Raw genomic sequence first — 144,179 nt, 5'->3', positions numbered from 1 at the left:
AGCATTAATATTCAGCAACTACAAAGCAAGTGCACCCTTCAGACTAAATAGTCATGTGACATAAAAAACTTGAGCACAATATTTACCTGCACAGAATTTAAGAACCCAAGCTACACATCTAAACCATGTTTAAAAAAGGAAAAGAATAAGTTATCAACCATCTTTTAAATCTGACTCTCAGCAGAAAAGAGCTTTGCCCAGCAATCTGTACTGAATTACAAAGAGCACACATTTGCCCCAAATGTTTGTAACCAAAAGAGTTCAACCAAAACAGAAGTCCAAAGTAAGGATTAATGAAATATTTAGCTTATTAATTGTACATCATTGACTACCATCCCTGCTTTCCCTTTTCTTCATTCCTTGTTTTGGATCTTAAAACTAAGTCATGAAAATGCACAAATGAAAATATGTTTAAAATTAACATTTATACAATTTACAGATTTACTAGGTATTTTACATATGTAATATATATACTAAGTACATTCATATACACAATTATCTCAAGCCCTCTGTGAGGCAGGGGTAGTCACTCATAGTGCACTGCTAGCATTCCTGTGTAAGTATCTCCACTCTACCACCTTCCCACACCCACAGGTTCTTAGGGAACCCTACCACAGCTCTTATTTATTTATTTATTTATTTATTTATTTATTTATTTATGAGACGGAGTCTCGCTCTGTCACCCAGGCTGGAGTGCAGCGGCGGATCTCTGCTCAATGCAAGCTCCGCCTGTCGGGTTCACGCCATTCTCCTGCCTCAACCTCTCGAGTAGCTGGGACTGCAGGTGCCCGCCACCACGCCCGGCAAATTTTTTTGTAATTTTAGTAGAGATGGGGTTTTACTGTGTTAGCCAGGATAGTCTCCATCTCCTGACCTCGTGATCTGCCTGCCTCGGCCTCCCAAAGTGTTTTATTTTTATTTTTAATATTTTTTTAGAAATGGGGTCTCACTCTGTTGCCAAGGCTCATCTCGAACTCCTAGGCTCAAGCAATCCTCCTGCCTGGGCCTTCCAAAGTGCTGGAATTACATACATGAATGAGCCTGGCCTTCTTTTACTTTTTTGTAATCAAAGTGCAGTGTTTGGCTTAGAAAAGACTAGGTAAGGCTCGGAGCGATGGCTCATGCCTGTAATCCCAGCCAAAGTGGGCGGATCACTTGAAGTCAGGAGTTCAAGATCAGCCTGGCCAACATGGCGAAACCCTGTCTCTACTATAAATACAAAAATTAGCCTGTTGTGGTGGTGCACGCCTGTAGTCCCAGCTACTTGAGAGACTGAGGCAGGAGAATCGCTTGAACCTAGGGGGGCGGAGGTTGCAGTGAGCCGAGATCATGCCATTGCCCTCTAGCCTGGGCAACAAACTGAGACTCCATCTCAAAAAAAAAAAAAAGGCTAGGTAAATATTTGTTGAGAAAAGGAAAGAGATTCGGCCAGGCACGGTGGCTCATGCCTGTAATCCCAGCACTTTGGGAGGCCGAAGCAGGTGGATCACCTGAGGTCAGGAGTTCGAGAGCAGCCTGGCCAATGTGGTGAAACCCTGTCTCTACTAAAAATACAAAAATTAGCCGGGCATGGTGATGGGCGCCTGTAATCCCAGCTACTTGGGAGGCTGAGGCAGGAGAATTGCTTGAACCTGGGAGGTGGAGGTTGCAGTGAGCTGAGATCATGCCATTGCACTCCAACCTGGGTGACAAGAGTGAGACTCCATCTCAAAAAAAAAAAAAAAGAAAAAAGTTTGAGTAAAATTATCAAGGTTGGCAAATTTACCACTACAAAGGTCTTTCATGGGAGACAGGTTATACCTTCCCAATCTTTAAAATAATTCTAAGGTTCTGTAGCTCAATAGTGAAACAAATAACGATATCCTGGCATAAAACTATCTTTCAGACAAAATCCACCTGCTGTGTATAAAAAAATGTAATAATTGAAAAATTCCTGCCTTGGGAGAGAATAAACCTGATTCGTAATACAAAAACCACTCAATCTACAAATGCGTTGAACAGAAAGATGGACTAAATATAAAGAGGGAACTTCTGACCTCCTTTGGTGCTAGACTGCCTGTAGTCATAGCTAGGCAGGAGGTGATATTATTATCTCATATTTAAAATTATATTTCAGGCATATGTGATACAGTCACCTAAGAAAAAGATGGACCCACTTGATCCACAGTAGTATTTGGCCTCCATGCCCTAGGCTAGGAAAGATTTAGAAATTACCCATTGTGGATAAAGAAAGAGCAGTCTTCCTTGCCAAGATGAAAACTACATAATAAATGAGTCTCCTATGTGAGAATTACATTTCCACCCGTAAAGAAGTTGCATTGACATGTATTCCCTTGATGTCCTTGTCTTCTATTCAGTGCTCAGTTCTTTTAAAATTTAATGTTGACAGACTATGTGGCCTTCACATTTCTGTCCCAACATCTAGCTAATTAAAATTAACTAATGTGATATCATTTTTACTTCAGTACACCTATCCAATCAATCTTGAGTATATTCAAAACCAAGAGAAAAATTTCTGTAGGTCTGACAAGCATGACTATCCTTACTTCTCTGGGTAAGGTGGCTCACATCTGTAATCCTAGCACTTTGTGAGGCCGAGGCAGGTAGATTGTTTCAGCTCAGGATTCCCAGACCAGCCTGTGCAATAAGGTGAGACAGTGTCTCTAAAAAAAATACAAAAATTAGCTGGGCATGGTGGCACCTATAGTCCCAGCCACTCTAGAAATAGCTACTCTAGAAAATATTTGCAAATTATGTATCTGATAAGGCATATCTGATAAGGCTTTTTCTTTCCATTGCAAGGGTAACGGTGAGGTAGAAGGCTCTGGTGGGAGGATTGTTTGAGTGTGGGTGGCAGAGGTTGCTGTGAGCTGAGATCGTGCCACTGTGCTCCAGCCTAGGTGACACAGCCAGGCCCTGTGCCCCCCCGCCCCAAAAAAAAATTGTAACTCTATGCTTAACCTTTTCCATTAGCAGTTTCTACCAGCAAAATAAATCTCTTTTCCATCATCACCAAAGATTTTTCCACATCTTTGCCAACACTTGTTCTGGCTGTCTTTTTAAATTTCAGCCACTCTGGTAGGTGTGGCATGGTATCTCATTGTGGTTTTGATTTTCATGTCCCTGATGGCAAATGGTGCTGAGCATCGTTTCATGTGCTTATTGGCCGTATGTTTATCTGCCTTGGCAAAATGTTCATTCAGACCCTTTGCTAACTGTTTTACTTGGGTCATTTTTTAAATAAAATTATTAACTTGTAAGAGTTTAACAGATATGTCTTATCAGAAATGTAATTTGCAAATATTTTCTCCCATTTTATGGGTTGTCTTTTTACTTTCTTATGGTGCCCTGTGAAGGACATACATGTATGCTCGTGCTCTCTCTCTCTCTCTCTCTCTCTCTCTCTGTCTCTCAAAACTTTTGGACCAAAGAGGGAAGTATAACTGTGATTTATTAAGCAGCCCCATTGAGGGCTAACAGCACATTTCTGACCACTTTGTATGCTGGTACCAGCCGGGGGTGCCCCAGCGGGTGCTCCTTGGGGTGTCTGCTTCAGGGCTGCTGCAAGGGTGCAGGGCAGGGCTCCTCCAGCTGGGAAACCATGGAATAGTTGGCAGCTGCTTTGTACGTCTTGAGAGACAAAAGAAAGCTCAAAATCAAGAGCAAACACTGGGTTTGCACTGAAAAGAAATATATCATTTCCTTGAAGAGAAAAATTCAAGATGTGAAAAATGGAAGCAAGGAAAGAAGAACTATGAAGAGAAGAGAGATTAGAATACCAACTGCTGTAGATCATTTCGTGTCCCAATTATCTCCAAGTTCTTCCACCTTCTGGGATCACCAGCTGTTTTAACACCCAAAATACATGAAAGCTATGTGTTGTAATCTGTAGGGTAACCATTAAAAGAATAGGATCTATAACTTGGCAAGAGAGGAAAAAGCCAGGATAGTAAAAAAGTCCATCAATCCAAAAAGCAAGAAAAAACAGAAAAAGGAACATGCTGGCATATTATTATAATTATTGTATTATTCGCTATTTCTGTTAATTTTTTACTGTGCCTAATTTATATATTAAACTTTTTCACAGCTATGTATGTATAGAGAAAAATACATCTGTGGTTTCAGGCATCCACTGAGGGTCTTGGAACATAATCCCTCCCCCAGATAAGGAGGTACTACTGTAATTATACTGTATGTCTTATTAAGTATATATTAATTCTACTAGGTAGCAGCCACATTATATATTAATTATATTAAATGTATATCATACAGATTTATTTTAAGGAATTGACTGGTAATAGAAGAGGCTGGCAGGCTGGAGATTCAGGAAAGAGTTGCAATTCAAGTCCAAAGGCAATCTGCCAGAGAATTCCCTCTTGCTTGGGGGAGGTAGGCCTTTTGTTCTATTCAAATTTTTGATGAAAATAGAAAGCAAAGAGTATATTAACTATATTATACAAACTAAATGCTCCAATTAAAATACAAAAATTATAAAACCTAATAATAAAAAAACCTCAATTTTACACTGTTTAAAAGAGGCATTTTTAAGCTTAAGGATATAGAAAATTTGAAAATAAAAGAATAGAATAAAATAGGCCATTAAAATACTAGTGTAACACTGATGTGAAAATCTGACAAAGCACACAAAAAAGAAAATAATTTTAACTGCAAAATTTTAAAATCCAAGCAAAGAGAAAGCAGCATATGTTATAATTATATCACAACATGATCTAGTAAGGCATACTTCAAAAATATAACAAAAAAAATTTAAACATGGCCCATTATTAGGAAACATACTAATAAAAATCCTCACAAAAATAATGCAAAATCTAAAAAGCCATATGATAAGCCTGATGAATGTTGGTTTACAGAACTGATTTTCTAGAAAACAGGTTTATAAAACTGGTTTTCTTTAAAAAGGCAATCTTGGGGAAATAACCCATTTACTCAATTTTTTTTTTTGAGATGGAGTTTTACTCTTGTTGCCCAGACTGGAGTGCAATGGTGCGATCTCGGCTCACCTGCAACCTTTGCTTCCCAGGTTCAACAGAGTCTCCCACCTCAGCCTCCCGAGTAGCTGGGATTACAGGCACCTACCACCATCACGCCCAGCTAATTTTTTTGTATTTTTCGTAGAAATGGGGTTTCACTATGTTGGCCAGGCTGGTCTCGAACTCCTGACCTCATGATCTGCCCAACTCAGCCTCCCAAAGTGCTGGGATTACAGGCGTGAGCCACCTTTGGGAAGATATCCAGTAGTGAGATTGCTATTTGAACGGCAGTTCTGTTTTTATTTCTTTGAGAAATCTCCATAATGTTTTCTGTAATGGTTGTAATAATTTACATTCCCACCAACAGTGTATAAGCATTCCCTTTTCTCTGCATCCTCACCAATATCTGCGGTTTTCTGACTTTTAATTTTATATTTATTTTTTATTTTTATAGATATGCGGGTCTGATTTTGCCTAGGTGGGTCTCGAACTCCTGACCTCAAGTGATCTGCCCACCTCGGCCTCCCAAAGTGCAGAATTATAGGTGCAAATCACCACACCTGACTGTTTTCTGACTTTTTACTAATAGCATGTGCTGCGTGTGGTGGCTCACACCTGTAATCCCTGCAGTTTGGGAGGCCGAGGCAGGTGGATCACTTGAGGTCGGGAGTTTGAGACCAGCCTGGCCAACATGGTGAAACTCCGTCTCTACTAAAAGTACAAAATTTAGCTGGGTGTGGTATCCGGCGCCTGTAATCCCAGCTACTCAGGAGGCTGAGGCAGAAGAATGGCTTGAACCCAGGAGGCGGAAGTTGCAGTGAGTCGAGATTGCATCACTGCACTCCAGCCTGCGTGACAGAGCAAGACTCCCTAATAATAATAATAATAATAATAATAATAATAATAATAATAATAATAGCACGTGCTGTTCTGCAGCATGACCTTAACATTGCTCCCATGGTGAGGTCAGGTCTGTGCTCCCTCCCCTTGAATTCAAGAAGGTCTGTGACTGGCAGAAGTGATTCAAGGTAGGTCATGAAAGGGGACACCATTTCTCCGTGGTCCTCCTGGGATGCTTGCTCTTTGAACCCAGCCACCATGCTGTGAGGAAGCCCAGATCACAGGGAGAGGCCACATTTTGATGTTCCAATCAACAGTCCCAGCGCAGGTTTCAGATGACAGCCAACATCAGTTGCCAGACATGGGACTCAAGAAGGCTTTGCGAAGACTCCAGCTCCAGCCACTGCAACAGCATGAGAGACCCCTACTGACCATCACCTACCTGAACCCATCAACTCTCAGAACCACAAAAAATAACACTTTTTTTTTTTTTTTTTTGAGAGGGAGTCTTTCTCTGTCCCCCAGGCTGGAGTGCAGTGGCACAATCTTGGCTCACTGCAAGCTCCGCCTCCCAGGTTCTTGCCATTCTCCTGCCTCAGCCTCCTGAGTAGCTGGGACTACAGGAGCCGACCACCACCCAGCTAATTTTTTTGTAGTTTTAGTAGAGACAGGGTTTCACCGTGTTAGCCAGGATGGTTTCGATCTCCTGACCTCATGATCTGCCTGCCTCGGCCTCCCAAAGTGCTGGGATTACAGGTGTGAGCCACCGTGCCTGGTCTTTTTTTTTTATTATACTTTAAGTTTTAGGGTACATGTGCACATTGTGCAGGTAAGTTACATATGTATACATGTGCCATGCTGGTGCACTGCACCCACTAACTCATCATCTAGCATTAGGTATATCTCCCAATGCTATCCTTCCCCCCTCCCCCCACCCCACAACAGTACCCAGAGTGTGATATTCCCCTTCCTGTGTCCATGTGATCTCATTGTTCAATTCCCACCTATGAGTGAGAATATGCGGTGTTTGGTTTTTTGTTTTTGCGATAGTTTACTGAGAATGATGTTTTCCAATTTCATCCATGTCCCTACAAAAGACATGAACTCATCATTTTTTGTGTCTGCATAGTATTCCATGGTGTATATGTGCCACATTTTCTTAATCCAGTCTATCATTGTTGGACATTTGGCTTGGTTCCAAGTCTTTGCTATTGTGAATAATGCCGCAATAAACATACGTGTGCATGTGTCTTTATAGCAGCATGATTTATAGTCCTTTGGGTATATACCCAGTAATGGGATGGCTGGGTCAAATGGTATTTCTAGTTCTAGATCCCTGAGGAATCGTCACACTGACTTCCACAATGGTTGAACTAGTTTACAGTCCCACCAACAGTGTAAAAGTGTTCCTGTTTCTGCACATCCTCTCCAGCACCTGTTTCCTGACTTTTTAATGATTGCCATTCTAACTGGCATGAGATGGTATCTCATTGTGGTTTTGATTTGCATTTCTCTGATGGCCAGTGATGATGAGCATTTTTTCATGTGTTTTTTGGCTGCATAAATGTCTTCTTTTGAGAAGTGTCTGTTCATGTCCTTCGCCCACTTGATGGGGTTGTTTGTCTTTTTCTTGTAAATTTGTTTGAGTTCATTGTAGATTCTGGATATTAGCCCTTTGTCAGATGAGTAGGTTGCGAAAATTTTCTCCCATTTTGTAGGTTGCCTGTTCACTCTGATGGTAGTTTCTTTTGCTGTGCAGAAGCTCTTTAGTTTAATTAGATCCCATTTGTCAATTTTGGCTTTTGTTGCCATTGCTTTTGGTGTTTTAGACATGAAGTCCTTGCCCATGCCTATGTCCTGAATGGTAATGCCTAGGTTTTCTTCTAGGGTTTTTATGGTTTTAGGTCTAACGTTTAAGTCTTTAATCCATCTTGAATTGATTTTTGTATAAGGTGTAAGGAAGGGATCCAGTTTCAGCTTTCTACATATGGCTAGCCAGTTTTCCCAGCACCATTTATTAAATAGGGAATCCTTTCCCCATTTCTTGTTTTTCTCAGGTTTGTCAAAGATCAGATAGTTGTAGATATGCGGCGTTATTTCTGAGAGCTCTGTTCTGTTCCATTGATCTATATCTCTGTTTTGGTACCAGTACCATGCTGTTTTGGTTACTGTAGCCTTGTAGTATAGTTTGAAGTCAGGTAGTGTGATGCCTCCAGCTTTGTTCTTTTGGCTTAGGATTGACTTGGCGATGCGGGCTCTTTTTTGGTTCCATATGAACTTTAAAGTAGTTTTTTCCAATTCTGTGAAGAAAGGCATTGGTAGCTTAATGGGGATGGCATTGAATCTGTAAATTACCTTGGGCAGTATGGCCATTTTCATGATATTGATTCTTCCTACCCATGAGCATGGAATGTTCTTCCATTTGTTTGTATCCTCTTTTATTTCCTTGAGCGGTGGTTTGTAGTTCTCCTTGAAGAGGTCCTTCACATCCCTTGTAAGTTGGATTCCTAGGTATTTTATTCTCTTTGAAGCAATTGTGAATGGGAGTTCACTCATGATTTGGCTCTCTGTTTGTCTGTTGCTGGTGTATAAGAATGCTTGTGATTTTTGTACATTGATTTTGTATCCTGAGACTTTGCTGAAGTTGCTTATCAGCTTAAGGAGATTTTGGGCTGAGACAATGGGGTTTTCTAGATATACAATCATGTCATCTGCAAACAGGGACAATTTGACTTCTTCTTTTCCTAATTGAATATCTTTATTTCCTTCTGCCTAATTGCCCTGGCCAGCACTTCCAACACTATGTTGAATAGGAGTGGTGAGAGAGGGCATCCCTGTCTTGTGCCAGTTTTCAAAGGGAATGCTTCCAGTTTTTGCCCATTCAGTATGATATTGGCTGTGGGTTTGTCATAGATAGCTCTTATTATTTTGAGATATGTCCCATCAATACCTAATTTACTGAGAGTTTTTAGCATGAAGGGTTGTTGAATTTTGTCAAAGGCTTTTTCTGCATCTATTGAGATAATCATGTGGTTTTTGTCTTTGGCTCTGTTTATATGCTGGATTACATTTATTGATTTATGTATATTGAACCAGCCTTGCATCCCAGGGATGAAGCCCACTTGATCATGGTGGATAAGCTTTTTGATGTGCTGCTGGATTCGTTTTGCCAGTATTTTATTGAGAATTTTTGCATCAAAGTTCATCAAGGATATTGGTCTAAAATTCTCTTTTTTTTGTTATGTCTCTGCCTGGCTTTGGTATCAGAATGATGCTAGCCTCATAAAATGAGTTAGAGAGGATTTCCTCTTTTTCTATTAATTGGAATAGTTTCAGAAGGAATGGTACCAGTTCCTCCTTGTACCTCTGGTAGAATTCAGCTGTGAATCCATCTGGTCCTGGACTCTTTTTGGTTGGTAAGCTATTGATTATTGCCACAATTTCAGATCCTGTTATTGGTCTATTCAGAGATTCAACTTCTTCCTGGTTTAGTCTTGGGAGAGTGTATGTGTCGAGGAATTTATCCGTTTCTTCTAGATTTTCTAGTTTATTTGCATAGAGGTGTTTGTAGTATTCTCTGATGGTAGTTTGTATTTCTGTGGGATCGGTGGTGATATCCCCTTTATCATTTTTTATTGCATCTATTAGATTCTTCAAGTGGGCTTCATCCCTGGGATGCAAGGCTGGTTCAATATACGCAAATCAATAAATGTAATCCAGCATATAAACAGAGCCAAAGACAAAAACCACATGATTATCTCAATAGATGCAGAAAAAGCCTTTGACAAAATTCAACAACTCCTCGAGAAGAGCAACCCTTCATGCTAAAAACTCTCAATAAATTAGGTATTGATGGGACATATCTCAAAATAATAAGAGTTATCTATGACAAACCCACAGCCAATATCATACTGAATGGGCAAAAACTGGAAGCATTCCCTTTGAAAACTGGCACAAGACAGGGATGCCCTCTCTCACCACTCCTATTCAACATAGTGTTGGAAGTGCTGGCCAGGGCAGTTAGGCAGGAGAAGGAAATAAAGGGTGTTCAATTAGGAAAAGAGGAAGTCAAATTGTCCCTGTTTGCAGACGACATGATTGTGTATCTAGGAGTATCTTTGTGGCGTTCTCTGTATTTCCTGAATCTGAACGTTGGCCTGCCTTGCTAGATTGGGGAAGTTCTCCTGGATAGTATCCTGCAGAGTGTTTTCCAACTTGGTTCCATTCTCCCCATCACTTTCAGGTACACCAATCAGACGTAGATTTGGTCTTTTCACATAGTCCCATATTTCTTGGAGGCTTTGTTCATTTCTTTGTATTCTTTTTTCTCTAAACTTCCCTTCTCGCTTCATTTCATTCATTTCATCTTCCATCGCTGATACCCTTTCTTCCAGTTGATCGCATCGGCTCCTGAGGCTTCTGCATTCTTCACGTAGTTCTCGAGCCTTGGTTTTCAGCTCCATCAGCTCCTTTAAGCACTTCTGTGTATTGGTTATTCTAGTTATACATTCTTCTAAATTTTTTTCAAAGTTTTCAACTTCTTTGCCTTTGGTTTGAATGTCCTCCCGTAGCTCAGAGTAATTTGATCGTCTGAAGCCTTCTTCTCTCAGCTCCTCAAAGTCATTCTCCATCCAGCTTTGTTCCGTTGCTGGTGAGGAACTGCGTTCCTTTGGAGGAGGAGAGGAGCTCTGGTTTTTAGAGTTTCCAGTTTTTCTGTTCTGTTTTTTTCCCCATCTTTGTGGTTTTATCTACATAGTAAGACCCTGTCTCTACAAAATAATTTTATTTTATTTTTATTTTTGGTTTTTGTTTATTTGTTTTGTTTTGTTGAGATGGAGTTTCACTCTTGTTGCCCAGGCTGGAGTGCAGTGGTGTGATCTTAGCTCACTGAAACCTCCACCTCCTGGGTTCAAGTGATTCTCCTGCCTCAGGCCTGCAAAGCAGCTGGGATTACAGGCGTGCACCACCACACCTGGCTAATTTTTTGTATTTTTAGTAGAGCTGGGTTTCACCATGTTAGCCAGGGTGGTTTCGAACTCCTGATCTCAGGTGATCTGCCTGCCTCGGCCTCCCAAAGTACTGGGATTACAGGCATGAGCCACCGCCCCCAGCCCAAAATAATTTTTAAAATTAGCTGGGCATGGTGTTGTATGCCTGTTGTCCCAGCTACTCTAGAGGCTGGGATGGGAGGATCGCTTGAGGCCAGAAGTTTGAGGTTGCAGTGAGACAGGATTGCACCACTGCTCCCCAGCATGGGTGACAGGGAGAGATTTTGTCTCTAAAATGGAAATAAAGGAAGCAAGGAAGGGCTTCTCCTCCAAACACTACCACTTCATCTTGGGCAGTTACATGATTCCAGGAAACATGGAAAATCTACCTTGAGTACCTTTTTGGATGTATGCTAATGGGAAAACAAATCTCATTAATTAACTCATAGAACCGCTAAGAGGAAAGAATCTTAGGGGATGTGTGGTTTCACTCCCTAATTTCAAACATGAGGAAATTGGGTACCAAAGAGATGAAGTAACTCACCAGGTAGAGAGAGAAGAGCCTGTCTTACCACAAGAGGTCTCTCATTGGAAAATGGGCAAAACTCGTTCCCTGCCTGCATTCTCCAAGATCGTAGCCCAACATAGAATAGAAGTGTCTCCACTTCAGAGGACAACCAGTTTGTCCTTTTCCTTTTACACCCCTTTCAGCAAGCAGTATTTCTCAGCTTTGTGTTTGTGCAAACTCTTGAGTAGCACAAACTCCTGAGCTAAGAGACACTCCACTCTGTTTGCAATTGAGGGCAAAGGCTGGGATGCTTGGGCACAGCTCCAGGCTCCTTTCCCAGAAGTCTGGGGTGGCAGAAAAAAAAAAAAGAATGTATTTTTCACACACTGAGTAGAGATGTGGCTCATCACGTAGAGGTAAATTGTTTTTTTCTTGAGATAGAGTTTTGCTCTTGTTGCCCAGGCGGGAGTGCAGTGGCACCATCTCAGTTCACTGAAACCTCCCCCTCCCGGGTTCAAGCTATTCTCCCACCTCAGCCTCTTGATTAGCTGGGATTATAGGCACCTGCCATGACACCCAGCTAAATTTTGTATTTTTAGTAGAGAAGGGGTTTCACCATGTTGGCCAGGCTGGTCTCGAATTCCTGATCTCAGGTGATCCAGCCGCCTCAGCCTCCCAAAGTGCTGGGATTCAAGTGTGATCCACAGCGCTCGGCCTTAGAATTGGTATTTTATAAAGAATAGAAGTTTACATAGCTCACAGTTTTAGATTATGGAAGTCCAAGAGCATGCCATTGACATCTGATGAGAATCAGATTTCCACATCACAAAATGGCCAAAGGCATGAGGATGAGAGAAGGTGAACATAAGAGAGCTTACTTTTATAATAGACCCAATTTCCTGCCAGCTAACCCACTCTGGAAACAATGACATTAATTCATTCATGAGAGTAGATCCCTCAGAACCTAGTATCTTCTTAAAGGTCTAATTTATAATTTTATAACGATGGCAGTTAAATTTGAACATGAATTTTGAAGGGGGCATTCAAACCATAGTGATGTGTTTTTATTAGATAATTAAATTATTTGATATTTAAAAAATTATTGATTTGCCATGACTTTTAATGGCAAAAACCGCAATTACTTTTGCACCAACAAAATAATGTCTTTGGTTTTCTTTTCATGCTCTCTTTTCTTGTGTTTTCTTGTTTTTTTTTTTTTTTTTTTTTTTGCTTTTGTTGTTATATGCTTTGATTCCCATTTCTGTTCTTTCTTTTGTTTTCTTTTTTCTTTTTTTTGAGATAGAGTTTCACTCTCGTTTTCCAGGCTAGAATGCAATGGCACCAACTCAACCTCCATCTCCCAAGTTCAAGCAATTCTCCTTCCTCAGCCTCCCGAATAGCTGGGATTACAGGCACTTGCCACCACATCTGACTAATTTTGTATTTTACTAGAGATGGATTTTCTCCATGTTGGTCAGGCTGGTCTCGAACTCCCGGCCTCAGGTGATCTGTCCATCTCCGCCTCCCAAAGTGCTGGGATTACAGGAATAAGCCACTGCGCCCGGCCGCTTGATTCCTTTTTCTTTTGTGTGTATAGTACAAATTTTCATTTAGTTACCAAGAGATTTACATAACACATCTCATAGATATAATACTCTAGCTTACGATAATAACAATTCTACTTCGATGCATAGAAAGACTCAACAGGTTTACTCTCTTCAATACATGATTTATGTCACACTTTACATTTTTTATATTGTGTATCTCATAATAAATTATTTAAGCTATATGTATTTTGAATACTTTTGTCTTGTAGCTTTTATCCCTAAGTTAAAAGTAATTCATGCACCACCATTACAGGTGTCATTAGTATTTTATTCATTTTTCTCCACCTATACCTAAATAATGATATAATTTAATTCCAATATTTATTTTATATATAATCTCACAGTATTCTAAAAAATTATATTGTTTTTACTTTGGAATATTATTTTCTTGTGTTCATATGGTTGTATTGTAGATCTTACATTTTGTGTAATAGCAATAATATATTAATAACATAAATAACTTTACCTAGTATCTTTTAAATACTTTAAAAGGTTCCATTTTCATTAGACTTTTTACTAATTCTTCTAATGTATTTTTTTGTGGAAATTTACTACTATACATTGCATGCCAATAATTAAAAATGCCAGATTTTCATAAGTTCATAGTCATATTTGAAAACTGTAGTTATTTAAAAAATTATTTTCTCATACATCTACGCTAATATTCCATATTTTATAGGTCAACATGTTTTATTTTTGTTTTTAAGTCCATTATACTGCAATTTTTTCGTACAGGTTTCTTTTGATGATTAAATTGTGTTTTTGTTTTTAACGTTACATTTATGATGTGGAAAGTAATTTTCACTCTGTATTATTTATAAAAATGCGGTGTTTAACAGGGCCAGGCATGGTGGCTCACACCTGTAACCCCAGCACTTTGGGAGGCTGAGGCAGGCAGATCACCTGAGGTTGGGTGTTTGAGACCAGCCTGACCAACATGCAGAAACCCCGTCTCTACTAAAAATACAAAATTAGCTGGGTGTGGTGGTGCATGCCTGTAATCCCAGCTCCTTGGGAGGCTGAGGCAGGAGAATTGCTTGAACCTGGGAGGTGGAGGTTGCAGTGAGCCAAGATCATGCCATTGCACTCCAGCCTGGGCAACAAGAGTGAATCTCCGTCTTAAGAAAAAAAAATGTGGTGTTTAACTCAAATATAAATCCCTGGGTTTCACTTGGAGCAAATTTTAAAAAACAAGCATAAGTCAGATATTTCTTATTTTTGTTTGTTTGTTTGGATACGGAGTCTCGCTCTGTCACCCAGGATGGAGTGCAGTGGCAGGATCCAGGCTTACTGCCACCTCTGCCTCCAGGTTCAAGCAATTCTCCTGCCTCAGCCTCCTGAGTAGCTGGGACTACAGGTGCGCACCACCATGCCTGGCTAATTTTTTGTATTTTTAGTAGAGATGGCATTTCACCATGCTGGCCAGGCAGGTCTTGAACTCCTGACCTCATGATCCACCTGGCTCAGTCTCCCAAAGTGCTGGGATTACAGGCATGAACCACCACGCCCAGCCCCGTAAGTCAGACATTTCTATTGCCTATAAAAGTTATTTATGTGATATTTGCGTGTATAAATATTGATCCATTTTCTTTATTAATTATCTTGTTTATTTCTTTTCTCAGGTGGTTGTCAGTGTTCTATTGTCTGGATGAGTAGTCAGAAAGGCAGTCTAAAATTACTGTCTATTTGTTGTTTGAATCTATGTTATTGTGTGAGAAAAACACTTGATATTTGAAGTAATTTTTGAAAAATACAACTATTTTTTGAGAGTTGTAAATATTTGTGATTAAAAACATAAAATTACCATCTTAAACATTTTAAAGTTATATACTTAAGCTATATGTTTAGTACTTTTAAGTATATTTATATTATATGAAACAAATCTCTAGATAATTTTATCTTTGAAAAGTACAATCTAATGTTCAATAAACTGTCTTCTCCTTCTCTCTTTTCCGCGTCTGAAGAACATCATTTTACTTTCTGTTTTGTCTGTCTTTTTTTGGCTATCTTATTTTAGTCAACATAATTTTTCCTGTGTCTTTAATTTTAACAAGTAAGTTATTCTCCTCTCAGTTCAGATTCATCAGGAAATTGAATCATATCCAGAAGAATTAAAACTAAAAGACTAATATGTTTGTTAAAGCAATGCAGGTTGTCATACTAATAAACCCTACAATTTCAAAGGCTTAGCAAAATAATACATTTTATGCACACACCACCTTCCCCTTTGGTTTACTTCTGGTTAAAAAAACTTCTTCATGATTATTTGGAGATTAGATTTTTTTCTAAATTTTCTATCCACATTCTCCTGTTTCTAAAGCCAATAGATCAAAAAAGATGCAAAGAAGACACATTTGCTTTTTATCCACACATCACTTCCAGTCACTATGCTGAGCAGAGTCAAAGTGAGCAGAGCTCAGAAATAGCAGTTTTCTGCCAGGACAGCCACTTCTTGGCAAAGAATGACACAATAAAAGTATAAATCTTTCATGGAAAGCTAACATGTTTTCAGCAAATTAAGCATATGCATGAATAAAATTCTTGTGGTAAAATAAAGATTCATTTTGTTGATTCTTATTGAGCTCAGGTAATAGCAAATAAAAAGGCAGCAAATATAGAGCAAAAAAATTATTTGAAATAGAAATAATGTGGATTAAGATATTCTGTCAATTAAAGTAAAAATATTTTTATCTCATACTAATCATCTTACCTATAGTCGTATAATATCAAATGCTACTTTTTATTAACAATTGTACTTCATATAAGTATTCCATTTATATCACCCTTCTTCACTGTTTCAATGCCTTCTGCACTTCATATCAGTGAAAAACAGGCTGGCTGGTACCAGGAAATGGATGTGGTGCTATTGCTACTTTAAGAGTAATGATGAAGAGCCCTTGTTTGAATTGGTCCCATGTGGCAAACACTGTTATATGGTCTAAAGTAAACACATTTATTATTTTCTTCTAAATTTACTGATGAAATACAATTCTCAGCTAAGGAAGACTTGATCTCATTCAAATACATTTTGTGAAATTTGGTTGACATTTCAGTGTCTTTGACTTAAATGGCATATTGAAAATTTCTATGAATCCAAATAGAGTGTTATACATGAACAGTCTTTTATTAAAAACCTTTCTGGGTTGGGTGTAGTGGCTCATTCCTGTAATCCCAGTACTTTGGGAGGCCGAGGCGGGCGGATCAACTGAGGTCAGCAGTTCGAGACCAGCCTGACCAACGTGGAGAAACCCCGTCTCTACTAAAAATAGAAAATTAGCCAGGCATGCTGGCACATGCCTGTAATCCCAGCTACTCAGAAGGCTAAGGCAGAAGACTGACTTGAACCCGAGAGGCAGAGGTTGAGTTGAGCCAAGATCACGCCGTTGCACTCCAGCCTGGGCAACAAGAGTGAAACTCCGTCTCAAAAAAAAAAAAAAAAAAAAAAAAAAAAAGCCTTTCTCTTAAGATTCATAAAATTTCTTCATAATATCGAAGAAATGTGTTAAATATGTTCCCAGTAATCAACTCTGAACACTGAGCATTCTCAGTTCCCAGTATTCACTCTGAGTCATTCAGAAAAATTGGTATCTCTGTAAGGAGTCAGAAAAACGTCTTTGGGGAAGGGTCACAACATTGCACATAAATGCTTTCTACCTGCACCTGTTAGGATCTTAATCTAATTGGTCTATCATTTGCATGGCTAGATAGTTACTGGATCTAGTCATACTATTTTGTGTTTTGCAGATAATGGCATCTGTTACCTATAAGTTTCATACAACAATTTGCTCAGCTGAAATATGAATCTTTTGCTAATTTACCCGAAATTAAGGGACTAGATTTGCAATTTCTAATCTTTCAATGTTAGAGCAAAGTAGAGAAGAGTAATGTGTGTATGTGGTATGCATTTTCTTACTTAACTATTAAAATTCTTCTCATATTGCCTTGGACACTTTAGACAGCCACCCAAAAAATATTCCCTACTGTTTTTTTTAGCCAGGATATTAGATTTCAAAAGGTCAAGGACTTAATAATTGGGCTAAGCCAAAATCTTGTCTTTGCTTCTTTCAAAGAACATGGCAATTATGCCAAGCCATTGAAAGATGTGGATCTGATGACTTTTATTTGATTTCAAATGCTTTTTCTAATTGTTTGCTCTAATTGTCTTATTGTGTTAATCTAAAAGAGAACCTATCTACATAACAACTTATGCATTCACGAAATGTTCATGTTACGATGATCAAAGTTCAATATTGTAGTATAGAATAGTAGAATAGTCTAAAGTTAGAAAGTCAGATTATTATTAATAAATTCATTATTTTTTTCAACATTTTCCAATGTTGAAATTGAAGAATTGGCAAGGCTTTTTCATGATAAGTTCAATTCTAGGATAGTACTCACTGGTCTGCATGGTATTTTTTTCCTTTTTTTTGGCAGGAGGGGATGGAGTTTTGCTCCTGTTGCCCAGGCTGGAGTGCAATGGCATGATCTTGGCTCACTGAAACCTTCGCCTCCAGGGTTCAAGCCAGTCTCCTGCCTCAGCCTCTTGAGTAGCTGGGATTACAGGCATGCAGCACCATGCCCGGCTAATTTTATATTTTTAGTAGAGATGGGGTTTCTCCATGTTGATCAGGCTGGTCTTGAACTCACAATCTCAGGTGATCCACCCACCTCACCCTCCCAAAGTTCTAGGATAATAGGCATGAGCCACCGCACCCTGCAGCTATCTTTGTCATGAAATATGTAAATCCGAGTTACCAGAATAGTGCAGAAGTGCTAATGCAATCAGAATGAAAATGAATACGGCCTTGTTGGTAGACTATTGGTATCCCAGAGGCTGATCATTTACTTCAGCTGTGTAGACATTGCTTCATAACGCCAGGGAGCCCTTTCAACCAAGTTGCCTTTATTTCCCATTGATGAGGTCATGATCTGTTCTCTGTTTTTCTTAAGCTGTCCCAGATGAGGGGTGATTATTTCTTGCATAAATGAGATCCCTTCTTTTTCCTCTGCAATGAGATCCTCCTATTCTCCTTACTGAAAGTAATATGTTGAACGCAGAAATGTAGACAATATACAAATATATACCTTGCCATCTGGCCACCATAAACACTTTACGACATTGCTTACCAAGAAGTTTGATTAATTTCAGGGAAGCAGGGATATTTTTCTATGATGTGCTCTTTCTCTTAAAGCACCTCTGATTAAGTTTAGCCTAATCAAGATAATCACTTGTATGATAAAAAGGAAGCCAATACATTAGTAATATAAATACGTGAATACTGTTTTGCCACAGTCACACACATTTTGTGATGCTCAAGAGAAAAGGATTACACAGCAGGTGTGCACTGAAGTGGGAACCTGAGGGTCATCTGAGAATTTTCCCTACCCACCTGAATAGATTTCTAAAATCACCTTTCAGTTGCTTTTGCTGTCTTTCTAAGTAAACAAAGATATCATCTGCAAATAATAATTAATTGAACTGCTTTTCCATTGTATTCATTAAAATAATTATCTTTTTCTGGCTTATATGAAGTATTTCTTATTTGTAATATACATTCACATATATACAAATATATAGCAATACAAATGTATCCATTTTCATTTTTGTTAAATTTTTAAGAATGGATGTTAAAAGTAATTTCTTTTCTGTTTGAAAGTGTTTTTATTGTTTTATTCAAGAGTATTATCTCTGGAGTTAAAGTTGATACTGTTTTAATACTGGCTCTGCTATTGTGAGCAAGTTATTTCTCTCTCTGGCTCTTTTCTTTTTTTTTTTTTGTAAATTGAGGATAATAGTGACACCTTTGTTATTAAGTTACTTTGTCTATTAGTGCATTCTCACACTGCTGAAGAACACACCAAAGACTAGGTAAATTATAAAGGAAAGAGGTTTATTTGACTCACAGTTCAGCATGGCTTGGGAGGCCTCAAGAACCTTACGATAATGGGAGAAGGTGAAGGAGAAGCAGGTATCCTTTTCACTAGGTGACGGAGAGCAGGAAAAATTACCACTTATAAAACCATCCAAACTCATGAGAACTCACTCACTATCACAAGAACAGCATGAGTATCATTCTGCCTCTGGCCTCTTCCAAATCTCATGCCCTTTTTATATTTCAAAACCAAACATGCTTTCCCAACAGTCCCCCAAGTCTTAAGTTAGCATTAACCCAAAAGTCTAAGTCCAAAGTCTCATCTGAGACAAGGCAAATCCCTGCTACCTATGAGCCTGTAAATCAAAAGCAAGTTAGTAACTTCCAAGATACAATGGAGGTACAGGCATTAGATAAATTCTCCCACTACAAATGGGAGAAATTGGCCAAAACCAAAGAGCTACAGGCCCCATGCAAGTTTGAATTCCAATGGGGCAGTCATTAAGTCTTAAAGCTCTGAGATGTTCTCATTTGACTCCATGTCTCACATGTGGGCCATGCTGATGCAATGGGTGGGCCCTCCTGGCCTTGGGAAGCTCCTTTATGGACTGGATTGTGTGCCTGTGGCTTTTCTAGGTGCACGGTGCAAGCTCATGGTGAATCTGTTATTTAGGGGTCTGGAGTATAGTGGCCTTCTCACAACTCCAGTAGGCAGCTTCAGTGGGGACTCTGCATGAGGGCTCCAACCCCACATTTCCCTTCTGCATTGCCCTAGCACAGGTTATCCATGAGGGCTCTGACCCTGTGGAAGACTTCTGCCTGAATATCCAGGCATTTTTATACATCCTCTGAAATCTAGGCAGAGGTTTCTAGAGCTCAACTCTTGTCTTCTGTGCACATGCATGGCCAGTACCACATGGAAGCCACCAAGGCTTGAGGATTCCACTTTCTGAAGAAACAACCCAAGCTGTACTTTGGCCCCTTTTAGCCACAGTTGGATCTGGAGCAGCTGGGATGCAGGGCACCCAGCCCCAAGGCTTCATAAAGCAGTGGGGCCCTCCCTGGGCCTCGACCATGAAACCATTTTTTCCTCCTAGGGTTCCTGGCCTGTGATAGAAGAACCTGTCTCAGATCTTTGACATGACCTGAAGACATTTTCCCCATTGTCTTGGCTATTAACATTCAGCTTCTCTTTACTTTTGTAAATTTCTGCAGTGGCTTGATTTTCTTTCTAAAAAATGGGGTTTTATATTCTACCTCATGGTCAGGTGCAAAGTTTCCAAACTTTTATGTTCTGCTTCCATTTTAAAAATAAGTTTCTCATCTCCATCTGAGACAACCTCAGCCTGGACTTTATCATCTACATCACTATTAGCATTTGGGTCAAAAGCATTCAACAAGTCTCTAGGAAGTTCCAAACTTTCCCATATTTTTCTATTTTTTTCTGAGTTCTCTAAACTGTTTCAACCTCTGCCTATTACCCAGTTCCAAAGTCACTTCCACATTTTCAACTATCTTTATAGCAGTGCCCCAAACTACCTGTATTAATTTTCTGTATTAGTTTGTTTTCACACTACTATAAAGTTACTACCAGAGAATGGGTAATTTATACAGAAAGGAAGTTTAATTTACTCACAATTCTGCATTGCTGGGGAGGTCTCAGGAAACCTACAGTTATGGTGGAAGGCAAAGAAGAAGCAAGTACCTTCTTTACTAGGCAGCAAGAGAGAGGCAGAGCAGAAATAAATACCACTTATACAACCACCAGATCCTTTGAGAACTCACTTACTATCATGAGAACAGCATGGGGGAAAATTACCCCCATATTCCAATCACCTCCCACCAAGTCCCTCCCTTGAAACATGGGGATTACAATTTGAGATAAGATTTGGGTGGGATAAAATTTTACAGTAACGAATTCAATACAAGTCACAGAATATAGATTTTTTTGAGAATCTCTGAGGTTTCCAGGTTTCTCTTTAATTATCCACCTTATTAAAATAATATTTTGTTTCAATATTGTTCTTCTGTTCTGAAAATGCATACAAACTCACACACAAACACACTCACTTGCTACATAACTTTCACATATATATGTGTATATATATATATACTTTTTTTTTTTAATGGTGTCTTGTTCTGTCATCCTGGCTGGAGTGCAGGTCTTCCACCTTGGCTCACTGCAACCTCTGCCTGTCTGCCACCTTGGCTCACTGCAACCTCTGCCTCCCAGGACCAAGCGATTCTCCTGCCCCAGCCTCCCTAGTCACTGGGAATACAGGCACGTACCACCACGCCCAGCTAATTTTTTGTATTTTTAGTAGAGATGGGGTTTCACCATGTTGGCCAGGCTGGTCTTGAACTCCTGACCTCATGATCCACCGACCTTGGCCTCCCAAAGTGCTGGAATTATAGGCATGAGCCAACACACCTGACCTATAATCCCTTTATTAAGTATAAACTTTCTGATATTGAGTAAGATGTGACCTGATATTAATGGCTTTTCACATTCTTTGTATTTGTACAATTTTTCTCTAGTATAAATGCTTTCCTGTACCGTAAGGTGTGAGAATTTGTTAAAAGTTTTGCCACATTCTTCATATTTGTAGGAGTCTTCTTCAGTATAAACTATCTTACCTACCATAACGTGTGACTACCATTTAAAGTCCTTGCCACCTTTAACACATTTCTAGAGTCTCTCACCAGTATGATTTCTCTTTTTTAGAAAAGTTTGAGGTGTGCTTAAATGCTCTGTCACAGTTTTATGTAAGCAGAATTTCTCTCCAGTATAAAATTTTTCAGTGAATAAGCATGGAGAACCAGTTAAAGGGTTTGCCACATTTTTTTCTACAATTGCAGCGTTTCTCTCCAATATCAATTATCTTACATTTATTCAGGTTTGAGGACTTTTTAAAGACATTACCATATTGCTTATTGCAGGGTTTCTCTTCAGTATTAATTCTCTTATGTATAATAAGGGTTCAAGACTAGTTAACAGCTTTACCACATTCTTTGCTTTTGTAGAGTTTCTCTCTAGAATGAATGATCAGATATTATGTAAGGCCTGAGATGTGCTTAAAGGTTTTGTCACTTTTTTTTTGTTTCTAGGGTCTCTGTAATATAAGTTCTCTTAGGCTTTGGGAGGCTGACAAAGGTGGATCACCTGAGGTCAGGAGTTCAAGACCAGCCTGGCCAACATGGTGAAACTCTATCTCTACTAAAAATACACAAATCAGCCAGTGTGGTGGCACACGCCTGTAATCCCAGCTACTCAGGAGGCTGAGGCAGGAGAATCGCTTGAACCCGGAAGGCAGAGGTTACAGTGAGCTGAGATCATGCCACTGCACTCCAGCCTGGGTGACACAGGGAGGCTCCAACTCAAAAAAATTTTTTTAAAATAAATTCTCTTAGGTTTATTAAGGTTTGAGGGTTGGTTAAAGGCTTTGTTACATTTTTTCACATTTATAAAATTTCTGTCCAATATGAATTCTCTTACGTTCAATTAAGGTTTGGAACTGGTTAAAGGCTTGGCCACATTCTCTACATTTGCAGTGTTTTTTTCCAGTGTAAATTATTTTATGTATTATAAGGCCTGAGGGTGGACTTTGCCACATTATTCACATTTGTAGGGTTTCTCTCCAGTGTGAATTATCTTATGTTTAGCAAGACTTGAATGCCACTTATAAGCTTGGTCACATTCTTCACATTTGTAGGGTTTCTCTCCAGTATGAATTCTCTTATGTTGCATAAGGGTTGAGGAGCAATTAAAGGCTTTGCCACATTCTTCACATGTGTAGGGTCTCTCTCCAGTGTGAATTCTCTTGTGGTCAGTGAGGGTTGAGGATAAGCTAAAGGCTTTGCCACATTCTTCACATTTGTAGGGTCTCTCTCCAGTATGAATTCTCTTGTGGTCAGTGAGGGTTGAGGATAAGCTAAAGACTTTGCCACACTCTTCACATTTGTAGGGTCTCTCTCCAGTATGAATTCTCTTGTGGATAGTAAGTGCTGAGGAGCGCCTAAAGTCTTGGCCACATTCTTCACATGTGTAGGGTTTCTCTCCAGTATGAATTCTCTTATGTCTAGTAAGGTTCGAGGATAAGCTAAAGGCTTGGCCACATTCTTCACAGGCATAGGGTTTCTCTCTAGTATGAATTCTCTTATGTCTACTAAGGTTTGAGGACCAGCTAAAGGCTTTGCCACATTCCTCACACCTGCAGGGTTTCTCTCCAGTATGAATTCTCTTGTGGTCAGTGAGGGTTGAGGATACGCTAAAGGCTTTGCCACATTCTTCACATTTGTAGGGTCTCCCTCCAGTATGAATTCTCTTGTGGTTAGTAAGTGCTGAGGAGCGCCTAAAGGCTTGGCCACATTCTTCACATGTGTAGGGTTTCTCTCCAGTATGAGTTCTCTTATGTCTAGTGAGGTTTGCGGACCAGCTAAAGGCTTTGCCACATTCCTCACATCTATATGGTTTCTCTCCAGTATGAATTATTTTATGTGTAGTATGGTTTGAGGAGCAGTTAAAGGATTTGCCACATTCTTTGCATTTGTAGGACTTCTCCCTAGTATGAATTACCTGATGTTGATTTAGGTGTGAAAGCATGCAAAATGATTTGCCATATTTGTTACATTTGAAATGTTTCTTTCCAGTATATCTTGTTTTATCTCTATTGGAATTTGAAAATTTACCAAAGACTTTGACATATTTATGAGTCTGAAATATTTTGTTTTGGGTAGTTGACAAACATTGGTTAACTTCACTATAACCTCTTTGGGCACCTCACATTCACCCACACTTTTACAGCATTTTTTAAATTGTAATTTCTCATGTCCACATTTTCCATATGTTCTTGGTATTACTTTTTGGAGTGAATCTTTGATGCCCTGCTCTGGCTGAAGGTCTTGGGTGAAATGGGAACGCGTAACTGAAAGACACAAAAAGCACAAGTTACTCCACTTTCTGGACTCATATAAATGTATTCTACACATGAAATATATAAAATTACACAAGGTACATTAGCAAAATGCCATATCAAAATACCACAGGCCATAATTCCTTCATAGATGTATAAATGTAACAAAATCATAGTGATCAAAATACCTTTGTTGGAAATTTATAAATAAAGTAAGTGTGTGCACCATGTGAGCACGATGTCCAGAGCCATATAGAGAGAAAAGAAAGGTCTGCTACATTTACCCAACACAGCCCTTCCTCATGCCCAGTAGAAGAACATAGTGCCTTTAATAACAGCTTTAAGTCTTCTGAGCTCAAAAGTGAATGTTACAACCGCAGAAAGACTGCAGTATGATGGGTAGAAGATAGGTGTAGAACGTAGTTACTGACCACTAAGAAGAAATATGAAGAAGTCTTTTAATTGAAAAATAAATACAAATTGCAGACAAAACACATCCTGAGAACATGTTTGTGAGAATCCCAGAATCTCTACCAAAGACAATTGGTGTCATGCTATGAGAGGAAGGAGCTGCATTATAAAGATCATGAAAGGTAGTTTTATGTTAGTGTCTAAATCTCCAACAAAGATTACAATGTATATAAAACATGAGGACAACATGGTCCAATCAAAAAAATCAAAAATTTTGAAAAAGCAACTATAAAAATAAAGATGTACATCTTGATTTTTAAAATTTAAGATAATCCATATTATGCTCAATGAGAAAAATGGAAAACCAGACACCTAAATAAAATAAGAAAAATAAGAATACCAACAAAACTTGCAATAATAAAAATAAACAAGGTGGAGGTAAAAAAGAATAACTGAAAAAATTTAAAAGTAAGAAAAAAGTACGTAAAAAATGAAGAAGCTAAACAAACAAACTAGGATATACACAAAAAGATCCGCAACACAAATTTAAGCAAAGTTTCAAAAGTCACAAACCAGAAGATAATCTTGGGAGCTGCAAGATAAAAGTGAAGTATTATTTATAAGCATAGTCCTCTGAGACAACCAGTGAATTTGTAAACAGAAACCTTGCAGGTCAGAAAAGAACTGTGTAAAATGGTCAAAGGCTGAAAAAAATTTTCATGGTGAGAATAATAAAACCAGAAAAATGTACTACAACATAAAGAAAAATAAAACTCTTCCAGAATGAATAAATGCTGGAAAAGCACATAATCATTGTATGTGCCCTACATAAAATGCTGAAAAGAGGTCTTTCCACTTAAAACAACATGATGAAAAATATATGTAATCATATGAAAATACATAACTTTCTGAAAAACATATGCATATACAAAAAGTAAAATTCTGTGGCATTATTGTGGTGGTGCAGAAAATACTTTTAGTTATTCTTTAAAATTTGAAAAATATAAGCATAAAAAACATAAAACATAAAAAGATATAATTAGCAACATCAATAAGAAGTATAGGGTAGATATAATGAGGACAAATTTTTCTATGCAACTGAAGTCATTTTTTTTTACCAGTTTAAAATATACTGTTGTAACATTTAAGATGTTTTACAGAATCTCCAATGTAGCACAAAGAAAAAATCTTTATAGACACACGAAAGCAAATGAGTCAATTACTAGCATGAGACAAAGATTGATATTATATAATGGTAAAATGAGTCCATTTACTAGGAATCTATAATTATTATGTCTATCTACATGTATATGCATATATAACATCAGGGCTTCAAAACATATAAAGCAAATATTGACAGAAATGAAGCAAGAAATAAAATAGCAACACAAAATTATAAACATTAAGACCTCCTTTTCAATAATAAATAAAAAATTTAAATAAAAGATCAATTAAAAAAACTGAAAACCTGAAGAATATTATATTGTGTATGAATTTATTTTGCATTGCTATAGAAAATAACCTCAGACTGGGTAATTCATAAAGAAAAAGATTTTTTGATTCACAGTTCAGTAGACTGCACAAGAAGTATATGCCAGCATCTGCTTCTGGTGAGGATATGAGGAAGCTTACAATTATAGTGGAAGGCAAAGAAGAACCAAACATGTCACATGGTGAAAGACGATGTGAGTGTGAGGTGCAGGAGCCAGGTTCCTTTAAGCAACCAGCTCTCATGTGAATTAATAGCGTGAGAACTCTATGATTGTGCCAAGTCATTCATGAGGGATTTGTCTCCATGATGCAAACAGCTCTCATTAGGCCCCACATCCAACAGTGGAGATTACATTTCAACATGCCATTTGGAGGGCATCTACACCATATCACAAACCAAATAGGCTAAACAGACATGTACAGAACTCTCCAGTCAAAAGCAAGTAGATACACAATATTCTTATTTGCACCTGGTGCATTCTGTTAGAACACATAAGTCTTGGTAAATTTCAAAAGATCAGCCAGGTGCAGTGGCTCACAGGTGTAATCCCAGCAGTTTGGGAGGCCAAGGTGGAAGAATCACTTGGGGCAAGAAGTTTGATACTAGCCTTGGGAACACAGTGAGACCCTGTCTCTACAAATAATTCAAAATTAGCTGAGCATTGTGGGGTATGCCTCCAATGCCAGCCGCTCAGTAGGCCAAGGTGAAAGGATTACTTGAGTTCAAGAGGTTGAGGCTGCAGTGAGCCAAGATTGTGCTACTGCACTACAGTCTGGGAAACAGAGTGAGAAACTCTGAGTCAAAAAAAAAATAAGAAGAGCAAAATCATACAGTATATGTTTTCTAACCCAAACTGAATAAAACTAAAAAGAAAAAAAGTAATACTGGCAAATCAAAAATACATGGAAATAAACACACTCTTCACTGTATTCTTGCACAGGGTCAAATAATTTAAATTAATTTAATATTTTTTCTCAAGGGCCAACATATTTAAGTGATGACTTAATTTGTTAAGACCCACAGTGGTGAACAAATTTAATATAATCTGTATCAAAATTCCAAAAGTATATTTATTCCTGAAATATTGTTTAAAATTTTTAAATTTTATTATGAACCAAATCTAGAGAAACACACATGAAAAACACAGAGGCACTATACTTCATAATTTCAAAACATAATAAAAAGCTGCAATAACAATAACTATGTGGTATTCACAAAAAGACAGATAAAGACATGATAGAACAAAATAGAAAGCCCAGCAATGAACTCTTCTGTGTATGACCAAATAATCTGCCTCAAGGTTGCCATGAGCAGACAATGGAGAAAATATAATCCCTTCAACAGATGATGTTGAAAACTGGACATCTACATTGAAAAAAATGAAGTTGAATGGTTTAATTGCATCACATACAAAAAATATTTTAAACAAAGTACTTAGACTAAGAAAAACCTAATGAAACTCTTAGAAAAAAAGTATAGTGCAAAGACATGACATTGGTCTTGGCACATTTTCTTAGATATGCCATCAAATGCATGCGCAACAAAGAGGAGAACAGAAAAATTTAATTGGGCTAAACTTCAAAATTTCTGCAATCAAATAAAACATTTAATAGAGTGACAGTGTCTCCCAAGAAATCGGTGACAATATTTGAAAATCACATGTGATAAGACTTAATATTGAGAATACATAAACTACTCCTAGAACTAGACAACAATAATTGAATTACTTGATTTAGAAATGGACAAATGAGCCAGGTGCGGTGGCTCACACGTGTGATCCCAGAACTTTGGGAGGCTGAGGTGGGCAGATCACCTGAGGTCAGGAATTCGAGACCAGCCTGACCAACATGGCGAAACCCATCCCTACTATAAATACAAAATTAGCTGGGTGTGGTGGCACATCCCTGATCCCAGCTACTCAGGGGGCTGAGGCAGGAGAAACATTTGAATCCAGGAGGCAGAGGTTGCTGTGAGCTGAAATCGTGCCATTGCTCTTGTTGCCTAGGAAACAAGAGTGAAACTCCGTCTCAAAAAAGAAAGAAATGGAAAAATGATTAAACTAAATTTTAATAAAAAAGATATACAAAGGGGAAGAAGCATTTGAAAGGTTGCACAAAATTAATAATTTATAGAAAAATGCAAAACATAATCACAAAACAAAATCACCTTACATCAATTAGGATGGCCACTATAAATTTTTTTAAAACACCAACTGTTGACGATGTAAAGAAATTGAAACCTATGTAAGTTGTTTTTTATGAGAAAAAAGATACAGCCATCATAAAAACATCATAAGCATTCTTTAAATAATCTAAAATGAAATTATTATATAATACAGCAATACCATTTATGAGTCTATATCTAAAATATGCAACACAGTAAAATGAAGGCATAAAAGGTACCCTGCTTGCATATCCCCCCACAGCAAGTGGGGGGATAACCAAGCCTCTAAATAAATAAATACATATAAAAAATTAAACAATTTGTAAAAAATTTGTAAAAACTTTAAAATATATTTCAAGGCTATAGTAATAAAAACAGAATGGCATGTGCAGAAAAATGGATGACCACCAATGAAAGAGAAACTACTATTCTCACACATCTTAGACATGATGCAAAAAAAAAATTTTAATGGTTTAGAGTTTTCCAAAAATATGCAGATATTAGTGTGTCCCCAAAAGCAATGGCAAAGCAGTCAGTTTGCGCAGTCCCTGATAACCTTTAAAGAAAACTTTGGCTCACACTGTGAACCTGAAGAAAGATTATTGAAGCAGAAGTGGAATCCTTAGAGACTTTAACAGCATGAGGCAGGAGGTGTCCCTATGTGAGAGCAAAAGGAAAAAATGACTTGAGCTTCTCAGAAACTCTTTTCATCAAAGGACAGCTCCCCAGACCACATTTTAAGGACTGGCTGCCTCCTTGATTTGTGTACCTCTCATCTGTCTCATCTGCTTCATTTGCTCTCACCTACCTGGGCGTTTGGCTACCATCTCATTTCTCTTTATATTCTGGGACTCTTTATTTTGCTCCAGACAGGTGATCAAGTCTGGCTTAGAGACAGCAATACCTGTTTTATTAAGAAAAAAAAGTAACATAGATCATGCTGAATTCTTTAATTACCAAATTAGTATTATGCTTAGAGGATATAATAGAAAATTCTAGAAAATTAATATTGATTCATAATAGAACTTTCTAAATATTCAGAAAATATTTTAAATTTGTAGGTCCTTAATTTCACTACTCAGTACTACTGAATCAAAAATTGGTGGCAGCAACTGAATTCTAATGTGTGGGCAACGATCTTTTATGCCATGGCATTTTTGGAATTCCCACTAACCTAGAGCAAAAGATACATAAGCTCAGGAAAGGCAAAAGTTCTGGTCAAGATAAAACATCTTGAAGAATTTGTTCTACAGCAATGAATCCCCAAGATTTTCTTAAAATTGGAGATCTAGAATTCATTCATGCAAAGCAGAAATTACCAAAAACATCTTAGAAAAGAGAAAAGCAATATATTAGGAATTATGTATTGAAGTTATCCTCACCCAGGGAGACCAAGTTTCTGTAGTTCTCTAACATCACATCTCTATATAAATTCCGCTGAGCACAATCCAGGCATTGCCATTCCTCCAGAGAGAATTCTATAGCTATGTCTCTGAATGTCAACAGTCCCTGGAAAACAAACAAACAAACAAAACCACTCATGAACACACAAGCACTTACCACATGGCCATAGGCAGAGATTTTTATTTGACTCAAGTTAAAAAAGAGAGTAAAAAGAAGTGGTTCTCACTTACAAGAGTGACTAAAATTATTCAATAAGATAATTTTTAACACTGAAGTATTCTCTAACTCTGAGAAAAGAGGATAGCATAAGATCCACAATACCACTGTAGATTTGATACTTTTCTGGATGATACATTATAAAATTAAGGGCATCAACATGGACATGTCTTTTTCTTTTCTTCTTTTTGTTTGAGACCGAGTCTCACTCTGTTGCCCAAGCTGGAGTGCAGTGGTATGATCTTGGCTCAGTGCAACCTCCACCTCCCGGGTTCAATCGATTCTCCTGCCTCAGCCCCCTGAGTAGCTGGGACTACAGGCATGAGCCACCATGACTGGCTAATTTTTGTATTTTTAGTAGAGACGGGGTTTCTCCATGTGGACCTGGCAGGTCTTGCACTCCTCACCTCAGGTGATCCACCCACCTCAGCCTCCCAAAGTGCTGGAATGGTAGGCATGAGCCACTGCACCTGGCCGGACATGTCCATTTTTGAGTGCTATATTTACATCATATAGAATAAGTTGTGTATATTTCTCAGATAGAAGAGTCATGATGAATTGGAAGATACCTCTCAAGTCTTAGTATGTGCAATAACTAAAGATCTTGTGAGATTTTGTTTCAGGAGATTTCGGAGGAAGTCTGAATTTCTGAATTTTTAGCAAGCTCACCAATGTTTCTAGCCTAGTAAGAATATTTTGTCAAATATCCAGTAAATGGCAGAGTTTGGGTTTTTCCCAGTTTCTCTCACCTGTAAATAAAGATAAGAGCCTTCATTTTTAAAAGACAAATATAAGCAAAAGTCATCTAAAAGGAAAGGACAGCTTCCAGATTAAATGCAACGGTTTATGCACTTCAGCTAGTAAATCTCCTAAGTGTCCTTAATAATTAAGAGAATAAGAATTAACTCTAGAGTGGAAAAAAATGTCATAGAGATCTTGAACCAAGTGAATAAAATTGTTATCAACTTTATTAGGACACATTTTTATTATGTGCTGATGCACACACAACACAGCATCACTGCTGTGGCATTTCTCTCCTCTCAGAAAAGTAAATTATAATCTACATTTAATTTTATTATTTATATATATATATATATATATATATATATATATATATATATATTTTTTTTTTTTTTTTTTTTTTTTTTTTTTTTTTGAGACAGAGTCTCGCTGTGTCACCCAGGCTGGAGTGCAGTGGTGCCATCTCATCTCACTGCAACCTCAACTTCCTGAGTTCAAGCAATTCTCCTGCCTCAACCTCCCAAGTAGCTGGGATTACAGGTGCATGCACCATGCCTGGCTAATTTTTTTTTTTTTTAGTAGAGATGGTGTTCCACCATGTTGGTCAGGCTGGCCTTGAACTCCTGACCTCACGTGATCCGCCTGCCTCGGCCTCCCAATGTGCTGGCATTACAAGCCAAAGCCATTGCGCCTGGCCTAAATTTAATCATAAAGAAACATCAGTTTTATGCAAAGTTGAAGGTGCAGATAACTTCCCTGTTCTGCAATTTTTATTAGTAATTTTAAGGAGTCTTTCCTTAGCACCCTGGAAAGCAAGTATCTCCTAACAGTTTTTTCAGAACTTTCTGTATAATAAATGCCACCCTGTTTAAATGAGCATTTTCTAAACGCTGTTCTGCATGGAACTAATAGAGCACACAGATGAAACCTCAATATAACATGTTTCACTTTTCACTAATCTCCAAAGACAACGGTGTTTCCCCAATAGAAATCTTGAGTATCCACACCTTCTAATGTTCAACAGCTACAATGGGAACATTTTATATATCGTAGGTCATAAATTTGTGGTAAGAATTCTGCATGATATACAAGAATCCAAGATGAAGAGAAATGTATAGAATGCTATGGCATAGAGAAAACAAATATTTTTTTCAGAACCCCTTGACTATCATAAAAATCACAAAAAATAGTTGAAACAAACTCATTAGGGATCAACAGCACGAGTAGAGAAGTAAAACTTTGCAAGTTCTGAACACAAGGCATTCCAAAAGGCAGAGTGGACACTGCGCTTGATCTGAGACATGCTCACCTGAGAAAAAGTGATTTGTTTCTTTTCCTCCTCTTTCTCTGAAATGTATTTTCAGATAAGATGCTCTGGACATATCAAACCTGCATCTTGAGAATATGACTTTAAAGTGCAACCTATTCACCTGCTACCACCACACACACCCACGGGCGGAAGACCGAGACTTGCAGAAAACATTCACCCATTTTTGTTGTTTATAACTGAAAAGATTTAAGAGCAATGAGAGAACAATGAGCTTCTCCACAGCTATTAAAATATAAGTTTCTTTGTCTCTGCCCTCCCCTATCAGAAACCAGCAATTTTCTTTAGAGTAATGGGAACATGAACCGCACTGACCTCTTCCTACCAAACTGAAACAGGGCAGGCAGTGCAGCCTTCCTTTGAGGCAAAGGTTGAACTAAACTCTCCTGAATGTATCTTGAACCCCTCAAGTTTATAAATCACTTGGTAATCTTGGCCCCGCTCTATGCAACGTGATTCTGCAGGATCCAAAAGGGTCCAGGAATGGGCTTTTACAACAAGTCCCCTGTAAATGCTGATTGTGCTTTCCCAGACACATTATTAGCATTAGCAAGAGAAAGCAGGCACAGCAGAGTCCCTTACACACACCACATTTGTCACAATACTAATACTTCTGCTACAAATAAAAACAACCAATTTCCACCCTGAAATGCTATATTTTTGTTGGCTTTTTTAAGTTTACAGGGACAACAGAAGACAGCAACGTCTGAGTGAATCTGCACCTGGGAAACCTGTACACATGTACTAATAAAACGTTTACTAAGCAGGTACTGTGTGCTCAGGAGCATGTCACAGAACACTGCGCTGGGAATAACACATTTTGTGATTTAATTTTCATAGCACCCTGGGAGTTGGTACTAAGTGCTGAATAATTTTTAGCATTTAGATTAAGAGCACAGCATTTTTATTTCTTCTTATCTTTCTCATTAATTTTAAAAAGAAAATGTATAGAATAATTCAATACAAAAAAAACATGTGAAAGGATGCATTTACATAAAAATGGAATAATCAGCTTCCAAATGGCTATTTTGGAAATAATGAAATTAAGGCAGAAATAAAATTTTTGAAACTAATTACAACCGAAATACAACATACCAGAATCTCAGGGTTAGAGCTAAGGCAGTGTTAAGAATAAAATGCATATCACTAAACATCCATATCAAAAAGTTAGAAAGATCTCAATTTAAAAATCTAATGTTACAATTAAAAGAATTTCAAAAGTAAGAGCAAACCAACTTCACAGCTCACAAAAGTCAAGAAATAACCAAAATCAGAGCCAAAATGAAGAAGTTTGAGACATAAATAACTATAAAAAGTTCAATGGGCCACGCATGTGCTGTGGCTCGCTCCTGTAATCCCAGCACTTTGGGAGGCCAGGGCGGGAAGATCACGAGTTCAGGAGTTTGAGACCAGCCTAGCCAACATGGTGAAAGCCCATCTCTACTAAAAACACAAAAATTAGCTGGCCGTGGTGGCACATGCCTGTAATCCCAGCTACTCGGGAGGCTGAGGCAGGAGAATTGCTTGAAACTGGAAGGCAGAGGTTGCAGTGAGCTGAGACCGCACCACTGCACTCCAGCCTGCGTGTAAGAGTGAAACTCTGTCTTAAAAAAAAAATTCAAAGGAACCAGAAGTTGATTCAATGTAAACATAATAAGATAGATAAAACACTAGACTGATGGGAAAAAAAGAAATAATTCAAATAAAAACAATTAGAATAAAAAGTAAAAACAAAAACAAAAACAGATGCTTGTGAGGTTGTGGAGAAATTGAATGCTTATATGCTGCTGGTGAAAGTATAAATTTATTTAACCATTGAGAAAAGCAGCTTGGCATTTTTTCAAAAACCTGAAAACAGAATTACCATTCCCAATCCCGCAATTGGGAATATACCCAGTGAATGTAAGTTTTTCTACCATGAACACACATGCACGCGTATGTTTATTACAGCACGATTCACAATAGCAAAAACAAGAAATAATCCTGTATGTCTTCAATGGTAGACTGGATAAGGAAAATGTGGTATGTAAACACCATGAAATAGGATGCAACTATAAGAAAGAACAACATCATGTACTTTGCAGCAACGTCGATGGAACTAGAGACCGTTATTTTTAGAAAACTAGTGCAGGAACAGAAAATAAAAAACTGTATGTTGTCACTTATAAGTGGGAGCAAAATAATGAGAACACGTGGACACAAATAAGAGAACAACAGACACTGAGGCTCAGTTCAGGGTAGAGGATCAGAGGATGAAGAAAATCAGAAAACAAATCTGTTGGGTACTATGCTTAGTACCTGAGTGATAAAATAATCTGTACACAAAAACTTCATGATATGATTTTACCTATACAACAAACCTGCACATGTACCCCTGAACCTAAAATAAAAGGTAAAAAAAAAAAAAAATCGGCTGGGTGCGGTGGCTCACACCTGTAACCCCAGCCCATTGGGAGGCTGAGGCAGGCAGATCACCTGAGGCCAAAAGTTGGAGACCAACCTGGCCAACATGGTGAAATCCCGTCTCTACTACAAATACAAAAATTAGTTGGGCCTGGTGGCACACACCTGTAATTCCAGCCACTCGGGAGGCTAAGGCAGGACAATTACTTGAACCTGGGAGGCGGAGGTTGTAATGAGGTGAGATCGCACCACTGCACTCCAGCCTGGAGGACAGAGCGAGACTCCCTCTCAAAAAAAAAAAAAAAAAAAAGCATTTCTTGGAAATTACTATCTTGAAGAAAATATTCAAGCCTAGGCAACCACAGCCTGCCAATTAATCTCTGATGACATAACCAAGAAATTTTTACCTGGATCTCACAAATAAACTACATAACTGTACCAAACCAATTATTGAATCTGGTTTGCTTCGTCATGAAACTTATAACAGACTTTTCTTCAAGTCTCTCCCATGGATCACAACCCACAAACCATAGCTGGGCACTCTATGATTCTTGAATCACACTTTGATCAGATTCTCATTTTTAGAGTGACTCCCGTACATCTCTAAAAGGAAAAATGAGGAACTAAGGACCCCAGGACCACAGCTCTTTCCACTCATGAATCTTGCACCCTGAGTCAGGATTCTCCCCTGATGACTTTCCCATCCCTGTACAATCTGGGTGAGATGAGGCGCTGGGAGTGCAGAGCAAACCAGAGAGGCCTCCAGTCCAGGGTAAAGCCACTGCAGAGGAAAAAGACAGAAATCCCAGGGTCCCAGGCGCTGGCCCAGGCACCATCTTGCGGCTGGAGGGGACGAGAGCCGAGCTGGGCCAAAGACGATTTGGGTCGTCAGGCTCTGGAGCTGACTGCGAGAAAGTCTGGGACCTGCTACAGCCACTTTCTGCCGGTTCCAACCAGCCCCCACCCCTCTCTCACGATGACAGACCCAGCACTCACCATTTCCCGGCTTCCAGGGGGTCCCGGTCTTTTAGCCATAAATCTGCAGATACCTGCAGGACACAAGGACACATAGGCTTGGCCTCTAGGAGCAGAGGACACAGAGCAGTGAAGAGAAGAACTGCAGCTCTGGACGCAGAAAAACACAAAGGACCCGCAAAATTACGGAAGTAGCCTGTTCTTTCCAGCTGCATGCCTGATTGGACAGTTTCTAGACCACGGCTCCTGATTGGATAAGGTTTCAGGCCCCAGCCTTCATGCCCTGAGTGAGGGAATATTTGATCAGACACTGGGCTGAGCGAAGCAAAAATAACAGCCTAGGCTGCAGCCTTCACAGGCAGGGCTTCTTCCTTGATCTGAGCCAGGCCAACTTCAGAGGATATTTGCATTTAACCTTGTGTATAATGTGATATGCATTTATAAATGATATATAATATTTATTCATAAATTGAAATAATGACAATTATTTTAAAATTTAGGATTTTATGCCCTTCCTTGCTGCGGATCCTTTGCAGTGATATGGTGTGACTTTCTGGCTCCACCCAAATCTAATCTCAAATTGTAATTCCCGTCCATGTGCGGTGGCTCACACCTATAATCCCAGCACTTTGGGAGGCCGAGGCGGGCAGGTCACTAGTTCAGGAGTTCGAGACAGGCCTGGCAAATACGGTGAAACCCCGTCAATACTAAAAATACAAAAATTAGCCAGGCGTGGCAGCGTGCCTGTTAGTCCCGGCTACTCGGGAGACTGAGGCAGGAGAATTGCTTGAACCCAGGGGGTGGAGGTTGCAGTGAGCCGAGATGGCGCCATTGCACTGCAGCCTGGGTGACACAGAGAGACTTCCTCTGAAAGAAAAAAAAAATTGTAATTCCCATTTGTCAGGGCAGGGACCGGGCAGGAGGTGATTGGATCATTGGTGTGGATTATCCTCATGCTGTTCTGGTAGTAGTAAGGGAGCTCTCAAGACACCTGACGGTTTAAAAATGTGGCACGTCCTCCCCGGTTCTCTCTCTTTTTCCACCATGTAAGATGTGCCTTGCTTTCCCTTCACCTTCTGTCATGGTCATGAATTTAAGTTTCCCAAGGATTCTGCAGCCATGTAGGGCTATGATTCAATTTACTTTAAAAAAAAAATTACGCGGTTTGAGCTATTTGTCTGTAGCAGTGTGAAAATGGACTAATACATGCGGACAGCCTGAGATTTCAGAAGGGAGGCAATCCTCTGCAGTAAAATATGAGCCACATGTAAATTTTTAATTTTCTAGTAGCCAAATGTTAAAAATAAAAAAAAAAAAAAGGTGGGGCCGGGCGCAGTGGCTCACGCCTGTAATCCCAGCACTTTGAGAGGCCGAGGTGGGGAACCACCTGAAGTCAGGAGTTCGAGACCAGCCTGGCTTACATGATGAAACCCCTGCTCTACCAAAAGTAGAAAAATTAGCTGGGCGTGGTGACAGGCATTTGTGATCCCAGCTACTAGGGAGGCTGAGACAGGAGAATCGCTTGAACCCAAGAGGCAGAGGTTGCAGTGAGCCGAGATCACACCACAGCACCCCAGCCTGGCGACAGAGAAACTCTGTCTCAAAATAAAAAAGAAAGAAACAGGTGGAATAACAGGTGGAATTGATTGCAACAACTTAATCAGCCCAATATATCCAAAATATTATTATTTTAATATGTGATTACTATGTAATGGTTAATAAAGCACATACATTTTTGAAGCTAAATCTCTGAATGTAATCTTGTATTTTACCTTTCTAGCACACTGAAGTTCACACTAGCCACATTCCAGCACCCTGTAGCTATGTCAGAGGCGTCTGAAGCAGAGAAACTGCATCTGGAATAGGTGCTGGGTAAAATGGGGCTGAGACCTACAGGACTGCATTTCCATGAGGCCCGGCTTTCTAAGTCACAGGATAAATAGAAGATTGGAACAAGATCCATTTTACAAAGACCTTGCTGATAAAACAGTTTGCAGTAAAGAAGCCACAAAAATCTACCGAAACCAAGGTGGGAATGAAAGGGACCTCTGGTTGTCCTCAGGAATCACTACACGCTAATTATAATGCATTAGCATGTGAAAGACATTCCCACCAGCGCCGTGACAGTTAACGAATGCCATGGCAACATCAGAAAGTTACCTTACATGGTCTAAAAAGAAGAGAAACACTCAGTTCTGGGAATTGCCCACGTCTTTCTTGTAAAACTCATGAATAATCCACCCCTTGGTTAGCATATACTCAAGAAGTAACTGTTAAGTATCCTTAGTTGAGCAGCCCACATTGCTGCTCTGCCTGGAGAGTAGCTATTCTTTTATTCCTCTACTTTCCCAATAAATTTGCTTTTGCTTTGTACTGCAGACTCACCCAAAACTCTTTCTTCTATCTTTTTTTTTTTTTTTGTCTTTGAGACAGCATCCTGCTCTGTCACCCAGGCTGGAGTGCAGTGGCGCCATCTCGGCTCACTACAACATCTGCCTCCTGAGTTCAAGAGATTCTCCTGCCTCAGCCTCTGGAGTAGCTGGGATTACAGGCATGCGCCACCATGCCTGGCTAATTTTTTTATTTTTAGTAGAGATTGGGTTTCACCATGTTGCAAGGCTGGTCTCGAACTCCTGACCTCAAGTGATCCTCCCGCCTCTGCCTCCCAAATTGCCGGGATTACAGGCATAAGCCACTACCCCTGGTTCTAAATTATTTCTTGTACGAGATCCAAGAACCCAATCTTCATTTCTGAACTGGGGCCATTTCTGGAAGCTTCTTTTCAGTGAATTACAAAAGGATGATACTAAGGAAACCCGCAGCTCAAAGGAAATAGACTGAATTACCAATTGGCTAACTTTTTGTAAGTGGTGGCATACCCGGGTAAAGAATGGAATCGGGTTAGTAGCCCAATTTAGTGGAGTTAGAGTGTCTCCTAAGACAGATAAGATAAAAGGTCCCTTTTAATAAAAGGCAAGAACACTTGAAAAACTTGTGTTTGAGGTGCAACTTAGAAAGGTTAGAGTCTTTCCTAAGATTTAGGGGGTTAGAGGCCCCTCTCAGTAAAGTCCCTCTCAGTTAAGATTAGATTTGGCATTATGGAATATTAACCATTGCTGTCTTTGTGTTTGTTTGTTTTTTTGTTTGTTTTGAGACAGAGTCTCACTCTTGTCACTCAGGCTGGAGTGCAGTGGTGAGATCTTGGCTCACTGCAACCTCCACCTCCCAGGTTCAAGTGATTCTCCTTCCTCAGCCTCCCAAATAGCTGGGATTACAGGCGCCCACCACCACACCTGGCTAATTTTTGTATTTTTAGTAGAGACAGGGTTTCACCATGTTGGCCAGGCTGGTCTCGAACTCCTGACCTCAGCTGATCCACCTGCCTCAGCCTCCCAAAGTGCTGGGATTACAGGCATGAGCCACCGAACCAGGCCTTATCTTTGTATTAAGTTGCCTTGCACTTTTTGCTAATGGCTGTGGCTGACAGAATTAGGTGAGTACAGAATCATGGAACATGTGGAGATTTTTCCTCCCTAAAGTGGGAAACTTGAGAGCAGATGGGACTGCAAAAAAGATTCTTTCACAACCAACAAGCGGCCACCTAAACTTTTGATTCGGTGCAATGCTTGGGTCTTTCTCTGGCTTTCCTCAGCTCCTCACCTTTCCTGCCCTGCCATAGGCAATCTCTCTCTCTCTCTCTCTCTCTGTCTCTCTTTCCTTTCCTATCTTTTCTGTTACTCTAGGCCACCATCTTGCGCAGAGATCACATGTTGAAACTTCTGGTCAGAAGTCCCTGAAACAGGCCAGGCATGGTGACTCACGCCTGTAATCTCAGCACTTTGGGAGGCCGAGGTGGGCGGATCACCTGAGGTCATGAGTTGAAGACCAGCCTGGCCAACATGGCAAAACCTCGTCTCTACAAAAAATACAAAAATTAGCCAGGGTGGTGGCAGACACTTGCAGTTTCAGCTACTCAGTGGGCTGAGGCAGGGAGAATTGCTTGAACCTGGGAGGCAGAGGTTGCAGTGAGCTGAGTTCATGCTACTGCACTCCAGCCTGGGACACAGAGCAAGACTCAGTCTCAAAAAAAATACTCCCAAAGAAACAAAAAAGAAGTCCCTGAAACAAACAACAACAACAACAAAACAATGGATGAAGTTTCCCTCTTGTTTTATGTTCTTGGGAGCTTGACCTTGTAGCCATGTGGCAGTATTTTCTCTTGGTTTCTACCATCCAGCATACATAAATTTTGAAATTTATGTTATACTTAACTCTAAAAATGATCTTGAGCAGTTAAAAACCTTTGCAAGCTCAAAATTGGCTGCTGGAGGCTTCTTCTGGGAGACTCCAACGGAGACTGCTCAGTGCTGTAGCTCAGTAGTTGGGCTTTGCTGTCTCACAGTGGCAGCCTGGGTTCAGGGTTCAATTTCTAGCTTAGGAGATGAGTCCTTTCTGATTTGATATCTGTGTGAACATTTGTTGATTCTCTTCCCCTCCATGAAACATTTTGGATTTTCCTTTCTCTGAGCTACCTTTGAAGATTCTAGATTTTGTAAAAACTGCTTTGCCACCTTTTTGAAAATACCTTGTACACTTGTGGTTAGGTTCTTAACCTTAGTTAAAGCTTATTGGTTTCAGGAGGTGGAGGTTTCAGTGAGCCAAGTTTGGTCACTGCACTCCAGCCTGGGCGACAGTGGGAGACTCCATCACAAAACAAAACAAAACAAAACAAACAAAACAAAAAAAGGCTTATTTGTTTCACCTGTGACATTATGTTAGTAAAGTTCAAAAGCCAGAAATATTGGCAATTTGGCATGGCTAAAGTCAAGCAATGAGAGAATTAAATACATGTTTTCAGAAAGAGCATCATGGTTAAAAGCTGGCTTAATTATTATTATTATTTTATTTATTTATTTTGAGATGGAGTCTTGGTCTGTCACTCAGGCTGGAGTGCAATGGTGCAATCTTGGCTCACTGCAACCTCCACCTCCCGGGAATCAAGCAATTCCCCTGCCTCAGCCTCCTGAGTAGCAGGGATTACAGACACCCACCACCACACACGGCTAATTTTTGTACTTTTAGTAGAGACGGGGTTTCACCATGTTGGCCAGGCTGGTCTTGAATTCCTGACCTCAATTGATCTGCCTGCCTTGGTCTCACAAAGTGCTGGGATTACAGGCATGAGCCACAACACCTGGCCCAAAAGTCAGCTTAATTAATTGCAGATATTCAAGCTCCAACAGCTAGAAGTCCTTAGAAAAAACAGAGGAGGTGCCACGATAGGCATTTTGGGAAAAACATCTGTTTTCTTCATGAAACTCCAGGAATTGGAAGTGGATAGATCCCTCTCAAAGTCTAAGGCTCTGTTCCATTTTTGCTTTGCATTATCTGATGGTTTTTACTTTCTGGGGTATCAGAAATTACTTCACGTTACGAAAAAATTTAGATATGTAATAAGTAGGTAGGAAATATACATTCAGGGATGGCTAATGGCAGCTATGGGGGGATACTTGGCTTTTTGCATATTTGAATCAGAGAAGTGTGCTCTTGGCCACCTAGAAGGCATGGAAATGTCCCCGCCCCCCACTGACAGGTAAGATGCCAATGGGAGATGGGCTGATTCCCTCTTTTTGGGATCCAGGTTCTAGTATGAAAATAGGAGTCTTAATTTGCGGGGTGGGGGGGGGGGGGCGCAAATCTGTTTTGCCTTCCAGCTGTGCCTACTTATTAAGCTGTTGAAATTGCTTAGTTTTTGCTTTCCTGGTCCTATTTATCCTATGGATCCATCTTAAAGCCAGGGTGGTAATCCAATTGAGAAACTGACAAATGAAAAATCTTACAGGTACTTGATCTTCTTCCAGCTGTGTATTTATATGTGTTGTGTGTGTAATATGAAGGAGATTTGATTAATTGGTTTAAAAATAATAAGAGCTCAAATCAAATATTTTATCAGAAAAATAGAAACCATGGTGTATTTTAGTTTACATCACTTTAGTAATCATTGGGAAATAAAAACAGTTTTACATGCTAGGTATGTAAAAAAAGTCAAATGTGTTTTCAGTAAAAGATTACAAGAAGTCATGGGAATGTAGATTACTTTTGTCCTAAATTAAAGGGTCAAAGGATTGTTTTAAATTAGATAAAACAGAGCTGAAGGATTAACCAAGTTGTGAAAAGTTCGTAAAAATTTACATCTGGTAAAAGAAATTCTGTGTGTTAACATATTGGCTAAAGTTAAAGGGGTATTCAGTTTTTTATAAATTGAACACTGGAATAAAAGTACAACTGGTTTTCCTTAGAGCACTACTCTGCTCTTTCACAAAAATTGTAAAGTATTATAAAAGGGTTATAGGAATCTTACCTTATTGTCAAACTGATTAAGACTAGATAGATTTGTCTATAAGGTTTTATTAAGAATTAGGTTTGACATCAATAGTACATTAATGCAAGGGTGAGATTTAGCTTTTCTTCATGAACAAGATTTTCATGTAATATTTTAAAAATGACATATTTTTGTCTGCCCTTTTGAATAAACTGGAGCAAAAGGAAAGGAAAAAAAGATTGTGTGGAAAGTGAAGTCTTCCCTCTATTAGTGAGTAAAGGTTTTTGTCTTTTTAAAATTTTTGAGTTATCATTTTGGTTAGTGAGTGACTTATGATAACCTGGGATTTGATATTTGACAAACCTTTAAAAAATCAAATTATAAATTATGTATTTTTCTTACCTAAATATCTTTTAGATATTAGGTCCTCTAAAATACAAAAATGACATTTGGCTTATTTCGTATAAAAATCAAACAGGAGGAAATGTCAGAAAGCATTGTCAGGCCGGGTGCAGTGGCTCACACCTGTAATCCGAGCACTTTGGGAGGTCAAGGAGGGTGGATCACCTGAGATCAGGAGTTAGAGACCAGCCTGGACAACATGGTGAAACCCTGTCTCTACTAAAAATACAAAAAAATTAGCCAGGCGTGGTGGCATGCACCTGTAATCCCAGCTACTCGGGAGGCTGAGGCAGGAGAATCACTTGAACCCAGGAGACGGAGGTTGCAGTAAGCAGAGATTGCAGCATTGCACTCCAGTCTGGGCAACAAGAGTGATACTCTATCTCAAAAAAAAAAAAAAAAAGGAAAGAAAGAAAATATTGTCAAATATGAAATGGTGTTTGGTTTTCCTTGGGCTGTATTTGTATAAATATGTTATTGGTATGTGATTCAAAAAAAGGGAAAACTCCCATAATTCCAATATAACTTAGTGTATGTTATTAATAGTAATAATTGTTATGTAAAATCATTGTATGCAACAGAAGTAACCAAAATCTGTCAATTGTAGCTTTAATAGTGGCTGTCCTAAGACTTCTTTGTCATCCACAGACAATTGTTGTCTTGTTTTAACGCTCTTTGAAAGGTGATTTATAATCAGGTTTAGGACATTGACAGGTGCTCTTAAATGCAGGTTTCTGATAACTTTGGAAATTTTGGCAATAGAATAAAGAAAAAACTTTCAGAACTCTCATGGAGAGCTGAAATGTTCATCAGTATCAAGCAGAACAGGAGATAACTGCGTGGAGTGAACTAATGTAAGACTAAAGTAATCTTTTTGACTTTGCTTAAAATATTGGTGATCCATTGTTTTGTTTTTCAGAGTCCTGGAAACTTTTATTTTGAGCTATTTACAGCTTTTAGCAATTGAGTAAAATATATTTCTGTAAACAAAATTTGGAGCACATTTGTTTCTATCTGTTTTCTCCAGAATTTGGAAACTATTTGTGAGTATTCTTAACTTATGGCAATATAATTTGTATAAGTGCAAAATAATGTTTTCTTCTGCAACAGGACACTGTTGGAGAAATTAGTTATTTTGCCAAGGCTTTGGCTGGAATGACGTGCTTTCCTTTAAGGAATCAAACTTGACTTATAGAGCCAATAAAAGCCCCTTGGGAAAACTGGCTTTATGCCTTGTCTACACAGTCCCTATACAGGGTTCCTAACCTGGGGTAAGTAAATAATGTCACTTTTTGACAGGTTCATGAGCCCCAAGTTATCCCGTGGTATCAAAAAAGAAATTTATGCAACTCATATTTGAGGGTATAGACTCATGGCTGGCTCAGCTTTAAAAAGTCTTATCTGAGATTCATTTTATGGAACAGTTTCATCAAATCCAATTTTTAAAACCTATGTAAAAATAATTATTCTTGCTGCACTTCGTACAAATAATCAGGCCAAGTATAATAAAGCAACTTGGTCATACCATGATTTGTCTTTAGTAAAATGGCAGACTGGGGAGAGTAAAAAATTATACTTTAAGAACTATGGTACATCTGTTATTAAATTCTAGATTTATCTGTTGTTGTTGAACTTTTTTTTGAAAGAAGTTGAACCTTTGAATAAGCCAATGACAAGTTCTAAAATTGAGGCAGTAATAAATAGCCTGCTAACCAGAAAAACCCAGGACCAGATGTTTTCACAGCCTAATTCTACCAGAGGTACAAAGAGGAGCTGGTACCATTTCTCTTCTGAAAGTATTCCAAACAATTGACAAAGAGGGACTCCTCCCTAACTCATTTAGTGAGGCCTGCATCATCCTGATACCAACACCTGACCCTGGTGGCGCTGGTGGTAGTGCAGCATGAGAGGGAGTGGGGATGGGGTTTATCCACGGGCCAGGGGTTAGAGGATTCCCTGGGCAGCACACTGCCTGGCTCCATTCTCTTCATTTTAGATATATTGGGAGGGTTTGACACACAGAGAAAGAGGAGACCCATCTCCATAAAGTGTGTGAATAGGGGACGGAAATCAAGGACCAATCTTTGGAGGAGGACTGCTTGTATCTAACTCTGAGAACAGACTGGGGCGGCATGGGATTGGAGGAGAGGAAGGAGCCTCTTAAGAGAAAGGCCCCAAGAGGCTGGGTCCCTGCTCCCTCCCTTCCCCACAAGGCCCCTTGAGCATCTTCCACCCAGGCCCTGTGAGTATCCTGTCCTTCCCTCTGTGTCTAGAAAATCAAAGTTCTCCAGGAGATGTAGCCACTCCAGGTGGCTGGAAAAAATGACTATTTTCAGCCCAAGGAGCAATTTTGGGTCTGCTTTCAGACAATGAAGTGGTTAAGTGAGAATGAGAGAAGAGGACCCAGTAAATTAGCAGAGGGGAGGAAAAGACTTTTTTGTGGCCAGCTACAGAGAGCCTGTGGCCATAGCTCCCTGGCCAGTGTCAGGTCCTGTTGCATAGTGACCCCTGGGGCACAAATATTCCAGCTGGGCAGGTACCGGGAGGGAGACCTGAGGTGTGACTCCTGGTAGCCTCACAGCTGCCTTAATGTCCTGCAGCTACAACCATTTCTGCCAGCGGCCGCCCCTATCCCAGCAGGCCAGCAGCTCATCCAGCACCTGTAGTGTCTGAGGCTCCACCAGAATGTGATTCAGGACATCAGCCCTGTACCATCCTTGACCTAGAGAGTGAGCCCCAGGGAACAACCTCGATGTGGGTGGCAACTTAGCTCCATGGTGTCTCTGTTACCAAAGACCAATTGCTCCTGCTGGTTGGGATTAGATCCCAGGACCTCTGCAGGTGATGTGGGTGAGCATGAGGCAGGCACCCCAATATTTGATGCTCTGGGGCTTAACACCTGCACAACAGGCAAATGGCACCCCCACTTGGCAGACACCCCAGTGAAGGTCAAAGCAGCCCTGAGTGGGGAAGACTCTGACCCAGAGCCTGGAGTCCCACCAGAGAATTCTCAAACCAGCGTCTAAAAACTCTTCCTCAAAATGGCTAGGGTTCAGTATTTGCAGCTTTGCCAACCCATGTCAATTGCAATGACTCAAATCTGCAGTTGCAGCGTGACAGCAGCCTCCCGCAGACAACCTGGGAATGAAGGTGCATGGCTGCAATCTCATAGAACTTTCCTTACAGGCACTGAAAACTCCAATTTCAAAACATCAAGTATGATTCTTCTTTTGGTTTGTTCGACCATTTGGAAATGTAAAATTCATCCTTGGCTCATGGGAGACAGGAAAGCAGGCAGGGACAGGCTGCACCTTGATGACCTCTGGCAGAAATGAAGCTCAGAGGAGGAGATGACAGGAGGGGGTGAGCCCAGCCCCCTCACAGCTGAGATTTACCCCAGGAGGGGTCCCTGCCAGCACCACCCTACTTATCCCTCATCTTGGCTTCAAGAGCAGTTCAGGTGAAGAGCAGGGGAACAGAAAAGACCTCAGCAACGAAAAGGAAGGAGATGCAGGGTTGGGCAGCCATGTGGATGGATGGCGCTCAACAGTGCATGCTACCACAGCCATTGTTTTTTATTTTTTATTTATTTTTTATTTTTTGAGACAGAGTCTTGCTCTGTCGCCCAGGCTGGAGTGCAGTGGGGTGATCTCGGCTCATTGCAACCTCCACCTGCCGGGCTCAAGCAATTCTCCTGCCTCAGCCTCCTGAGTAGCTGGGATTACAGGGGTGCACCACCATGCCTGGCTAATTTTGTAATTTTAGGAGAGACAGGGTTTCACCATATTGGCCAGACTGGTCTCAAGCTCCCGACCTCGTGCTCCGCCTGCTTTGGCCTCCCAAAGTGCTGGGTTTATAGGCATGAGCCACTGCACCCAGCCTAATTTTTATATTTTTAGTAGAGATGAGGTTTTGCCATGTTGGCCAGGCTGGTCTTGAACTCCCGACCACAGGTGATCCACTCGCCTTGGCCTCCCAAGTGCTAGGATTACAGGTGTGAGCCACTGCACCCGGCCAACAGCAGCCATTTACACCAAGTTGAGCAAGGCATGACCATCCCCAGGGGGACCATGGTGGGGGCTCTGTGGGATAGAGGACATGCTGTATTCTGCACTTATATGGACGCTCCACACAGCAGTCATTACAGAAAACACACCGGGTAAAAGGGCAGTATACAAATAGGACACCAGTACTGGCCAGTTGGGTCTCACTGGTCAGTGGGGTAACGAGGTCCAGGTGGGCCCACAAGGTGTGGCTGGTGGTTGGTTTCTGTCTGCAGGAAGCCTGGGACCCGTGTCTAACAGAGGAGGACCCAGGCTGGAGTGAGGAAGTCATCAGAGTCACCAGGTGAGGGGTCAGAGCTGGAAACAGAGCAGGCAGGGAGCCCTGGCCTCTCCCAGTGAGGGCTGAGAAGCTGGGGTGGGAACACAACCCATGGGCAGATGCACACAAGTGGTCCCTGGGCCCCTGCCGGTGCCCAGTGACTGCCCAGTTCCTAGGGAGCCACTGAGGCCTGAGACCCAGGGACACACCACCTGATCATCACCCCCAGGCCTTTCTGCCGAGACCAGACAATGCCCAGTGCAGGCAGGTGGTCTGGGATTGGAGTCTGGGGCAGGGGTGCATGTTCCTACCTGGCAGGTGCCCTGACCTAGACCTGCCTGAGCTGGCTGCACCATCACTTGTTATTCTGCCTATGTATGGCCTAGATTCAAAGGTCCAGCTGTCCATTCTGGCCACACCATTCCCTGGCTCCTCTGCCAGGCCCAATTGTGCCTGACCTACCTAAGCCAGCCCTACCTGCCCAGTGATCACAAGAATCCTGCCAGCCAGAAGGACTCACTTTTTTCCCCTGAAATATCCACAAGAGCCTGTCTTTTTTATTTATCTATTTATCGAGACGGAGTCTTGCTCTGTCACCCACGCTGGAGTGCAGTGGTATGATCTCGGAGGAGCCTGTCTTTTGCAGGGGCCACAGCTCAGGGCCAGCTTTCTGGAAGCCCCAGAGTCAGATGTACTCCTGTCCTGACTTCCAGCCTTCCAGTACTGGCTATCATGTCTTTTGGGGACCACTCAGCACTGGGAGCTGCCTGAGGCCCCCACATGGCAGAGAACATGCTGGTCATGACAGCCTCAGCCCAAGACCCTGGCCCAAGAGCAACAGCCAGTTGGTTCTAGTGTCTGGATGGTGACAACAGGTGAAGCCATCTGCACAAATACTGCCTTCAACCTGGTCCAGTGACAGACCAGGGGAGCCACAGAGCAGCCCCCAGGCCAGCCCTGCCCAGTGTTTCCATCAGTGTGGCATGAAAAAAGGACCCTGTACTCAGCCAAAAGCTGAGCCCTGACCTGCCCACCCACCCTGCCCACGAGGGACTCTGACTTCAGGCAGAGGCAGGCAGCAGAGCTGTCAACTTCTGTGATTCTATCCCAGGGCCCACAAGGTCCTCAGGAGACCCAAAAGGAGCTGAGCTGGGGGAGTCAGGGAGGGGCCTGCTGAGTGAAGGGCAGCGTGGGCCTGGGCGTGAGTCGGCACTAAGAGCACATGGCCTGGCTCCCACTGGAGAGGAGGCAGCAGGGGAGAGTCCTGCAGAGCCCTCACACACTCCACTCAGCTCCCAGGTACATGTAGTGCCCATAAGCCTCCCAGGAGACCCAGAAATGGTTCTTTCTTGGTCAAGAAAAGAGGCAACCCCACCCATACCCACACAGGCCCTGATGCCCACACACATCAGAGAACAAAGCTTTTGTGCCCAGGGTGGGGCAAAAGGGGAATATCCCCTCCTTCCCCCTGTGGATCCCATAACACTTGCTCCTCCTGGTGCTCCACCCCCACCCCACAGGGTGCTGACTGCAACCAAAGCGCCCCATGGAAAGAACAGCCCATGGATGGAGCCCAAGAGGCGCTATGTCCTGAACGGGCCGTGCTGGGTCTAAGGTGATATTTCCCAATCACAGAGTCTCTAACTTTGCCACCCACTGGCCCTGTGCTTCCGCTTCCCTTGGTGGCCCAGGGTAACAATCCCACTCTGAAGGCTGGAGGACCCACAGAGGCACCACCCCCAGTTAAATGGCTGCATTGTGAAAGGGGATGCACAAGAGACATTTCCTGCCTTGGGTCTCTTGCCTCAGGACTGATGTGCATCAGGCCACGGCCAGGCCAGCCTGCTGGAGAGGGCTGCGTTCCCTGTGCTCTGTGTGGGGAATGGTGTTCACAGTTCTGGGTCACTACCGTTGACTCCCCCAAGACACGGGGGCAGATGTGCTCCATTATATAAGCCTTGGGTCAATCCCAGAGAATGAGCATCAAATTCACTCCTGTCTGAAGCTGGCTGTCCCAAGGCATTTGGGTTTTGGGGTGAGATAAGGGTCTGGAGTCAGCATCAAAGTGTTCTGGTTTTGGAAACACATGAAGTTCTCTGCAGCTCTCTGAGGTACAGGAAATGGTGCTAGGTCTGTGCTTTAAAAAAGCCTAAGAGGAGGGGGTGCCTGGAAGGAATCCTGAAGCCAAGGGTAAGGGTTTCCACCTTTCCTACCTCCCCACCAGAGACATTCCACAAAGTCTCATGACAAACTCAGAATAGGCAAAAAAAAAAAAAAAAAAAAAAAAGGAGGCGGGGTGAAGGAAAGTGGAGGGGAGGGAGGGGGTAATAAGAGATTACAGGGGATCATCTGGCCCAATCCTGAAACACCCCTGCCATATGATGCCCTATCAGTCCTCTCAGACAGCTGAGGAATCTGAGGTCTGGAGGAGGCGCCTAGAGCCTCGACAGGCAGCTGGCAGCCTGGAGCCCCTGAGGTCCAGGCAGATTCCGCCACAAGCCTGAGCCAGAGGCAGCGGGACCCCAGTTCATTCACTTGGAAATCACTCAAGTTGACTGGGCCACTGCCCCTCCCCAGACCCTCCCCTTTCCCTTGTCAGGCAACAGCCTTCCTGCAAAGCTGCCAGGCTAGGGATGAGGATGCCTCGGTCCCCCTAGGAATTGGCTGTCCCCAGGGTGCAGGTGCCCGGCAGCTGCCCACCAGGCCACTTCTCTCTGCTTACTGCCTGGAGCCTGGAGCGCATGTGAGGAGCAGGTGGCTCACGGAGCGCTTAGCCCGGCCGCGTACTGTGGGCACTGCATTATGGGTACCATGGTACCCCTGCAGGTTAGGGTTTGCATACCCTTCCCCGGCTGACCCCACAAACCCTTCTCGAAGACCCACCACATTCCACCTGACCTTGACAGCCAGGGGCCCCACAGCCCTGGGACATTGGCCCGCTACCCTCCTCCTTGCGTTCAGCACCCCTGGGGGGGAGACCCATTAGCTCGCCAGGTAGGAAAGCAGGGTGGGGGCAGTGGTGACACTAGAGGGTGTCACCTTGTTGTGCCGAGCACTGGCGGGGGCTGGACATGAGCTCACACACTCACACTCACCCTCCAAAGTCCAACCTCTTGCTTTGGCCAAAGCTGGCCAGAAACTAGGGCCTGGGGACAGAGGAGATAGACGTCTCCGTGCCGGCTTCCTGCAGTGTCCCCACGGTTGGGTGTCGGTTCTGCCCCTGCAGGTGCCACATCAACTGCTGCACCCAGGTGGCTCCAGCCGCCATCTTCAGGAAGCGGGGGCAGCAAAACCGGGCACTGGCCCCACAGTGCCACTCACACCTGGCAACCACTTTCCACCCAGGCGCCCGTTCCGCCTCCTCAAAGCCTCAACCCGCTGAACCCAGGCCTTTGCCTTGTGCTGGCTGAGTCTTTCTTCACCTGCTGCTCTCCAGGAGCTTTGAGGAGGCGCTGGCCACAGGGGTCACAGCCAGGCAGAGCACAATGGTGCAGGCTGAGACGCCCAAGGCGGAGAGGGGATCTTAGCATCTTTAACTGGTGCCCTCCACTACCGGAAGGCATGCTGCCCCCCAGGCCCGTCTATGGCACCCGCAGAAGGAGGGTTATGAGAAGCAGGCTGCTCATTATAACTCCAGTTCTGGGCCCCTTAGACGTGGGATAGAGGGGGACAGGCAGAGCTGGGATGTGACTGTAATGGAGATGGGTCTGTCGAGGGCTGGCTGGGAGCTCCAGCCTCCTCTCTCCTTGGCAGGGGGCCTGAGGCCCATCCGCAGCTCTCTTTGACTCCTTTTATTCTGCAGAACACCCAGACCCCAGCCTTCTCATGGGAATCATAAGACGCATGAGGCCCAGGGTTCTTTCTGCCTCTTCCCAACCATGGTCTTTGTATTTCCCCCAAGGAGTGTCTAACTCCTTGAACAGAATTGCGGCCCAGAGATCTGTATGCTGTAGTCATTGAAATATGCCAAGGTTCTAGAAAAGCAACCACACAAAATGAAGTGCTTAATATTTCTATGTTAAATGAATGAATCCCAACCAGAACCTTCTTAGATATCTGAATGGGCACAGGACCCCTTTTCCAGCACTCAGGGACCCTGATCTGTCTCTATAACTGATGGCGACTAGCTGGAAAAAAGACCGTCACACTTTCTTTAAAATGGAAAACAGATTATTAATTTGTCTTGATGAATAAAACAGATTTGCTTTCTATGCGCTATTTTAAATACAGTGTAAAAAACGTGGCAAAGCCTTTATTGTTCACACTTTACTCAACATCAGATAATTCATGCTAGAGAAACACTATACACGTAATGGATGTAGAAGGAGTTTGATTTAAAATATAAACCTTAGAAATAACCAGAATTCATACGGAATTCTTCCATAGGGAAACTTTTCAGATGCAATAAATGTGAGGAAGTATTCAAAAATCAAGTCTAAATAAACATCGGAGAATTTCCACGAGAAAGTACAAAGGCACTACAATTTTAAAACTTTACATTAAACAAGAATATCTAATATAGAGACTAATCTAAAGTCAAAACAATTAGATAATTTATTTGTATGTTTCAATGAAGCAACGGCTTTGTATTTGAACAGGTATAATTATATATCAATGGATACTCGTTTTGTATTGTCATTATTTGCTTTTTTTTTTTTTAGAAACAACTATTATTGATGTAATTCAACTTTCCATTCAGTTGACCCTGTCCCTACATTCCTAGTGTTTATATGAAAACATGTGACCTACTGTTGCTGCATCAGAGCTGGGAGAGGCCATTCTACATGAATTTCTCCATGGAACCTTCATGGCAAACGTAAAATTAAGAAATAAAAACAAAAATAAAACTGCCAGGCACTGTGGCTCATGCCTGTAATCCCAGAACTTTGGAAGGCCGAGTCAGGTGGATCACCTGAGGCCAGGAGTTCAAGATTAGCCTGGCCAACATAGTGAAACCTCATCTCTACTAAAAATACAAAAAATTAGCCAGACGTGGTGGCAGGCACCTGTAATCCCAGCTACTTGGGAGGCTGAGTCAGGAGAATCGCTTGAACCCAGGAGGCAGAAGTTTCAGTGAGCAGAGATTGCATCATTGTACTCCAGCCTGGGCAACAGGAGTGAAACTCTGTCTCAAAAAAAAAAAAAAGAAAGAAAAAACAAATTTAAGGAGAGATCCTCTTTGTGGTTTACTTAAAGTCTGCATGAGGGAGGTGTTCTGGAAGTTATTCTTCTCTATTAAAGCAAGAGTGAAAAATCCTGAATTTCTGAAATAAATAATTTTACCAATCATCTCTCCTTGAAGGATAAAAAAGCTGGCCAGTCTATTAAAATACCAGTGTATTATAGTAAAAGTTTAAAGTCTTGAATATCATTCAGTGTGATAATTTTTTAAAAAATTACAGATACCAGAGAAAAGTAAAGATAACACCTCCATGAGAGGATTTTAATGTGTTTTAAATCAATGTTTCCTAAATAATTAACCTTAGTCTTTAAAAATGGAGAAAGGAAGTATCTAAGATAATTACATCAGAGAAAAAATAATGCTTATTCAGTGTTTGTGACTGTATTTTCACCAAGAAGAATATAGTGGATTTTGGAATGCCTTACTTAGACTATGTGTGAACTTAGTTTTAATTAATAAACTAAATGGTTTTCAATGTTTTGACACTGATGTGCAATAAATGAAATGGTATCCTGCCACCAATGTTAAACTATTTTCTTTAATCAAGATAACAATATACTATTGAGTAACACAGTGAAATGACTTATTTAGTAATCATTTGTTCAGAGAACTTAAAACAAATAATTTGGTGACTATTGTTGTCAAAAGTTTTATTTCATTTTTTTTAACCTTTTGGTAACTACAGGAAGATTATGCCAGTTATGATAAAGATCATATAGGAATGTGGTTGGCCAGGTGCAGTGGCTCACACCTGTAATCCCAGCACTTTGGGAGGCCGAAGCAGGTGGATCAAGAGGTCAGGAGTTCGAGACCTGCCTGGCCAATATGGTGAAACCCTGTCTGTACTAAAAATACAAAAATTAGCCAGGCATGGTGGTGCACACCTGTAGTCCCAGCTACTTGGGATGCCGAGGCAGAAGAATCACTTCAACCCGGGAGACGGAGGTTATAGTGAGCCAAGATAATGCCACTGCACTCCAGCCTGGGTGACAAAGTGAGACTCTGTCTCAAAAACAAACAAACAAACAAACAAACAAACAAACAAAAAAAGATATAGGAATGTGATTGGAAGCCATAATTTCTGAATTTTAAATTATTATTTATAAAAATTTACTGAATGTTGGCTGGGCTCAGTGGCTCATGCCTGTAATCCCAGCACTTTGGGAGGCCGAGGTGGGTGGATCACGAGGTCAGGAGCTCAAGACCATCCTGGCCAAGATGGTGAAACCCTGTCTCTACTAAAGATAAAAAATATTAGCTGGGCGTGGTGGTGTGCCTGTAATCCCAGCTGCTTGGGTGGCTGAGGAAGGAGAATCACTTAAACCCACGCAGCAGAGTTTGCAGTGAGCCGAGATCACACCACTGCACTCCAGCCTGGGTGAGAGAGCACGACTCTGTCTCCAAAAAAAAAAAAAATTATCATCAAAAAGTGGGCAAAGGATATGAACAGACACTTCTTGAAAGAAGTCATATATGCAGCCAACAAATATGAAAAATTTCTCATCATTACTGGCCATTAGATAAATGCAATCAAAACCACAATCAGATACCATCTCATGCCAGTTAGACTGGTGATCATTAAAAAGTGAGGAAACAGCAGATGCTGGAGAGGACGTGGAGAAATAGGAATGCTTTTACACTGTTGGTGGGAGTGTAAATTAGTTCAACCATTGTGGAAGACAATGTGGCAATTCCTCAAGGATCTAGAACTAGAAATACCATTTGACCCAGCAATCCCATTACTGGGTGTATACCCAAAGGATTATAAATCATTCTACTATAAAGACACATGCACATGTATGTTTATTGAGGCACTGTTCACAATAGCAAAGACTTGGAACCAACCCAAATGCCCATCAATGATAGACTGGATGAAGAAAATGTGGCATATATACACAATGGAATACTATGCAGCCATAAAAAAGAATGAGTTCATGTCCTTTGCAGGGACGTGGATGAAGTTGGAAACCGTCATTCTCAGTAAACTAACACAAGAACAGAAAACGAAACATTGCATGTTCTCACTCATAAGTGGGAGCTGAACAATAAGAACACATGGACATAGGGAGGGGAACATCACACACTGGGGCCTGTCAGGCGGGTGGGGGGGCTAGGGGAGGGATAGCATTAGGAGGAATACCTAATGTAGATGACGGGTTGATGGGTGCAGCAAACCACCATGGCACGGGTATACCTATGCAACAAACCTGCACGTTCTTCATCCATGTCCCTGCAAAGAACATGAACTCATCCTTTTTTATGGCTGCATGGTATTTCATGGTGTGTATGTGCCACATTTTCTTTATCCAGTCTATCATTGATGGACATTTGGGTTGGCTACCATTCAGGACATAGGCATTGGCAAAGCCTTCATGTCTAAAACACCAAAAGCAATGGCAACAAAAGCCAAAATTGACAAACAGGATCCAATTATAGGTTTTAAATACCACATTCTGATCACTTAATTGAGGTGAGAGAAAAATAATGCAATAGTCCAGAGCATCAGATCAGGCAGTCAGCACTGTGGCAGATGTGGAGACAGATTAAACATGATGATGGTGTCCTTCTTAGAGAGGTAAATGAGGCCTATTCCAAATATATGTGTGTGTACATATATATATATATATATATATATATTTATATATATATATATTTATATATATATATTTATATATATATTTATATATATATATTTATATATATATATATTTATATATATATATTTATATATATATATATTTATATATATATATTTATATATATATTTATATATGTATTAATATATATATTTATATATATATTTATATATGTATTTATATATATATTTATATATATTTATATATATATTTATATATGTATTTATATATATATTTATATATATTTATATATATATTTATATATATATTTATATATATATATTTATATATACACACACACACACACACACACACACACATAGCAGACGCATTTGAAATTTGGGGTAGAAATTGAAGTGAGCTCTCTGTAATCACTCTGAGGTCTTAGGATAGCTAGCTACAAGTGGTGTCATCACGTGAACAAATGTGACAGAGATGAGATGGGGACTTGGGAAATATAAGTTTCTTTTTCTTTTCTTTTCTTTCTTTCTTTCTTTTTTTTTTTTTTTTTGAGACAGGGTCTCGCTCTGTCACCCAGGCTGGAGTGCAGTGGTGTGATCGCAGCTCACTGCAATCTCTGCCTCCCGGGTTCAAGCGATTCTCCTGCCTCAGCCTCCTGAGTAGCTGGGATTACAGGTGTGCACCACCACGCCAGACTAATATTTGTATTTTCAGTAGAGACGGGGTTTCACCATGTTGGCCAGGCTGGTCTCAAACTCCTGACCTCAAGTTATCCACCCACCTCGGCCTCCCAAAGTGCTGGGATTATAGGTTTGAGCCACCGACCCGGCCTAAATTGAGACAGCTTTAGAATGTTAAGCAGTGATAGAGTTTGGATGAGTTTCCCCGCCCAAATCTCACATCGAAATGTAATCCCCAATGTTGGTGGTGGAGCCTGGGGGGAGGTGATCGGATCGTGGGTGCGGATTTCTTCTGAATAGTTTAGCACCATCCCTCCTGGTACTGTCCTCCCAATAGTGAGTGAGTTCTCAGGAGATCTTGTCATTTAAAAGTGTATAGCACCCCCGTTGCCTGCTTTACAAGCTCCTGCTTCCCCTTCCACCATGATTTTAAGCTTCCTGAGGCCTCCCCAGAGGTAGATGCTGGTGTTTTGCTTTCTGTACAGCCTGTAGAACCGTGAGCCAATTAAACATCTTTTCTAATCAATTACCGAGTTTGAGGTGTTTCTTCATAGCAATTCAGGAACGGATTAATAGAGTTTATTTGCACAAACAGCAATTTATGAATCAGAGAGCACCAAGTTATGGTTTCTTTGGAGGCTCCAAGGAGGGTCTTGTAAAAAAGGTTTTTGTAAAGGGCATCAGAAAGAAAACCAAATTCAATATCTGATTGGTTACAGTTATATATTGCATTTGCACCCATCAGGTGGAAATGTCTTGGTCGTGTAATGAGAGCTTTATTGGCAGCTTGTGGTTGGTTAAGCCTAATTTTATTTTCTCAAAGTTAGTAATTTACAATAAATTCCTTTGATGTAGTTAGGTTTCCTTAGGAAGAATCCCAGGGCAGCATGGCCACTTCAGTGTAAGTGCCAGCTATTGAATTATTTTAACCCTCCACAGAGGGCCTGGTTTTCCTCGCATTTTTCAAATGTATGGCAAGCAGGGTCTCAAATCCATGACTGTTCTCCCAGCCTAACTGTTCTAGGCCCTGTGGAAAATTCTAACTTTCCAATTCCTTTCCCACATTCCCAAATGCCAACCGTTCTTCTCCAAATCACAACATTATCAACTATTAGTCTTTTATTTAGTTTTAAAACAGACACAGCATTTTAATTGTTTATTTTTGTTTCACGGCGTGGTGGATGGCTCTTCTAAAAATATGTGTCTGTTTGTGAACATTTCACATGACAGGGAAGCAAAGGGTAATCACCTGACACTCTGCTGTGACAAGTCTTCGCGCGTCTAATTTTCCCTAGGCACACACACCTTACCAGAATATCTCTGGGTGAAGGTTTCTTTTTGGAACCTTTGCAGGGTGATGTGTCCTCAGCCACTGTCCTGTTTTTTCCTGGTTCTGAATACTACAACCGTCTGGGGATGACCCAAGATACCCACAAGAGCCATGTCTCTTGGAGTGTCTAGTAAATATCAGTCCTTCTGTCAGCTTCCAGAGGAGAGTCTGAGATATTGGGTGGAGCCTCTCAGAGAAGCAGCTGGATGTCCTCATGCTGAGAGCAGTTTCCTGATATACCATTCCTCTAAAAAGCTAACTGCTTAAACATTAAAAAAATTTTTCCCTCAGACCCAGCTTTTATTCCTCGCAGACATATTGGTGGTCAGCCAATCAGGTGCTGGTATTGAGGGGAAAAGGCGCAAATGCATCTTTCCCTCTTGTTTCTCTCACACTTGTGAAAGGAGAATATCCCTAAGTAGAAGTAAAACCCACCCTATTGAGGTAGTGTATGAACTTGCAAAGCCAAATACACATCAGACACACAGGGAGCAAGTGCATTGTCTTCTGAGAAGGTGGTGATCAAGTTCTTTAGTGAGCAGGATGTGGGGAGGAGATTCTCTCAAGTGATTGATACATGAATCCAATATGTCTGTGTTCCAGTGTGGTGATTCCTCAAGGACCTAGAACTAGAAATCCCATTTGACCCAACAATCCCATTACTGGATATACACCCAAAGGATTATAAATCATGCTACTCTAAAGACACATGCACACGTATGTTTATTGTGGCACTATTCACAATAGCAAAGACTTGAAACCAGACCAAATGTCCATCAATGATAGACTGGATAAAGAAAATGTGGCACATATACACCATGGAGTACTAGGCAGCCATAAAAAAGGGTGAGTTCATGTCCTTTGCAGGGACATGGATGAAGCTGGAAACCATCATTCTCAGCAAACTATCACAAGGACAGAAAACCAAACACCACATGTTCTCACTTACACGTGGGAGTTGAACAATGAGAACACTGGGACACAGGGCAGGGAATATCACACACTGGGGCCTGTCAGGGGGTGGGGGGCTGGGGGAGGGATAGCATTAGGAGAAATACCTAATGTAAATGATGTGTCGATGGGTGCAGCAAACCAACATGGCACATATATACCTATGTAACAAACCTTCATGTTGTGCACATGTACCCTAGAACTTAAAGTATAATAATGAAAAAAAAAATGTCTGTGTTCCAGTCAGCACCGCCTCTCCAGGTGTTCATCACCTTGAATATATTTGTTCAGTTATTTCAACTTCCGCCTTTCATTAACCATATACTGTATTTCATCATTAGAGCTTGAAAGATAAAAAAACACAAATGTTTTCTAAGAGAAAAACAGGTAGATTTGAGAGAAAAAAATCATATTCCATTGGTTAAAAATTCTCAGGTACTGCTTTTATTTTGCAGAGTGAGCGTAGTAAGATTCTGAGTTCTGTTCTGTTTTAGCATGATTTCAGACAGAGTCGCAGGACTTGGTTTTGGGAATGCTACCTTGGAAAAGAAATAGAGAAAATGTCTCTCTCTTTATGCCTGCATAAAAATAAATACATTTCTACAAGAAACTTACAGATTAACACATGAATTACAAACATTCATGAAAACGCCAGTTACACTCTTGTGCAGGGTGGAGAACTTGTGACAGTTGGTAACTCATTTTTTTCTAGATGAATTTCTACTTCATAGGGAATATTTTTATATATATGATAAAGAAGTATTTGCCACTATGCATACACCTCTTTGCTCAGCTAGCATATAACCTAAAGCAATATGATTGTCTAGTACAAGCTTAGCCAGTGAATCAGTAGCATTTTTGTTGAGCTACAATGAATACAACAGTTGCATCTGTAATTTTTTCCAAGGTTATAAAAATATTTTAAGTCATGTGTTCATGGGAACAACTCACCAAGGCAAAAGCATTTTTCCAGTAAAATGCATAAAGCTGTTTTCCTGAAAGCCAGGCAGATAATTAGCAGATTTCCTCCAAATGGAGTCTTCATCTAAAACAGATTGGTGGCCAAGCTTGGGGAAAAGTTTGAGAGAATTTGTCCAGTGCTGGGTTTCTTCGGAGCTGTGTATAAATAGAGGGGTGACCAAATATCCTAAAAGACATTGCCCTTCAACTTAGCAGCACAGGTAGTGGCCAAGAAAACCTAATATGGTTCCTTCCAACAGGTTTGCAGGGTATCTGTTTCTTCATAGAAATCTGGTTTAAAAGAAAAACTCAAATTTTATGATTGTATTTTTGTATGATTAGTATTAAAACTAATTTTAAGAAAAACCTTATAAATAGGTGTATCTAATCTCAATCAACTTTGACAATATAAGACTTCTATAAACCTTTTATAACTCTTTTAACTCTTTTCTCTTTTTTTATTCTCTTTCTCCAACTTTTTATATCCATTTAGTTTATCTCTCTTTTTTATTTTTTGAGACAGAGTCTCACTCTGTCATCCAGAATGGAGTGCAGTGCACCATCTCAGCTCACTGCAACCTCTGCTTCCCGGATTCAAGCGATTCTTCTGCTTCAGCCCCCTGAGTATTTGGGACTACAGGCGTGTGCCACCACGCCCGGCTAATTTTTTTTTTTTTTTTTTTTTTAGTAGAAAAGGGGTTTCACCATAGTGGCCAGGCTGGTCTCAAACTCCTGGCCTCATGATCCACCTGCCTCTGCCTCCAAAAATGCTAGGATTACAGGCATGAGCCACTGTGCCCTGTCGAGTTTATCTCATTTTCTTTGGCTTTTATTCTTTCAATTTTATGCAACCTTTAAATAAACTCTAAACTCACCAAAATTGCCTTTTAAGAAAAAATCACATCCTCATGTCTCCTTTTTAAAATAAATTTTTTCACCAAGAAACACATCTTATTTTCTTTGTACACTCTATGTAGAATTGTTTCTCTTCTTAACAATAGTTTTAGTTATATCTTAACCAGAATTTTAATTCTTAGTAATTTTAACTCATAGTGAAATTCTAAGAAGTAAGCAATTTTAACTATTAGTCATATACTAACAATTTATGAGTACATATTTTATGATTTTTTAGAAACGTAGGATTTTAAATGGAAACATCTTTTTTTTTTTTTTTGAGATGGAGTCTTGCTCTGTTGCCCAGGCTCGAGTGCAGTGGTGCAATCTCGGCTCACTGCAACCTCCACCTCTTGGGCTGAAGTGATTCTCCTACCTCAGCCTCCCGAGTAGCTGGGATCACAGGCGAGTGCCACCATGCCCAACTAATTTTTCGTATTTTTAGTAGAGATGGGGTTTCACCATGTTTGCCAGGCTGGTTTTGAACTCCTGACCTTAAGTGATCTGCCTGCTTTGGCCTCTCAAAGTGCTGGGATTATAGCCGTGAGCCACTGCGCCCAGCAGGAAACATCTTTTAACGTGGAACAGGATGTATTTACTTACAGATCTAAATATCTTTTGTTTTTGTGAAATAAACCTTTAAGAAAACTTTATAAATAGGTGTATCTAATCTCAATCAACTTTGACCATACAAGATAAGATTTCTATAAACCTTTTATAACTCTTTTTCTCTTCTCTTTCTCCAAATTTTTATATCCACTTAGTTTATCTCTCTTTTTTATTTTATTTTTTTTATTTTTAGAGACAGACTCTCACTCTGTCGCCCAGAATGGAGTGCAGTGCGCCATCTCGGCTCACTGCAACCTCCGTCTCCCGGATTATATATATAAATTTGAGATGGAGTCTCACTCTGACACCCAGGATGGAGTGCAGTGGCACTATCTCTGCTCACTGCAACCTCCACCTCCCGGGTTCAAGCGACTTGCCTGCCTCAGCCTCCTGAGCAGCTGGGATTACAGGTTCCCACCACCACACCTGGGCAATTTTTGTATTTTCAGTAGAGACGGGGTTTCACGATGTTGGCTAGGCTGCTCTCGAACTCCTGACCTCAGGTGATCCACCCACCTCGGCCTCATTTAAGTTAATTTGATATCATGTAGATAATATACAAACACGTAGATAGACATATACATACATGTAGACACAAAATATAGCTTACACATGTATGTATCTAAAAGCCCTAGAGATGCAGGAGTTCATTGTAAAAGAGTAGAGCTTCAGACCTGAGAGCAACCTGTCCACCCACAACTCTTGGGGCTCCATGAGGAAAAATAGAGGTACCCTGCCAAAGACGGAGAAGCCTGTGGTGCTTTATCTGTGTTCTTCAAGGGGTCCAAGGCTGCTAGAAGTTTCCTTTAGGTTCTCTCACATGGTACCAAAAGGTCGCAAAAGGAAGATGAGATAGATAGAAGTAAACAGAAGAGTTAATTCTAGAAAAGGCCGTTTGAGAAGATTTAGGTTTCCAAAAAGCCAGTAAAGTTTTACATTATCCTTGGCAAAAATCATGTGAGCAAGAGAAGAGACAGAGGGAGCACACATAGTTAGCATGAGTTTAGGGAAAGAGGAATTGAGTTGACTGAGAAGCTTATATAAAAAAACCCACAGGCCTCAAATTAATATATACATAAATAGCCTGAATATCAGTTATAAGTGGACTTTTGACTGTAGAGCTCTTAAATTTTTTAAAATTAAATTTTAGCCAAGTAAATAGCAAACATTACTTGTTTTTTTCTTTCTAAAGTTTACATCAAGATGAAATTTTGGAGGTGGGACATTTCTGTTTACTGGAGGTCTAGGGTAATTACTATTTAAAGCTGTTTGTCTTCGGAAATTTTTAGTAAATGTTTTCTATCTTCCAAACCACAGTATATGGTTTTATTTATGTCAGGAGAGAAGGTTAAATGAAAAAAACAAAACAAAACATTTCTGTCACACTCTAAATATGAACCAAAATTTTAAATTAAAGGCGTACCTGAACTAGTGACTCAAAACCAACACAAATAAACATGTGTGAGACCAAATCCAAGAAGTCATGCATGGCTTTAACTAAAGCTCCAAAGAGAGCACAAAAAGCGTAGCTTTTCCATGATTAAAACACCTATTAAAAACAGCTTCCTGCAAATGGGGTGCAATCTACATTTTCAGGCCACATATTCTAGTGTCTCAACTTCTCAGTTTACCATCAACCCACAAAGGCCAGTCAGAAGATGGAAAGCAATGGTCGGTAAAACAGAAGAACAAAAAATTTCCATGGGGTAGAAAAGGTTCCAAATGTGTACTCCAAAAGTCCGAGAGTCATACAAATGATAGAAAACAAATAAATTCATCATTATAAATGTTTCTTGCCTAAGCTAGAGGTACTAACCGAGAAATAAAATTTTGAGGGTGAGTCTAAAAACCTTCAATTTTTTTTTCAATTTGATTTCAGCTGCAATGCTGTTTTGCTAATTACCTGGATGTTAACATTTCAAATACGTGGTAAGGTTTACATCTTTGAGGGACTGAGAAAGGCCTGGGAAAGGTTAAAGTATGTGTTGTAAATCCTGCAGCAAAGTCAAGCAGGCAATTTGAGCATGTAAAGGGTTTTCTTGAGGCAGTGAAAGAAGAGCCCTCTGAAAATGTTATGTAGTTATTATACAGTTAATAGTTATTCAACTTGGTCTTTAACTTGTCTGTGGCTGGATGTTGTTTATGGGTTACACTCTAATTCACAGTTTCAGATGTCATTTCACAATGTCTAAAAAATATGACCTATTGAATGTCTACTTTCATGAAGTTACTGACATAATTTTGCATCCAAAATTTTAAAATTTTAAATATTTTTCTATGGAATTTGAAAATAATATGTATGCTCTTTATACTACTTAATAATGCTATCCATTTGTTCATATAATAACTAATCAAACTGTCTTAAATGTTAATGAACACTCTTTATGTTTACTTATTTGTTGTATATAAAAAAAGTTTATTTTTTGACAGTTTAATGTCACCTAATATTATTTTTAATGTTTCAATTTCTCATTTACATGAATGTTTGTGTTGTTTATTTTAGTCTTACAGGTGTTATTTAAACTGTCTGTGCAAATGCCTTGGAATAGTGCGTAACACATCGTGAATTCTATGTACGTGTTCAGGGCTGTTTCATCACATTTTAATCTGTCATACCCTTCTTCATTTACCGTCATTTTGTGTTTGTCCTTATTCAAATTATGTTTGTGCCTTGACTTGACTACATATTCATGGAAGAGAGAAGGTAGACTCAGACTTCCATCCGGATTAAGCACAAAGTTAACTAACATATCTTCTTAGCTCACTTTAGATAGAATATTATATTTGTTTTATAATATAAATATGAATTTTAAGTACTGCATGAAGAATAATCTTCCCCATCTTACAAAAGAAGATCATCAGACATTGGATCATTCATGAATTACCCAAAGCTGTATTCTCTCAACAATTCTTTTTATTCTTACATCTTAACCTCCATGAAAATCTAGAGGCATGAAGTACTAGAAATTAGAAACAAATTTGCAGAAAAGCACAAATTCTCAAAATTAATCCAAGAAGAAAGAGAATATATTAATATACTTATAACAGGTAAAGACATTGACAAGATTCCTTCCCAGAAAAAAGGCTCAGATAGCTTCACTGGTAAATTCTACTAAACATTTAATGAATAATTAATACCAATTCTACACAAACACTTGCAAAATGTAAAAGGGAAAAGAAAACAATTCATTTGTTGAGGCCGGTATTACCCAGTAAACGAAACCACATGAAAGCATAAAAAAAAAAAAATGAGAGACCATTATTCTTCATAAGTATAGACCCAGAATTTTTTTTTTGAGATGGAGTTTTGCTCTTGTTGCCTAGGCTGCAGTGCCATGGCCCCATCTCAGCTCACTGTACCCTCTGCCTCCTGGGTTCAAGTGATTCTCCTGTCAGCCTCCTGAGTAGCTGGGATTACAGGCACCCGTTACTATGCCCGGCTAATGTTTGGTATTTTTTTTAGTAGAGACGGGGTTTCACCATGTTGGCCAGGCTGGTCTCAAACTCCTGACCTCAGGTGATCCGCCTGCCTTGGCCTCCCAAAGTGCTGAGATTACAGGCATGGGCCACCGCACCCAGCCTAGCAGTCTTTAAAAACTCTAGAAAACTGAATTCAGCAACACATAAAATGTTAGACAAAATGACCAAGTGGAATTATCTCACTAATGCAAATATCAGTCAATGTAATATACCATATTAATAGAATAGAGGACAAAACCATAATTATTTCAGTAGACACACAAAAGCATTGGATAAAATCCATTACTCATTAACAATAAAGCCTCCAGAAATCTAGGAATAGAAAAATCTGCTTAACCTCTCCTACAGGGCATCTATAAATCTTTCACACATTCCAGTAAAATATAATAGAGGACATATTGGTATGTCTTACTTTATGGTTTTAAAAATTAACAACGCATAATAAAGATAATGTATTTACCTAGAAAACAAACACTTTTCTAAAAACGTTTCTATTGCATGTGATAAAAGTGGAAATTAAGATAAAAAAGAGTAGTACTGTTGAGAATGACTAGGATTTGGTATCATTAATTTTCTTATTAGCAATTAAAATAGTATCAACAATTCTAACAAGACACAGGTGCATTCTCCCCAGCAAAAAGGCATGATGATCACATAAAATCCTTATGTTATACATAACAGAAAGTATTTTATATTTGAAACATATGGCAACATTGTCATAACTACATTCTACTAAAAATGTTGCACAATACATACTCCAAAAAATTAGAACTTTCCTTGGGGACATATGGTTTTTCTAAAGATAATTGTGTTCATTATTCTGATAAGCAATTCCTCCAAAGGTAAATGTGGCTATCTGGGATTCTGGGAATATCCTGAAAAGTTACATGTTCTAAAAATAGTTCCATTGAAAAAAAACACCATAAAGCCTAGACAATGTAGCAAGTGCTTAACTGCAGAGTTTAGTTCTAAGTGCTAAAGTAAAAAAAAGGGGCTGGGCATGGTGGCTCACACCTGTAATCCAAGCACTTTGGGAGGCTGAGGTGGGCAGATTACTTGAGTTCAGGAGGTCGAAACCAGCCTGGGCAACATGATGAAACCCTGTCTGCCCCTGAAAATACAAAAAAAAAAAAAAAAAAAAATAGCCAGGCGTGGTGGTGGGTGCCTGTAATCCCAGCTACTCAGGAGGCTGAGGCAGGAGAATCGCTTGAACCCGGGAAGTGGAGGTTGCGGTGAGCCGAGATAGTGCAAATGCACTCCAGCCTGGGCAATAGAGTGAGACTCCATCTCAAAAAAATAAAACAAAGAAAGAAGCACAGGCAGCAGAAAGAAGGGAGGATGAGACAGTCCATCTGGCAGGGTGAGGCTTCCTACAATAGGTTGATAATAATAGGGGCATCATTTCTTGGGTTTTTACAGCTCTCAGGGGTAGATGTGGTGCCACACTAGAATCAAAGTAAGGGAGATGAACCTGACCAGCCTAACTAAAGCCAAAGGCCTCAAGGTTCTGCAAATCTAAGAAAAATGAGATAGAATATGAAGCCTGCAGTCAAAGTGAGATAAATAGGGAAGCTAGTCAGTCCGTGCCTTGGCTGATTTGGGAAGGAAGGCCAACTGTACTGATATGTTGGGGTTTGAATTGACCCGGAGTTTTTATAGAGAAAAATTTAATAAGTTAATTTAAATGTTTTCAGATTCATGTAGAGAAGAAAACAAAAATTCCAAGACAATTTTTTTTTTTTGAGGAAAAAACCCTCAACCCAAAAAACTGAAAATCTTATCAGTTCAGGCTTGTCAAGTATAATCACACAACGTAATTTTTTTAAATATGCAAAATAAAGGACACAAAAATTAATTTTGTTCAAAAATAACAACAATCATAAAACACTTGTACCAGTAGACTTCAAGGAATTCCGAGCAGACGTACAGAAAATATGTAAGCTAGGCATGGTGGCGCTTGCCTATAATCCCAGCATTTTGGGAGGCCAAGGCAGTAGAATCACTTGAGGCCAGGAGTTTTAGGCTAGCCTGGTCAACATAGCATAACGTAATTTCTATAAAAATACAAAAATAAAAATATATACATACATAGTTAAAATATTTAGATAAATATAAGGGATATGAGCAAAGTAAAAAATAGGAGCTAAAGTATAAGAAAAAGAATGAGCTAACAATGCCAGGTGCGGTGGCTCACGCCTGTAATCCCAGCACTTTGGAAGGCCGAGGCAAGCAGATCACGAGGTCAGGAGATCGAGACCATCCTGGCTAACACGATGAAATCCCATCTCTCCTACAAACACAAAAAGTTAGCTGGGCGCGGTGGCATGTGCCTGTAATCCCAGCTACTTGGGAGGCTGAGGCAGGAGAATTGCTTGAACCCGGGAGGTGGAGGTTGCAGTGAGCCAACATGGCGCCACTGCACTCAAGCTGGGCAACAGAGCGAGACTCCGTCAAACAGAAAAAAAAAAACATAGATGTCAGGACAAGGAGAAAAATGAGTGGAAAATATGCAAGTCAGAATAAGTTAAAAATGAAATAAGAGTGCTATGTCTAATGGTTTGTTGTTGTTGTTGTTTGGTTTTGGTTTGGTTTGGTTTTTGAGGTGGAGTCTCACTCTGTCGCCCAGGCTGGAGTGCAGTGGCACGATCTCGGCTCACTGCAACGTCCCCCTCCCGGGTTCAAGCGATTCTCCTGCCTCAGCCTCCTGAGTAGCTGGGACTACAGGCGCCGGCCACCACAGCCCAGCTCATTTTTGTATTTTTAGTAGAGACAGGTTTCACCATGTTGGCCAGTCTGGTCTTGAATTCCTGACATCAGGTGATCCACCCGCTTTGGCCTCCGAAAGCGCTAGGATTACAAATGTGAACCACCGCGCCTGGCCTTGTCTAATGATTTTTTGAACAAAATAGAGAAAATATGGCATGCTTAAACATTTTGAAGAACTAATAAAACATCAACCAAGGAAAGTACAAAAAATATCTAAAAACATCATAATAACTAAAAAGCTTAACACCAAAATGATTTAAAATCATTGAAATATAAAATGTGAATCAACTACAAAGCAACAAGAGATTTTTAACCCATATTTGGCATCTTCATAGAATTCACAAATCAATGGATATTATGTTCAAAGTTCTGAGTTAAAATATCTGTCAATTTTGAATTGCATCCCTAGTTAAAAATTTTTTAAGATCAAAGATAAAATGTAAAATAATTCATATAAGTAATACAAACTAAGTTTACTTCAGTTATTTACTTGTTTAATAAACTTATTAATTACATTAGTCATTACATAAATAAAATGCTGCTTCCTATTGTGAAACATATAATTTGTGAAGCATATAATGTTCAAAATTTTGTCTCTAAAACAGGTAACATTTTGAATGAAGAGAACAAAAATTTAATGATTGGTATAAAAATAAATTTCAGGAAAATGAAAGGTTTGCATGATGACATAATTAACATAATAGAAAGGACAGAAATCTCAATATTTGTTTTTACACATTTTGGAGGGAAAGTAACCCTGAGATATTAAAGTGCAGAAAATAATATTAATTATATTCTTGAGTTTTCAAACCCCTCTTTCCTTGGTACTTACAGAACATCCAGCACAGGCCCAGGATTCCCTGGGTGTTTCTGCCAAGGAGACTATCCAGCGGAATTAAAGCGGAAAGCCATGTGCACAAAGATGGATGGATGCTCACCTCTAAGAGATCAGTGGGTGCAGGTTGCAGAGGGAGTTGGGTGAGTGCAGTTTTTAGAGGGAGTTGTGTGGGTGCAGGTTGCAGAGGGAGTTGGCCCTTCTTGGAGGTCCAGGGAGGGGCTACAGGCACCATCCTTGAAGTGGGTCCTGGAACTCCACTGAGCCCTCCTGCCTACAGGGGCCTTAGAGGGTCCTGGGGGAGGCCAGCCTGGGTGCCCTGTCCTGTCCGTGGCCCCTGAGTCCTACCTCACCCGCTAGCTTTTTTTTTTTCTTACAGAGGAATCAGGGTGGCAACCCCAATGCAGCCTTGCTAGAGGAAGGATATCAAAAGTGTCAGGGTGATGGGAATAGCATTAAATCTATGAATTACTTTGGGCAGTGTGGTCATTTTCACGATATTGATTCTTCTTATCCATAAGCATGGAATATTTTTTCCATTTGTTTGTGTCCTCTCTTATTTCCTTGAGCAGTGGTTTGTAGTTCTCCCCGAAGAGGTCCTTCGTGTCCCTTGTGAATTGTATTCCTAGGTGTTTTATTCTCTTTGTAGCAATTGTAAATGGGATTTCATTCATTATTTGGACCTCTGCTTGTCTATTATTGGTGTGTAGGAATGCTTGTGATTTTTGCACATTGATTTCATATCCTGAGACTTTGTTGAAGTTGGTTATCAGCCCAAGGAGTTTTGGGGCTGAGACAATGGGGTTTTCTAAATATACAATCTTGTCGCCCGCAAACAGACAATTTGACTTCCTCTCTTCTTATTCGAATACCCTTTATTTCTTTCTCTTCCCTCACTGCCCTGGCCAGAACTTCCAATACTGTGTTGAATAGGAGTGGTGAAAGAGGGCTTCCTTGTCTTGTGCCAGTTTTCAAAGGGAATGCTTCCAGCTTTTTTGCCCATTCAGTATGATATTGGCTATGCGTTTGTCATAAATAGCTCTCATTATTTTGAAGTATGTTCCCTCAATACCTAGTTTATTCAGGGTTTTTAGCATGAAGGGGTGTTGAATTTTATTGAAGGCCTTTTCTGCATTTATTGAGATAATCATGTGGTTTTTGTGGTTGGTTCTGTTAATGTGATGGATTACATTTATTGATTTGCATATGTTAAACCAGCCTTGCATCTCAGGAATGAAGCTGACTTGATCGTGGTGGATAAGCTTTTTAATGTGCCACTGGATTTGGTCTGCCAGTATTTTATTGAGGATTTTTGCATCAATGTTCATCAGGGATATTGGCCTGAAATTTTCTTTGTTTGTTGTGTCTCTGCCAGGTTTTGGAATCAGGATGACACTGGCTTGATAAAATGAGTTAGGGAGGAGTCCTTCTTTTTCTGTTGTTTGGAATAGTTTCAGAAGGAATGGTACTAGCTCCTCTTTGTACCTCTGGTAGAATTCGACTCTGAATTGGTCTGGTCCTGCCTGGGCTTTTTTTTTTTTTTTTTGGTTGGTAGGCTATTAATTACTCCCTCAATTTCAGAACTTGTTATTAGTCTATTTAGAGATTCAACTTCTTCCGTGTTTAGTCTCGGGAGGATGTATGTGTCCAGGAATTTATCCATTTCTTCTAGATTTTCTAGCTTATTTTCGTAAAAATATTTATAGTATTCTCTGATGGTAGTTCATATTTCTGTGGGATCAGTGTTGATATCCCATTTATCACTTTTTATTGTGTCTCTTTGATTCTTCTCTCTTTTCCTTTTTATTAGTCTAGCTAGTGGTCTACCTATTTTGTTAATCTTTTCAAAAAACCAGCTCCTGGATTCATTGATTTTTTTAAGGCTTTTTTCATGTCTCTATCTCCTTTAGTTCTGCTCTGATCTTAGTTATTTCTTATCTTTTGCTAGCTTTTGAATTTGTTTGCTCTTGCTTCTCTAATGCTTCTAATTGTGATATTAGGGCATTGATTTTAGATCTTTCCTGCTTTCTGATGTGAGCATTTAGTGCTATAAATTTCCCTCTTAACACTGCTTTAGCTAGGTCCTAGAGATTTTGGCACATTGTGTCTTTGTTCTCTTTGGTTTCAAAGAACTTCTTTATCTCTGCCTTAATTTTTTTTATTTACCCAGTCGTCATTCAGGAGCAGATTGTTCAGTTTCCATGTAGTTTTGTAGTTTTGAGTGAGTTTCTTAATCCTGAGTTCTAATTTGATTGCACTGTGGTCTGAGAGACTGTTTGTTATGATTTCATTCTTTTTGCATTTGCTGAGGAATGTTTTACTTCCAATTATGTGGTCAATTTTAGAATAAGTGCTATGTGGTGCTGAGAAATATGTATATTCTGTTGATTTGGGGTGGGGAGTTATATAGATGTCTATTTGGTCTGCTTGGTCCAGAGCTGAGTTCAAGTCTTGAATATCCTTGTTAGTTTTCAGTCTCATTGCTCTGTCTAATATTGACAGTGGGGTGTTAAAGTCTCCTACTATTATTGTGTGGGAGTCTAATTCTCTCTGTAGGTCTCTAAGAACTTGTTTTATGAATCTGGGTGCTCCTGTATTGGGTGCATATATATTTAGGATAGTTAGTTCTTCTTGTTGCGTTGATCCCTTTACCACCACATAATGCCCTTCTTTGTCTTTTTTGGTCTTTGTTGGTTTAAAGTCTGTTTTATCAGAGACTAGGATTGCAACCCCTGCTTTTTTGTGTGTGTTCCATTTGGTTGGTAAATATTCTTCCATCCCTTTATTTTGAGCCTATGTGTGTCTTTGGATATAAAATGGGTGTCCTGAATACAGCACAGTGATGAGTCTTGACTCTTTGTCCAATTTGCCAGTCCATGTCTTTTAATTGGGGGCATTTAACCCATTTACATTTAAAGTTAATATTGTTATGCGTGAATTTGATCCTGGCATCATGATGCTAGCTGGTTATTTCACACATTAGTTGATGCAGTTCCTCATAGTGTCGCTGGTCTTTACATTTTGGTGTGTTTTTGCAGTGGCTGGTACCAGTTTTTTCCTTTCCATATTTAGTGCTTCCTTCAGAAGCTCTCGTAAGGCAGGCCTGGTGGTGACAAAATCCCTCAGCATTTGCTTGTCTGGAAAGGATTTTATTTCTTCTTCACTAATTAAGCTTAGTTAGGCTGGATATGAAATTCTGGGTTGAAAATTATTTTCTTTAAGAATGTTGAATATTGGCCCCCACTCTCTTCTGGCTTGTAGGGTTTCTGCAGAGAGATCCACTGTTAGTCTGACAGGCTTCTCTTTGCAGGTAATCTGACCTTTCTCTCTGGCTGCCCTTAACTTTTTTTCCTTTGTTTCAACCTTGGATAATCTGATGATTATGTGTCTTGGGGTTGCTCTTCTCGAGGAGTATCTTAGTGGTGTTCTCTGTATTTCCTGAATTTGAATGTTGGCCTGTCTTGCTAGGTTGGGGAAGTTCTCCTGCATAACATCCTGAAGTGTGTTTTCCAACTTGGTTCCATTCTCCCCATCAATGTCAGGTACACCAATCAATTGTACGTTTGGTCTTTTCACATAGTCCTATATTTCTTGGAGGCTTTGTTCCTTTTCATTCTTTTTTCTCTAATCTTGTCTCCCTACCTTATTTCAGTAAGTTGATCTTCAATCTCTGATATCCTTTCTTCCACTTGATCAATTTGGCTATTGATACTTGTGTATGCTTCACAAAGTTTTCATGCTGTGTTATTCAGCTCCATCTGGTCATTTATGTTATTCTCTAAGCTGGTGACTCTATAATAACTGTTGGTTATTACAGCAGTTCCTGTAGCCTCTTATCAAGGTTCCTAGCTTCCTTGCATTGGGTTAGAACATAGTCTTTTAGCTCAGAAGAGTTTTGTTATTACCCAACTTCTGAAGCCTACTTCTGTCAATTCATCAAACTCATTCTCCTTTCAGTTTTGTGCCCTTGCTGGAGAGGAGTTGTGATCATTTAGAGGAGAAGAGGCATCCTGGTTTTTGGAATTTTCAGTATTGTTACACTGGTTTTTCCTCATTTTGTGGATTTAGTTACCTTTGATCTTTGAGGCTGATGACCTTTGGCTTGGGTTTTTGCGTGGGGGTCCTTTTTGTTGATTTTGATGTTGTTGCTTTCTGTTTGTGAGTTTTTCTTCTAACAGTCAGGCCCCTCTTCTGCAGGTCTGCTGCAGTTTGCTGGAGGTCCACTCCAGACCCTGTTTGCCTGGGTGTCACCAGCAGAGGCTGCAGAACAGCAAAGATTGCTGCCTGCTCCTTCTTCTGGAAGCTTCGTCCCAGAGGGGGCACTGGCCTGATGCCAGCTGGGGCTCTCCTCTATGAGGTGTCTGTTGACTCCTGCTGGGAGGTCTCTCCCAGTCAGGAGGCATGGGGATCCGGGACCCACTTGAGGAGGCAGTCTAAGAGCTCGAGCGCTGTGCTGGGAGAATCCTCCTTTTCAGGATCTGCTGCTGTCTTCAGAGCCAGCAAGCAGAAATGTTTAAGTCCACTGAGGCTGTGCCCACAGCTGCCCCTTCCCCCAAGTGCTCTGTCCCAGGGAGATGGGAGTTTTATCTATAACCCCCTGACTGGGGCTGCTGCCTTTCTTTCAGAGATTCCCTGCCCAGTGAGGAGGAATCTAGAATGGCAGTCTGGCCACAACCGCTTTGCTGCACTCTGTTGAGTTCTGCTCAGTCCAAACTTTCCAGCCTCTTTAGCACTGTCAGAGAAAAACTGACTACTGAAGCCTCAGTAATGGTGGACACCCCTTCCCTTACCAAGCTCAATCATCCCAGGTTGACTTCAGACTGCTGTGCTGGCAGTGAGAATTTCGAGCCGGTGGTTCTTAGCTTGGTGGCCTCCATGGGAGTGGGACCCGCTTATCGAGACCACTTGGCGCCCTGGATTCAGTCCTCTTTCCAGGGGAGTGAACAGTTCTGTCTCGCTGGGGTTCCAGGTGCTACTGGAGTATGAAGAAAAAATTCCTGCAGCTATCTCGGTGTCTGCCCAAACAGCTGCCCAGTTTTGTGCTTGAAACCCAGGCCCCTGTTTGTATAGGCACACAAGGGAATCTCCTGCTCTGTGGATTGCAAAAACTGTGGGAAAAGCATAGTATCTGGACCGGATAGCACAGTGTCTCACCACTTCCCTTGGCTGGAGGAGGGAGTTCCCTGGCTCCTTGCACTTCCCGGGTGAGGTGATGCCCCAACCTGCTTCTGCTCGCCCTCCGTGGGCTGCATCCACTGCCTAACCAGTCCTAATGAGATGAACTGGATACCTCAGTTGGAAATGCAGAAATCACCCGCTTTCTGCATTGGTCTTGCTGGGAGCTGCAGACTGGAGCTGTTCCAAGCAACCCCACTTTCTCTCTTTTTGCTCCTCAAAGTCACTAAGGTCTTAAGAGCTAACACTGAAGATCAACTTTGTATTTGTATACATGTTTTATTACAGAAAATTTAAAACATATACAAAATAAAACAGTATAATACAACTGTTACCCAGGCTCAACAACCTGTGCCAAGTTTGTTTTATCCATACTTCAATGCATTTTCTTCCCAGACTTTATTATTATTTTTTTCTGAAATAAGATGTGTGCTAATTGAAGGTAAAATCTTGGCTGAGCACAATGGCTTAAGCCTGTGTAATTCCATCCTTTTGGAATGACAAGACAGGAGGCTCACTTGAGCGTCAGAGTTTAAGAGCAGCCTGGGCAACATAGTGAGACCACATGGCTACTAAAAATAAAAAAAAAAAAAAAATGAGGCATGATGGTGCATGCCTGTATTCCTAGCTACTTGGGATGCTGACATAGCAGGATCCCTTGAGTCTGGCAGGGTGAGGCTTTAGTGAGATGTGATTGGGCAGCTACACACAAGCCTGGGTGACAGTGAGACTGTCTCAAAAAAAAAAAAAAAGAAAGGTTTACTCTTAACTGTACCTTTTTAAACATCAGTACACATATATAAACAATTTTTCTTTTAAGAATAGAAGTACCCAAGTTAATAATCATTAACGTGAACCCATTTGTTACTCAGACTTTATCTTTTAATTAGTTTTTCTTTTTTAAAATAAGATGTGAGCTCATTGAAAGGACCAATCTTGGCCAGGCATAGTGGCTTGCATTTGTAATTCCATCCCTTTGGGAAGCCAGAGCTCACGAGTTTGAGACCAGCCTGAGCAACGTAACAAGACCTCACTGGGGCAACGTAGTGAGACATCATCTCTACAAACATTTTTTAAAAATTACTTGGGCATGATGGTGCACACTTGTAGTCCCAGCTATTTGGGATGCTGACATGGGAGGATCGCTCGAGCCTGGGAGGTCAAGGCTGCAGTGAGCTGTAATTGCACCACTACACTCCACCCTGAGTGACAGATTGAGACGCTGAGAAAAAAAGGTACAATCTTAACTGTACCTGTTTGACACATCAATACATCCATATAAACAATCCCTTTCGTAAAAATAAAAGTACCCCACTTAACAATATTGATATGCATGGGAATTACCTATACATTTTTTATTTCTTTTAGTTTGGATTTTTATTGAAAGGAAACACCTAGAAACATTACGTAAAATCTAGATTTTGAAAAAAATAGACCTGAACTTGGTTTGAGAATTTCAAAATAGACATGAGTTTTGTCTGAGAATTTGTCTTTCTAACAACATACAGATCTTACAGCACATGGTAGATACAAGGACTCTTTTATCTAAAATAAATAAAATTTGACGAATAAACATTTTAAAATTTGACCTGTGGCTAAAGGATGAATCAAAACACCTGTGCAATGGGTTATCTGTAGAAGTATATTTTAATGACAAACTATTAATAACCAAAAAAGTTATAATAATTTATTAACTAACATGAGCAAAATTCCTATTATGGTATCTATGAAAATGCTTTCTTAGAGTAAAATATTCTCTTATCTTGCAAGGGCACTGGTTAATAACAGCAAAGATTTGGAGGTCAATGTCTCATAAAGTAAGTAGCAGACCCCTTTCACACCCATAGCTGGCCTTCAGAGTTATCGAAAAAATGGTCATTTACACAAGAGCAGATAATTTTCTTAGGTTCTATTAAGTTTATATGTTAATGTTGTTACAAAATTTAACTCAGTTTTCTCATAAGATTATCTGACAAAATTTTATATGTTATAATATCACAATATATTATGTAATATCATGTAATATAATAAAATTTTGTCAGATACGGTGTCATATATATAATTTGTTATTTCATAAAACATATACAAAAAAACAAAATTTTATGTTATGATATCACAATGTATTATACCATATATTATATATGATTATATATCATGTATTATATTATGATATCACAATGTATTATGATATATATCGTATGTATAATACATGATATTATATCACAATATATTATGACATCATTATATATTATGTCTGACATATATTATGTCACAGTATATTATATTATATAATATATTATATTATATTATATTATATTATATTATATTATATTATGTTGCATTATATATTATATTATATAGTCCAGCTAATTGACATGGCCCAGCAGACTGCCCAGGGCATGAACTACCTCCATGCCAAGAATATCATCCAAGGCGATCTCAAGTCTAATAACATTTTTCAACACAAAGATGAGTGACTCTCGTCTGGCCACAGTGAAGACAGAGTGAAGCAGGGCCCAGCCCTTGGAGAAGCCTTCAGGTTCTGTTTTGTGGATCGCAGCTGACCTGAACCCCTTCAGCTTCCAGTCGGACGTCTATGCCAGTGTGGCTGTGCTCTAAAATCTCACGACTGGCTCACTGCCTTACAGCCACATTGGCAGCTGTGACCAGATTATCTTTATGGTGGGCTGTGACTCTTCATCCCTGGACCTCAGAAAAATCTCCAGCAACTGCCCGAAGCCATGTGGTGCCTGCTGTCTGACTGCCTCATGTTCCAGCAAAAGGAGTGGCTCCATTTGCCCCAGACTCTCACCACAATTTTTCTGCTGCAAGGGTCGCTCCCCAAGATGGAGGGGAATACCTCTAAATCGTCCTTTTATCAAACCCAAGCTGATGAGTTTCCTTCCTGACTACTCAACACAGGCTGTCTTGAGCCTGACCTTACTCCCAGCCACTAGGGAGCCAATCTGAGCCCGCCATGCCAAGGAGCCCTGCCCACCAACGAATCAATGTTTTATCTCTGTCCTGAAGTTGCATCAGGATCTCATATCCCCCACCCTGTTAGATGAGGGGGTCCTGATGTGCTTTCCCAGTTCCTCTAAAATTGGAAAACTCTTAAAGATTGAGCCCCTGCCCCCCTCCATCATTTTATTTTTTGGCTTAGAAGATACCTCTAAATTGGGGGAACTCCTTCATCTCTCATGGCTAAAATTTGTAGCAGGGATTTCACTCAGAACCTCTATGGGATTTGTGCCTGATGTGACTTCCACTGGACTTTGGGGTTCTCAACACATCATGTATTTTGGGGGTTCCCTTTTTGTCCTCTCCTCCATTCAAGGACTACTGTCTTACTTCATTAAAATACAGAGAATTTTGCTGAAAAAAAATAAAGTGTTTCAAATAAAACCTTCCCAACCTTTGCCTCTGGGGAAAACATAATTTTATTAAATTATTTATGTATGTATTTGACCTCTGCTCTAAAAAGAGACACTACTCACTTCACACAAGGCTGTTAGTTATTTAAAAACATCCTTGAAAAGATTGTCCAAATGGAAGCTTATATAAGATGTAAAACAAATTAACCAACAGGTCTATAAAAATTGGCTCCCAACAGAGTACAACATACACTTAAAAATACAGAAATATTGGTACAACCATTACAGAAACACTGTGAAGCTTTCTCAAATAATTAAAATAGAATTGCCATATTATCCAGCAATTTCACTTCCAGATATATAACCAAAGAAAATAAAATTAGTATCTAAAAGAGACACCTGCCCTTCTGTATTCATAGCAGAATTATTTACAATGACAGAGACATGCAAACAATCTAGGTATCCATTAATAGATGAACGGGTAAAGAAATTATGGAATATTTATATAATGGAATATTATTCAGCCATAAAAAAGAGAATTCTGCCATTTGCTACAATACGAATGAACCTAGAGGACATTAGGTTAAATGAAATAAGCTAGACACAGAATGACAAATACTGTTTGATTTCACTCATATATGAAGCCAAAAATGTCAAAGTCATAGAAACAGAGAGTCCACAGTGGTTGCTAGGGGGTGGTGGCTGGCAGAAATGAAGACACGGTGATCAAAACTTTTAGATATAAAATAAACAAGTTCCGGTGATTTAGTGCACAGCATGGATGTTCACGAATGTTGTCTTAGGCTATCCCTATTTCTGTAATAAAATACTTTAGAACAGGTAATTTATATAGAGTCTAAACTTACTTCTCACAGTTACAGAGGCTGAGAAGTCCAAGACCAGGGCACTAGCAGATACACATAATATAGTACCTGCTAATTACATTAATTTGATAATTGCACCATATATATGTATGTAGGTAGGTATTGGAGCTTCACATTTTAACCTTATATTCATTTTATGAAAACGTTGCTCCTGTACAACTTTATTCTGTCTTTCCCTCCTAGTTTGGGTACTAATGTTTAAATCTACATATGTTACAAACACAACAGTTTGTAGTTATCTGCTTACATAATTTTATTTTTTTAAATAAGCTGAAATAAGAAAAAAGAGCACTTGTGTATTTACAGGTTTGTTTTGTTAAACTTCTTATTATTCATTATGTTATTGTAATCCTTCACTTTTTCTGACGTACTTTTTTAAATCTTTGTAGATACAAGTTATTATCTGGAAAGATTTTCTTAGCCCAATATATCTTTTCTTGAACCCACTTTCTCTGTGCTGTAATTGGCAAATAAATTAAATTTCTTTATGTTATAGCACTGAAGATCCCATTACAAACAATATTACACAGTTGCTTTTGACAATCAGATAATATGAGAAAAAAATTTCTTATATTGCCTTAAATATTTGTTACATTTACTAGTCCTCTTTGTCTTTTGGGGGCATTAAAATTATCTGGGATTACTTGCATTCAGCCTGAAAACTTATTTTTATTCTTTCTCAAATGATCTGTCTGCTATCAAAAAATTGCCTCAGCTTTTATTTACCTGAAATGTCTTTTTTATTTATTTTTAATTGATAGTTTTTCTGAGGATAAAATTTTTAGTGGACATTTTTTCATCTTTGAGCATTGAAATATGTATATATTCTTAGAAGTTGAAAAGCTTTTAAGAAGAAAAAAAGTTTTGATCTGAGAATGTTCAGTGATTTGAGGAATTCAGAAGGGAAGGAAATGCTTTCTGATGAGTGAGCCACAAGTACTCTATGAGTATAGATAATGTGCACCCTACATGGGTGTGATTGTGGATGTATGGAAGTTTCAGATACGTATAACTTATTTGTTGTAAGATAAAATGCTTAGGCTACATTTTAAAGAATTTATATGAGATAGTCCAGGTTAATCAGGATAAATGGGTAAAATTAAAATGATAATATTGGTAATAATTTTGACCGTGCAATAAATAATACTGATGATAGGATATCTATTGCTTTTTCAGATATATAAAATATGATCCCTCTTCACCATTAAGACGACCATAGTCCACTTATGACACTATTAAAAATTGCCCTTTTTTCCCAAGCTGGTATTGGACTCACAGCCAACACCTTCCTCCTTTTCTTCTGTATCTGCACACTCCCTCTGGACTGCAGGCCTAAGCCCACTGACCTCATCACCTGTCACCTGGCCCTTGTCCACTTAGTGATGCTCCTCACTGTGAGCTTCTTGGCATCTCTGGACCTCTTTGAGTCACAGTATTTTCAGAATGACTTCAAGTGTAAGGTATTCTTCTACATGCATAGAGGGATGAGGGCTCTCCATCTGCACCACCTGCCTCCGGAGTGTGCTCCAGGCTGTCACCATTACCCCCGGCACCTCCTGGTTGGCAAGAATTAAACAGAAATTCACACATTGCATCTTTCACTTCTTGGGGTTCTCAGTTTCTTTCTCAGTAGTAACCTGCCTTCCTCCACTGTGGCCTCTTCTAATGTGACCGACAGCAATGTGCCAAGTATCAGTAAATACTGTTCACTTTCTTACATAAGCTACATCATCAGGAGTCTGTCTTTCATGCTGCCACTACTTGCAGATGTCTTCTTTGTAGCAGTCATGTTGCTCTCAAGGGCATACATGGTAATTCTTTTGTCCAGGCATCAGAGACAACCCCAGTACCTTCCCAGCACCAACCTGTCTGCAAAAGCCTCCCCAGAGAAAAGGGCCACCTAGACCATTCCGATGCTGGTGAGTTGCTTTGTGCTCATGTATTGGGTGGGCCTCATCATCTCATCCTCCTCAACCCTGTTATGGGCTTATGACTCATTCATCATGGGTGTCCAGATGCTTATGGGCAATTTCTATCTGTTAGCCCTTTTATGCTAATTAGTTCTGATAATAGAATAATCAAAATTTTGCATAATGTGTTATATAAATATCATAGATGATAATAAATTATGAAAATAATTATCTGAAAAACAGATTTGGACATCAAATAATTCAAGAAGCAGGTGATTTTATATATTATTTTATTACACTTTTATTTCATCTAAATACTTTTGAAAACTATGCTGCCAAGAACTTGGTGGTTTCTTTAAAGTCCACCGTCATAGTCCCCTGTGTCCACAAGTTTCTTATATTTAATTTTGATCCCTTAAGTTTTATATAAGACAACTTTTCTATCTTCTTGAAGTGTACACTTAAGATGCTCCTGTTGGTAGATAAAATTTCTCTTTGTGTGTGTGTGTGTGTTTTACTTCTGAAGGTTATTTAGTTTACCCTTATTTATTAAATATATGCTAGCTATGTATTCAGTTACTGGTTGAACAATAATTTTTCAGCACTCTTAATATTTCCTTCTCAGTTTTCTGGCTCTGCCTGGGCTGTGGAGATTTCACTCTCACATGTGTAGATTCTCTCTCTCTCTCTCATGGCTTTGAAGTTTCTTCATTCTCTTTGGTGTTATGCAGTTTGACTTATGGTGTTGGATATCTTTCTTTATTGCTTTTTCTTTTTTTAATTTGGTGACGGAATCTTGCTCTGTCACCCAGGCTGGAGTCTTGGCTCGCTGCAACCTCCGCCTCTCGGGTTCAAGGGATTCTCCTGCCTCAACCTCCGGAGTAGCTGGGATCACAGGCAGCTGACACCATGCCCGGCTAAGTTTTTTGTATTTTTTTGTATTTTTAGTAGACACGGGGTTTCACCTGGTTGGCCAGGTTGGTCTTCAACTCCTGACCTCAAGTGACCCGCCCTCCTTGGCCTCGCAAAGTGCTGTGATTACAGATGTGAGCCACTACACCCAGCCTCTTTATTGCTTGCTTTCAGGCACAGTGTCTCTTTTAGGCACATGTCTGGTTTTTACTTTTAGAAATTTGTAAATAATTATTTATTAGTATGACTTATTATTTGTATGAATTCAAGTGAAATAATTGTGCTTTATTCTTTGTCATTCTATTCTTCACATATGTATAATTACATTCATATTACTATTATTTTGTTTCTCTTTCTTTTATTTGGTTATATTCGTTCTGCTCAAAATTTCAGTTCATTAATCCAGTTCACTAATTCTCTCATCAACGTAGTCTAATTTTATAATTAACTCACATATCGTATATTAAATTTCTTTATGTTTAAATTATTCCATTTCTATTTGACTCTTTTCCAAATTTCCTCATTCAGTTTATAGTTTCCTGCTCTTTCAAAAATTATTTGGATATCATCTTTTCCTCAATTGTTTTTACCTAAACATTTAAAATATTTAAATTTAATATTTTATATTAATATGTACAAATATAAATATATTTATAATACTTTTAAAATTTAAAATATTACAAATATATTTCCAGTATGCAAAGTTTATGTGATATCAAATTTCTTCCAACCGGGCCAGGCACAGTGGCTCATGCCTGTATTGGGAGGGAGAGGCAATCCCATCACTTGAGGCCAGGAGTTCCAGACCAGCCTGGTGAACATGGTGAAACCCCATCTCTACTAAAAACACAAAAATTAGCTGGGCATGGTGAGGCATGCCTGTAACCCCAGCTACTCGGGAGGCTGAGGCAGGAGAATCACTTGAACCCGGAAGGCGGAGGTTGCATTGAGCCTAGATCCGGCCACTGCACTCCAGCCTGTATAACAGAGCAAGACTCTGTCTCAAAAAGAAAAATCTTCTAACCCTTTTTCCTCGTAGCTTATTTTCTTCTGTGCTTCATACTTTTTATTTATTTTTTATTTTTTACAATAGGATCCGGTTTATTCTGCCTTGGCAGGGTGATCCTGAGAGTGGTGGGTGTCACCCTCTCCTGGGCAGAGGGAGGGGCCGTGGGCCAGTCAAGCCAATGGTAGGAGAAGCGCTGGTGAGGGGTGGAATTTGGGGTTCAGGGGTGTAACCCCAAGAATGCAGTGAAACCAGGCCGAGGCCCAGAGGCAGCTGTGGTAGGCCAGGGCAGGGTGGAAGGCAGTGGACTGGGCCCGGGCCGGGATGACAGGGCCAAGGACTCAGGCCACACTGGCACCCCGGGAGGCGGGGCGCAGTGTCGCATGACGTAGAAAATGAATCACAGGCCCAGGGCTCACAATAAGCACATGGACAAGTGGGCACAGACTCACAGGCCAGATGGACCTCCAGCCACGGCCGGGCCAGACTCGTGGACACAGGCGCAGTGTCACGTACACACCACGGGGAGACATGGCACTAGGGGACAAATGGACGTGACACCACAATGCACAGGGCAGGCCACAGAGCTCGAGGGACGTGGGCAGGGGCCTTTTGGCATTTCTGCGCTGGAATCATGTGAGACAAGGGTGGTGGCCGCTCTGGAGGTGCCTGGGGGGTTCCCTCATTACCCCTCTGGGCTTAGTCCATCCTCCACACTGTTGTGCAGCTTCTCCACCTCCTGGTAGAGGATAAATACTGTTACCCTTATCCCTGGTCACATCCAGGGAGACGCGTCCAGCGGCCAGGCGGGGACAGTGCCGTTCTAGAGGTCCTTGAGCCCCTCCTTCCTCAGGATCTGCAGCCATAGGCCGGTGTGTTCCGCGTTTGTGCTGCTCCAGGCCCCGCATCCGGTCTCGATCCCATCCAGAGGAGCGTTTCCCAAGACACTGGCTGCGCCCACAATGGCTCCGAAGACCCCAGCGACCAGCGGGTCCATGGGCTTGCTGGGGTTGTCCCCTCGGTACCAGCTGTGCAGGGAGGTCAGGAGGAGAAGCAGACGGCCTGGTTCCAGCCCTGCTTTAGCGTGGGTGCCATGAGGCCCCGGTGAGTCCCCTTGTTCTCGCACAATCTCTCTAACCTGGTGGGAGACTCCTCTGCACTGGAGGTCTGGGAAGGTCTGGCCGTGGATGAACTTCACCTTGATGGTGTCCATGGAACATACGACCACCATGGCCTCGGCCACGCCAGCGCCCTGGCCGCACCGCAGCCAGCGCTGCCGTCAGGCCGTCCCTGGGCATCCCGCGTCTGGCTGCTGTGGAACTGGAACATTCAGAACCCAACGCCGCCCTGGAGACAAGAGCCGCAGAGCAGGGAGCCGAGGCCGCGGTGCCGGCCCGGGACGCCATGACCGCGACAGTGCGCACGCGGGATCCATGCGCGGTGCCCGGCTGGTGCCAGCGCTCGTCCGGCTGCAGCTACGACCTCCCGCGCTCCGTGGGGAGCGGACGCCCATTTCAATGCCGCCGGCCAGGCCGCCTGCTGGTGTCGCCTTCCCCGGAGCCTCCGCTGGGCCTTCCCGGACGCGGCGCGGCGTGGCCACGGCGGGCGGGAGGCGGGCGCCCGCTGTGATCTGAAGTCCCAGCCTCCTAAACTCCGCACTGGGACCTTAATTTGGTTTTAACACAAATGAAGATCTCACTAAAGATAAAAAGGGATGTCTTGGCTTCTAATTTTTGTTAAAAGCAATAGCATATGTTGTATAGGATAGTGCATTGGGGTAAATCTTTTTTTTATTATTTTTATTTTTTCATCAGCCCACTGACATTGAAAGGGGATAGGTTTTAGGTTATTGACGAGCAGTTTTCTCTCAGATAACTGCCTTAGTATAGGGGTTTGTGGTCATGTTGATGAGAGGGTAGGCTGGGGTTAAAAGTCGTTATGGCAGTAACAACCTTCTGAGGACCAGGAAATTCAAATCCCTCTCATGATACTTTGCTAATATCTCCCGAGTTTGCTGTGCCTTCCCTTTGTGCCTCTTCCCACACGTGGTTTCTTGCACTTGGCCCAGCTATATTCCACTGTTTTGACTCCATGCTTCTTAGCCTGGTGGCAGTGGTGAGGGAGTGAGGAGATCTCTAATGTTCTGAGGAAGCCTCAGACTTAGCACTGTGAACTGGGGTGTGGGGTTACTGACCGTTGAAGAGTTTCCTGCCCATCCTGTACATGCAATGCCAGGACAAGAGCACATTCCTGTCCCTCCTTGTCCATGGTAGGGGAAACGTGCTCCTTCTCCATGCTCTTAACTCCCAGTTGAAGTGGGCCTTGAACAGTGCCCTGTAAATTAATGGTTTCTTTTCTTTATGGGAGATGCATCTGTGCAGAAATGCGGGTGTTGGCCTTGTTCCTTCACCCTCAGTTCCATGAGCTTTTCCCCAGTGCCCTTTGGCTCAGGTTTGGATGCTCTTTCTCTGCAGATTAGGCCTCATGTTATATAGGAGAGATGTGAGGGCTGTGTCTCCAGAGTTGCAGTAGTGGATGGGATAGTGGTCCCTCCCCATCAGCACTGTGGGGTAAGCATCCTCAGGATTCTAACCCCATCTTCCCTGACAGGCCTTGTAGGGTTCCTAGAAAAATTATACACAACGGTATAAACCCTACGTCTGTAGACTCCAGGGTTTCTCATTCTCCTCACCCACCCACACACAGCCACCAGGAACTAGTTCAAAAGTTCTGGCTTAATTTTACCAGTTTACATGGTCTTCAGGGTACACATAAAAGCCTGGAGCCTGTGTGACCTGCAGGCTTTCTGCATCCCCTGATGTTGGGTTTGTAGTCTGCCCTGTGACCTCAGTTCTTTAAAGGGCTCAGGAGAAACCATCCATTCATTTGAAGTTTCTCCAGCATTTTTGTTTGTTTGTTTAATGTGTAGGAGCAACTCTTTGTCAGGTCTCTATATCTACAAACTTAACTCAGAAACTAATATTTTTAAATATATTTCTTTTCTATCATACTTTTAGTGCTCCTCTACCTATGCTAATTGTTCTTCAGTATTTTTTATATTTGTATGTCTTTATCTATTTTAAAATCAGGTTTAATTCCTTCTTAATCAAATTAATAACTTTTCATTTATTTCCCTACGTAACTTTCTTTTCAGACGTTTAAAGTATTGCTGTGTGTTTCAAGTGGAGGAGGTCATATTACAACTGACATTTGTCCTTGACTACTGGACATATCACACCAGCCCTGATTGCAGTTATACTTGAAGCCAGATCTACCCTTAACGTATATTCATTTTACTATTCAATAAATATTAACTTATCATGAATGGTATATATTGTTACAGTTGTAGGTTTATGGACCTGAATAGACAATAAAATAAATAAAACCCAAATTACATGGCTTCAGGGGGGGTATAACTTTTTATTAAGTTTTTAGTTAAAACATTTTTGCCTTTCTGTGATTTGCAACTTTGAGTGATTGCCTTGAAAAAGGAACCAGAGTTGAAACTGAAGTAGTAGGTGTTGGTGAGATTTTGATGGCTAAGAGCATCGGGCTCATTTTGTAACTGAAGGGGAAATTAGAACAGGTCACCAGTTCCATCTGACCACAATGCAGTTGGAATAATCACCATGGCAACCCATGACTTGTATTTTAGGGGAGAAGAATTGGAAATAAAATGACCAAGCATAAAGCTGACCCAGTCTACATGGATCTTTGTCTTTAAAACATATCTGCAATACTCATGTAGGCAGTGTATAAATAACTTGTCAGAAATATCGTTTATGCCAAGGTTCTTCTTGAATTTTCAGGATTTTGCTTCTCCAGTAGTGAGTGTGTTACTGAGCAAAAGGGGCTTTCTATCCAAAACACTAGAACCCAAAACTGTGGCACTGGGTTTTTCTTTTTAAGAAAAAAAAAAAAAAGCTGCTCCTTATTATAATTTTTGTTTATATTATAATTATGTAAGTATAATTTTAATTTTATTATAAATTTGCTTTATTATAATTTTTATTTCAGTATCACTTACAGTACAAGTGGTTTTTGGTTACGTGGATGAATTATATAGCAGTGAATTCTGAGATTTTAGTGCACCTGTCACCTGAGTAGTTTATATTGTACCAAATAGGTAGTTTTTTCATCCCTCATCCACCTCCCACTCTCTGCTTCTGAGTCTCCAAAGTCCATTACATCACTCTGTATGCCTTTGCATACGCATAGCTTAACTCCCACTTATAAGTGAAAAATAATAGTATTTTATTTTCCATTCTTGAGTTATTTCACTTAAAATAATGGCCTCATATCCCTTGCCCTGAAATTAACAGCCAGCAGGGGTGTCCTCAGTATCAAAACAAGTCGACCACACAAAGCCGTCAAAGACTCCAGGAACCCAGGTCCATGGGGTGCAGCCCTGCAAGGTGGAAAAGCTGACCAAGTCTTCCTTCCAGCCAAATCTGGAAGAAAGGCCCCTTGCCTGGAGCAGTGTTCCTGGTACCCAGGCCTCTGTGGGCATCCCTCAGCACAAAGACCCTCTCCAAGGGGCATGGGCCGGCCCTTCCAGGACCACCAGCCCAGCTCCAGAAGCCCATGGGTCATCCCCACCCTCACCTGACTGAGCTGTCCCTGAGGCTAAGGCCCAGCAGCATGAAGAGACTTCCACAGAAACCAGGGCAATAGGCTGCTCTCTGGCGGCACTGGGGGCTCAGGGTCTGGCTAGCCTGTCCCTGGCTCAAGTCACATGCCTGGAAATTAGGGTTTTCTCCTCTGCTCTTAGCATCTCCTGGGTAAACCAATAATTACCCTCCTTCATGTCTCAAAATTCACATCCATGTAAAAGGCTCTGGTGAGGGTGACATTTCCAGGAAGCCACAGCCCATGTCAACCCCCTGCAAAGCTGTGACCTTGTCCGCGGGCAGGTGAGGCGGCGGAGTTCTCCCAAAAGCCGGTGAACTGGCGCTCTGGCTGGAGAGCGCGGAGGGCGGCAGCACAATGGACAGCGTCTGGGACCTCAGGCCAGTTCCACAGCAGCCTAGGAAAGCAGGCGGCTCCTGTGCTGGAGGAGGCGTGATGCTCTGGAGGGAAACCGAGCTGAGCAGCGAGAGGTGGGGTGAGGCTGAGACCCGCCCGATTTAGGCAAAGATGAGGTGCACTTCGCAGCGTCACACTCTTCTCACTGCCCAGCCCCGACTTGCCCCTTAAGTCCCTCTCTGGACTCACTCCCCTTAGCCAGGGATGGCACAGAATCAGTGGCCAGCATAGGTTTGGAAGCAGAGAGGTCCACACGGCTTGCGCCTCCCTCCGGGACTGCTCACCACCCCGCAGCCCGGCGCTTGCTGGGACTGTAGGCCGGTAGCCCTGCGACCAACAGCCGAAAGCGGTTAAGAAACTACTCCCAGAATGCCTGGCGAGGCGCGCACCACGCGGCCCCTTCCTCCAGGCATTCGCACCACCCCCCACTCCCGTTGCATGCTGGGATTGTAGTTGATCGCCTGCGATCAACGGCCGGAAGCGGCTAAAACTACTCCTGCCTGCATACCCCGCAGGAGCAAACCGCGCCATGTCTCCCTCCAGGGATCCGCACCGCTCACAATCCTGTTTAGTGCTGGGATTGTAGTCCTGCGAGCCTACGACTAATAGCTGGGTGCGGATAAGAGACTACAGCTCCCCCCATTCCCAGCAAAGGTCCCTCCTCCACCGAGCTCCTCCAGGCTTCCAGTGCAGTTCCGCCGTGCGGAGGGAAGCTTGGCTGTTCACAAACCTCTCCTGCCCGCGAGGAGACAGCTTGGCCAGGGCGGCTGATCTCACCTTGTCATTGTGACACGGTGTCTCCCCAACGTGCTGGCTTCATGACTTGTGCCCAGAGTTTGATTTTCCACAGACCAGGTAGAGGCCAAGAGCCTCTCACAGACTCTGCAGCAGGGTTGCTATGGTAACGCTTGCGCCCCCGCCCCCCCCAGCAGCCGGCTCGACACCGCCCTTTCCCTCTGAAGGGCCACTCGTTTTAGCCACGTCCTCTTATTGTCCCTCCCCTGGCCACACCCCTTCAGACATGCGTAGTGCTCCCCTTGGTCCAGCGCGGGAAGCTCCCTCGTGAGTGTCCGAAACTATTAGCTCACTCACTGCCTCATGTGAAGGTACCCAGTCTCTGGTAACCTGGCACTTCCCTTTTGAAAACCACCTTTTTCTCTCTCTCTGGGCTGCCACGAATCCCCCTGTACTCCCCAGATGCACCTGTTGGACCCCGGGCTGGCTGCATGGCCCACACCTGGGTCAGGCCTCGCACAGGGGCGCTCCTGCCACTATAATAACGATGAGAAAATGTCCCAGGGGAAAGGCCTGACCCTGCTGCATCCAGTCAGGAAACTGCCACGGGGAAGGGACCACCTAAACTACTTTGCGAGCCACATCCACCACTTCTTTGTCCCCCACCCAGGCTGGTTCCCAGGCCTTGGGGTCCTAGTGTAGACCTCCCGGCCATAACTAACACAGGTGCAGGACCAGAGAGCGCCTTGGTTCCTCCCAACACATGAGGAAGTTTGTGTGGTGAGGTTTGGACAGTGTCTTTGTTTTTGCTCTGAATAGGGTGCCCTGGAAAAATCTTTACCTCTTATTAAATACTCCCTTTGGAACCACTTTTAAGACTTTGCCGATGGAACTTAACAGTGATCATTTATTGAATCCATTTTTCTATTCGCTTTTTTAGATTAACTCTTAAGTACTCCACAACTACACGCTTTTGAAACTGGCGTTGGCATAGCGTTAGTTCTGTGCAGGGCGGACGCAGCAGGACAGAATCTCCCTGGGCATCTTTTCGGAGCATCAATTTTACTGCAAAATTTTGAAAAAACAAATTTAATTGATTTCCAAGGTAAGAAATTAAACCTTGAAAAATAGACTAAAGAGTCATCTGCACCTGACATATCAGACTTTCTGCAGGAAGAAAACTCTAAGGAGAGCATATTGTCCATTATTATAAATAGTGAAAATGAGAAATCATAGCAAGTCCCTTGAAAACCCTGCCCTGCCAGTTTTCTAATAGGGCCTTGGTATGGTTTTATGTGTATTTTCTTTTGAAGTGTGCTCATCTTTTGAATATACAAATTTGAGGTTTTGACCAAATTTTGCAAGTTTTCAGCTATGAGTTGTTTATTTGCTCTTGTATCATATTTAATTTTTCTGTCTCTCCCTCTCCTTCTCGGACTCAGTCATTCCACAGGTCTCTAAGGAGCTTTTCATTTTCTTCAAACTTGTTTCACTCTTCAGATTGGATGATGATGATTTCTATTGCTGTCTTCTGTTTCTACTCTGTTTATAAACTCAAAGGTCTTTTTAATTTTTCATTTCATTATCTCTGTATCCCATTCTTTTTATAATTTTCATTTCTCTGTAATGGAGTCTCGCCGTGTCACCCAGGCTGGAGTGCAGTGGCTGATCTCAGCTCACTGCGCCCTCCTCCTCCCAGGTTCAAGTGATTCTCCTGCCTCAGCCTCCCAAGTAGCTGGGACTACAGGCACACGCTGCCACACTCAGCTAATTTTTGTATTTCTAGTAGAGATGGGGTTTCACCATGTTGGCCAGGATGGTCTCAATCTACTGACCTCATGATCCACCCACCTCGGCCTCCCAAAGTGCTGGGATTACAGGTATGAGCCACCGCCCCCAGCGTTTCTGGTGTTTTATCAGAGGAGCAAAACCTGAGGTAATTCAGATTCTGCTCTTTGTTATCTTCTAGGAGTTTTGTGAGTTTTCCTCCTATATAGGTCTATGATCCATTCTTAGTAATTTCTGTGAAAGTTGTCAGGTCTGGGTTTAGGGTTTTTTTTTTTCTTCTTTTCTCTTGTATGTGGATGTCCAGTTGTTCCAGTACTGTTTGTTGAAAAAGTATTGTTTCTCAATTGAATTTCCTTTGCTTTTTCCTCAAAGATAAGCTGACTATATTTCATGGGTCAATTTATGAGCTTTATCTTTTGTTTGATTGATCTGTTTCTCTATTATTTTTTACCAGTACCGTGTTTTGATTACTGTAGCTTTATAGTAGTGCTTACAGTTGGGTAGTGTCATTCCTATAACTGTTCTTTTAAAATATTTTCTTGGTTATTCTGAGTCTTTTACCTTTCCATATAAACTTTAGAATCAGTTTGTCAATATCCACAAACTAGCTTTGTGGAATTTTGATTGGGATTGCACTGAATATGTAGATCTAGTTGGGAAGTACTGACGTTTTAACAACGTTGAATCCCTCTTTACTTGAATGTGGATTATCTCTCCATTTATTTAGATCTTCTTTGATGTTTTCACAGTTTTGTAGTTTTCTTCATATGGTTTCTATATTTATATTTATTTTCTTATATTTGTACCTAAAGAATTTCATTGTTATTGGTGCTAGCATAAATGTCACTGAATTTTTAAATTTCAAATTCTAATTACATTACTGATATATAGGACAGTAATTGACATTTGTATATTAATCTTATATTGTGCAAAGTTGCTATAATTGCTCATTAAAATTGGTTATTCTAAGATTTTGTTTTGTGATCTTTTTGTATTTCTCCATAGGCAATTATATCATCTGTGTAAAAAGACTGTTTTATTTCTTCCTTCCCAGTCTATGTACCTTTTCTATTCTTGTCTTATTGCATTACCTAGGGCTTATAGTATAATATCATATAGGAATGGTGAGAGGAGACATCTTTGCCTTGCTCCTGATCTTAGCAGGAAGGAATCTAGTGTTTCTACATTCAGTATGAGGTTAGATGCAGGTTTTTTTTTTTTTCTTGAGATGTCGTCTCGCTCTGTCACCAGGCTAGAGTGCAGTGGTGTGACCTCAGCTCGTTGCAACCTCCGCCTCCCGGGTTCAAGCAATTCCTTGCCTCAGCCTCCCAAGTAGCTGGGACAACAGGCACGCACCAGCATGCCCGGCTACTTTTTTGTATTTTAGTAGAGACGGGGTTTCACCATGTTGGCCAGGATGGTCTCAATCTCCTGACCTCATGATGCACCCACCTCAGCCTCCCAAAGTGCTGGGATTACAGGCGTGAGGCACTGTGCCCGGCCAGGTGCAGGTTTTTTTAATAGACATTATTTATGAAATTGAGGAAGTTTTCCTCTATTTCTAGTCTGCGGAGAGTTTTTCTCATGAATGGGTTTTGGATATTGTCAAATGATTTTTCTGAATGTACTGATGAAATCTTATCTTTTTAAAACTTAATATGATGAACTAATTTTTTTTAAAGACAGAGTCTTGCTATGTTGCCCAGGCTTAGTTTGAACTCCTGGCCTCAAGTGATCCTCCCTCCTTGGCTTCCTACTGCATTAGGATTACAGGTATAAGCCACCACACTTAGCCTAATTTATTTTCAAATGTTGAACCAGCCTGGCATGCCTGTAATAAATCTCACTGGGTTGCAGTATATAATTATTTTTTACATTTTTGGACTTGATTTCTTAATATTTTGGTGAGGATTTTTGCATCTTTCTTCATGTGAGATATTGTCCTGCATTTTTTTCTTGTAACGTCTCTGTCTGAATTTGACACTATGGTAATCCTGGCCCCATTGAATAGTTTGAAAGTATTCACTCTGCTTCTGTTTTCTGGAGGAGATTGTAGAGGGTTGGAATAATTTCTCTTAAATGTTTGCATAAATATACTAGTTACCTCATCTGGGTCTGGTACTTTCTATTTGGTAAGGTTACTTATCATTGACCCAATTTCTTTAATAGATGTAGTACTATTCAAATTGTCTGTTTCTTATTGTGTGAGTTTGGGTAGGTTGTTTCTTTCAAAGAATTTGTCTGTTACATTTGGGTTACCAAATTTGTGGGCAAAGAGTGGTTTATAATGTTTCTTTATTATTCTTTAATTCTTCATGGGATCAGTAATGATAGATCCTCTTTCATTTCTGAAATTAGGACTGTGTCTTCTGTCTTTTTCAACCAAAACTAAAAAGGAACGTTTTAAAAAGTGAAAGCTATTTTTGATAAACTATCTAATTTCCCATGATCTGCAACTGTGGGTACATAGGAAGTACATGGAAACAGATGTTTGGCAGAGCTTGCCAACAAATTCTTTTCTGCATCAAGAAGGCATGCCTCTCAGCATGACACTCTTAAGAGGCAGAAATGTGACAAAAGAAGGATGCGATCTGCTCCTGGTGAAGAGCCACCTGACTCTCCCTCAGCTGCACATAGTGGCCTTAACGTGCATCTTGCTAGAAGGGGCATGCAAGCCAGGGGCTGCCAGCCAAGCCATACAGGCCAAGGACAGTTTCAAGTCTGCCTTTTATTTCATCGAACTGTTGTTCTAGTAAGCAGCTAGAGTTTTATGAACACTGTAAACTCTTTATCATATTTCTTTGCTATTTCTGGAGGATTTGTTCTAGGAGTCCTCTTGGATACCAAAATGCATGGATGTATAAGTTCTTTATATATAATGGCATAGTATTTACATATAACCTATGCATATTCTCCTGCATACTTTAAATCTTCTCTAGATTACTTTTAATACCTAAATTGTTGTTATGCTGTGTTGTTTAGGGAATAGTGAAAAGAAAAATAAAATTCTGTAAATGTTCAGTACAGAAACCTTATTAAAATATTTTTGATTCACATTTGTTGAATCCAGGAATGCAGAAATAAGGAGGGACAGCTCTACCTATGTTTGGAGTCCATGAATGTGTCATCTTGCTGTGTTTGTAAATAGAAATTTATTTCACAAAATGACTCAACTGCTTCTTCACTAACATGTTCAAAAACTTGCAAGAAGCAGCCAGGCATGGTGGCTCACACCTGTAATCCCAGCACTTTGGGAGACCCAGGCAGGAAGATCACCTGAGGTTGGGAGTTCGAGACTAGCCTGACCAACATGGAGAAGAATCGTGTCTACTAAAAATACAAAATTAGCCAGGCACGGTGGCGCATGCCTGTAGTCTCAGCTACCTGGGAGGCTGAGGCAGGAGAATTGCTTGAACCCAAGAGGTGGAGGTTGTGGTGAGCCGAGATCGCACCATTGCACTCCAGCCTGGGCAACAAGAGCAAAATTCCGTCTCAAAAAAAAAAAAAAAAAAAAAAGAGAGAGAGAGAGAAAAGAAAAGAAAAACACTTGCAAGAAGCAAAATAAGAATTGAGAAAGGGGAAAGATGATGACTGAGAGTTGGAAGGTTGCACATTTTCACAGAAAAGTAGAACGGAATTGTAACAAGCACTCTGATAGGAAATCATAGTTTATGTCTCGCAACTGTCCCTGAAAAAATACAATGGTTGGCAGAAAAGACAAGAAATGAGATAGACTATAAATTAACTGGAGAAGAGAAAAAATAATTCCCAGAAGTAAATTGTCAACGAGTTTGAAAGCAGGTAAAATGTAGGTGCATTATCCCTACTCTTTCTGAATAATTTTACAACCTTGTGCAACAGGAGCTTCTGTCACTGCAGAACCAGGGTCACCTGTGGAAAATCCTTGCTGAAGCCATCTCCCTGTCTGCCTGTCCCTCAGGCCCAGGAGTCATGAGTCCTTTCTCCAATAAGTCATTCAGTTGGCTGGCAGCAAACCCTGGTAAGATTCTTCAAGGCAGCTACTTTTTATCTTAGATTTTAACAGAAACTCATGAAGAAAAGTCTTAAGACCTAAACTCCCAAGTCCCTTACTGTATCATTTTGAGTATTAGGAAATCAGTCAGAGGTCTTTTCAGCATCTCTGAAATCACAATGCAAAAATAGCCCCAGCTTCATAAGGCCGATTCTTGGTATCTCTGTTCTGCAAAGTAGGGTAAGCAAGATGCCACAAAAGGCAGGTTGAATGCAGCATTATCCTCACTCCACCAACAGAACTATCATACTTTAAGTAACCCAGCAGGTCTTTAAAATAAAGAAATTATAAAACATAAGGAAAAACTTTCTTGAGAGGAAAAAATTTACAAATCAGAGGAAAATCTTCTAGAACTTTTACATCTTATAACAAATAAATCATATGCTTTATTGTTTTCCTCTGAGTACATCATCAGTACTTCCATAATACTTCTAATTTTTGGCTTGAAAACACCAGTTGCTTAAAAAAACACAGGGACACAAAACAAAATCCCAGAAATGTATAATTATTTTTTTTAAGCTGACAAAGGAGTAACACACCACTGACTTCTCAGGGAAAAGCTTTCAAGCAAAGCAGTCATTTCTGGTGGGGATTATAGAAGAGGGAGTTATCATGGTGAGATGGTGGAACTAATCCAGAACAAGCCAGATTTTTAGTATTGACAAAGGGATTTAATCAGTTGCCCAGGAATACTCACTCACTTGGAAATCAAACTTCCATCATTATTCTTGGAAGAATTTCTGGAACTTCCCCTTTGGAAACAAATTTTTATCTTCAAAAATACCAGACAATAGAAGAAAAGAAATGAAAAAGGAGGCAGAGGAAGATGAATCTTGCTTAGGCAGGGACTGAAAGGGAATTCGTGGCCATAGGCCACATTTTTCAGCGCCCACTGTGTGACGGCTTTCCCCAGGACCACACGTGTGCCACTGAACAAGAAGAGTCCACAGGGACCTTCACCTTATTCCTCCCCAACATCAAAACCAAAATGGAACAACCTACCATGAGAATATGAGTATATATCACAACTTCCATTACATTTAAAGCATGCAGAGTATCTAATTGCAAATTCAAACAGTGGAAAAACAAATCTACTTGCCTCCTGGCCACAGCCTTACTCTTTTAAGAGAATGTGGTCTATGCTTTCTAATCCCATCACCAGGGATAAATAACCACAGGTTTGTGTGACATAGAACCACCTCCATGCAGAGGTAAATATGCATTTATTTTTTATAAAATAAGAATTATACTCTGTACTTTTATACCATACTTTTAGAATATAACAGTTCTTATGATCATTTTATAATTATTTGAAACAACCTCCGTAGCTATATAACATTAAATCAAAAGAACATTTCATAATTTTACCATTTTCCTATTGGACATTGAGTTTGCTCTCATGAAGTTTATATTTGTGTGATGATTTGGGGGAAGTTTCTCGGCCTCACTAGATTGAACACCTTGTGATGGTGGTCACTGTTATATTCTTTTTTATTTTTATTTTTTGAGACAGAGTCTTTCTCTGTTGCCCAGGCCGGAGTGCAGTGGCATGATCTCGGCTCACTGCAACCTCCACCTCCCAGGTTCAAGCGATTCTCCTGTCTCAGCTTCCTGAGAAGCTGGGATTACAGGTGCACGCCACTATGCCCAGCTAATTTTTGTATTTTTAGTAGAGACGAGGTTTTGCCATGTTGACCAGGCTGGTCTTGAACTCCTGACCTCAGGTGATCCCCCCGCCTCGGCCTCCCAAAGTTCTGGGATTACAGGCGTGAGCCACCATGCCCAGCCCTATTCTTATTTCATTAAAATACCTGAAACATATCAGGTATATTGCAGCATCTGTTGAATGAATGAATGAATCTCTCCTTCAAATCTTGGCTAAAGTCTGCCTCATCCACAAAAGTTCCTGACCCTCACTTCAATCATAAACCTCTTTCTCTTCTATAATTTCCCATGTAGCTGTTTGTTTGTTTTTTTTTAACTCCCTGGCAGGAAAAAGAGGAAACATGCTATTTATTGAGCACTATTCTGAGTCAGGGACTGTGGTAAATACATTCAAGAAGAAAGCATCAAAAGGGCTATACGTCAGCCTAGACAGTGTGCCCCAGAGGGTCCTTGACTGAACATTTGGTGACGAGCATGTTGGGCATGTGCTCTAGGCTGAGGTGCAGCTCTTATGCCACAGACTGACCCTGGATCAATTATGGCTCAAGTCCCACCCTGAAATCTCTCTTTCCCATTTCTAGGTTTGTCAAGGAGGACAGAAACTCAGAGCACCCTGCACTTGGGGATCGGCACTAGGAGCTGCTCTCTGGATGGGGAGATGGGAGCTAGCAGCTCACAATGGGGTCACAAGGTAAGTTCCAAACAGCTCTGTCACAGAGAGCGTCAGCAGATCGCAAAGAAAGGGAGCATGTGAAGGAGAAAGCCCTGAGTGATGTCACAGCTCATTTCTGGGCAAAGGGAGAAGAAATTAGCACCCTGAGGCCCTTCCGCCTTATTAACCCATTGCACTTATTCTCAGAGGCTCCTGCCAAAAATAGAGACATTATTCCACCTCCACCTCCTCAAATTCTAAGCCAGAAATATGTGTGTGTTATCATTCAACTTATATCATTTTTTCCTCCTTAAATGATATTTTCACCACTAATAAATTTATCAAAATTGTACTTCACATGTGTAATACAGAAGAAACAAGGCTTCCTTCAACACTGAATTAATGAAAAACAACTCAGGATATTTACTTTTCTTCACACCATAAATTTTGAAGAGCTTTTTCGTTATGCACTGTGTGTTACAACATATGTGCTTAAGCAGTCAAGCAAGTATCTCATATCTGAATTGGAAAGCTTTAGAGTATTGACAAAGAAGATGTATGTATGTATGTGATGTTGCTGGCCTAAGACAGGCCACTGCTACTGCACACAGAGCAACTGTATGTTAACAACTGCTGTGCTAGGGGCGTGTCCCCTGAAGTTAGTGTTGCTAGCATGGAATTGAAAATATTTATGAGTCTCAGACATGGCATCACGGTGTTTGACTATTATTACATTAGTTACTTTTAGTCACTGTTTTATTACAACATTTTAATGTACATTTGTTCACAGTGTAAAGAAACTGAAGTTTTTGTTTGTTTGTTTTTTCTTTGTTTCTGTTTTTGTTTTTAACTTTTATGGTTGTGTGCCCATGGGCCCCCACAAGAGGTCTCTGTTTGATCTCATTTCTGTGCTAGTGATATTTCTAGGAGTCCAATAATATGGGGCATGTTATAATATACCTTTTAGAATGAAGAAAAAGTGGTTACGTATACATTCTCCTACATCAAAAAAAGGCGCAAGAGCTGGCAGGTTTCTTTGGGTTATGAGAAACCCATTCCTAGTTTGAGTATGATACCGTGGCCCATTCAATGAATGTAATGGAAAACTGCTACTTTTAAATTGGGCACAGAATAATAGAAGGCCTGCAAAAAGTCCAGAGTGCAATGCAAGCTACTTTGCCACTTGTGCCATATGACTGCAGATGCAATGGTTTTTGAGGTGTGACTGGGAGATAGGAATGCTGTTGTATCTTTGATAGGTTGCTATACATAAAGCCTGGTGTAGGTCCTTATAATTTTGGAGCAGAGCCTTAAAACCTTCTGCAGATAATTCTTTCTTTCTTTCTTTCTTTTTTCTTTCTTTTTTTTCTTTCTTTTGAGGCAGTGTCTGCCTCTGTCAACTTGGCTAGAGTTCAGTGGCATAATCATGGTTCACTGCAGCCTCAACTTCCTAAGTGCAAGCAATTCTCCAGTCTCAGCCTCCTGAGACTACAGGTGCATGCCACCACATTCCATGGATTTTAAATATTTTTGTACATATGGGGGCTTGCTGTGTGTGCCCAAGCTGGTCTCGAAATCCTTGCCTCAAGCAGTCCTCCTGCCATAGCCTCCCAAAGTGGTGGGATTACAGTTGTGAGCCACCACAATCAGCCTTACCTTTTGAAACTATTGTAAATGGAATTGTTTCTTCATGTCATGTTGAGATTGTTCATTGCTAGTGTATAGAATTTTTATTAATATTTTTATATTATTTTAAATCATGCAATCTTAACTCATTTATTATAGTGGGTATTTGTGAATTTTCTTTTTTCTTTTCCTTTCTTTTCTTTTTTTTTTTTTTTTTTGAGACGGAGTTTCACTCTTGTTGCCCAAGCTGGAGTGCAATGGCGTGATCTTGGCTCACTGCAACCTCCGCCTCCTGGGTTCAAGCAATTCTCCTGCCTCAGCCTCCCGAATAGCTGGGATTACAGGCGCGCACCACCACGCCTGGCTAATTTTTTGTATTTTTAGCAGAAACGGGGTTTCACCATGTTAGCCAGGCTGGTCTCGAACTCCTGACTTCAGGTGATCCCCCCGCCTCGGCCTCCCAAAGTGCTGGGATTATAGGCGTGAGCCACCACGCCTGGCCGAATTTTCTAGAAAGTTTTATATACAGGATGTCATCTGAATAGGCTTCCGATCTTTATCTGAAGGTCATGAATTTATTTTTGTTCCATGATATTTCTGGCCAAAATCTCCAGTATACTGTTAAAATAGAAGTGGTAAAAATATATTCTTGTCTTGTTTCCAAACTAACGTTCTCAAACCCAAGATTTCAACATTATGCATGATATTAGCTGTAGGTTTTTAATAGATGTCTTATAGCAGGTGTAAAAATTTTGCTTGTGTTTCTAGTCTAGTTAGGGTTTTTTCATAAACGGGTCTAGATTTGTCAAATGTTCTGTGTTTTTCAGAATGATCATTTTGATATTTTATTGTTTTATTAAGCTGTATTATATTGACTGATTTTTGAATGTTAAATTTGTATTGTGAGATACCCCTCTTGGTAATGGTGTCCAATAATTTTCATTTGTGGCTACATTTATTTTGTTATTATTTTTGTGGATTTCTGTGTCAATATGGATAAGGGATAATAGTCTATAGTCTCGTAGTGATTTTTCCTGACTTTTGTCTGGGCAATACTGGCCTCATGGAATGAATTGGTAAGTTTCTTCTGTTATTCAGTTTTGTTTTGTTTTGTTTTTTTGTGGGGCAGTCAACTAAAAGACCTGGTTTTAACTCATTATTAAATATTTGGTCAAATTTACAAGTGAAACTATCTACTGAGCTTTTCTTCATAGAAAAAGTTTAATCTCTAATTGTTTTGGTTCTATTCATATATTCTACTTATTCTTGAACTTACTGTAATAACGTATGCATATTATCCACTAATCAATTTCTAATTTGTAGCATACTATCTTTTTATATTTTCATTGCAATAAAAAGTAAAGGGAAGAATAATGTGGAAAGACAAAGATTTTGGCAATCCATGTTTCCCTAGTGTCTCAGGGTCCTCTGTTGTAGGGAGGAGATTATTGTACTTGTTGTACTTAATACTCACATATGTTCATGAAGTAGATGGGACCCATCATCTAAAGTAAATTAGAGAACTTTGCAAAATGTAACCAAAATAAAAGTTTGTGCCTACCTCTCTTTTAATCAATATTTAGACGGGACAGGAATATAAATTTCAAGAAAAACATATACAAAATGACATGGTAAATTAAGAATGGCATGAAAAGATAAAAACCTAATATATCAGAGTTGTTTAGTACAGTGGCGTGATCTTGGCTCACTGCAACATCCACCTCCCGGGTTCAAGCGATTCTCCTGCCTCAGCCTGCTGAGTAGCTAGGATTACAGGTGCCCACCACCTTGCCTGGCCAATTTTTTGTATTTTTAGTAGAGACAGGGTTTCACTATGTAGGCCAGGCTGGTCTTGAACTGTTGACCTTGTGATCCGCCCACCTCAGCCTCCCAAAGTGCTGGGATTACAGGCATGAGCCAACACACACGGCCTAGAGTTGTTTTAAAATTTTTTAGAGACAGGGTCTCTGTTGCTCAGACTGGAGTGCAGTGGCACAATTATAGCTCACTGCAACCTCAAACTTCTGAGCTCAGGTGATCTTCCCACCTCACCCTCCTGAGTAGCTTGGGGCTACAGGCACTTGTCACCATGCCAGGCTAATTTTTAAATTTTTTTCTAGAGATGGGGTCTCACTATGTTTTCCAGCCTTGTCTTGAACTCCTGTGGGCAGTCCCACAGCAGCATCTCAAAGTGTTTGGAATTACAGGTGTGAGCCATTGTACTGAGCTCCAGAGTTGTTAATACTTAGGATATATGATGTTTTAGGCACAATTCCAAGCCATTTGTATGTATATATTTAATAACAAAGAGTTTAATGTGTAACCCAAATTTTCATGTAAGTGAGGAATTTATACCTTTATAAAAATATTAGGTGACATTAAAATCATTCTAGAGGCCAGGCACAGTGGCTCATACTTATAATCCAACAGTTTGGGAAACCAAGGTGGGAGGATAACTTGAGGCCTGGAGTTTGAAACCAGGCTGGGCAATGTCTACAAATTAAAAATTAGCCAGACATGGTGGCATGCACCTGTCGTCCTTGCTACTTGGGAGTTTGAGATGGGAGGACTGCTTAAACCCAGGTGTTTGAGGTTATAGTGAGCCATGACCATACCATTGCACTCCAGCCTGGGTGACAGGGTGAGATCCCATCTCTAAAACAAACACACAAATATCAGAGAAAGAAGTTTTCTCGTAGAAAACAAATGAATGAATATAAAGAGTGCTAAATAACTTTTTAAAAGTTGTGCTAGTTAATCAGGTAGACAAATATTATCTTTTAGCACTCAAAAGAAGATAAAAATAATTTTCAAATATCATAGAAATTATTAAAATTTCAAGAGTTTAGGCTTGAAAATGTATTACTAACTTTATAAAAGCAAAAGTCTTACATGTGATATTTTCTAAGTAACATTAAAAGGCAATAGAAATAATCATTTAAGGTGTAACCAACCAAAAAATAAAGAAAACAAAAAGTGTAACAAGTAATATATAACCACATACTAGTTTTTAAAAGATCATTAAAAAAAAGTTATATGAATAATCAAAAAAATCATTTTAAAAACTACTGGAGGAAACAGAATCCAAATGTGATTACTTTTACAAAGTCAGAGTACTGCTAAGGAGAAACCATTTTGACTGGAGCCAAATGACTAAATTCAGATAATTAAATCTACCAATACTATCTTAATATTAAGGAAAAACAGTAATTCTAGCCATAAACATGTATAGTTCCTGCAGTATATAAATATACATTCAAGTAATAATAAAAATTACCCTGCACAATAATCCCGGCATATGGTAGATATTGGCGGTGGTGTTCTAAATGAAGAATGTTGAGATTTCCAATGAGACATTATTCTGCAACAAATATCAATGTGAAATATTTTACTTACAGATGCATGGTGAATATTTGATGTTTTAGAACAAAAATGTATTTACAAATCTCATTTGATGCAGACATCTGAAAATACTCAGAAGTTACAAGAATTCATAAAATACCCACCAAAGCTAATAGAAAACATGGAACCTTCCAGGACAAGAAGTAAATTAAAAGAACAACCCAGAGGAGTAATCAAAGTGAGAAGCCAGTGCCGCCTCCAGGTACTGGATGATCACAGGGACCTCAGGCTTTGGGGATTATTCAACTACCTTCTTGGAATAAACAACAAAAAAAGTACTGACTAAAGTTATTTTGTACAAAATCTCTCAAATACAAAACCAAAATTATTTTTAAATTATAATTTCTCACATACTATGAAGTACAAAAGAAGCTACCAAGATGAAGAATTAGAAGAAACTAGACATCACATAAAATTCAGATATTGAAAATGTGTTTAAAATGCTTAAGTGAAGTAAATGGTAAAAAATAGAAAATGAAAATATTTTGGCAAAGCAAGAAACTATAAACTTAACAAGCATATTTGGAAAAGAACCACAAAGAAGTTGAACAATTGAAAAATAAATAAATTCAATGCACAGTGTTTGGCATTAGGCTGAACTGACAAAAATAATAGTGAATTATAATATTTAGAAGAATAAATATCACCAGATAAACAAAAGGTAATAAAAATATGAGTATAATTCATCACTGGCCATCAGAGAAATGCAAATCAAAACCACAATGAGATACCATCTCACACCAGTTAGAATGGCAATCATTAAAAAGTCAGGAAACAACAGGTGCTGGAGAGGATGTGGAGAAATAGGAACACTTTTACACTGTTGGTGGGACTGTAAACTAGTTCAACCATTGTGGAAGTCAGTGTGGCGATTCCTCAGGGATCTAGAACTAGAAATACCATTTGACCCAGCCATCCCATTACTGGGTATATACCCAAAGGACTATAAATCATGCTGCTACAAAGACACATGCACACATATGTTTATTGCGGCACTATTCACAATAGCAAAGACTTGGAACCAATCCAAATGTCCAACAATGATAGACTGGATTAAGAAAATGTGGCACATATACACCATGGAATACTATGCAGCCATAAAAAATGATGAGTTCATGTCCTTTGTAGGGACATGGATGAAATTGGAAATCATCATCCTCAGTAAACTATCGCAAGGACAAAAAACCAAACACCGCATGTTCTCACTCATAGGTGGGAATTGAACAATGAGAACACATGGACACAGGAAGGGGAACATCACACTCTGGGGACTGTTGTGGGGTGGGGGGAGGGGGGAGGGATAGCATTAGGAGATATACCTAATGCTGAATGACGAGTTAATGGGTGCAGCACACCAGCATGGCACATGTATACATATGTAACTAACCTGCACACTGTGCACATGTACCCTAAAACTTAAAGTATAATAATAAAAAAAAGTCAGTAAATCTCAAAAATAAAAATAAAAATAAATAAAAATATGAGTATAATTATGTGTATTGAAATAGAATAAAAACAATTCACTAGAATACATAAAATAATGAATCACAGTAGTAAAACAATTTACTAATTTCTAAAGTTGTAAATCAGATATACAAATATTTAAATGTGTAATTGTACTATACCAAAAAGATATAAAAATACAACTCAATGTAACAAACTATAAAATACTAAAGATAAGCAGAAAACTAAAAGAAGTGTGAGAAAGAAAAGTGAAACCACCTATAAATATAAGAGCAAAATGTCCAAAGCCTGTGTAGAGTCAGAGAGCAGAGAAGTAGTGCCGAGAAAAATTATTATTGTTCTTATACTGGATACCTGGCTAAAATATCTTTTATGAATGAGGGTAGCCTAAACAAATTTATAAAGTAAAACACTTTTATAAACAATAAGAACTTCTTCTTTTTTTTTTTTTTTTTTGAGATGGAGTTTTGCTTTTGTGACCCAGGCTGGAGTGCACTGGCACAATCTTGCCTCACTGCAACCTCTGCCTCCCGGGTTCAAGCAATTCTCCTGCCTCCGCCTCCCAAGTAGCTGGGATTACAGGTGCCTGCTACCACGTCCGGCTAACTTTTGTATTTTTAGTAGAAACGGGGCTTCACTGTGTTGGTCAGGCTAATCTTGAACTCCTGACCTCAGGTGATCCACCAGCCTCTGCCTCCCAAAGTGCTGGGATTACAGGTGTGAGCCACCACGCCTGGCCAACAGTGAGCTTCTTAACGATGTAACTCAAGAAGACAGAAAAGTTTCCTTGTATAAACTTTACAAAATCAAAATGAAATGTAAGAAACTTCTAAGACATATGGGACTTCAGTCAACATACACATCAAACTTAAAAAATCACCCAAGTTCTTGGCAGCATCAGTTTCAAAATTATTTAGATATAATAAAAGTATACTTTTACATATTTTAATTAATTAAAGTAAGTTATCTGCTACTGGAATGATTTAACTGATGGCAGAAGAACTCATTTTTCCAAGAATTATTTTTATTATTAATTGATATTAAATCTATGACACTTCTGTTGTGTATTTTTCAGAATATTGGTTCTTCTTTTATCTGAAGTGAGGAGCACCAGAGGACTGATCACGGCATAGACATTGACTACAAGACTCTGAACTTGCTGGTTGATTGGGCCATATGCCCACAACATTGCTGAGGAGAAGGAGATGATGAAATCCACCCAACAGAGGACCACAGAGAAACTTACCAGCAGCAGTATGGTCTGGATGGCCCGTTTCTCAGGGGAAGCTCCTGGGGAAGGACCATTGCTGTGAAGGTGGTGGGATCACCTCTGAGGCCTGAATAAGAGAGTCACCATGTATGCAATTAAGAACAGCAGTATTCCTACCAGGAAAGCATCCCTAAGTGTTGTCAGAATAAGAAACGTGGCCCTGAGGATGAAGCTCATGGAGAAAACTGAGCAGTACTTACCTATATTCAGTACATTTGTCTGGCTCACACTGGAAGCAGCTACAGTGTAGAAGATCCTGTTACTACTGAAAGACAAGTTGAGGAACCATAAGAAGAAGAAAACATGGATAATGTAATTTGAAGATTTATGTTTAAACCTTGCCAATCAGGAGGTGCTGGGGCTGATGGTGGTGGCCTGGAACACACTCAGGGGGCAGGTGGTGCAGATAGAGAGGCCCCACAACACCCTGCTCAGGTGGAAAAGTGCCTTACACTTGAAGTCATTCTGAAGTTCAATGATGCAAACAGATTTGGAGACTGCAATAACAGTGCAATGAAGAAGTTCACTATGTGGACGAGGGGCAAGGGACAGATGATCAAGTCAGTGGGTTTTAGTCTGTGATACAGAAGGAGAGTGAAGATGCTGAAGAGGAACAGAAAAGTATTGACTGAGATTCCAACAGCAACTTGTAAAACAAAGCAGCTTTTTAATAACATACATGATATATATGTACATTGTAGTGGCAAAGAGGAAACATATTTGTATATCTGAAAAAACAAGTTTAGACATCTTCAGTGCTGTTCTATAGTTAAAATTATCACAACTATGATTATGTTTATTTCTCCCAATTATTAAGACTTACAATGTAATATAAATTATTAGAAAATACTCCTTCGGCATTACATGTATTTATTTGCACAATGCTTCAGTGTGTGTGAGAGACACTATATGTAAATGTATATGTCAGCATTACACATATATATAGTCAGCATTAATTTTATGCCAAGTAACATATATATAATGTGTTTGTGCATAATCGTTTTGTTTTGTTTTGTAGGGACAGGATCTTACTCTGTTGCCCAGGCTGGTCTCAAGTCCATGGGCTCAAGTAATCCTTCTGCCTTGGCCTCCCAAAGTGCTAGAATTACAGAAAGTAGCCACCATGCCCAGCCTATGTACACACACACATATATACATACATATCTAACATATGTATACATATACATAAGTGATCACTTAATGTAATCACTAGGTTCATAAAAATTGACTTTAATCAAAATGATATACTGTATCATGAAACCAATTTAACCATAGGCTAATAGATATCAACAGGTACTAAGTTTCTATGGAATAAAACAAACTTTTACACTTAAAATTGCACATTTCTAAAACCTATCATGATATTAAGTGATGATGTAGTGTATGTAAAACACCAGCATATCCACTATCATGTCTACGTAATGTACTCATTTTCTATGCTCCTACGGTTCTTGGCCTTACTCTTTAGAAAACTTTGCTTTACTGTTCTGTATTTCACTGTTTAATATTCAGCACACACAATGGTGACAGGCATGTATATGATGCAGAAGTGTTTGTATGGCTGAGCTGAAGCAAATTTTATGCTAATGGTAAAAGAACCCCCAAAACATGCAACTGAAAACAAAGAATGTCCAAGTGAGTCTTTGTAACATGACATTAATTTCAGCCTGCATGTTTCTGTTTTCTCCAAATTTGTATGTTAAAACCAAACCACCAGTGTAATGGTATTAGAAGGTAGGACCTTTGGGAAGTAGTTAGGACATTTTCAACAAAAGCCCTCATAAATGGGATCTGCGCCCTTCTATAAGAGGTTCTAGGGAGCTGGCTTGCCCTTCCAGTTGTGTGAGGACACATGTAGAAGGTGCCATCTCTGAACTAGGATACAGGCCCTCACCAGACAGTAAATCTTCCAGTACTTTGATCTTGAAGTTCTCAGCCTCCAGCACTGTGAATAATAAATTTCTGTTGTTTATAACCTACTCAGTCTATGATATTTTGTTATAGTATCTTGAATGGACTAATAAGACAGCATCACTCTGACACTTTCTCTTCTCTATTTCTCTTTCGCATTTCAGGACCCTTGTGATTATATTAAGCTCACCCTAGTAATCCAGGATAACCTCCCTGCTTTAAAGTTAAGTGACTATAACCTTTATTCTATCTGCAATGTTATTTCCCATTGCTGCATGACCTAATATATCTGCAGTCTGGGGATTAGGATGTGGACACCGTTGGAAAAGCATTAGTCTGTTTATCACCGATCTTATTCACTATTTTTATTAAATATTATTCTGGCCATCTTCTAATTTACTTTAAATTTGAGAGATCCATTATATAAACTATTTTCATCTCACAAGAAAATTGTTAAAATCTAGCTTTCAATTTTTGGAAAGACAGTCACCATATTTCTTTACATTTTGACATCTGTGAGGTTGTATTGAAATATTTACATGGTGATGCTATTCTTGAGATTTTAATGGAGGGATAGCCTCCTGTGCCTTTAAAAATATTTAGATCTTCTATGGAAAAGATTCTTTTTTGAAGTTTAATCAAGATGTTTTCACATTAGAACCCTTTGTAAAATTTCACTGAATAAGTTTGCAATGATATTATCATGTTATTTTTCTAGATGCAGGCATTACTATTTCAACCATATAAATCAATTTAATGCTGAGAACAGTTTAGCTGATGACACCAATAAATAAATAATGGAAAAGTGCATAGGCATTCAGATACTTTCCCTGAGATGAAAGAATGTTTACTTATGTTTTCAATGCAGACATTCTGCTAGTGTTCTTGGCTTCAAGTCAGAAGGTCATATATGGTGGAGAATATTGCTCTAAAACTGACTAATATGTATGAACATATAAAGAAAATATTGTATATTTTGTTAAATTGTTATAACACTTTTCCTACATCTTAATCTACTGAAGGAATCCATTTATCTTTAATACAAAAACCAAATAACTGATAATTACTACCAACGTATGGAACCATGCTAAGCACAGTTGACTTCTACTGCTATGTGGGAACAAGTGTAAGATTAGTATTAAGGCACAATAATTTCCACATTTTAAGAATCACAGTCCAGTACCAGTAAAATAATATTTGGGCACGAACCACTAATATATGTGTAATCATTTAGTAACTATATATGAATTATTTTACTAATATACTGCATCTATCACAAGTCATATCCCCAAAATAGTAAAATTTATCACATAAAAGAACATAGATAATAATGTTAATATTTTCATTTCTTACCTCACAGGGTATTTAGCTCATGACCACTAACTTTAGCTCCCTCTTTCTAAACATCACATACCACAAAATGAATGTATCCATTAGATTTAAAAATGTTGGCTTTCTTCAATGTGACTCTCAAGAGCATTAGTGTTCAGCCTGGACAGGAGAGCACCATGGTTCTGTGAATTAGAGTTCAGAGAATAAAGCACAACACATAGTATTTAAACTTCAGGTAAAAAATGAATAACTACTTCGGTGTATGTATCTCCAAAGTATCACATACAACTATTACATTCAAGTATGCAAAATATTTCATAGTTATGCTAAAAAGTTACGGTCATCTTTCTGAATTTCAAACTTAACTACAACTTGAATTGTTATTTGGTGAATCTGGAAACCCCACCATGAAAGAATTATGAAATTTAGATAACATGGTTAGTATCATAAAAACAAAATAGAAAAAAACATGAAAGTCATATCGGTCAGAGTATAAAGGAGAATTTGCCTCTAACAGCTGCCTTAAAATACATAAATCTGAATGTACATCTCAGCATTTACTATTAGCAGTGACAACCAGATTGTTGGCCTAAGCGTGAAGCTCCTGAGCACTCAGATAATGCAGTTAAAGTTCGTTCTTAGTATTATGGCTTCACTGTAGGCTATCTTAATATTGTAAATTCAAAAGCAGGAACATAAGCACAGATAAAGGTGGAGAAAATAGCACCATCAAATAGACTAGGTACAAAAGTTTTTTAATGTAGACATCCAAAGTAATAGGAAAACATGTTAAAAGTAAGAAGCTACTTATAATATCCTAAGTGCTATTATGCATAAAAAATATTTTGGAGAAAATAAAATTTGATAAAATCTATTTTCTCATATTTATAGTAATATATTGTCTCATATTTATAGTAATATAATTTTAGAGTTTTATCATCTTATAAATCATATTATTTAGTACAGTTCTTTGTACTCTGCCTTTATGTATGTGTTTTGCTTTATTATTGTATTAATTAATGGCATTATTTTGCTTGTAAATTTTTCCCACATTCTATGAACAGCATTGCACAACCTATTGCTGTTCTTGGACAGCATAAGTCATAATGAAGTTTTCAGGTGACAAGGCCAGGGTGAGTTTGTTAACCCAATGGCAATATTTGGCAACCTGAGAAACATAGCTGACAGTGGCAGGAAGGAAAACACCTTTCCATCTAGATTAATTCCATGAAATTACCTTTATGAAATGCATAAATGGTGAAGAATAAATATAATAAACATGAGACAGTAGTGAGTAACTGATAAAACAGCTACTATTTTTTCTTGGAATTTGAAATTAGTGTAGGAACAGCTAGGAACACAATGCTGCTGACAAGGAAATTATAACTTAAAGACATTTAATTCTCAGCTTTCCCAAGGAAAGGAGAAAACAGAATAAAAAAGCAAAAGTAGGAGACAGAAAAACACACAAAATGTTTGACCACAAATCTTGTGTTATAAATTTTGGGAAACCCTATAAACCTGTTTGGAAATGTGTTTTTGTAATCAACACAACCTAGAAGATACCAGCGAAATATACAATTCTTATGTGAAAATGCTTATGTGGTGTTTTAGTATCAGATATCTGTGCATCACAGTAATGAGAAGATCATAGTCATACCAATTGCATTCAACTGGAGAATTTGGAGGAAAATGGAGGGCATGCCTTGTGTACCTGAGGTCTCCGGTTCAGGAGCAGTCAAGGTCCTCCTCTTCTCAGACATTCTCTCCACTATGCATGGAAGACAGGGGCTTTCAACACAAATTATTTTAAGACAAATTCATTCATATTCAGAAATATAGCAATTGTCCACTGAGTATGTTCCTTAATATTTTGATGCCCACATGGACCACAAATTTATTTTATCATCATTTGTTCCTTTCTGTGTTTTACTTATCCTGATTTCATCCTCTCTGTTTTCTACTTTAAAGAAACACACATGCTTGATGACGATATGCCTGCTGAATACAGACAATGATTATTTGTGTTTTTAAAAACCAAATTTACTTGTCACATTTTGGACTGTGTTTTATTGAACACATTGCAGTTGGTAGTCTTCAGAGGTATAAGCAGAAATACTAAACCAAGAGGATGTTTTATAATAAGAAAATACCATTGTTTTAATACCATTGTTCTCATCATGAAATAACCTCACCCAAACTAATACACAGAGTATTTTAAAGTTTTGGTTTACTTAGAAACAATACCATACTAAAACAATTTACTTTAGGAAAAGATTTCAAAGCACACTGAGTATCACCTCCTCCCCATTTATACAAGGTAGTAGTTAGCTCAACAGAAATTTATATAAACAGCAGAACATTATATTTTCAGATAGTTTTAATATCACAAGAAAAAAATCTCTATTGGCAATTACTATAATGAAATGAAACAAAAGAATCTGGGTATCTGCTAAAATCTTATTACTGTAAAATGTTAGACATATCTTGTGTTTTTAACATCCTAATTTGAAACAGTTCTAAAATATCAGAATTATATAAAGCAATCTTCAAAGTTTAAAGAAGCAAGAAGTATGACTAAATAATTTTATTAGTTCAGATTTCTGTGTTTACAAATTAAAACTTCACATAAATGCAGAAAGTTGTAGTTCAGCTAATTATATTGAGAGTTCAGCTATTATATTGAGAAAAGTCAAATGTATACAAATTCAAGTAGAACATCTCCAAAAATCTAAATGTTTTTCTACAAATCTATAAATTTGTTACTTCATAAGATTAATTATTTTGTATCTGGAAACACCTTCTTATGATAGTTAGAATTCAATGAACCACAGACTGAAATTATTAGGAGCTAATTCTAACAACTAGCTAATAAAATTCTATCTCGATTCACCACTCACCTAGACTTGTGAGCACCCACTGTTAATGAAGCTGAGAAGCAGACACCCAGGTCAGTCTTTGGAGTGAGTCTGTGTATGTGAGATCAGATCCAACAAGTGGTTATAGGGAAGGGATGTTGTCAACTCATCTCCCTCCAGGCCTACAATTGTCATGTCGCCTGTAGAAAAAGGATAAGAGCAGATGTTGAGATTGGTGGAAAAAGGAGCCACCAAAGGGAAAAGTGAACTTACCTATCTGAGGAGGAGCAGCTGGGTTCCACACTTTTCATATCTGAAGATCACTTACACAAGTCAACTTTGCCTGGTGAGTTGGATGATCTCAGTATTTGTCAACAAAACAGGATTCTCCCAATAACACTCCTGTCTAAGTAATGAGAATGTCATGTCAGTCTTCCCAGTGTGACTCTGGTGACTTAAGAATGTTTTCATAGTAAATACTGAAGTTTCTTATAGCAGTAGGAAGCCTTGCACCTGATAATTTTCTTTTTTTAATTGGCAAAGGTAATTGTGTATATTTATGTGGTACAATGTAATATTTTGATTTATAGGAAGATCCAGTCAAGCTAATTAATATATCGCCTAACCAAATTGCTAACAATCTATTCTTTTAGCAATTCTGAAATATACAATTTATTATTAAGAACTCTGGTCATCATTCAGTACAATAGATCACTAAAACTTCTTTCCCCAGCCTAACTGAAACCTGTACCCTTTGATCAACATCTTTGCTATACCCATTCCACCCCGACCATAGCCTCTGGTGATCACCTTTCTTCTCTGTTTCTATGAGATCAACATTTTAGCTTTCATATATGTGAGATCATACATTATTTGCCTTTCTGTGCCTGGTTTATTTTCACTGAGCATAATGTCCTCCTGTGTCACCCATAGCCATTCAAATAAAACAATTATTGTAATCCAATGACCTTAGGGTCCCAGCTGGACTATAACTACCTTTTTGAGAAAGAAAAAAAAGTCTCCTCTGACTGACATTCCCAGAAATAATGCTCTGTTCTCCAGGTGACACAGCCTTGCTCCAGGGTACCTGGCATTGGAATTCGAATGCAGGCTGCATTTTAACACTTATTTCCCCCACCTATTTCATCAATTTTCTTTACGGAGGGCAGAAGGGTTCCATCTATTTAAGCAACACCGAGGGTTAGGATCGGCACTGTTCTTTGCAATATAGCTTATTTAGACATGGAGTTCTAAATGGCCATGCCTCCCATGGTGATGTGTTCTGTCAACCCCAACCTTCAGTCTCCTCGGTTCCTTCTACTCAAGAGACACTGGATCTCACATATCCAGCAGGAGAACATCCACATTTTAAACACTATTCAGTTTTGATTTTGTGACAACAACTAGCCACATCTTTGTGTAATTAGCTCTAACTTTAACCTTAATTGTTATGACTATCATATTTGTGGCCCACTTTCTTAACCAAACACTATCTTGTGTTAAAGTGAAGATTTCTTTTAACAAACCAATACATTTTTTACCTGGGTACTAGATCAAACTGTTTAGCTTCATTTTGAAGTATCTCTCTCACATTTCATCTCTAATGCTCAAGCAAACAGTTCCCACACTCAACACCTGCCCTGCAGACTTCAAATGTTTGCAATTATATGTCTTCCTGCTTTCTCCAACCCGGTACACTCTATAATCAGCTACTATCACTATGTTATCATTGACAAATCCAGCTAACTTATTAGATCTTATTTGTTTGCCCCCTCCTCTCAAACTTCTGTCATTTCAAATGAAATAAATGGTTTCTAGTGCACTTCCCCAACACTTCTGTGTCTTTATTTGTGCCTGACTTTTCTTTCCTTCTTCCAAACTGGCTGGACAGTACGTATGTCTGAATAAAGCACTGGGCTGTGGCTTATTTGGAAAGAACCTGGAACTGTGCAATAAATAGATGCTTCTAGTAAAAAAAGAAATCTGAAGCAGATTCTGATGAGTTAAAATGTATGTATTAAATCCTAGTCTGAACAGTAATTAAATAACTCAAAGAAAAAAGCCATATAGATATTAAAATGTAAGATAAAATGTATTTACTTAATGCAAAAGAAAGCAGTTAAGGAAAGAAAAAAATGAGACATGTAGAAAACAAAATTTAGAAACATTAAATATAAAAGTATTCAACAATCAACATGCAGAGTTTGCCAACTGGGATGTTAAAATCAAGAACCAACTCTGGCTGGCATGGTGCCTCTTGCCTGTAATCCCAGCACTTGGGGAGGCCGAGGCAGGAGGACCACCTGAGGTCAGGAATTTGAGACCAGCCTACCTAACATGGTGAAAACCCATCTCTACTAAAAATACAAAAGTTAGCCAGGCATGGTGGCACATGGTGGCGATTCTCCTGTCTCAGCCTCCCAAGTAGCTGGGATTACAGGTGTACACCACCACGCTCAGCTGATTTTTGTACTTTTAGTAGAGACAGGGTTTCACCATGTTAGCCAGGCTAGTCCCAAACTCCTGACCTCAGGTGATCCACCCACCTCGCCCTCCCAAAGTGCTGGGATTACAGGTGTGAGCCACCATGCCCAGCCAGAGCATGCTTTTTATCTATCATGCAAGAACTCAGAGGGAAGGTGGCTATCTTCAAGCAAGGAAGAGATAGTTCGCTGAGGAATTGAATCAGCTGGCACCTTGATCTTGGACTTTTCAGTCTCCAGAGCTACAAGAAAGAAATACCTATTGTTTAAGCTACTAAGTCTATGGTATTCTACTATAGCATCTAAAGGATGCTAATACAGATTTTGATATGGAGAAGTGGGGTCCTGATATAATAAACACCTAAATGTGTAAGCAGCTTTGGAACTGAATGATGTATAAAGGCATCAAAGAGTTTGGAAGTGCATATTAAAAATATGTAATCAAGCTGAATTCTGATGAGGGCTCAGGAAGAAAATACAACTGCAGAGGAAGTTTTCATCTTCTTAGAAAATATGTAAATAATTTTGAAGACAATGTTGGTAAAAATATGGACATTAAAGGCCAATCTAATGAGGTATGAGACAGAAATGAGTAACATTAGAAACTGAAGAAAAAATAGCCACAAATAAAATGAAATACCTAGCAATGTACTTAATCAAAGAAGTAAAATATCTGTATAATGAAAACTATAAAACACTGATTTTTAAAAAATTGAAGAGGACACAAAATTTTTTTTTAATTTGCTTTTTATAGATTAGAAGAATCAATATTGTTAAAATGTCTATACTAGCCAAAGCAATCTCAGTTTCAATGCAATTCCTATCAAAATACCAATGACATTCTTCACAGAAATAAGAAAAAAATTCTAAAATTCATATGAAACCTTAAAAGACCTAGAAAAAAACTAAATAAAACAAAAAGAATAAAACTAAGGGAATCACATTACCTGACTTCAAATTATACTACAGAGTTATAGTAACCAAAACAACATGTAATGTATATATTATTTACTGTACAAAATAACACAGAAGGTAGATTGTTAAGAATTCATATGAGATAAGGTTAATGATGAATAATGAAGATTGTCAAGAATTCATATGAGATAAGCTTAATGATGAATAAATGAGCAAAATAAAAATAATGATGATTGGGATAATGTCACTTTAGAATGAACATTGATGATGTGAGGTATATTGTTTCTTCCAGACATACAAAAATGTTTCTTCTATGTCATTAAGATGAAAACAATTTTTACTTATGTTATCATTAACAAGTGCCTTTATTTTTCGAGTTGGCATTGGATTATTCATCAATACCATTTTTTTTTTCTTTCAAATCTTTACATTTCTTCTGGATCCCAGGCCAAAGTTCCATGACTTGATCATCTGCCACTTGGTCCTCAGTCATATTCTAATGCTCCTTACTGCAGTGGATTTTTTTCCTCAAGTTGTGTTTGAATCACTGAATTTGGGAATGGCTTTAAATGTAAGCTATTATTTTACACAAAAAGGGTGATAAGAGGCATCTCCCTCTGTCCCCCCTGGCTCTTGAGTGTGCTCCAGGCCATCACCGTCAGTCCCAGAAACTCATGGTTGGCAAGGTTTAAACATAAATTTACAAATTACATTACCAATGTTTTTCTTCTTTTTTGGTTCTTCAATTTGTCTTTTAGTAGCAGCCTAATCTTCTTCACTGTGTATTTTTCAAATGTGACTCAGACTGATCTATTGAATGTCAGTAAACACTGCTCACTTTTCCCCATGAACCTCATCATCAGGGAGTGAAATTATCCAGGGATGCCTTCCTTGTCAGAGTTATGCTGCTCTCAAGTGCATTCATGTGGATCCTCTTTTTCAGAAATCAGAAGCAATCCCAGCTCCACAGCACCAGCATCTCTCCAAGAATCTCCTCAGAGAAAAGGGCCACCCAGACCATCCTGCTGTTATGAGTTGCTTTGTGGTCATGTATCCTATGAACCTTCTTATTTCAACATCCTCAATCCTGTTATGGGTGTATGACCCAGTTGTCCTGAATTTCCGGAGGCTTGTGCTCAATGCATATGCCACTGTTATTCCACTGGGACAAATTAGTTCTGATTAAAAAAAAAAGTATTCTGCAGAATTGTAATTGATGTGCCACCAATTTTAACAAGCTATTGATGAAAAACGTTTTCTGAAAAATAGTCATCTGCTATTATTTAAACTGCTCAAGTAGCTCATTTTTTATCTGATTTAACCAATGTGTATAAGATCACCTTTTAAAATTATATATGAATACTTTTGAAGCTGATATTACTAAGGACTTTATAGCTTGCTAAGTTCAATATCTACCATAAATTGATATTCTCATATCAAATCTTTTTCTCTTTAATTTTCATTTTAACTTCATATTAGTAAATGTTTCTTTTTTCTTAAAAGGTACTCTTAAGCTCCTGTTGGTAATCAAATCTCTCAAAATTTTAGCTTTTGAAAATATTTTAATTTACCCCTACTTTAATAAGTAGGGATATTATGGTATTATGTAGGGGTATTAGGTATTATGACTATTCAATTATATCTTTAATATCATGCTTCCTCATTAGAATTTTCCTGATTCTGTAAAAATTATGTCAGTTTGGATTTTATATTGAAAATCTAGAATTTATTTAAATGGGTCTAAATAAAATTTGCATGTGGCTAGACATTAGTTTGGTTACACTTAATTTTTCCATTTTAATTGGGATATGATTGACAAATAAAAATTGTATAAGTTGTATCACCTTACATATATGTTCTAATAAAGTTATATATTGTGAAATTATTAATATAATCAAGCGAATTAACATGTCCCTCACACCTCACCTAGTTGCCTTTTCCTAGTGTGGTGAGACTATTTGAGTTTTATTTTCTTATCAAAGTTCAAGTGTACAATACATTATTAATAACTATAGTTATGGAACAAAAGGCAGCAGAAACCTCTGCAGACTTAAATGTCCCTGTCTGACAGCTTTGAAGAGAGTGCTGGTTCCCCCAGCACAGAGTTTGAGATCTGAGAACGGACAGACTGCCTCCTCAAGAACGGACAGGGTGCCTCCCGAGTAGCCTAACTGGGAGGCACCCCCCAGTAGGGGCAGACTGAAACCTCACATGGCCGGGTACCCCTCTGAGATGAAGCTTCCAGAGGAACAATCAGGCAGCAACATTTGCTGTTCAGCAATATTCGCTGTTCTGAAGCCTCTGCTGCTGATACCCAGGCAAACAGGGTCTGGAGTGGACCTCCAGCAAACTTCAACAGACCTGCAGCTGAGGGTCCTGATTGTTAGAAGGAAAACTAACAAACAGAAAGGACATCCACACCAAAATCCCATCTGTACATTACCATCATCAAAGACCAAAGGTAGATAAAACCACAAAGATGGGGAAAAAACAGAGCAGAAAAGCTGAAAATTCTAAAAATCAGAGTGCCTCTCCCCCTCCAAAGGAACACAGCTCCTTGCCAGCAACAGAACAAAGCTGGAAGGAGAATGACTTTGACAAGTTGAGAGAAGAAGTTTTCAGACCATCAAACTTCTCTGAGCTAAAGAAGGAAGTTCGAACCCATTGCAAAGAAGCTGAAAACCTTGAAAAAAGATTAGACGAATGGCTAACTAGAATAACCGGTTAACAGAAGTCCTTAAATAACCTGATGGAGCTGAAACCCATGGCACGAGAACTATGTGACGAATGCACAAGCTTCAGTAGCCAATTCGATCAACTGGAAGAAAGGGTATCAGTGATTGAAGATAAAATGAATGAAATGAAGCAAGAAGAGAAGTTTAGAGAAAAAAACAGTAAAAAGAAATCAACAAAGCCTCCAAGAAATATGTATTTGTTTTTCTTGAAATTTATATTCCTGTCCCGTCTAAATATTGATTAAAAGAGAGGTAGGCACAAACTTTTATTTTGGTTACATTTTGCAAAGTTCTCTAATTTACTTTAGATGATGGGTCCCATCTACTTCATGAACATATGTGAGTATTAAGTACAACAAGTACAATAATCTCCTCCCTACAACAGAGGACCCTGAGACACTAGGGAAACATGGATTGCCAAAATCTTTGTCTTTCCACATTATTCTTCCCTTTACTTTTTATTGCAATGAAAATATAAAAAGATAGTATGCTACAAATTAGAAATTGATTAGTGGATAATATGCATACGTTATTACAGTAAGTTCAAGAATAAGTAGAATATATGAATAGAACCAAAACAATTAGAGATTAAACTTTTTCTATGAAGAAAAGCTCAGTAGATAGTTTCACTTGTAAATTTGACCAAATATTTAATAATGAGTTAAAACCAGGTCTTTTAGTTGACTGCCCCACAAAAAAACAAAACAAAACAAAACTGAATAACAGAAGAAACTTACCAATTCATTCCATGAGGCCAGTATTGCCCAGACAAAAGTCAGGAAAAATCACTACGAGACTATAGACTATTATCCCTTATCCATATTGACACAGAAATCCACAAAAATAATAACAAAATAAATGTAGCCACAAATGAAAATTATTGGACACCATTACCAAGAGGGGTATCTCACAATACAAATTTAACATTCAAAAATCAGTCAATATAATACAGCTTAATAAAACAATAAAATATCAAAATGATCATTCTGAAAAACACAGAACATTTGACAAATCTAGACCCGTTTATGAAAAAACCCTAACTAGACTAGAAACACAAGCAAAATTTTTACACCTGCTATAAGACATCTATTAAAAACCTACAGCTAATATCATGCATAATGTTGAAATCTTGGGTTTGAGAACGTTAGTTTGGAAACAAGACAAGAATATATTTTTACCACTTCTATTTTAACAGTATACTGGAGATTTTGGCCAGAAATATCATGGAACAAAAATAAATTCATGACCTTCAGATAAAGATCGGAAGCCTATTCAGATGACATCCTGTATATAAAACTTTCTAGAAAATTCGGCCAGGCGTGGTGGCTCACGCCTATAATCCCAGCACTTTGGGAGGCCGAGGCGGGGGGATCACCTGAAGTCAGGAGTTCGAGACCAGCCTGGCTAACATGGTGAAACCCCGTTTCTGCTAAAAATACAAAAAATTAGCCAGGCGTGGTGGTGCGCGCCTGTAATCCCAGCTATTCGGGAGGCTGAGGCAGGAGAATTGCTTGAACCCAGGAGGCGGAGGTTGCAGTGAGCCAAGATCACGCCATTGCACTCCAGCTTGGGCAACAAGAGTGAAACTCCGTCTCAAAAAAAAAAAAAAAAAAGAAAAGAAAGGAAAAGAAAAAAGAAAATTCACAAATACCCACTATAATAAATGAGTTAAGATTGCATGATTTAAAATAATATAAAAATATTAATAAAAATTCTATACACTAGCAATGAACAATCTCAACATGACATGAAGAAACAATTCCATTTACAATAGTTTCAAAAGGTAAGGCTGATTGTGGTGGCTCACAACTGTAATCCCACCACTTTGGGAGGCTATGGCAGGAGGACTGCTTGAGGCAAGGATTTCGAGACCAGCTTGGGCACACACAGCAAGCCCCCATATGTACAAAAATATTTAAAATCCATGGAATGTGGTGGCATGCACCTGTAGTCTCAGGAGGCTGAGACTGGAGAATTGCTTGCACTTAGGAAGTTGAGGCTGCAGTGAACCATGATTATGCCACTGAACTCTAGCCAAGTTGACAGAGGCAGACACTGCCTCAAAAGAAAGAAAAAAAAGAAAGAAAGAAAGAAAGAAAGAATTATCTGCAGAAGGTTTTAAGGCTCTGCTCCAAAATTATAAGGACCTACACCAGGCTTTATGTATAGCAACCTATCAAAGATACAACAGCATTCCTATCTCCCAGTCACACCTCAAAAACCATTGCATCTGCAGTCATATGGCACAAGTGGCAAAGTAGCTTGCATTGCACTCTGGACTTTTTGCAGGCCTTCTATTATTCTGTGCCCAATTTAAAAGTAGCAGTTTTCCATTACATTCATTGAATGGGCCACGGTATCATACTCAAACTAGGAATGGGTTTCTCATAACCCAAAGAAACCTGCCAGCTCTTGCGCCTTTTTTTGATGTAGGAGAATGTATACGTAACCACTTTTTCTTCATTCTAAAAGGTATATTATAACATGCCCCATATTATTGGACTCCTAGAAATATCACTAGCACAGAAATGAGATCAAACAGAGACCTCTTGTGGGGGCCCATGGGCACACAACCATAAAAGTTAAAAACAAAAACAGAAACAAAGAAAAAACAAACAAACAAAAACTTCAGTTTCTTTACACTGTGAACAAATGTACATTAAAATGTTGTAATAAAACAGTGACTAAAAGTAACTAATGTAATAATAGTCAAACACCGTGATGCCATGTCTGAGACTCATAAATATTTTCAATTCCATGCTAGCAACACTAACTTCAGGGGACACGCCCCTAGCACAGCAGTTGTTAACATACAGTTGCTCTGTGTGCAGTAGCAGTGGCCTGTCTTAGGCCAGCAACATCACATACATACATACATCTTCTTTGTCAATACTCTAAAGCTTTCCAATTCAGATATGAGATACTTGCTTGACTGCTTAAGCACATATGTTGTAACACACAGTGCATAACGAAAAAGCTCTTCAAAATTTATGGTGTGAAGAAAAGTAAATATCCTGAGTTGTTTTTCATTAATTCAGTGTTGAAGGAAGCCTTGTTTCTTCTGTATTACACATGTGAAGTACAATTTTGATAAATTTATTAGTGGTGAAAATATCATTTAAGGAGGAAAAAATGATATAAGTTGAATGATAACACACACATATTTCTGGCTTAGAATTTGAGGAGGTGGAGGTGGAATAATGTCTCTATTTTTGGCAGGAGCCTCTGAGAATAAGTGCAATGGGTTAATAAGGCGGAAGGGCCTCAGGGTGCTAATTTCTTCTCCCTTTGCCCAGAAATGAGCTGTGACATCACTCAGGGCTTTCTCCTTCACATGCTCCCTTTCTTTGCGATCTGCTGACGCTCTCTGTGACAGAGCTGTTTGGAACTTACCTTGTGACCCCATTGTGAGCTGCTAGCTCCCATCTCCCCATCCAGAGAGCAGCTCCTAGTGCCGATCCCCAAGTGCAGGGTGCTCTGAGTTTCTGTCCTCCTTGACAAACCTAGAAATGGGAAAGAGAGATTTCAGGGTGGGACTTGAGCCATAATTGATCCAGGGTCAGTCTGTGGCATAAGAGCTGCACCTCAGCCTAGAGCACATGCCCAACATGCTCGTCACCAAATGTTCAGTCAAGGACCCTCTGGGGCACACTGTCTAGGCTGACGTATAGCCCTTTTGATGCTTTCTTCTTGAATGTATTTACCACAGTCCCTGACTCAGAATAGTGCTCAATAAATAGCATGTTTCCTCTTTTTCCTGCCAGGGAGTTAAAAAAAAACAAACAAACAGCTACATGGGAAATTATAGAAGAGAAAGAGGTTTATGATTGAAGTGAGGGTCAGGAACTTTTGTGGATGAGGCAGACTTTAGCCAAGATTTGAAGGAGAGATTCATTCATTCATTCAACAGATGCTGCAATATACCTGATATGTTTCAGGTATTTTAATGAAATAAGAATAGGGCTGGGCATGGTGGCTCACGCCTGTAATCCCAGAACTTTGGGAGGCCGAGGCGGGGGGATCACCTGAGGTCAGGAGTTCAAGACCAGCCTGGTCAACATGGCAAAACCTCGTCTCTACTAAAAATACAAAAATTAGCTGGGCATAGTGGCGTGCACCTGTAATCCCAGCTTCTCAGGAAGCTGAGACAGGAGAATCGCTTGAACCTGGGAGGTGGAGGTTGCAGTGAGCCGAGATCATGCCACTGCACTCCGGCCTGGGCAACAGAGAAAGACTCTGTCTCAAAAAATAAAAATAAAAAAGAATATAACAGTGACCACCATCACAAGGTGTTCAATCTAGTGAGGCCGAGAAACTTCCCCCAAATCATCACACAAATATAAACTTCATGAGAGCAAACTCAATGTCCAATAGGAAAATGGTAAAATTATGAAATGTTCTTTTGATTTAATGTTATATAGCTACGGAGGTTGTTTCAAATAATTATAAAATGATCATAAGAACTGTTATATTCTAAAAGTATGGTATAAAAGTACAGAGTATAATTCTTATTTTATAAAAAATAAATGCATATTTACCTCTGCATGGAGGTGGTTCTATGTCACACAAACCTGTGGTTATTTATCCCTGGTGATGGGATTAGAAAGCATAGACCACATTCTCTTAAAAGAGTAAGGCTGTGGCCAGGAGGCAAGTAGATTTGTTTTTCCACTGTTTGAATTTGCAATTAGATACTCTGCATGCTTTAAATGTAATGGAAGTTGTGATATATACTCATATTCTCATGGTAGGTTGTTCCATTTTGGTTTTGATGTTGGGGAGGAATAAGGTGAAGGTCCCTGTGGACTCTTCTTGTTCAGTGGCACACGTGTGGTCCTGGGGAAAGCCGTCACACAGTGGGCGCTGAAAAATGTGGCCTATGGCCACGAATTCCCTTTCAGTCCCTGCCTAAGCAAGATTCATCTTCCTCTGCCTCCTTTTTCATTTCTTTTCTTCTATTGTCTGGTATTTTTGAAGATAAAAATTTGTTTCCAAAGGGGAAGTTCCAGAAATTCTTCCAAGAATAATGATGGAAGTTTGATTTCCAAGTGAGTGAGTATTCCTGGGCAACTGATTAAATCCCTTTGTCAATACTAAAAATCTGGCTTGTTCTGGATTAGTTCCACCATCTCACCATGATAACTCCCTCTTCTATAATCCCCACCAGAAATGACTGCTTTGCTTGAAAGCTTTTCCCTGAGAAGTCAGTGGTGTGTTACTCCTTTGTCAGCTTAAAAAAAATAATTATACATTTCTGGGATTTTGTTTTGTGTCCCTGTGTTTTTTTAAGCAACTGGTGTTTTCAAGCCAAAAATTAGAAGTATTATGGAAGTACTGATGATGTACTCAGAGGAAAACAATAAAGCATATGATTTATTTGTTATAAGATGTAAAAGTTCTAGAAGATTTTCCTCTGATTTGTAAATTTTTTCCTCTCAAGAAAGTTTTTCCTTATGTTTTATAATTTCTTTATTTTAAAGACCTGCTGGGTTACTTAAAGTATGATAGTTCTGTTGGTGGAGTGAGGATAATGCTGCATTCAACCTGCCTTTTGTGGCATCTTGCTTACCCTACTTTGCAGAACAGAGATACCAAGAATCGGCCTTATGAAGCTGGGGCTATTTTTGCATTGTGATTTCAGAGATGCTGAAAAGACCTCTGACTGATTTCCTAATACTCAAAATGATACAGTAAGGGACTTGGGAGTTTAGGTCTTAAGACTTTTCTTCATGAGTTTCTGTTAAAATCTAAGATAAAAAGTAGCTGCCTTGAAGAATCTTACCAGGGTTTGCTGCCAGCCAACTGAATGACTTATTGGAGAAAGGACTCATGACTCCTGGGCCTGAGGGACAGGCAGACAGGGAGATGGCTTCAGCAAGGATTTTCCACAGGTGACCCTGGTTCTGCAGTGACAGAAGCTCCTGTTGCACAAGGTTGTAAAATTATTCAGAAAGAGTAGGGATAATGCACCTACATTTTACCTGCTTTCAAACTCGTTGACAATTTACTTCTGGGAATTATTTTTTCTCTTCTCCAGTTAATTTATAGTCTATCTCATTTCTTGTCTTTTCTGCCAACCATTGTATTTTTTCAGGGACAGTTGCGAGACATAAACTATGATTTCCTATCAGAGTGCTTGTTACAATTCCGTTCTACTTTTCTGTGAAAATGTGCAACCTTCCAACTCTCAGTCATCATCTTTCCCCTTTCTCAATTCTTATTTTGCTTCTTGCAAGTGTTTTTCTTTTCTTTTCTCTCTCTCTCTCTTTTTTTTTTTTTTTTTTTTTTTGAGACGGAATTTTGCTCTTGTTGCCCAGGCTGGAGTGCAATGGTGCGATCTCGGCTCACCACAACCTCCACCTCTTGGGTTCAAGCAATTCTCCTGCCTCAGCCTCCCAGGTAGCTGAGACTACAGGCATGCGCCACCGTGCCTGGCTAATTTTGTATTTTTAGTAGACACGATTCTTCTCCATGTTGGTCAGGCTAGTCTCGAACTCCCAACCTCAGGTGATCTTCCTGCCTGGGTCTCCCAAAGTGCTGGGATTACAGGTGTGAGCCACCATGCCTGGCTGCTTCTTGCAAGTTTTTGAACATGTTAGTGAAGAAGCAGTTGAGTCATTTTGTGAAATAAATTTCTATTTACAAACACAGCAAGATGACACATTCATGGACTCCAAACATAGGTAGAGCTGTCCCTCCTTATTTCTGCATTCCTGGATTCAACAAATGTGAATCAAAAATATTTTAATAAGGTTTCTGTACTGAACATTTACAGAATTTTATTTTTCTTTTCACTATTCCCTAAACAACACAGCATAACAACAATTTAGGTATTAAAAGTAATCTAGAGAAGATTTAAAGTATGCAGGAGAATATGCATAGGTTATATGTAAATACTATGCCATTATATATAAAGAACTTATACATCCATGCATTTTGGTATCCAAGAGGACTCCTAGAACAAATCCTCCAGAAATAGCAAAGAAATATGATAAAGAGTTTACAGTGTTCATAAAACTCTAGCTGCTTACTAGAACAACAGTTCGATGAAATAAAAGGCAGACTTGAAACTGTCCTTGGCCTGTATGGCTTGGCTGGCAGCCCCTGGCTTGCATGCCCCTTCTAGCAAGATGCACGTTAAGGCCACTATGTGCAGCTGAGGGAGAGTCAGGTGGCTCTTCACCAGGAGCAGATCGCATCCTTCTTTTGTCACATTTCTGCCTCTTAAGAGTGTCATGCTGAGAGGCATGCCTTCTTGATGCAGAAAAGAATTTGTTGGCAAGCTCTGCCAAACATCTGTTTCCATGTACTTCCTATGTACCCACAGTTGCAGATCATGGGAAATTAGATAGTTTATCAAAAATAGCTTTCACTTTTTAAAACGTTCCTTTTTAGTTTTGGTTGAAAAAGACAGAAGACACAGTCCTAATTTCAGAAATGAAAGAGGATCTATCATTACTGATCCCATGAAGAATTAAAGAATAATAAAGAAACATTATAAACCACTCTTTGCCCACAAATTTGGTAACCCAAATGTAACAGACAAATTCTTTGAAAGAAACAACCTACCCAAACTCACACAATAAGAAACAGACAATTTGAATAGTACTACATCTATTAAAGAAATTGGGTCAATGATAAGTAACCTTACCAAATAGAAAGTACCAGACCCAGATGAGGTAACTAGTATATTTATGCAAACATTTAAGAGAAATTATTCCAACCCTCTACAATCTCCTCCAGAAAACAGAAGCAGAGTGAATACTTTCAAACTATTCAATGGGGCCAGGATTACCATAGTGTCAAATTCAGACAGAGACGTTACAAGAAAAAAATGCAGGACAATATCTCACATGAAGAAAGATGCAAAAATCCTCACCAAAATATTAAGAAATCAAGTCCAAAAATGTAAAAAATAATTATATACTGCAACCCAGTGAGATTTATTACAGGCATGCCAGGCTGGTTCAACATTTGAAAATAAATTAGGCTAAGTGTGGTGGCTTATACCTGTAATCCTAATGCAGTAGGAAGCCAAGGAGGGAGGATCACTTGAGGCCAGGAGTTCAAACTAAGCCTGGGCAACATAGCAAGACTCTGTCTTTAAAAAAAATTAGTTCATCATATTAAGTTTTAAAAAGATAAGATTTCATCAGTACATTCAGAAAAATCATTTGACAATATCCAAAACCCATTCATGAGAAAAACTCTCCGCAGACTAGAAATAGAGGAAAACTTCCTCAATTTCATAAATAATGTCTATTAAAAAAACCTGCACCTGGCCGGGCACAGTGCCTCACGCCTGTAATCCCAGCACTTTGGGAGGCTGAGGTGGGTGCATCATGAGGTCAGGAGATTGAGACCATCCTGGCCAACATGGTGAAACCCCGTCTCTACTAAAATACAAAAAAGTAGCCGGGCATGCTGGTGCGTGCCTGTTGTCCCAGCTACTTGGGAGGCTGAGGCAAGGAATTGCTTGAACCCGGGAGGCGGAGGTTGCAACGAGCTGAGGTCACACCACTGCACTCTAGCCTGGTGACAGAGCGAGACGACATCTCAAGAAAAAAAAAAAAACCTGCATCTAACCTCATACTGAATGTAGAAACACTAGATTCCTTCCTGCTAAGATCAGGAGCAAGGCAAAGATGTCTCCTCTCACCATTCCTATATGATATTATACTATAAGCCCTAGGTAATGCAATAAGACAAGAATAGAAAAGGTACATAGACTGGGAAGGAAGAAATAAAACAGTCTTTTTACACAGATGATATAATTGCCTATGGAGAAATACAAAAAGATCACAAAACAAAATCTTAGAATAACCAATTTTAATGAGCAATTATAGCAACTTTGCACAATATAAGATTAATATACAAATGTCAATTACTGTCCTATATATCAGTAATGTAATTAGAATTTGAAATTTAAAAATTCAGTGACATTTATGCTAGCACCAATAACAATGAAATTCTTTAGGTACAAATATAAGAAAATAAATATAAATATAGAAACCATATGAAGAAAACTACAAAACTGTGAAAACATCAAAGAAGATCTAAATAAATGGAGAGATAATCCACATTCAAGTAAAGAGGGATTCAACGTTGTTAAAACGTCAGTACTTCCCAACTAGATCTACATATTCAGTGCAATCCCAATCAAAATTCCACAAAGCTAGTTTGTGGATATTGACAAACTGATTCTAAAGTTTATATGGAAAGGTAAAAGACTCAGAATAACCAAGAAAATATTTTAAAAGAACAGTTATAGGAATGACACTACCCAACTGTAAGCACTACTATAAAGCTACAGTAATCAAAACACGGTACTGGTAAAAAATAATAGAGAAACAGATCAATCAAACAAAAGATAAAGCTCATAAATTGACCCATGAAATATAGTCAGCTTATCTTTGAGGAAAAAGCAAAGGAAATTCAATTGAGAAACAATACTTTTTCAACAAACAGTACTGGAACAACTGGACATCCACATACAAGAGAAAAGAAGAAAAAAAAAAACCCTAAACCCAGACCTGACAACTTTCACAGAAATTACTAAGAATGGATCATAGACCTATATAGGAGGAAAACTCACAAAACTCCTAGAAGATAACAAAGAGCAGAATCTGAATTACCTCAGGTTTTGCTCCTCTGATAAAACACCAGAAACGCTGGGGGCGGTGGCTCATACCTGTAATCCCAGCACTTTGGGAGGCCGAGGTGGGTGGATCATGAGGTCAGTAGATTGAGACCATCCTGGCCAACATGGTGAAACCCCATCTCTACTAGAAATACAAAAATTAGCTGAGTGTGGCAGCGTGTGCCTGTAGTCCCAGCTACTTGGGAGGCTGAGGCAGGAGAATCACTTGAACCTGGGAGGAGGAGGGCGCAGTGAGCTGAGATCAGCCACTGCACTCCAGCCTGGGTGACACGGCGAGACTCCATTACAGAGAAATGAAAATTATAAAAAGAATGGGATACAGAGATAATGAAATGAAAAATTAAAAAGACCTTTGAGTTTATAAACAGAGTAGAAACAGAAGACAGCAATAGAAATCATCATCATCCAATCTGAAGAGTGAAACAAGTTTGAAGAAAATGAAAAGCTCCTTAGAGACCTGTGGAATGACTGAGTCCGAGAAGGAGAGGGAGAGACAGAAAAATTAAATATGATACAAGAGCAAATAAACAACTCATAGCTGAAAACTTGCAAAATTTGGTCAAAACCTCAAATTTGTATATTCAAAAGATGAGCACACTTCAAAAGAAAATACACATAAAACCATACCAAGGCCCTATTAGAAAACTGGCAGGGCAGGGTTTTCAAGGGACTTGCTATGATTTCTCATTTTCACTATTTATAATAATGGACAATATGCTCTCCTTAGAGTTTTCTTCCTGCAGAAAGTCTGATATGTCAGGTGCAGATGACTCTTTAGTCTATTTTTCAAGGTTTAATTTCTTACCTTGGAAATCAATTAAATTTGTTTTTTCAAAATTTTGCAGTAAAATTGATGCTCCGAAAAGATGCCCAGGGAGATTCTGTCCTGCTGCGTCCGCCCTGCACAGAACTAACGCTATGCCAACGCCAGTTTCAAAAGCGTGTAGTTGTGGAGTACTTAAGAGTTAATCTAAAAAAGCGAATAGAAAAATGGATTCAATAAATGATCACTGTTAAGTTCCATCGGCAAAGTCTTAAAAGTGGTTCCAAAGGGAGTATTTAATAAGAGGTAAAGATTTTTCCAGGGCACCCTATTCAGAGCAAAAACAAAGACACTGTCCAAACCTCACCACACAAACTTCCTCATGTGTTGGGAGGAACCAAGGCGCTCTCTGGTCCTGCACCTGTGTTAGTTATGGCCGGGAGGTCTACACTAGGACCCCAAGGCCTGGGAACCAGCCTGGGTGGGGGACAAAGAAGTGGTGGATGTGGCTCGCAAAGTAGTTTAGGTGGTCCCTTCCCCGTGGCAGTTTCCTGACTGGATGCAGCAGGGTCAGGCCTTTCCCCTGGGACATTTTCTCATCGTTATTATAGTGGCAGGAGCGCCCCTGTGCGAGGCCTGACCCAGGTGTGGGCCATGCAGCCAGCCCGGGGTCCAACAGGTGCATCTGGGGAGTACAGGGGGATTCGTGGCAGCCCAGAGAGAGAGAAAAAGGTGGTTTTCAAAAGGGAAGTGCCAGGTTACCAGAGACTGGGTACCTTCACATGAGGCAGTGAGTGAGCTAATAGTTTCGGACACTCACGAGGGAGCTTCCCGCGCTGGACCAAGGGGAGCACTACGCATGTCTGAAGGGGTGTGGCCAGGGGAGGGACAATAAGAGGACGTGGCTAAAACGAGTGGCCCTTCAGAGGGAAAGGGCGGTGTCGAGCCGGCTGCTGGGGGGGGCGGGGGCGCAAGCGTTACCATAGCAACCCTGCTGCAGAGTCTGTGAGAGGCTCTTGGCCTCTACCTGGTCTGTGGAAAATCAAACTCTGGGCACAAGTCATGAAGCCAGCACGTTGGGGAGACACCGTGTCACAATGACAAGGTGAGATCAGCCGCCCTGGCCAAGCTGTCTCCTCGCGGGCAGGAGAGGTTTGTGAACAGCCAAGCTTCCCTCCGCACGGCGGAACTGCACTGGAAGCCTGGAGGAGCTCGGTGGAGGAGGGACCTTTGCTGGGAATGGGGGGAGCTGTAGTCTCTTATCCGCACCCAGCTATTAGTCGTAGGCTCGCAGGACTACAATCCCAGCACTAAACAGGATTGTGAGCGGTGCGGATCCCTGGAGGGAGACATGGCGCGGTTTGCTCCTGCGGGGTATGCAGGCAGGAGTAGTTTTAGCCGCTTCCGGCCGTTGATCGCAGGCGATCAACTACAATCCCAGCATGCAACGGGAGTGGGGGGTGGTGCGAATGCCTGGAGGAAGGGGCCGCGTGGTGCGCGCCTCGCCAGGCATTCTGGGAGTAGTTTCTTAACCGCTTTCGGCTGTTGGTCGCAGGGCTACCGGCCTACAGTCCCAGCAAGCGCCGGGCTGCGGGGTGGTGAGCAGTCCCGGAGGGAGGCGCAAGCCGTGTGGACCTCTCTGCTTCCAAACCTATGCTGGCCACTGATTCTGTGCCATCCCTGGCTAAGGGGAGTGAGTCCAGAGAGGGACTTAAGGGGCAAGTCGGGGCTGGGCAGTGAGAAGAGTGTGACGCTGCGAAGTGCACCTCATCTTTGCCTAAATCGGGCGGGTCTCAGCCTCACCCCACCTCTCGCTGCTCAGCTCGGTTTCCCTCCAGAGCATCACGCCTCCTCCAGCACAGGAGCCGCCTGCTTTCCTAGGCTGCTGTGGAACTGGCCTGAGGTCCCAGACGCTGTCCATTGTGCTGCCGCCCTCCGCGCTCTCCAGCCAGAGCGCCAGTTCACCGGCTTTTGGGAGAACTCCGCCGCCTCACCTGCCCGCGGACAAGGTCACAGCTTTGCAGGGGGTTGACATGGGCTGTGGCTTCCTGGAAATGTCACCCTCACCAGAGCCTTTTACATGGATGTGAATTTTGAGACATGAAGGAGGGTAATTATTGGTTTACCCAGGAGATGCTAAGAGCAGAGGAGAAAACCCTAATTTCCAGGCATGTGACTTGAGCCAGGGACAGGCTAGCCAGACCCTGAGCCCCCAGTGCCGCCAGAGAGCAGCCTATTGCCCTGGTTTCTGTGGAAGTCTCTTCATGCTGCTGGGCCTTAGCCTCAGGGACAGCTCAGTCAGGTGAGGGTGGGGATGACCCATGGGCTTCTGGAGCTGGGCTGGTGGTCCTGGAAGGGCCGGCCCATGCCCCTTGGAGAGGGTCTTTGTGCTGAGGGATGCCCACAGAGGCCTGGGTACCAGGAACACTGCTCCAGGCAAGGGGCCTTTCTTCCAGATTTGGCTGGAAGGAAGACTTGGTCAGCTTTTCCACCTTGCAGGGCTGCACCCCATGGACCTGGGTTCCTGGAGTCTTTGACGGCTTTGTGTGGTCGACTTGTTTTGATACTGAGGACACCCCTGCTGGCTGTTAATTTCAGGGCAAGGGATATGAGGCCATTATTTTAAGTGAAATAACTCAAGAATGGAAAATAAAATACTATTATTTTTCACTTATAAGTGGGAGTTAAGCTATGCGTATGCAAAGGCATACAGAGTGATGTAATGGACTTTGGAGACTCAGAAGCAGAGAGTGGGAGGTGGATGAGGGATGAAAAAACTACCTATTTGGTACAATATAAACTACTCAGGTGACAGGTGCACTAAAATCTCAGAATTCACTGCTATATAATTCATCCACGTAACCAAAAACCACTTGTACTGTAAGTGATACTGAAATAAAAATTATAATAAAGCAAATTTATAATAAAATTAAAATTATACTTACATAATTATAATATAAACAAAAATTATAATAAGGAGCAGCTTTTTTTTTTTTTTCTTAAAAAGAAAAACCCAGTGCCACAGTTTTGGGTTCTAGTGTTTTGGATAGAAAGCCCCTTTTGCTCAGTAACACACTCACTACTGGAGAAGCAAAATCCTGAAAATTCAAGAAGAACCTTGGCATAAACGATATTTCTGACAAGTTATTTATACACTGCCTACATGAGTATTGCAGATATGTTTTAAAGACAAAGATCCATGTAGACTGGGTCAGCTTTATGCTTGGTCATTTTATTTCCAATTCTTCTCCCCTAAAATACAAGTCATGGGTTGCCATGGTGATTATTCCAACTGCATTGTGGTCAGATGGAACTGGTGACCTGTTCTAATTTCCCCTTCAGTTACAAAATGAGCCCGATGCTCTTAGCCATCAAAATCTCACCAACACCTACTACTTCAGTTTCAACTCTGGTTCCTTTTTCAAGGCAATCACTCAAAGTTGCAAATCACAGAAAGGCAAAAATGTTTTAACTAAAAACTTAATAAAAAGTTATACCCCCCCTGAAGCCATGTAATTTGGGTTTTATTTATTTTATTGTCTATTCAGGTCCATAAACCTACAACTGTAACAATATATACCATTCATGATAAGTTAATATTTATTGAATAGTAAAATGAATATACGTTAAGGGTAGATCTGGCTTCAAGTATAACTGCAATCAGGGCTGGTGTGATATGTCCAGTAGTCAAGGACAAATGTCAGTTGTAATATGACCTCCTCCACTTGAAACACACAGCAATACTTTAAACGTCTGAAAAGAAAGTTACGTAGGGAAATAAATGAAAAGTTATTAATTTGATTAAGAAGGAATTAAACCTGATTTTAAAATAGATAAAGACATACAAATATAAAAAATACTGAAGAACAATTAGCATAGGTAGAGGAGCACTAAAAGTATGATAGAAAAGAAATATATTTAAAAATATTAGTTTCTGAGTTAAGTTTGTAGATATAGAGACCTGACAAAGAGTTGCTCCTACACATTAAACAAACAAACAAAAATGCTGGAGAAACTTCAAATGAATGGATGGTTTCTCCTGAGCCCTTTAAAGAACTGAGGTCACAGGGCAGACTACAAACCCAACATCAGGGGATGCAGAAAGCCTGCAGGTCACACAGGCTCCAGGCTTTTATGTGTACCCTGAAGACCATGTAAACTGGTAAAATTAAGCCAGAACTTTTGAACTAGTTCCTGGTGGCTGTGTGTGGGTGGGTGAGGAGAATGAGAAACCCTGGAGTCTACAGACGTAGGGTTTATACCGTTGTGTATAATTTTTCTAGGAACCCTACAAGGCCTGTCAGGGAAGATGGGGTTAGAATCCTGAGGATGCTTACCCCACAGTGCTGATGGGGAGGGACCACTATCCCATCCACTACTGCAACTCTGGAGACACAGCCCTCACATCTCTCCTATATAACATGAGGCCTAATCTGCAGAGAAAGAGCATCCAAACCTGAGCCAAAGGGCACTGGGGAAAAGCTCATGGAACTGAGGGTGAAGGAACAAGGCCAACACCCGCATTTCTGCACAGATGCATCTCCCATAAAGAAAAGAAACCATTAATTTACAGGGCACTGTTCAAGGCCCACTTCAACTGGGAGTTAAGAGCATGGAGAAGGAGCACGTTTCCCCTACCATGGACAAGGAGGGACAGGAATGTGCTCTTGTCCTGGCATTGCATGTACAGGATGGGCAGGAAACTCTTCAACGGTCAGTAACCCCACACCCCAGTTCACAGTGCTAAGTCTGAGGCTTCCTCAGAACATTAGAGATCTCCTCACTCCCTCACCACTGCCACCAGGCTAAGAAGCATGGAGTCAAAACAGTGGAATATAGCTGGGCCAAGTGCAAGAAACCACGTGTGGGAAGAGGCACAAAGGGAAGGCACAGCAAACTCGGGAGATATTAGCAAAGTATCATGAGAGGGATTTGAATTTCCTGGTCCTCAGAAGGTTGTTACTGCCATAACGACTTTTAACCCCAGCCTACCCTCTCATCAACATGACCACAAACCCCTATACTAAGGCAGTTATCTGAGAGAAAACTGCTCGTCAATAACCTAAAACCTATCCCCTTTCAATGTCAGTGGGCTGATGAAAAAATAAAAATAATAAAAAAAAGATTTACCCCAATGCACTATCCTATACAACATATGCTATTGCTTTTAACAAAAATTAGAAGCCAAGACATCCCTTTTTATCTTTAGTGAGATCTTCATTTGTGTTAAAACCAAATTAAGGTCCCAGTGCGGAGTTTAGGAGGCTGGGACTTCAGATCACAGCGGGCGCCCGCCTCCCGCCCGCCGTGGCCACGCCGCGCCGCGTCCGGGAAGGCCCAGCGGAGGCTCCGGGGAAGGCGACACCAGCAGGCGGCCTGGCCGGCGGCATTGAAATGGGCGTCCGCTCCCCACGGAGCGCGGGAGGTCGTAGCTGCAGCCGGACGAGCGCTGGCACCAGCCGGGCACCGCGCATGGATCCCGCGTGCGCACTGTCGCGGTCATGGCGTCCCGGGCCGGCACCGCGGCCTCGGCTCCCTGCTCTGCGGCTCTTGTCTCCAGGGCGGCGTTGGGTTCTGAATGTTCCAGTTCCACAGCAGCCAGACGCGGGATGCCCAGGGACGGCCTGACGGCAGCGCTGGCTGCGGTGCGGCCAGGGCGCTGGCGTGGCCGAGGCCATGGTGGTCGTATGTTCCATGGACACCATCAAGGTGAAGTTCATCCACGGCCAGACCTTCCCAGACCTCCAGTGCAGAGGAGTCTCCCACCAGGTTAGAGAGATTGTGCGAGAACAAGGGGACTCACCGGGGCCTCATGGCACCCACGCTAAAGCAGGGCTGGAACCAGGCCGTCTGCTTCTCCTCCTGACCTCCCTGCACAGCTGGTACCGAGGGGACAACCCCAGCAAGCCCATGGACCCGCTGGTCGCTGGGGTCTTCGGAGCCATTGTGGGCGCAGCCAGTGTCTTGGGAAACGCTCCTCTGGATGGGATCGAGACCGGATGCGGGGCCTGGAGCAGCACAAACGCGGAACACACCGGCCTATGGCTGCAGATCCTGAGGAAGGAGGGGCTCAAGGACCTCTAGAACGGCACTGTCCCCCGCCTGGGCCGCTGGACCGCGTCTCCCTGGATGTGACCAGGGATAAGGGTAACAGTATTTATCCTCTACCAGGAGGTGGAGAAGCTGCACAACAGTGTGGAGGATGGACTAAGCCCAGAGGGGTAATGAGGGAACCCCCCAGGCACCTCCAGAGCGGCCACCACCCTTGTCTCACATGATTCCAGCGCAGAAATGCCAAAAGGCCCCTGCCCACGTCCCTCGAGCTCTGTGGCCTGCCCTGTGCATTGTGGTGTCACGTCCATTTGTCCCCTAGTGCCATGTCTCCCCGTGGTCTGTACGTGACACTGCGCCTGTGTCCACGAGTCTGGCCCGGCCGTGGCTGGAGGTCCATCTGGCCTGTGAGTCTGTGCCCACTTGTCCATGTGCTTATTGTGAGCCCTGGGCCTGTGATTCATTTTCTACGTCATGCGACACTGCGCCCCGCCTCCCGGGGTGCCAGTGTGGCCTGAGTCCTTGGCCCTGTCATCCCGGCCCGGGCCCAGTCCACTGCCTTCCACCCTGCCCTGGCCTACCACAGCTGCCTCTGGGCCTCGGCCTGGTTTCACTGCATTCTTGGGGTTACACCCCTGAACCCCAAATTCCACCCCTCACCAGCGCTTCTCCTACCATTGGCTTGACTGGCCCACGGCCCCTCCCTCTGCCCAGGAGAGGGTGACACCCACCACTCTCAGGATCACCCTGCCAAGGCAGAATAAACCGGATCCTATTGTAAAAAATAAAAAATAAATAAAAAGTATGAAGCACAGAAGAAAATAAGCTACGAGGAAAAAGGGTTAGAAGATTTTTCTTTTTGAGACAGAGTCTTGCTCTGTTATACAGGCTGGAGTGCAGTGGCCCGATCTAGGCTCAATGCAACCTCCGCCTTCCGGGTTCAAGTGATTCTCCTGCCTCAGCCTCCCGAGTAGCTGGGGTTACAGGCATGCCTCACCATGCCCAGCTAATTTTTGTGTTTTTAGTAGAGATGGGGTTTCACCATGTTCACCAGGCTGGTCTGGAACTCCTGGCCTCAAGTGATGGGATTGCCTCTCCCTCCCAATACAGGCATGAGCCACTGTGCCTGGCCCGGTTGGAAGAAATTTGATATCACATAAACTTTGCATACTGGAAATATATTTGTAATATTTTAAATTTTAAAAGTATTATAAATATATTTATATTTGTACATATTAATATAAAATATTAAATTTAAATATTTTAAATGTTTAGGTAAAAACAATTGAGGAAAAGATGATATCCAAATAATTTTTGAAAGAGCAGGAAACTATAAACTGAATGAGGAAATTTGGAAAAGAGTCAAATAGAAATGGAATAATTTAAACATAAAGAAATTTAATATACGATATGTGAGTTAATTATAAAATTAGACTACGTTGATGAGAGAATTAGTGAACTGGATTAATGAACTGAAATTTTGAGCAGAACGAATATAACCAAATAAAAGAAAGAGAAACAAAATAATAGTAATATGAATGTAATTATACATATGTGAAGAATAGAATGACAAAGAATAAAGCACAATTATTTCACTTGAATTCATACAAATAATAAGTCATACTAATAAATAATTATTTACAAATTTCTAAAAGTAAAAACCAGACATGTGCCTAAAAGAGACACTGTGCCTGAAAGCAAGCAATAAAGAGGCTGGGTGTAGTGGCTCACATCTGTAATCACAGCACTTTGCGAGGCCAAGGAGGGCGGGTCACTTGAGGTCAGGAGTTGAAGACCAACCTGGCCAACCAGGTGAAACCCCGTGTCTACTAAAAATACAAAAAAATACAAAAAACTTAGCCGGGCATGGTGTCAGCTGCCTGTGATCCCAGCTACTCCGGAGGTTGAGGCAGGAGAATCCCTTGAACCCGAGAGGCGGAGGTTGCAGCGAGCCAAGACTCCAGCCTGGGTGACAGAGCAAGATTCCGTCACCAAATTAAAAAAAGAAAAAGCAATAAAGAAAGATATCCAACACCATAAGTCAAACTGCATAACACCAAAGAGAATGAAGAAACTTCAAAGCCATGAGAGAGAGAGAGAGAATCTACACATGTGAGAGTGAAATCTCCACAGCCCAGGCAGAGCCAGAAAACTGAGAAGGAAATATTAAGAGTGCTGAAAAATTATTGTTCAACCAGTAACTGAATACATAGCTAGCATATATTTAATAAATAAGGGTAAACTAAATAACCTTCAGAAGTAAAACACACACACACACACAAAGAGAAATTTTATCTACCAACAGGAGCATCTTAAGTGTACACTTCAAGAAGATAGAAAAGTTGTCTTATATAAAACTTAAGGGATCAAAATTAAATATAAGAAACTTGTGGACACAGGGGACTATGACGGTGGACTTTAAAGAAACCACCAAGTTCTTGGCAGCATAGTTTTCAAAAGTATTTAGATGAAATAAAAGTGTAATAAAATAATATATAAAATCACCTGCTTCTTGAATTATTTGATGTCCAAATCTGTTTTTCAGATAATTATTTTCATAATTTATTATCATCTATGATATTTATATAACACATTATGCAAAATTTTGATTATTCTATTATCAGAACTAATTAGCATAAAAGGGCTAACAGATAGAAATTGCCCATAAGCATCTGGACACCCATGATGAATGAGTCATAAGCCCATAACAGGGTTGAGGAGGATGAGATGATGAGGCCCACCCAATACATGAGCACAAAGCAACTCACCAGCATCGGAATGGTCTAGGTGGCCCTTTTCTCTGGGGAGGCTTTTGCAGACAGGTTGGTGCTGGGAAGGTACTGGGGTTGTCTCTGATGCCTGGACAAAAGAATTACCATGTATGCCCTTGAGAGCAACATGACTGCTACAAAGAAGACATCTGCAAGTAGTGGCAGCATGAAAGACAGACTCCTGATGATGTAGCTTATGTAAGAAAGTGAACAGTATTTACTGATACTTGGCACATTGCTGTCGGTCACATTAGAAGAGGCCACAGTGGAGGAAGGCAGGTTACTACTGAGAAAGAAACTGAGAACCCCAAGAAGTGAAAGATGCAATGTGTGAATTTCTGTTTAATTCTTGCCAACCAGGAGGTGCCGGGGGTAATGGTGACAGCCTGGAGCACACTCCGGAGGCAGGTGGTGCAGATGGAGAGCCCTCATCCCTCTATGCATGTAGAAGAATACCTTACACTTGAAGTCATTCTGAAAATACTGTGACTCAAAGAGGTCCAGAGATGCCAAGAAGCTCACAGTGAGGAGCATCACTAAGTGGACAAGGGCCAGGTGACAGGTGATGAGGTCAGTGGGCTTAGGCCTGCAGTCCAGAGGGAGTGTGCAGATACAGAAGAAAAGGAGGAAGGTGTTGGCTGTGAGTCCAATACCAGCTTGGGAAAAAAGGGCAATTTTTAATAGTGTCATAAGTGGACTATGGTCGTCTTAATGGTGAAGAGGGATCATATTTTATATATCTGAAAAAGCAATAGATATCCTATCATCAGTATTATTTATTGCACGGTCAAAATTATTACCAATATTATCATTTTAATTTTACCCATTTATCCTGATTAACCTGGACTATCTCATATAAATTCTTTAAAATGTAGCCTAAGCATTTTATCTTACAACAAATAAGTTATACGTATCTGAAACTTCCATACATCCACAATCACACCCATGTAGGGTGCACATTATCTATACTCATAGAGTACTTGTGGCTCACTCATCAGAAAGCATTTCCTTCCCTTCTGAATTCCTCAAATCACTGAACATTCTCAGATCAAAACTTTTTTTCTTCTTAAAAGCTTTTCAACTTCTAAGAATATATACATATTTCAATGCTCAAAGATGAAAAAATGTCCACTAAAAATTTTATCCTCAGAAAAACTATCAATTAAAAATAAATAAAAAAGACATTTCAGGTAAATAAAAGCTGAGGCAATTTTTTGATAGCAGACAGATCATTTGAGAAAGAATAAAAATAAGTTTTCAGGCTGAATGCAAGTAATCCCAGATAATTTTAATGCCCCCAAAAGACAAAGAGGACTAGTAAATGTAACAAATATTTAAGGCAATATAAGAAATTTTTTTCTCATATTATCTGATTGTCAAAAGCAACTGTGTAATATTGTTTGTAATGGGATCTTCAGTGCTATAACATAAAGAAATTTAATTTATTTGCCAATTACAGCACAGAGAAAGTGGGTTCAAGAAAAGATATATTGGGCTAAGAAAATCTTTCCAGATAATAACTTGTATCTACAAAGATTTAAAAAAGTACGTCAGAAAAAGTGAAGGATTACAATAACATAATGAATAATAAGAAGTTTAACAAAACAAACCTGTAAATACACAAGTGCTCTTTTTTCTTATTTCAGCTTATTTAAAAAAATAAAATTATGTAAGCAGATAACTACAAACTGTTGTGTTTGTAACATATGTAGATTTAAACATTAGTACCCAAACTAGGAGGGAAAGACAGAATAAAGTTGTACAGGAGCAACGTTTTCATAAAATGAATATAAGGTTAAAATGTGAAGCTCCAATACCTACCTACATACATATATATGGTGCAATTATCAAATTAATGTAATTAGCAGGTACTATATTATGTGTATCTGCTAGTGCCCTGGTCTTGGACTTCTCAGCCTCTGTAACTGTGAGAAGTAAGTTTAGACTCTATATAAATTACCTGTTCTAAAGTATTTTATTACAGAAATAGGGATAGCCTAAGACAACATTCGTGAACATCCATGCTGTGCACTAAATCACCGGAACTTGTTTATTTTATATCTAAAAGTTTTGATCACCGTGTCTTCATTTCTGCCAGCCACCACCCCCTAGCAACCACTGTGGACTCTCTGTTTCTATGACTTTGACATTTTTGGCTTCATATATGAGTGAAATCAAACAGTATTTGTCATTCTGTGTCTAGCTTATTTCATTTAACCTAATGTCCTCTAGGTTCATTCGTATTGTAGCAAATGGCAGAATTCTCTTTTTTATGGCTGAATAATATTCCATTATATAAATATTCCATAATTTCTTTACCCGTTCATCTATTAATGGATACCTAGATTGTTTGCATGTCTCTGTCATTGTAAATAATTCTGCTATGAATACAGAAGGGCAGGTGTCTCTTTTAGATACTAATTTTATTTTCTTTGGTTATATATCTGGAAGTGAAATTGCTGGATAATATGGCAATTCTATTTTAATTATTTGAGAAAGCTTCACAGTGTTTCTGTAATGGTTGTACCAATATTTCTGTATTTTTAAGTGTATGTTGTACTCTGTTGGGAGCCAATTTTTATAGACCTGTTGGTTAATTTGTTTTACATCTTATATAAGCTTCCATTTGGACAATCTTTTCAAGGATGTTTTTAAATAACTAACAGCCTTGTGTGAAGTGAGTAGTGTCTCTTTTTAGAGCAGAGGTCAAATACATACATAAATAATTTAATAAAATTATGTTTTCCCCAGAGGCAAAGGTTGGGAAGGTTTTATTTGAAACACTTTATTTTTTTTCAGCAAAATTCTCTGTATTTTAATGAAGTAAGACAGTAGTCCTTGAATGGAGGAGAGGACAAAAAGGGAACCCCCAAAATACATGATGTGTTGAGAACCCCAAAGTCCAGTGGAAGTCACATCAGGCACAAATCCCATAGAGGTTCTGAGTGAAATCCCTGCTACAAATTTTAGCCATGAGAGATGAAGGAGTTCCCCCAATTTAGAGGTATCTTCTAAGCCAAAAAATAAAATGATGGAGGGGGGCAGGGGCTCAATCTTTAAGAGTTTTCCAATTTTAGAGGAACTGGGAAAGCACATCAGGACCCCCTCATCTAACAGGGTGGGGGATATGAGATCCTGATGCAACTTCAGGACAGAGATAAAACATTGATTCGTTGGTGGGCAGGGCTCCTTGGCATGGCGGGCTCAGATTGGCTCCCTAGTGGCTGGGAGTAAGGTCAGGCTCAAGACAGCCTGTGTTGAGTAGTCAGGAAGGAAACTCATCAGCTTGGGTTTGATAAAAGGACGATTTAGAGGTATTCCCCTCCATCTTGGGGAGCGACCCTTGCAGCAGAAAAATTGTGGTGAGAGTCTGGGGCAAATGGAGCCACTCCTTTTGCTGGAACATGAGGCAGTCAGACAGCAGGCACCACATGGCTTCGGGCAGTTGCTGGAGATTTTTCTGAGGTCCAGGGATGAAGAGTCACAGCCCACCATAAAGATAATCTGGTCACAGCTGCCAATGTGGCTGTAAGGCAGTGAGCCAGTCGTGAGATTTTAGAGCACAGCCACACTGGCATAGACGTCCGACTGGAAGCTGAAGGGGTTCAGGTCAGCTGCGATCCACAAAACAGAACCTGAAGGCTTCTCCAAGGGCTGGGCCCTGCTTCACTCTGTCTTCACTGTGGCCAGACGAGAGTCACTCATCTTTGTGTTGAAAAATGTTATTAGACTTGAGATCACCTTGGATGATATTCTTGGCATGGAGGTAGTTCATGCCCTGGGCAGTCTGCTGGGCCATGTCAATTAGCTGGACTATATAATATAATATATAATGCAACATAATATAATATAATATAATATAATATAATATATTATATAATATAATATACTGTGACATAATATATGTCAGACATAATATATAATGATGTCATAATATATTGTGATATAATATCATGTATTATACATACGATATATATCATAATACATTGTGATATCATAATATAATACATGATATATAATCATATATAATATATGGTATAATACATTGTGATATCATAACATAAAATTTTGTTTTTTTGTATATGTTTTATGAAATAACAAATTATATATATGACACCGTATCTGACAAAATTTTATTATATTACATGATATTACATAATATATTGTGATATTATAACATATAAAATTTTGTCAGATAATCTTATGAGAAAACTGAGTTAAATTTTGTAACAACATTAACATATAAACTTAATAGAACCTAAGAAAATTATCTGCTCTTGTGTAAATGACCATTTTTTCGATAACTCTGAAGGCCAGCTATGGGTGTGAAAGGGGTCTGCTACTTACTTTATGAGACATTGACCTCCAAATCTTTGCTGTTATTAACCAGTGCCCTTGCAAGATAAGAGAATATTTTACTCTAAGAAAGCATTTTCATAGATACCATAATAGGAATTTTGCTCATGTTAGTTAATAAATTATTATAACTTTTTTGGTTATTAATAGTTTGTCATTAAAATATACTTCTACAGATAACCCATTGCACAGGTGTTTTGATTCATCCTTTAGCCACAGGTCAAATTTTAAAATGTTTATTCGTCAAATTTTATTTATTTTAGATAAAAGAGTCCTTGTATCTACCATGTGCTGTAAGATCTGTATGTTGTTAGAAAGACAAATTCTCAGACAAAACTCATGTCTATTTTGAAATTCTCAAACCAAGTTCAGGTCTATTTTTTTCAAAATCTAGATTTTACGTAATGTTTCTAGGTGTTTCCTTTCAATAAAAATCCAAACTAAAAGAAATAAAAAATGTATAGGTAATTCCCATGCATATCAATATTGTTAAGTGGGGTACTTTTATTTTTACGAAAGGGATTGTTTATATGGATGTATTGATGTGTCAAACAGGTACAGTTAAGATTGTACCTTTTTTTCTCAGCGTCTCAATCTGTCACTCAGGGTGGAGTGTAGTGGTGCAATTACAGCTCACTGCAGCCTTGACCTCCCAGGCTCGAGCGATCCTCCCATGTCAGCATCCCAAATAGCTGGGACTACAAGTGTGCACCATCATGCCCAAGTAATTTTTAAAAAATGTTTGTAGAGATGATGTCTCACTACGTTGCCCCAGTGAGGTCTTGTTACGTTGCTCAGGCTGGTCTCAAACTCGTGAGCTCTGGCTTCCCAAAGGGATGGAATTACAAATGCAAGCCACTATGCCTGGCCAAGATTGGTCCTTTCAATGAGCTCACATCTTATTTTAAAAAAGAAAAACTAATTAAAAGATAAAGTCTGAGTAACAAATGGGTTCACGTTAATGATTATTAACTTGGGTACTTCTATTCTTAAAAGAAAAATTGTTTATATATGTGTACTGATGTTTAAAAAGGTACAGTTAAGAGTAAACCTTTCTTTTTTTTTTTTTTTGAGACAGTCTCACTGTCACCCAGGCTTGTGTGTAGCTGCCCAATCACATCTCACTAAAGCCTCACCCTGCCAGACTCAAGGGATCCTGCTATGTCAGCATCCCAAGTAGCTAGGAATACAGGCATGCACCATCATGCCTCATTTTTTTTTTTTTTTTATTTTTAGTAGCCATGTGGTCTCACTATGTTGCCCAGGCTGCTCTTAAACTCTGACGCTCAAGTGAGCCTCCTGTCTTGTCATTCCAAAAGGATGGAATTACACAGGCTTAAGCCATTGTGCTCAGCCAAGATTTTACCTTCAATTAGCACACATCTTATTTCAGAAAAAAATAATAATAAAGTCTGGGAAGAAAATGCATTGAAGTATGGATAAAACAAACTTGGCACAGGTTGTTGAGCCTGGGTAACAGTTGTATTATACTGTTTTATTTTGTATATGTTTTAAATTTTCTGTAATAAAACATGTATACAAATACAAAGTTGATCTTCAGTGTTAGCTCTTAAGACCTTAGTGACTTTGAGGAGCAAAAAGAGAGAAAGTGGGGTTGCTTGGAACAGCTCCAGTCTGCAGCTCCCAGCAAGACCAATGCAGAAAGCGGGTGATTTCTGCATTTCCAACTGAGGTATCCAGTTCATCTCATTAGGACTGGTTAGGCAGTGGATGCAGCCCACGGAGGGCGAGCAGAAGCAGGTTGGGGCATCACCTCACCCGGGAAGTGCAAGGAGCCAGGGAACTCCCTCCTCCAGCCAAGGGAAGTGGTGAGACACTGTGCTATCCGGTCCAGATACTATGCTTTTCCCACAGTTTTTGCAATCCACAGAGCAGGAGATTCCCTTGTGTGCCTATACAAACAGGGGCCTGGGTTTCAAGCACAAAACTGGGCAGCTGTTTGGGCAGACACCGAGATAGCTGCAGGAATTTTTTCTTCATACTCCAGTAGCACCTGGAACCCCAGCGAGACAGAACTGTTCACTCCCCTGGAAAGAGGACTGAATCCAGGGCGCCAAGTGGTCTCGATAAGCGGGTCCCACTCCCATGGAGGCCACCAAGCTAAGAACCACTGGCTCGAAATTCTCACTGCCAGCACAGCAGTCTGAAGTCAACCTGGGATGATTGAGCTTGGTAAGGGAAGGGGTGTCCACCATTACTGAGGCTTCAGTAGTCAGTTTTTCTCTGACAGTGCTAAAGAGGCTGGAAAGTTTGGACTGAGCAGAACTCAACAGAGTGCAGCAAAGCGGTTGTGGCCAGACTGCCATTCTAGATTCCTCCTCACTGGGCAGGGAATCTCTGAAAGAAAGGCAGCAGCCCCAGTCAGGGGGTTATAGATAAAACTCCCATCTCCCTGGGACAGAGCACTTGGGGGAAGGGGCAGCTGTGGGCACAGCCTCAGTGGACTTAAACATTTCTGCTTGCTGGCTCTGAAGACAGCAGCAGATCCTGAAAAGGAGGATTCTCCCAGCACAGCGCTCGAGCTCTTAGACTGCCTCCTCAAGTGGGTCCCGGATCCCCATGCCTCCTGACTGGGAGAGACCTCCCAGCAGGAGTCAACAGACACCTCATAGAGGAGAGCCCCAGCTGGCATCAGGCCAGTGCCCCCTCTGGGACGAAGCTTCCAGAAGAAGGAGCAGGCAGCAATCTTTGCTGTTCTGCAGCCTCTGCTGGTGACACCCAGGCAAACAGGGTCTGGAGTGGACCTCCAGCAAACTGCAGCAGACCTGCAGAAGAGGGGCCTGACTGTTAGAAGAAAAACTCACAAACAGAAAGCAACAACATCAAAATCAACAAAAAGGACCCCCACGCAAAAACCCAAGCCAAAGGTCATCAGCCTCAAAGATCAAAGGTAACTAAATCCACAAAATGAGGAAAAACCAGTGTAACAATACTGAAAATTCCAAAAACCAGGATGCCTCTTCTCCTCTAAATGATCACAACTCCTCTCCAGCAAGGGCACAAAACTGAAAGGAGAATGAGTTTGATGAATTGACAGAAGTAGGCTTCAGAAGTTGGGTAATAACAAAACTCTTCTGAGCTAAAAGACTATGTTCTAACCCAATGCAAGGAAGCTAGGAACCTTGATAAGAGGCTACAGGAACTGCTGTAATAACCAACAGTTATTATAGAGTCACCAGCTTAGAGAATAACATAAATGACCAGATGGAGCTGAATAACACAGCATGAAAACTTTGTGAAGCATACACAAGTATCAATAGCCAAATTGATCAAGTGGAAGAAAGGATATCAGAGATTGAAGATCAACTTACTGAAATAAGGTAGGGAGACAAGATTAGAGAAAAAAGAATGAAAAGGAACAAAGCCTCCAAGAAATATAGGACTATGTGAAAAGACCAAACGTACAATTGATTGGTGTACCTGACATTGATGGGGAGAATGGAACCAAGTTGGAAAACACACTTCAGGATGTTATGCAGGAGAACTTCCCCAACCTAGCAAGACAGGCCAACATTCAAATTCAGGAAATACAGAGAACACCACTAAGATACTCCTCGAGAAGAGCAACCCCAAGACACATAATCATCAGATTATCCAAGGTTGAAACAAAGGAAAAAAAGTTAAGGGCAGCCAGAGAGAAAGGTCAGATTACCTGCAAAGAGAAGCCTGTCAGACTAACAGTGGATCTCTCTGCAGAAACCCTACAAGCCAGAAGAGAGTGGGGGCCAATATTCAACATTCTTAAAGAAAATAATTTTCAACCCAGAATTTCATATCCAGCCTAACTAAGCTTAATTAGTGAAGAAGAAATAAAATCCTTTCCAGACAAGCAAATGCTGAGGGATTTTGTCACCACCAGGCCTGCCTTACGAGAGCTTCTGAAGGAAGCACTAAATATGGAAAGGAAAAAACTGGTACCAGCCACTGCAAAAACACACCAAAATGTAAAGACCAGCGACACTATGAGGAACTGCATCAACTAATGTGTGAAATAACCAGCTAGCATCATGATGCCAGGATCAAATTCACGCATAACAATATTAACTTTAAATGTAAATGGGTTAAATGCCCCCAATTAAAAGACATGGACTGGCAAATTGGACAAAGAGTCAAGACTCATCACTGTGCTGTATTCAGGACACCCATTTTATATCCAAAGACACACATAGGCTCAAAATAAAGGGATGGAAGAATATTTACCAACCAAATGGAACACACACAAAAAAGCAGGGGTTGCAATCCTAGTCTCTGATAAAACAGACTTTAAACCAACAAAGACCAAAAAAGACAAAGAAGGGCATTATGTGGTGGTAAAGGGATCAACGCAACAAGAAGAACTAACTATCCTAAATATATATGCACCCAATACAGGAGCACCCAGATTCATAAAACAAGTTCTTAGAGACCTACAGAGAGAATTAGACTCCCACACAATAATAGTAGGAGACTTTAACACCCCACTGTCAATATTAGACAGAGCAATGAGACTGAAAACTAACAAGGATATTCAAGACTTGAACTCAGCTCTGGACCAAGCAGACCAAATAGACATCTATATAACTCCCCACCCCAAATCAACAGAATATACATATTTCTCAGCACCACATAGCACTTATTCTAAAATTGACCACATAATTGGAAGTAAAACATTCCTCAGCAAATGCAAAAAGAATGAAATCATAACAAACAGTCTCTCAGACCACAGTGCAATCAAATTAGAACTCAGGATTAAGAAACTCACTCAAAACTACAAAACTACATGGAAACTGAACAATCTGCTCCTGAATGACGACTGGGTAAATAAAAAAAATTAAGGCAGAGATAAAGAAGTTCTTTGAAACCAAAGAGAACAAAGACACAATGTGCCAAAATCTCTAGGACCTAGCTAAAGCAGTGTTAAGAGGGAAATTTATAGCACTAAATGCTCACATCAGAAAGCAGGAAAGATCTAAAATCAATGCCCTAATATCACAATTAGAAGCATTAGAGAAGCAAGAGCAAACAAATTCAAAAGCTAGCAAAAGATAAGAAATAACTAAGATCAGAGCAGAACTAAAGGAGATAGAGACATGAAAAAAGCCTTAAAAAAATCAATGAATCCAGGAGCTGGTTTTTTGAAAAGATTAACAAAATAGGTAGACCACTAGCTAGACTAATAAAAAGGAAAAGAGAGAAGAATCAAAGAGACACAATAAAAAGTGATAAATGGGATATCAACACTGATCCCACAGAAATATGAACTACCATCAGAGAATACTATAAATATTTTTACGAAAATAAGCTAGAAAATCTAGAAGAAATGGATAAATTCCTGGACACATACATCCTCCCGAGACTAAACACGGAAGAAGTTGAATCTCTAAATAGACTAATAACAAGTTCTGAAATTGAGGGAGTAATTAATAGCCTACCAACCAAAAAAAAAAAAAAAAAGCCCAGGCAGGACCAGACCAATTCAGAGTCGAATTCTACCAGAGGTACAAAGAGGAGCTAGTACCATTCCTTCTGAAACTATTCCAAACAACAGAAAAAGAAGGACTCCTCCCTAACTCATTTTATCAAGCCAGTGTCATCCTGATTCCAAAACCTGGCAGAGACACAACAAACAAAGAAAATTTCAGGCCAATATCCCTGATGAACATTGATGCAAAAATCCTCAATAAAATACTGGCAGACCAAATCCAGTGGCACATTAAAAAGCTTATCCACCACGATCAAGTCAGCTTCATTCCTGAGATGCAAGGCTGGTTTAACATATGCAAATCAATAAATGTAATCCATCACATTAACAGAACCAACCACAAAAACCACATGATTATCTCAATAAATGCAGAAAAGGCCTTCAATAAAATTCAACACCCCTTCATGCTAAAAACCCTGAATAAACTAGGTATTGAGGGAACATACTTCAAAATAATGAGAGCTATTTATGACAAACGCATAGCCAATATCATACTGAATGGGCAAAAAAGCTGGAAGCATTCCCTTTGAAAACTGGCACAAGACAAGGAAGCCCTCTTTCACCACTCCTATTCAACACAGTATTGGAAGTTCTGGCCAGGGCAGTGAGGGAAGAGAAAGAAATAAAGGGTATTCGAATAAGAAGAGAGGAAGTCAAATTGTCTGTTTGCGGGCGACAAGATTGTATATTTAGAAAACCCCATTGTCTCAGCCCCAAAACTCCTTGGGCTGATAACCAACTTCAACAAAGTCTCAGGATATGAAATCAATGTGCAAAAATCACAAGCATTCCTACACACCAATAATAGACAAGCAGAGGTCCAAATAATGAATGAAATCCCATTTACAATTGCTACAAAGAGAATAAAACACCTAGGAATACAATTCACAAGGGACACGAAGGACCTCTTCGGGGAGAACTACAAACCACTGCTCAAGGAAATAAGAGAGGACACAAACAAATGGAAAAAATATTCCATGCTTATGGATAAGAAGAATCAATATCGTGAAAATGACCACACTGCCCAAAGTAATTCATAGATTTAATGCTATTCCCATCACCCTGACACTTTTGATATCCTTCCTCTAGCAAGGCTGCATTGGGGTTGCCACCCTGATTCCTCTGTAAGAAAAAAAAAAAGCTAGCGGGTGAGGTAGGACTCAGGGGCCACGGACAGGACAGGGCACCCAGGCTGGCCTCCCCCAGGACCCTCTAAGGCCCCTGTAGGCAGGAGGGCTCAGTGGAGTTCCAGGACCCACTTCAAGGATGGTGCCTGTAGCCCCTCCCTGGACCTCCAAGAAGGGCCAACTCCCTCTGCAACCTGCACCCACACAACTCCCTCTAAAAACTGCACTCACCCAACTCCCTCTGCAACCTGCACCCACTGATCTCTTAGAGGTGAGCATCCATCCATCTTTGTGCACATGGCTTTCCGCTTTAATTCCGCTGGATAGTCTCCTTGGCAGAAACACCCAGGGAATCCTGGGCCTGTGCTGGATGTTCTGTAAGTACCAAGGAAAGAGGGGTTTGAAAACTCAAGAATATAATTAATATTATTTTCTGCACTTTAATATCTCAGGGTTACTTTCCCTCCAAAATGTGTAAAAACAAATATTGAGATTTCTGTCCTTTCTATTATGTTAATTATGTCATCATACAAACCTTTCATTTTCCTGAAATTTATTTTTATACCAATCATTAAATTTTTGTTCTCTTCATTCAAAATGTTACCTGTTTTAGAGACAAAATTTTGAACA

At 40.2% G+C, this 144,179-nt stretch overlaps 5 long non-coding RNA genes and 9 pseudogenes across 21 annotated transcripts; 6 read left to right on the top strand and 8 right to left on the bottom strand.

Moving 5' to 3' along the window:
* Nucleotides 1–22,220: 22,220 nt before the first annotated feature.
* ZNF734P (zinc finger protein 734, pseudogene) lies at nucleotides 22,221–34,929 on the bottom strand (annotated as a pseudogene).
* On the bottom strand, nucleotides 57,068–85,427 carry LOC124901641 (uncharacterized). The gene is made up of 4 exons (XR_007060340.1): nucleotides 85,247–85,427; nucleotides 76,963–77,172; nucleotides 57,591–57,890; nucleotides 57,068–57,178 (listed from the first exon to the last, which is right to left on the bottom strand). It is a non-coding gene; the product is annotated as an uncharacterized LOC124901641 (long non-coding RNA).
* On the top strand, nucleotides 73,716–74,736 carry ARAFP2 (ARAF pseudogene 2; annotated as a pseudogene).
* On the top strand, nucleotides 76,843–77,735 carry VN1R33P (vomeronasal 1 receptor 33 pseudogene; annotated as a pseudogene).
* SLC25A1P2 (solute carrier family 25 member 1 pseudogene 2) lies at nucleotides 79,526–81,083 on the bottom strand (annotated as a pseudogene).
* Nucleotides 80,073–82,774, top strand: LOC100287834 (uncharacterized). The gene is made up of 2 exons (NR_028349.1): nucleotides 80,073–80,548; nucleotides 82,599–82,774. It is a non-coding gene; the product is annotated as an uncharacterized LOC100287834 (long non-coding RNA).
* On the top strand, nucleotides 84,847–103,411 carry LOC101929050 (uncharacterized). Of its 15 annotated transcripts, none has more exons than NR_187720.1 (5): nucleotides 84,847–85,082; nucleotides 86,145–86,309; nucleotides 90,854–90,992; nucleotides 93,272–93,381; nucleotides 100,910–101,951. It is a non-coding gene; the product is annotated as an uncharacterized LOC101929050 (long non-coding RNA). The 15 variants fall into 15 exon arrangements; NR_187727.1 differs by lacking the exon at nucleotides 100,910–101,951 and adding an exon at nucleotides 98,429–98,649; NR_187730.1 differs by lacking the exons at nucleotides 84,847–85,082; nucleotides 100,910–101,951 and adding exons at nucleotides 85,487–85,575; nucleotides 98,367–98,649.
* On the bottom strand, nucleotides 97,668–124,981 carry LINC03075 (long intergenic non-protein coding RNA 3075). 2 transcript variants are annotated; one of them, XR_002956557.2, is made up of 10 exons: nucleotides 124,790–124,981; nucleotides 123,805–123,969; nucleotides 116,732–116,841; nucleotides 107,479–107,611; nucleotides 107,248–107,405; nucleotides 106,062–106,118; nucleotides 104,369–104,529; nucleotides 101,305–101,369; nucleotides 101,081–101,171; nucleotides 97,668–98,329 (listed from the first exon to the last, which is right to left on the bottom strand). It is a non-coding gene; the product is annotated as a long intergenic non-protein coding RNA 3075 (long non-coding RNA). The 2 variants fall into 2 exon arrangements; XR_001745219.1 differs by lacking the exons at nucleotides 123,805–123,969; nucleotides 124,790–124,981 and adding an exon at nucleotides 117,877–119,111 and having other exon boundaries at nucleotides 101,081–101,707.
* On the bottom strand, nucleotides 100,865–101,781 carry VN1R32P (vomeronasal 1 receptor 32 pseudogene; annotated as a pseudogene).
* On the top strand, nucleotides 110,947–111,789 carry VN1R31P (vomeronasal 1 receptor 31 pseudogene; annotated as a pseudogene).
* A 2,358-nt stretch (nucleotides 124,982–127,339) lies between the features above and the next one.
* Nucleotides 127,340–130,044, bottom strand: LOC100287704 (uncharacterized). The gene is made up of 2 exons (NR_028348.1): nucleotides 129,566–130,044; nucleotides 127,340–127,515 (listed from the first exon to the last, which is right to left on the bottom strand). It is a non-coding gene; the product is annotated as an uncharacterized LOC100287704 (long non-coding RNA).
* LOC102724738 (solute carrier family 25 member 1 pseudogene) lies at nucleotides 129,048–132,314 on the top strand (annotated as a pseudogene). Its single transcript, NR_136256.1, has one exon. The product of NR_136256.1 is annotated as a solute carrier family 25 member 1 pseudogene (transcript).
* VN1R30P (vomeronasal 1 receptor 30 pseudogene) lies at nucleotides 132,382–133,274 on the bottom strand (annotated as a pseudogene).
* Nucleotides 135,381–136,401, bottom strand: ARAFP3 (ARAF pseudogene 3; annotated as a pseudogene).

The sequence above is a fragment of the Homo sapiens genome, chromosome 7 (genome assembly GCF_000001405.40).
Source record: "Homo sapiens chromosome 7, GRCh38.p14 Primary Assembly".
NCBI classification, from domain to species: Eukaryota; Metazoa; Chordata; class Mammalia; order Primates; family Hominidae; genus Homo; species Homo sapiens.
The sequence above is the reverse complement of the archived record's forward strand: the minus strand, read 5'-3'. Positions and strand labels throughout refer to the sequence as shown.